Source organism: Symphodus melops (assembly GCF_947650265.1).
Source record: "Symphodus melops genome assembly, chromosome: 13".
NCBI classification, from domain to species: domain Eukaryota; kingdom Metazoa; phylum Chordata; class Actinopteri; order Labriformes; family Labridae; genus Symphodus; species Symphodus melops.
In genome coordinates this window covers 13,867,017-13,996,560 of record NC_136703.1, presented here as the reverse complement: position 1 = coordinate 13,996,560, position 129,544 = coordinate 13,867,017, and the positions used below count along the sequence as shown (strand labels likewise).

Genomic DNA, 129,544 nt, shown 5'->3' with positions numbered 1-129,544 from the left:
ACCAAGTGCATGCACTTTTGGAGCCTACTTGAGTGGTTTTGTATGAAATATGATAATGGCCATTTTTTTAAAAGTTCTGATCTGCTGCAGGGTTTCTGATTTTGTTTTTGGATTTCGAAGCTGAAAATGATGCTTTGGAGAAAATGTATAACTCTCTCTAAAGTCTGCTCTCAACCGAGAAGCTGATGATTACTTGTTTTGTTTATCCAGAGCTGATATCATTATGATGATTGGTTGTAGACATGTAGCCACTGGCCCACTTCCTATTTAAAATGTCCTGTCCATTTTTGACAAACTTGCTGCCTGATGAAGGTCAGGTACATAAAGCTTCTGATGGATACATTGCTCTTCTACTCACCTGTTTTTCTTCTAATTTCTAAAAGGGGAATAAAACGTTTTTTTGTTTTGTTTTTTTCTTGATGGAGCAGAACAAAAAATTAAAGGTTGAAAGAATTATTTCCACCGTTTTATTATTTACATGCTGAGAGCAAAGTACAAAAACCATAAAGCTTATCAAAAGCTCAATAAATGCTAACATTGTACAACAGTATAATGTATAACGCAACACAAACAGCAAGACTACTTCACAATCACTTGGTCACTTTACAATGATTAGCCAAATTCACAAAGAACCATGAGTCACTTGAAAAGCTTTAAATAACCTTTAAATACCCTGAGCAATAAACCATAACAAAGGCCTGCATAAGCACACTTCTTAAAGAGTCGGAGGTGCAGAACTCAAATTTAGTAAAAGTAAAGAAACACGGGCAGGTTTAGATATCTGAATAGCATCATTTTCACAAACACAAACATGAAATATTAAGGCAATTCTTCTTGTCAATTAAAAACAAATATATATATATATATATATATATATATATATATATAACAATGAAACGTAGGAACTTGAAACATATGAATATATTTGAACTTTTTTTGGTAATCTTCACAAGTGGTCACAGAGGGAGCTAATGTTAGCCAGGAGGCTAGTGCTAACACTACTTACTGAATGTGCGTACGCAGACTTATATCCTTGGAGGGGCCAGTCTCTTAGTGTGTAATTTTGTATAACAAGGCGTTGAATGTTGCTTTTAACATTAGATAGGTGTCTATGTGAAGTTTACCTCTTTGCACCGCGGCATTGATCATGTTCAGTGTTTCCAAATGGAGAGCAAGAAAGAAAACAAATAAAATGTCGACCTGCTTAACAAAACAAAACAATATCTTCATTCATTTGTCATTTTGGCACAAAATATAAAAACATCACAAAGATAAGCTTTTGTGATGAAAGTGTAACAATAATAATCAGCTGTGTTCCTTGAATGGTAATCTGAAAGGCAAAAAAACTTGTTTGGGGAGATTTTCCCTCTCAGAGAATGGAGGTGAGGTCACATTGGGACTCTGCTCGTATCTTTTACCTGAAGCAATACTTCATCAATCATGAAGTTCCATCTGTCAGATGTTTGAGAAACACTTTTTAAGCACGGGAGACATGAAAGGACAAAAAACGTAACTGGACTGACGTGGCATACTCTTTTCACTTCAAAACAAAACCTTGGTTCTGAGGAAGGCTTTAAAGTTTTCTTTTAACCTTAGTGGATGCAAGGGGTAAACTTGATCTTGGTTTCCAGGATTGAATGTGCAACCCTGTTAAATGTCTGTACTACCGAAGCAGGTAATAAAAGCTCATGAAATGACTCATTAAGTTGGCAAAGGGAACAACCTTTACACTGATAAGATTAGAAATGCATTCAGGTTAAAATGTCGCCGCCACTCCAGTTGTCGAAGTGCAATTACAACCCTGAAGATACGAGCCCAGACACTAACGACTACTGCATCACGAGTGCCTTCTTTTAGGAATTCTGCAACTTCGGACACTTCACATTTTTGTGTCTTTGAGTTGCTGTTTAAAGAAGTCAAGTCTGATGAGGTGCACGGTGGCATTTTGTTTTTTGAAACCCTTTTTAAAGGCACTGTTCATACAGAAGTCAAGAAAGGGGATTTTCTCAAACGGAAAGTATTGAAGAACGAATAAAAAAACAAAACTGAACTTGTGGAGACTTTACCTGATAGAGATGTTTACTTTGGTTCTCCTGTATTTATCAAAAGAATAAATAACTTGTGTTTACAGAAAAACAAACATATCCACATGAACATTTAGCAGCAAACGCTGAAGGAACAAAAACAGTCAAGAATACCAAGAACAAATTCCTGAAGTCTCCTTTTTAACTGAAAAGAACGAGTCTCAACCTCCCTCCCGTTAAGGCAGCAGACAGACGCTGGACGCCAGGGTTCAATGACTGGTCATGCACTTGAACCTGTTTTTGAAGTAGAAGATTTCATTATGGAGGTACTCGTCGGAGCTGGAGTAGGTGTAGCGGAATTTGTCGTAAGCCTTTTGTAAATCTGTTTTAGTCCAGGGTAGTTTAATCTTTGACGCGTGGTTTACTATGATGTCACTACACGAGCCGATGTGGAGTGAGCCCAGAGCGTCGATGAAGAACTCTAAAGGGTCAAAAGAACATTTGAGTATGATTAATCCCTGTTGGAAATCCTATGTTTGTTTCATTGATGTACTATCTCACACAGATGTCACAGAAACACTCACCCAGATGACCTTGACGTGCCAGGCGGGGGTTGAATCCCACCTGTTGCAACTTGTCCGTCCTCCCCATAAAGAAGTTGATGACTGCATCAGCGACCACACAGTTAGGAAAACCCTCAATTACATGATGGTAGCCATTTCTGATGTGTAAGCAGTCTCCCTCCTCTCCCCCTTCTTCCACTGAAATGGTGTGACGGTATGTGGCAGTGTAACCGGTCACCTCTCTGACTGCCCCTCCAACCTGAAGACAGTGCAAATGTGATGAGACTATTAGAACCAAGAGCAGCATGAGCATGTAGATAGAAACAAAGGCCCCACACAGAGTCAATCACACTCAGGAAGAACAGTCTGACTCTTTGTGTCTCTTTTCAAAGCACTGTGTAATTCAGAATGTTACTCTTCATGGAAAAGGAAAAAGTAAATTATTTCCAAACTGGCACAAAAAAAAGGACATTCTGATACTGGAACAGTTTCCTGGACAATCATTTACAGACACACACAGAACAGAAAACCACTCCTTCCCGTAAGATAACATGACAGAACTTTTTTTATTACAGAAGGGAGAAGCCCAGCTTAGCTTTTTCCACTTTTTTTTCCCCCCCAATGGAATCAGGGTTTGATAATAACCAACTGTGCTTGCTCCAGTACGGCGGATATGATATAACTCAAAGGACATGGGTGAAATGATTGTTGATGCTGTTCTCATCTTATTCAGTGACTGAGTAGAGAAGATCTTTTTAAAATCGTAATTCCACTAAGGTTGTTATGACGATGCGGAGGTTCCTAAAATACAAGGAAAAGACAGAAGACACTTTTAAAGAACTAAAATCACGAGAGCTTGAACCCTGACTTTTAATATCGTGAGCATGTGACAGTTTTACTCGGTTTGTATTCATTTAAATCAGTTTACAGCTTGTCAAGATCGCCCTACATACATCAGGGAGAACATCTACAGCCAGATGTGTCCTTTAACATCCTCTTAAAAGCAGCCAATGACAACAGCTCGTTAAGCTTCAGGTCTTTCTGGAAACTGTTCGGCGTAAAGGGAGGAGCAAACTTTCACCCCTTTTCCCCAGAATTGTCAAAGACACAAGGCTAAGTGCTTTAACAACAAGCAAAAGCTGCAGATGGATCTACAGCAGAGGATCTCTGTGGAAGTTATCCAACGTCCCCAATCACAGGTAGTTTGTCTGTGTCTCACCATATCCAGAGTGGTCTTCTCCAGGATGTCCACCATCATCTCCAGCTTGGTGTTTGAAGTGAAGAGAAAATCATCATCTGCCCAGAGTACGTACTTGGTGGTCACTTGAGACACTGCCAGGTTTCTTCCTGCAAACCAACCCTGGAAACAGAAAGAGGGATCAGATCTCATGCACTGGTGGTTTTACAATCACGACGCATGGTATTTTCATGCACATGTACTCTTGTGGAAGGAAGCTGCAGTCCAGTATTACCAGATTTTTTAAATGGGACATAAACTGTTTCTCTCCCTCTGCCGCTGCCTGCTTCATAAAGGATGCCTCGCACACTAACCCCAGAACCCACATGGCACAAACCTTAAGCAAGCCCCATTAATGTAGATCCTCTTAAATCACACTGTATGCATTAAGTGTACCCATACTGGACACGAGTGTTCTCTGTTTACACTGTACATCGTCTCTTTTATACGCACTCACAATTATCTTACACATTTCTGCACAACCTTAAAGCTCTTTCATTACACCTATGAACACATTTTGTAACATTATTTTTTGTCTTTTCCTTTTTAAATTCATTAACAACAGGAGTACTGTTTTTTTTTTTATTCGACTCTTGTGCTCTCCGTTTTTAAACTTAAACACAAAGACAAAATCTTTGTACGTGTAATCTCACTTAGCAATAAACCTGATTTTGGTGCGATACTAATTCTTTACCTTTCCAAACGGCATGATGTAATGCTCAATGTGAGGCCCGGTCACTGGCTGGGGGTGTTCATTATCGTCTGCGACCACTATGGTGACGGTGGGGTAAAACTGTCGTATGCTGTCGATGAGCTCTTTGAGTTTGTCGTAGCGCAGAAAAGTCTTGGTGGCGATCGTAACGAGAGCACTAATATTGTATTCTGTGTAGAAAGAAATGTATTTGAAGTCAAATTAACCCAGGAAGTGAACTGATACATGTAACACTTTGCACCAAAACAAACTTCATAAAGATTAAAAAATGCTCACAAACCTTTTTGGTTTCCAAAGTTGTACAGTATCGGGACCGTTCCGTGTCCGATACGTATGTTGAAAAAAGCCTCTCGACCTTGAGTCGCAAAAACAACTGCGGAGCAAGAAAAGAATTTGGGTAGATCACGTTTCGCGATTATTAAGAGAGACAGAAATTGACATAACATGCACACCCACACACGCACGCACAGTGCTTTGCATTATCTTTGTTGTTACCGTTCTGGTTCTGCAGCACGCAGACGAATTGTTTGTTCACCATGCAGCTGCTGCATCTGTTTCCCCCCCATTTCCTCCTATTTTTCCTTCTACCACCATTGCTTTGGCTTGTTTCTTTGGAACAAGTTTTGAATACCTGCCAGTTTGTGGTTACATCACACATCCTTGCTAAGTAGGCTAGTCTTTTTTTGTGCAAATCGGGCTGTATTGTAAATCTGTAAACAACACGACTAAATCCAAGCTTGTTGTTTTTACTAAATCTCGTTAGCCTCTGATTCTCTGTTCATATTTCCTGGAACATTAGAAAGCCAAGAGGAGTACAAACAATATGCCAGAGTGGGATGTTGTGTTTGTTTTAAACGGTTCTGTTACTTTCCAGTGACACTGAAAGATCAAGTTCTGGATCTCAACAATGAGGGGTTTTGTGGCTTTGCCGTTGTTGCTATGAGATTTGTGTAGGTGGGATTTTCCAGAGAAGTGACTTTCTGGAAAGTGAGGCCTGTCTTCGCCCCATCCTGTCTGAGGCTGGCTGACATAATTGACATTCCTCCAAAAGATTACTCAATTTCTAACACATCACGTTTATATCAAATGAAAGTTGAGCAGAGGATTTCACAGGAGGCTTATGAAGACACTTTCTCTTTCCTCGTGAGGGAAGTTCACCGATTTAAAAAAAGAAAAGACCCAGTACAGGAAAACTTCCTTAACCCTTTTTACAGTAAAGTCGATAAGTTCATGACTCACTTGTGTCTGCTGTTTTGGGATGGAACACAGTGTTAGTGTAGGTGACGAACTGCAGCTGTCTATTCAAATCAGAAAGGGTAGGACTTGACAGAATCATGCGTTTCTTTCCCACTCCCTCCAAAGAGACCTTGTGAACTGTCGCGGCGACGTCAAAAGTCCCCAGTGTTGCTGTCAAAGAAACCTGTTGGACCATTTGCATGGTTTGGAAGAAATACATGAAAGAAAAGACAACGTAAAGATAAGGGAATGATAAAAAAAAGTGAATTACAATCCTGAGAAACCCCCCCCCCCAGAATTAAGACATTACCACATGGTTTAATCTTGTTTCTTCCGTAAGGCCCAAACCTTCAGAGAAGGGAAAGTAATGATGGATTTTTTTTAATCAAACAGACTAAATCACCAAAAGCAGGTGAGAATGTCATGTTTAGGATATCTATTTCTAAAGTATGATTCAGCTTGTTATGTTAAACATTGATCTGTTTACCAGGTATGAGGATGGTTTTGAGCGGTCGCACCTTCACACCCTGGGTTGGATACTGCAGAGGACTCATGGCCTCGGCTACAACAAGCACATCTGCAGGATCATAGGACCTTTAGAGACAAAGCATCTTAGATGAGCACATGCATCGCTTTATCTCTTCGCAAAGACAAACAAGAACTAAACTAAAGAGTCACTTTACTTTTCTTTCAGGAGATGATGCAGTTGCAAAGAAAAAGTCTGTGGACCCTTTGGAATTCCCGGGATTTCTGCATAAACTGGTCATAAAATGTGTTCTGATCTTCAGCTAAGTCACATGAATAGACAAACGCAGTCTGCTTAAACTAATACCACACAAACAATTATATGTTTTCGTGTTTTTATTGAACATAACATTAAGTATGTAAACCCCTGGATGTGACCCTCCTTTAGCCGAGGTAACCTCAACCAAACGTTTCCTGGAGCTACAGATCAGACCTGCACAACTTTCAGGAGGAATTTAGGACCATTCCACTTTTTCAGTTCAGCAACCTTCTGGGGAAGTTTGGTTTGAATGTTGATTTACTTCTGCTGATGATGGCCTTCAGTTTTCCTGCAAAATGTCTTGATAAACTTGGGAATCCATTTTTCCGTCGATAACAGCAATCTGTCCAGGCCCTGAAGCAGCACCGACCTATGACGTCCTCTCCACCATACTTCTAAGTTGGGATGATGTTTTGATGTTGGTGTGCTGTGCCTATTTTTCCTCCATACATAGTGTTGCGTGTTCCATCCAAACAACTTAACGTTGGTGTCATCTCTACCACACAATGTTTTGCCTGTAGTGCTGTAGAACATCCAGGTGTTCTTTTTTGCAAATTTCAAACGTGCAGCAATCTTATCTTTGGACAGCAGTGGCTTCCTCCTTGGTCTCCTCCAATGAGCTCCATTCTTGTTTAGAGGATTTTACGTGTTGTAGATTCTTCAACAGCGATATTAGCATGTGTCAGAGATTTCTCTAAGTCTTTAGCTGACACTCTAGGACCTCATTGAGAATTCTGCACTGTGCTTTTGCAGGCATCAAATGTCCCGTATAGATGTCTTCTCTACATTTGTTTTTAAGATTGAATGTGAGTGTTAATTCCCTTTAATGTGATAGGTCAGTGGATATTAGTAGGGAGTCGGAGAGAGAGACGATGGGGAATGACGTGCAGGAAACGAGCCATCGGTCAGACAGGACTACAGCCTCAATACATGGGACATGACCTCAACACCAGGGCGTCTGCTCCCCAAATCATCGACATACATTTGATATAAAATATGTTTTTCTCTACAAATAAAGAGAAGAAAAACACCTACGTAAATGGCTACACACAGTGAGAGTGAGGAGCCACCAGCGACCCTGTGGTAACTACAGTGCAGGGTGTGACAAAACCTGAGTTTCCAGTACAGACACAGCACCTTTATTCGACCTTGACAAATAAAACTAAAATCAAGAGCTGACATCAGACAAGTCGAACGGAGACAGACTTAAGCAGTTTTACAGGACGGGAGAAGATTCAGGAGAGAAGCTGTGTTACAGACGGTAGAGCTGGGAAACGAGCGACACCTGCCCTAAAATTTAAGAGATCTGCATTGGGTTAAAGTTGTATCCTTGGAGTCAGACATTAAAATTGACTTATGGCACTGGCTAGTAGTGCACAATGTATGACATAGACCAGAAGTTATCCACCATAGTTAGCTACATTTCCTTTTTTTTATTCATTTGCACATCAGTCGAATATTCTGTAAGGACTTGCACAACTCATCGTTTGCCAAAATGCCGTGTACAAAGACAGAAAGTGAAGGTTCTTTTCTACTCCTGATTGTGCTTAATGCTGTCTTAGGCGACAGAGCAGCTGTTTGCTCCATGCTGTGAGTAACGGCTGACCGACTGAACTAAATGACTCTCGTTTATATCAGGACTTGATGGAAAACTACATCACACACAGGCGGCAGTAGCTCAGCCTGCAGTGACTTGGGTTGGGAACCGGAGGGTTGCCGGCTCAAGTCCCAACGCGGGCAAAAATATTGAAGTTGGTCTGCTAGCTGAAGGGGTGCCAGGGCGCTTCCCGAGTAATGCCAATTTACCCCTGAGCAAGGCACAGAACCCCCAAATGCTCTGGTGCAATTTCTGCGTAGCCTCAGGCTAACGTCTCTGTACTAAAGCATGTCCACAGTTGCTGTTTGTGCATGTCTGTGATTCAGTACGTGTGTGAGAAGCATGTCTCTACAGTAACAGAGCGTAAACCACAATGTGATTCAAAAAGAATGTTTCAATAATATAAAAAAGAGACACAGTCAGGCTGAAGAGAGGGCGACGAAAACAGTAAGTGAGGTCAAAGTTGCTGAAACAATCGTGAACAATGCTTTTCTGTCACTGTTACGGTAACTCCCACAGATTATACAAACATCCTACTAAAGCTACTTCCTGTCCTTCCAGTTTCTCTCTCTTTTTTTTTTTACACTGCATGTCTATGTTTATGTTGCCAACATGAAATCCAGTCTGACAACTTTGAGCCGGCATCAGAAGAACAATGATCAGAAGTTTCACTGTCTTAACCCGCTCGTCTAAATGTCTTTCAAAGGGAAGTGGAGGCGTAGAAAGCTGCGTCTCTGAAGTGCATTAACTGCATGCACTTTTTTAGCTTTCATGTAAAGACAAATGCAAATATACGGTCAGGCAAACAGAAGGTGCAGGTGGAGAACAACAGACTGTGGAGCCAGAGTGGGAGTGAGGTCAGTACAGAGAGTGCAGGATCACTTTATGGGGATGTTAAGAGTGGAAAGATGGCTGCACTCTCTTCTAATAAAGCCTAACTCAAACCAATATTATCATACTTAGCTACTGCAAAGCTGTTTTGTCATAAGTGCAGGCCAGTTTAAATATGAGACAAGTGCGGATGGCTTACAATATTCTCTTTCTGCTTTTTTGAACATACAGCAAGAGGAAGCAATCACTAAAAAGAGATCAACCCTACAAGCAGGGATATGGATTATACAAAAAGAAAGAAATCAAATTATTTTATTTGCAAATATTTTTTTATACATAATCTCTTATTTTCAAATATATAAATAAATTGTTTCCTGGTTGTTTGATTAACTTTGTATGTGAGAAAAAGTTCTGTGGCTCATCTCTGTTGTTACTTTAGATGGATTTTTCAAGAGTGCAAGGGGCTTAAAGGACGGCGTCTGTCGAGTAAAGCTGGTATGCTTCCTGCTCTTACTCAGACTAGTTTGGTGGGGTTTCCACGAAGTTGAGCCAGAAAGTCATACTCTAACGTTTGAGGCGTGTGATAAAGCAAAGGGTGTACTGGAAGTCAAATGTGTCATCTTTACCTCCTTTGAAAGCGGCGGTACTCCTGAGCTCTGTGCTGCTTTACCCCCTCAGGGTCAGGATGGGACTCTAAGAAAGCCTGACTAATGTTGTGTGCCCACGCACGAGGCCACAGCAGGTTGGAGAAAGGCAGTTGAAGAGTCTCCTTATCGGCCAGACACACACATGTATTTTGAGCCAATTGGCTATGTCGAGAAATAAAAACAGTTCATGATTAATTACTGCAGTGAAAGATGCTGACGGATACTGTATACAGATACACACTGGTCACCATTCAGCCATTCATCTGAGCATTCGGTTCATTCATGCGTCCTGACAAACCAGCAGGTCATGTGACAGTATTGTTCATAGTAGCCAAAATAGACAAAACAGCAGGCAAGCAGGATCATTACATACCGTGCCACATCCTCCTTTATGACGTAGGGGATGTCATTATATCCATTAGCGCCGTTTTGGATTTTCCCAAAGAGGTTTAAATTTAACGGACTCCACACTTTTAGCCGGATGTCAACTTTGGAGCTGCTCCCAGGGCTCCAGACATAAAACAGGGAACACAGCAGAAGTCCACTGACCAGAATCAGTCCAACACTCCTCCTACAGGTGACTCGCATCTGCATTGAAGAATAACGGCGTTAAATACACGCGTGCATAAATCAATCAATCACACATCTTTGATTTACTTGGGAAAAGATCTCAACTAAAGTGACCTCAAGACACTAAAGACTGTCTTGGTGGTACTCTTGTTTTATCTTCAAAGACTCAACCATTAAGAGCAAGCACAAACGTCCTTTAACAGGTCGAAATGATAATACTGATAACAAGTCAGCCCTTTGATTTGTAGATAAACATTGATACAGAGCAAATGGGAATGTGTATGACAAGGTGCCCATGGAACACGAGGCTTCTTTAAAGGCTGTATCCTCCTCATCTACCATGAGACAGACAGAAATGATACTCTTTGAGCTGTGCATTCAGCCGCATGAAAAGAGACTACTGGACGAGAAAAAAGAGGTAGTGAGACAGTGAAGTACCCTTGACTTAAAGGCAGGGTGGGTCATTTTCTCCAGATAGGCTTTTTTAGATTTTGGTTCAAAGTCTCTTTAGGTCCTGGCAGTAATTGATAATTCATGTGCTCTGAGAAAGCAGTCGTAAACTTGTAAAAACTTCCACCAATGTCCTCACTCGCTACACGTTTTATGAACCTGTCATGCCTCCCTGCTCGTTATCTACTTCATGCATGCACGAGCCCACATTCAAAGCGTGAGCTGAGGTCCGTATCTGGACCAATGGCGTGAGTGCATTTAAGTGAGGGGCGTGGCTTTTGAGGGAGCATAGAGTTGAGGAGCTGGGTGAAGACAGAGCAGGGAGGAAACGCTACTTTTAAAATCCATTTTAACCGTTGATACTTTTTATTTTTTTCCTTTAAAATGTAATAATATTTACTTTTCTGTTTCTGTCTGTGAATTGTCAATATAAAAAAAATCCTGACAGATACACTGTACTCTTTTTCATGCTCTTTAACTGTTTACAGGTCTCTTTTAATCAGCACATGTTTTTCTCTCCTTCACAGGTTATGTACATTATACTATATAAGCTTAAGTCTAATGCTAATGCTAACTGCACAGGTTTAACTTGTAATTATGTTTACTCTTAGTCACATAGGGGCTGCTAAATCTTGTTTGGGTGATTATTGTATACAGAGGGGAGGGGGACAGCAGGTGTGTATTGTAACTAGTGTCTTGTGTCCTGCCTGTCTGTATACTGCTACTGAATGCCTTGAATTTCCCTCAGGATCAATAAAGTATCTATCTATCATGTTGCTGTCTGTACGCTGTGAGTGTAACTTCTGAAGGACTCCCTTTAAAAAGAGGTTTTTGGATAATTAAATTGCTATCATCTAGACCTTTTGATAGAACCGAAGAGCGGGGTGGGGTGTAGGACTTTATGAACGCCTACCTTGTAACTATTTTGCACCTATAAATGTGCAAAAAAAACAAAACAAAAACATTGTTAAAACACTAAATCACTTGAGCTACTTTTTATCTCCAGTTTTTTGTCCCACTGACTAATAAACTCCAAAAGCCTGTAGGTTTTGGTCTGTAGAGCTGAAAATGAACTCTTCACATTATTCGGTCTAACGCTGTTTTTTGTTTTGTTTTGCAGTTTATTGAAATAACTAAAATGTCTAAAATAGTTTCGACATAATAGACTTTAGAATTGAAAAACCCAAACTGAAGCTTGGGACGGACCGAGCAGTTATCTCAACTGATAGAAGCAGTGTTTTTAGATCAACATCTTTCCCAGCAATCGATTGAAAGAGTGAAAATTAGACTCTGTTTGATTGTTTCCATTAAACTATTGTTGTCTATCTATTATCCATGACTTTATTATGCAGACTATAACTTACTGTGAATTTTCTTATTATGACAAGATGCTGTGACATAATAATATTTATGAACAGCTAAGTTCCTGTATATTTGGTTCTTTCTTTCCTTTCATTCGGCTGGAAACTCAGTACACTCTGTGTCTGATGAGTCAACTCCAAATGAACCTTTTCATTAGCTCAACCCCTTTACTGACTTCCTTCCTGATATTGTCACAACTTTTGAAGTGAGCAAAGTTTAAGCACACAGGCGAACAATTATCTCTCCCTGGCATTATAGATCTGATTGGGGATAAATGGGACATTTGGCACTGAGAAGAGCAGCTGATCATGTCAGTGCTATTGCGACAATAAGTTCTGTTTCGAGATAAATCAACTTCATATCAACACGAGTATTTTCATTTTAGCTGAGGCCGATGAGCACAGAGAATCAACTTAACATCTGCACAGAAGCACTTCCTCTTTGAGCATGACAAGTGTCCGAGTTCAGGGTGAAATTGAAATTGACAACAAAAGTTGAATGATCAAAGATAGAGCTGCACCTCACTTTTTCATCCCAGTTTCAAGTTAAGAATAACTTTAACATCCCAAAGGACAATCTTTTTTTTTAACACGAGTGTGTTCTTCTATTTAACTCAGTTGTGCTCAAAGTTGTTCTTTGAGCTTCTGCATTTTATCACTTGTGTGTACTACTGACACTTCCTGCCTTTTTACTCATCGGGTGTGAGATATAAAAAAAAAAATAAATAATCATTTCATCTTGCCTGCCTATTTCCCTCTGTCTACAACCTTACACTAAGACAGAGGGAAATGAGCCTATAAAATAGTCTTTAATTATCTTTTACAATTCAATCATCTCCTTTGTTAAATGTATATATTGGCTGGTGGGCATCATCCCCATGTGTTTGTTTCAGTGGAGATATGCTGGCCTGGCCTGATGTAAGCTAGTAATACAAATAAATCAGATTTGTTGTTGATCACAGAGTGAACTCAGAACTTGGCAGGAATACATATGATAGGCTGGTCAGGCATAAGATCCAATTCAACTCTGCTAGCCGCAGCAGAAAGTTAGCAAATCCCAACATTCACGGAAAATACTGACACATTAATAAATGTCACTAACTCACCTTGTTGACCTCTCAACTGGACCCCCGAACAGCTTTTTCCCGCCACAGTCTTTTCTCTCCGTCCATCCTGATCACTTGCTTCTCCCTCACTGTCTGCAGACTGTCCGTCCGTCACAAGGTGTGACCATAGACTGCGTGTGTCCGTCAAGTTGCGTTTCTTACGCGCGGAGAGTTTATTTCAAAATAAACTTCCGGATTTAAAGGAAACAGACAAGAACACATAAAGTTACATGCAACTTCCAAACTTTGCACAACAGCTCACAATAGTGGTCTAAAGTAGCGTGATTTACTGAAACAAGTAAGTGAATAGGGCGACTACTAGGACTTTTTTGTTATTGTTTTACTTCAAGTCTTTAGCAGGTCTTTCGCTGAATATCCTTGTTGTTGTAGTGGTCGGTGGAGAAACCTGAACACGGGTAGGAACAGTGAGGCGGTGTTTGGTTTCCAGCCGGAATGAGAGGGATGGTGCACACGCTCATCCATGCCGGCTGATTCGTTAAAGTCTGGTAAAACGGGTCAGGAAACATGCTTCGTTTTTAAACTTTTTTTTTTTTTTTTATAAGTTAAGGCGTTAATAGCGGTGCTGGTTGTGTTTTGTCACATGGCGTGGACTCATGGCGGACAAGTTTTTTGTTTTACTTTAATGGTTATAAAATGAAATACATTTGCCTTCTCCTCCACTTTTAGGGAAATCGTCAGGTGTTCTGGGTGCTGGGAAGGTTTGGCCCCAGCTTATCGGGTAGGCAAAGCACACTGTTTCTTTTTCCCCCAAATAAAAATATGGTAGGGTGACTAATCGTCCTCTTTTGCCCGGACATGTCCACTTTTTACGTCCTGTCCGGGAGGTTTTTATAAAATCATGAAAATGTCCGGGGTTCACTGTTTTTCATGGCACCATCAAGCTTGTACTTAAATTGACCGGCGCAAAATACTACAGTAGCTACTTTTTAATCTTTACTTTTTTTACTTGTTGCGTGACGTATTTCTCGAGGCTGCTTTGTGGGCGGCTCTGCGACGTGCACGTGCACAGGGAACAGAGCTGACAGCGGAGCTGCATTGATTACACACAAAATGCCAAAGCGTAAGAGCAGCTTCACATATGAACTACAAAAACCCCGATAAAACACTACAGCAGCCACACAGCAACAGCAAAGAGATGTCTTGCAAAGACTTTTATGCTCATTTGTTGAGCAACCGGAAAGTGCTGAAAAAGATCAGCTCTACAGCAAAATGTGGATGGTCAGACAAGGAGGATGAAGAAGAAAAGCAGGATGAATAGGACCAAAAACAAGATTAAAAGTAGATCATTTTTGTTTGTTAAGTTAGTATCTTTGAGAGACTGTTTTTAATTTATTATTTATCTTATTACCTTGAAAAGGGAGATATTTAAAGCTGGAATTTCAAACACAAATGTCATATTTTCACATTATTTATTTGAAAAGAGAGCTATTGTTTTGTTACAGGTAGTTACATATTTGATTTCATTACAGAAGTTAATTTTCCACCATTGAGGCATAATAAAGCATGATCATAAACCTATGAGAAGTCTGTCTGAATTTGTGTCTCAAGGCTGTCCCGAGTAGTGTCCTCTTTTTTTGGAAATCAAAATATGGTCACCCTAAAGTATGGCCACTTTAACTGTAATTGATGTTGATGATATGGTTGCTTACATTTTTTTTTTTCATGAAAATGCAATAAGGTGATCATCTATGCCTCTTTCTTTGTTTTAAAGAGCCCTTACTGTGTCGCTTTTGATTGTTTCCTTCAGTGTTGATATTTCTCTTTTTCTGCCTGGCAACATGAGCCAGTATGGGAGGCAACAGATGTCTGGGCTTGCCTATGTAGGTGGACAAGTTCACTTTCTGTTGTTTTTCGTATTGCTTTTTTGTTCTGTTATTTTATACTTCTGACCACTCCCAGCACAAAGTCGAGGAGGGTCAAGTTATTGTTGGGCTGCAAGCTTGGGAGGATCTGATTTAAGTGTAAACCTGAGTTTAAACTTCTCGGGTTATTTGCACGGTAAGTGCGTATTACACCGAAAGTGCGCTGATAGTGTGATTATACTTGCAGTGACAAGGAGTCTTTAACTCCCTTCCTTGTGTAGTAGTGTGACACTAAAATCCTCCTCAGTAAGCAGCAAATACTTATCCAAGCCATGTGCTTAAGACATTGACAGTTAAGCTTATCTTATGATGACTCATTAACTTTTGTCATTTAATTGAATAAACATTGGCACCATTTTCTCTTTAACTCTGTTTCCTTCTTCTGTATTTTTGAATGGTCATTCATTCATTTGACTCCTGTTAGGGGACTTGAGTTACAAATGTTGTACCGGGACCTGTTCTAGTTTAGTGTACATCTGTATATATAACTATCAGGAAAGTTAAACGCAAAAAAAAAAAAACAGCCAAGAAAATTATAAACACACAAGGCTTCCAGATTCATCTTTGCAATACTCATTTCATAAAGATAAACCAACATCACTTGCAATTTGTATTCTGTGAAGACGTGAGTTGGGATTTTTTTTTAGGGCTATAAAGGTTATTCAGATTGTATGTTCATTCTGGTGGGGCCCAAGGCCAACTGCGGCCTTTTTCTAACGCAATTAAATACACACACACACACACACACACACACACAACTCGGATATGTACAATTTCCAAGGCAAAGAGATCTCTATCAAAGAGATCAGTCAGGAGACTGCTGTTAATCCGGTGGACATTGCACCCTGCAGTCTCTACAGATGCTAAAGTTTATTGTTATTGTTATGGGAAATTTTACTCCACGTGTACTATATGCGTTGTACGAAGGTATCATAGAATCTGTCATATAAAATGTATCTGAAATGTCTTAGAACACTACATGCACAGCCTATTTGGTGTTTTGTTTTCCATCATTTTGTTCCCTTTATTCTGTTTCTCACACTCTGTACATGTGGGAAGAGTCACCCAGGCTCTTTCTCACTGGACTCCATCTCCTTCTCAGCCTTGGGAGATGGTAAATAGTCATGTAGTCTCTTTTCTCACACTAGGGGATAGATTGTGCCCTGCCAGTGGCTCTATGTGGCATGATGGGGAAGTGCTCTGTGTCGTGTGATGGAAATGTTTAAGCTTTCATTTCTGCCTTTTCTCGGGGCATCTCCTCACCATGTGAGAGAGGGGTCTTTGAACGCTTATCTTGCCTTGGAATGCTTATCTTGCCTTGGAATGCTTATCTTGCCTTGGAATAAATGTTCATTGAGACCAGATCGATCTTGGGGTTCTTTTTTGAATAGATCTTCTCACTCTTTATTTTCACTCTTTGATAATGGGAAAAAATCCACAACATTACGAAAACTAATGATCAATGCTACCCAATAAAGCCAAATGCTCAAATGAACAAACAACAAAATCCACAGAGATGAAGGCTATTCAAAGTCAGAAAATGTAGATCTATCCTTAAATTGGCGCTGCCCGTGGTGCTGCAGGTCGGTTATAAAGCATGCAGTTTTCAAAAGTCGTGTCAGGTCAGACTTTCAAAGACATTTTAAAATCTGTAGTAGTGCTGTGTGGTTGAAAGAGCATGGTGCCAGCGCATTTAAGGCTAGCTCAATCTTGTTCTCATGCGAGTACCCCCGACACAACACAATTTAGTGTCTTGTAATTAAGATGTATTTTATACATTCATACACAGAGAGGCTAATCTCTGAGTCTGTCGATACAAGTGGAAACGACAAACACATCCTCGACCGCCGGACAGGCAACACATTAACTCATGAGTCACAGGCATAACTTAATTTATTATTTAAACATCCGGACATGCCAAAATCGATGATGATCCTGATTTTGTGAGACTGGGAAACAAAAGATCTCCCACTTCTTCAGCTAAGTATCACTGCTAATGCTGGGTTTTACAGAGAAACGAGCATGATGGACAGAGCTCTGTTGGTACATCGTCTGTACGTGAATAACAAGGAGAGTCTGACTGTTATTTTCATAATCATAACACACACGTGAAGGCACGTGGATGGGAATAACACACCGCTTTTGAATAAAATAAAATCATTCTACGCCATGCTTGATGTCAGCTTGTTTGGGGACAGACGTTGCGCCTTCAGAATAGAGATGTGCCAATACGCTTGACCTAAATGCATCTCATTTAAGGCTCTGTACACGTGAACGTTAATTAAACTAAAATAAATAAACAACCTCTTTATGGTGTTTAGCATCTATATATGACAGTTCCACAGTTCTGTGCGCTGATCTTCACCACCTTGTGTAAAATGACAATCAAATAAAAACAGGCGTAAGAAAGATGGAATTGTTTCTTACTTTTGTTTTGTTGCTGATGTTTCCGCTCCTTAAACGTCAACCTCTGGTCCACTTTAAGGAACGTGTTCATGCCCGTTCATGCTCGTTTGTTTGGATTCAGGTCTGGGTGTGGCGGTTCAGCCACTCCTTATTTTAGATCACGTAGCCGATAGGCGACGTTAAAAAGTTAATTGATAGACACGTTAGCAGGTCAACTATTTAAACATTATTGAGACACATTTTCATTTCATTTCATTCAATCTCATTTGGAAGATGTTTTTTACAAACTTGCACTGTATTTTCTGTAGGCCTATTTTAACATGCGCAAAAAAAGAACATTCGGGTAAAGGATGTTTTGAGATTAGACAGCCAATCTATACATATCTATATCTATCTATCTATCTATCTATCTATCTATCTATCTATATATATATATATATATATATATATATATATATGTATATATATATATATATATATATATATATAACGTGAACGTGCCTAATTTTTATTTCAGTCAGAAGACAACACGAAGTCAGTTAAATAAAGTAGGCTAGTTATCAAGGACTTATGTTAGGCAGAAATGTTTTTTTTTTAACTTCACAGGGATAAACTGCAGGCCTGAGCAGCAAGATACCTCCTCCAATGATGCAGCTGGTGAGACTGCAAAGACTGGAGATTGAGCTTCACACGTGACTACAGGATGACTGGGCTGCAAGTCATTTATAAAAAGGCACAAGTGATATCATAGGCTAACAATGAGGTTGTGTCAGACTGCTGTGATAGATGTGACAAGCTGACGAGAACAGCTGAAACATGTAGAAAGAGAAGCCCACAGGCAATAGAAAATATGAGTGAGCATACTGTGAATGCAGAATGGCATGAACCAATGTGCAAATCTACCTGAAGTATAAGAAGGTTATCTTGCATCACAGAGTATTCCTTGTTTTCTTCTGGCTAATAATATGTTTTCTTTCTTGTTAATATTTGCACTTTAGTATCAACTGGCTGGAATGTATTTCCTTGGAGTCTACCATTTCAAATCATCATACTCCCACAAAGCAAATTTTCAATCTGGTTATTTATACTGACTCATCACTTGTGGAAAATATTCAGACACAGTCATTGATAATTAAGCCGATATTCTATAATGTCATCCAGCCAACATCAAACAGCGCAATAATATTATCAGGTGAACCAGCTCCATAATAATTTAATAAATGACAAATATACTGACAAAAAAGCATTTTATTTACCAATAGAGCCTCCTAAGTACAAGCTGCCTGCGTGAATTCAAACAAAAATAATGATATCAGTAAAACCTAAGATACAAATATGCTATTCGTGAACTAGCCTTCACATAGAGCCTTATGTCTGTCAGTCTTATGTGTGACAGTATAAACACTGTTACAAAACATAGACTTTGTCACAGTCACTTTGTCACTTTGTACAGTGTCATCTGACTCTACTTTGCACTGTACAGTTGTATTTTTCTGTAGTCAACAAAGACACACACGCACACTGTACAAACAAAGGACCTTTATACTGTTGTTGTATGCTCCTGATCAACTTCCATGGATTGACATCTGCATTCAGATATAAGGACGCTCTCACAAATCCATCAGCCTTGGTATGTCATTAATATTTGCCTTTTCATGTACTGAAAAAGACATCTCCACATCAAGGAATTCCAGTTTAGAAACATGCTTCCAATCACTGTTCATTGATTTTCTAGGCCTTGAAGCTGCATTCTGAGGAGGCCAAAAGGACAACCACTGCTCTGGTGAAAGAGATTGTCAATAGCAAAAACAGGCTTCAAATTTAAATTAAAAAAAGAAACAACACAGTAAATATGCTGCAAATGAAAAATATATGGAAATAAGGTCCAGCAAAAGTTTTATCTATCTATCTATTAGTGAATGGTAATTCAAATCCAGATGCACACAATAAATGCAATATGAAAACAGCAGAAGACAACAAAAGACATGCTACAGGCCTGTAGGAGGTGCTAGATATGACAGCTTTATTTTTTTTATATCTAGTAAAGCTTCACCAACATTTCTACAATATGTGTTAACATTTTCACACAAAAAATGTTTTGCATTTGCATTGTTCCTGAATTTGAAGCCTGTTTCTCCAATTGGAAATCTTTTTGACTTTTGCAGTCTGTTTGCACTCGTTGGCCACTGTAACCATAGAGCAGGCGATGCTGTTACTAATCTTAACTGAGAATTGTTTAGACCTAACATTATCCGCAATGATTTTTTCTTGTAATATTTTACATATTCTGAACACATATGCCATTTAACACTTGATGAGGCTGTAAAGCAAATATAATTTGTATTTTGAGATTCATTTAAATCCCCCAACAAAGTCCTCAGTGACTTATTGAGACAATTAGTTACACAGGACCTGACACAACAATAGTTTAAAGTAACATTACCTAGGCCTGTTGTTTTTTGGTTCAAATTTAAACAGTTTTTTCTCTTCCATTATGGCTCAGCCATGTTTAAATGAGACCTGCAGTATCTTTGAGGTTCAAATAGCGATTAAAGAGCTGTTGTATTTCTACTGAGTTCACTTTCTGCTATTGTTATTCTAATTCAACATCTATGCTTCTGCTGTAGCACAGGTGACCAAAGCAATCAAATTCTGATTCACCTGAGGTAAAATGACCTTTACCCTCCCAAATATGATTAAGGATCTGTAATCTAAGCTCACAGGACGCCTCTCTGCAGTCACTCTTAAATCAGGTGCTAATGATGCTATCATGGAAGCTAAAAGATATGCAAAAGAAGACACAGATATTTAAATTTTTTATATTTTATATCCTGCTAGAATTACATTTCATATAATGCAAATATTTATATTTTTATATTTTATATCCTGCTAAATGTACATTTCATATAGTGCAAATATTTATATTTTTATATCCTGTTATAGGTACATCTCATACTATTCAAATATTTAGATTTTTATATTTTGTATCCTGCTATAATTACATTTCATACAGTGCAAATATTTATATTTTTTATATCCTGCTATAGTTTACATTTTGTACTATGTAAATACTAATCTGATATTCCTGCTATATCCATTCAAATGTATTATGCTGCTAATTGTGAGTCCTACCACACATATCCTACCTTACCAGAGTCACTTTTTATATTCTTCTTGTTTTTTAGGTGTTTAGCTGTGTGCACTCTAAGGTGACGCCAAGTAATCTTGCAATTTGTATAATGACAATATAGACATTCTATTCTATTCTACTGCCATTGCTGCTAAAAACCTGTATAATAAATATCCACTACTGCTAATGTGTACAGTATAATTGTATCTTGCTATTTTGTACAGTATACATCTTTAAATAACTTTTCTTTCTATGTTTTTGTATCTGGGTGCTTTTTCCTTTTTTTTTGGTGCTACCTGCTGCTGGAATCTGAAATTTCCCTGAGGGAACCTTCCCAAGGGATTAATAATGTGTCTGTCTGTCTGTCTATTCTATTTTTTTTATTTTTTTATTTTATTTACCTGAGTCAAACCTGCATAGGTCTTAATAGCAACTGAAAGAAAATGTGAGGTTATGTGGTCCCTGAAGTTTAATCCAAAACCTCAGCTTTTATGAAGGAATTGGACTTCCTTTGCATTTAAAACCTGGAATCTTTCTTTTGTGTCGGTGTAACAATCGTCCCAAATGAAGTAGGCCTATTAAAGAAACAGAGTGCCATAAATGTGTCATAGGCTACTTCAGGTTCATTCAAACACCTCAGAATTATAGGCTACATAAGCCCCTTCAAAACAGCTGGCAACACTGTAGAGCGACTGTTTTTTTTTTTTTTCTGAGGAAGTAAAAGCCGTTCATTGTGTAGGACAGACTGTAAAATAACATATATAGGCTATGCAAGACTGACATCTAGTGGAGAAGAGTGATAATGCAACATCTTTACTCTTCATTCATGTTATTTATTTTTCATCATATTTGAACGACACGTGTTGAAAGAATAGAGAGTTAATACGATGACAAATACAGCAACAAGACAAAAAAAAAAAGGAAAAACAATTCACAGCTTTGGTTAAAACGTTAAAACCCGGACATCCGTAGAGAGGACGTGAAAGACAACCTCCTCCACACGTCACCGGCAGCCTGCCAATGAAAGGCCGTATTTTTCCCAGATCAGCCCGTCACACTGAAGAATGTAAACCCCATGTACAGTGGCTTTCCTGTTTCAGCTTTCAAATCATATAATTGTGCGTCTCAAAATGGTGGCGACTTCAGTCACAAAAATGACGCCCGGGAGAATGTGACCAGCACGTGACGACATGACTGACAGGTGTTGCAGACTTGAGCAGTTTTTGTTTTTTTTCCCAGAGACGAGAAATATTTCGCCTGCTGCAGGAGTTGCAAGCATATCATGCCTTTAAATGACAGAGCTCACAGCGAAGGTAAATATCACACACAAACGGGTATCAATTCAAGATATGTTTATGTCACACAATCTGCCGATATGTAGAACAGTAAAATATCAGCAAGTTTTCCTCTTTGGATTCCACATGGCCTTGTTTTGCTTATGCTATTTTGTTTTCAGTGCTTTACGGATTTTACGCATCGATTAGGGTAACTGGATTGTGGTGTAGTTTGTTGTCCGGATTACGGAGAAAACATCCTAACATGATGGTTACAAAGAGATTCCCTGTTAATCTCTGCCATCTGTGTCAGATTATGGATCCTTAACTTCATCCATATGGACAACGACATTTTGAGCAGGGACACACGGGGGCTGTGTCAATTAAATTCTTAGACCAGGCCAATATCTTATTTGTACGATTTGAATCAGTCCTATCTTCAAGATCAACAAAAAGGAGTCATGTGTGACGATGTCACCACAGCTGGGTACTTTCCTTCTGCCAGAGATTAGTGAGAGGAATCGCTGTGGTAGCACCACAACTCGTGCCCACTTAATAATTTACAGAGAGTTCAACATTTATGTTTAAATCTTCTCATCTAAACTCTTTAATTACTATCTTAGTAAGACATTTCTGTGTTCATACTCTCCGGTCCAAAATATTATGAAATATTGCTACTTTACTCTTCAAAGTTTATTTGACATTTCCAACAGCACTAACTCTACAACAAATCAATTGGAAATTAATATAATCTACTCAAACTCACAATTATTATGCACACATATTTCAGGTCTTGCAGTCCTTGAAGTCAGGACTTTTGTGTTTCCTTGTAGACATGCTGTAAGCGGGACATAACAGAGCTGGAGACGGTGTCACCATGAAGGGCTCCAGCACCAGGTGGGCCTTCTCCCTTGGCTTCCTGGTGGGGGCCTGCTGTGTTTACTTCTTCCTGCGCCAGGTGTGGTTTGAGAGGAGCTACCCAGTTCTGTCAGAGGCTCAGGAAAAAGCCAGCACAGTGGGTGCAACGCCAAACAGCTGGAGGAAGGAAGGAGGTGCTCTCATCAACCTGCTCCACCCTCAGCATGCAGGTGCTTGACACTGTGACCCTAGCCGTATCCTGAGACTATTATTTAGCATATGTGGGGAGACAAACAGAATGCCCTCTGCAGTATTAGTGTAAGTCTCCATAATATTTTGCTTGGATTGGTGCTGCATTCTATTTTCTTTTCAGCCAAGTCCATACTTGTCAAATGGTGTATGTAAAAAAAAAAAAAAAAGCCCCATAAAGATAAGATAATCCTTTATTCATCTCGCAAGCGGAGAAATTTACAGTGTCAGAGCAGCAAAGCAGGGTAGCAGAAGAAAATCACACAGTGCATAAAAAGATATGCAACAAAAATAATAATTAAAGTCTATCCCAATGTAGCTGTAAACAAGTTTGCACAGCATAATAAAAGAAATGTATCATACTTATTTCTTACATGCAGGATGTTTGATATCTGGAGTCTGTGTCAGCAAGAAGGTTTTGTGCAAACTGAGACAGTTAACCTTGAATTGAGGAAACTCTGGGTTTTCTGTTTACGAAGGAGAGATCGCTCAAACCCGAAAAACAAGTGTAGACCTGTTCCAAAGAGGGAGGTAGCTTTAGCTCGGAGTCAGTTAATATGGTGAATTAGTTTGCGAACCTAACCTGGTCGGGAGCAGGGTTTTTTTTAAGTGGAGTTCCCATCTGTCTCCTCCCTCTTTCAGAATCATTTCATTTCCTCATTCTCTTATTCAGTATGTATCACACCCTGTCAATGAAGATTCACCACTTGTCTGACTACAAACCCTGGTTGCTTTTTTATTATATGTTAGGTAGGCTATACTGTATATTTTGTCAAACGTGGGATGTGTTTTAGTCGAGAAGGCTCGAGATGAACGTGCTGCATTACTTGGCAGAGAATCAGAGCCTACATTTACGTCAGGGGAAGTTAATTTAATTAGGACTCATTAATAAACTAAACAGGATAAAGGTTAGAGGACATTTAGCCTATGTGGGTAACATCAGCATTATGTTGGGGATAAGGAGATGGGCCTAATGCACATTGAAATTGACACTGAATGAAGCTTACTTTGTTTAATGTGAAATAGGCCATTGATAAAAAATACCACCACAAGCCTAGTTTGTATTTCATTTTAGCTCATTTCAAGTTCAAGCTTTACTTCTGCTTGTTTGCATCTTAATGAAAATATATTTTAGGTTTAATGCCATTCAACCAGTTTGGACCAGCGATATTATAACTGATGAAATATTTGGCTAAATGAATAGACTTCACGACGCTTTGACACGAGCAGCTGTTTTCTCCAATACTTCTCTCTTTCCTTTGCACTGCAGAAGTGCTACTCTTATGTCTGCGTGAAGATGTAGGCTATATCTTCACATGGTCAAAGTATGGGAATCTCTTTTCTTGTCGCCTGTTGCCATGATGAATCATAGTATCAGGGCTGCATTACTGTTGGCTTTCTGTCCTCATGGTGCACGTGCTGAGCACAAAGTGAACATACTCAGAGTTAATTTAACCAACTCAAATCTGCTGATCTGGAACCAAAAACTCAGAGTTTTCAAACTGGGAAGAAACCAACTCAGAGCTCAGAGTTGGACTGACAGTTTGTTGAACCTGGACTGTGAAGGCTGTACTTGCACACGGGTCAATATAATGGTGACGTGTTATCTGCAAATTGTTCGCATATGGCAAATAAAGGAGGAACTTGATGAGGGCAGCAGCACTACGTCCTTTTTATAAAAGCATGTTCAGGAAAGAAGAGCTGGTGAAAAATGATAATGTACAGACATTGGTAAATAATATAGGATAATAATAATAATAATAATAATAATAATAATAAGAAGAAGAACCTAATTTGCCCTGTTGCTTTATATTCTGCCCTTTGTTGTGTCTTTACAGATGAAGACAGCCGGGTAGCAGATCTGTTGTACCACAATGTGCGCGTCCTCTGTTGGGTGATGACGGGGCCGTATAACCTTGAGAGCAGGGCCCGCCATGTCAAAGCCACGTGGAGCCGCCACTGCAATTTGGTGGTGTTCATGAGCTCAGAGGAGGACCCAGACTTCCCCACAGTGGGCCTGGGCACAAAGGAGGGCCGGGATCAGCTCTACTGGAAGACCATCCGAGCCTTCCATTACGTCTACGAGCACCATGCGGATGAGGCAGATTGGTTTTTAAAAGCAGATGATGACACCTTCGTTGTAGTGGACAACCTGCGCTGGTTATTGTCCAACCACAGCCCTGAGGAGCCCATCTACTTCGGCAAACGTTTCAAGCCTTACACCAAGCAAGGCTATATGAGTGGAGGGGCTGGCTATGTGCTCAGCAAAGAGGCTCTTAGGAGATTCGTGGAGGGTTTCCGGACCAAGGTTTGCACACACACCACGCCTGTGGAGGATCTGGCGCTGGGGCAGTGTTTAGAGAAGATGAATGTTCTGGCGGGAGATTCAAGGGATACTTTGCACAGAGAAACGTTTCACCCGTTTGTGCCAGAGCACCATCTCACTGGCAAGTTCTCCAAGAGCTTCTGGTACTGGAGCTATTGTTACTACCCGATTGTTGAGGCAAGTCCCCTCGCTTCTGTTTTACTAGTGAGCTTTTGCTACGTAAAGGAAATGCTATGACTGAGAAAAATAGAGAAAGCTAATGCTTAAGATTCATATATTTGCAAAACTCCTATTTTGATTCTTGGTTCCTCCTCTCCATATTTCTTTTTCATATACTGTCAGCCGTCCCATACAAGAAAAATGCCCCAAAAAAGTAGTATATGGTTCACAGATAGGTCTCTCATGAGACATCTAGCAGCAGAGTGGATTAGCCTGAATAGAAAGGGGCAAGTAATTTGGGGAGATGTGCTCCTGAGGGGATAAATCGCTTAGCTGAATCCTTTAATATCATTAGTGTACATCTGCTCTCCAACATATTCTAGAATAGTTCGTTTTTTTTTTCTTCACATGTACTGTCGGGACTTATTTTGTGACTGAAAGCGACAAGTGTTTGCAACACAGATGATGTGGCTTTTGTTAAATGAAACAAAACGTATCAGCTGACGTAAATGAGTCATCACAGAGATAATTACCCAAGAATTGAAACAGGATTATCGGGCACTTTTACACTCGGTACCTGAACCCTGCATAAAAAAGAGCCGATTGAAAAAGAAATGAGTTCATTTTAAAGTAGATAATTGCAGCAGAGACAATATCCTGTCAACAAAGGAAAAATTGGTCAATTTGTGGCGGATGATGCACCTGATAGATCGTACTTTGCAATTAAAATGCAAAGTACTGAGCTGCTTTGTTCCCTGCGTCAAAACAAATGTACTTTAGTTAATATTAAAGTAATATTATTTTTTAATGAGACAGTAAAAATGATAATTTGTGGTTTCAGAGCTTTACCAGCTTATGACAATATGTAAAAATAATCAGAAGGTAAGAGATATTTTAGTTTCTTCTTGTTGATCAAAAACCAAAACGACCAAAAGAACAGAGACTTACTTCCCAAATGCACATTTTAAAAAGGGTTTATCACTGTGTTACTGTATACATACTAAACAGATTTACTGTGCCGTCATTGTTCGAAGGTCAAGACAAAAACATCGACTTTATTTTGTGCGCTACTTAAACACACTGTTCAGCTGTCACAGTCATTATTCCACAACCTAATGGTGTTCAGGAAATAAAAGGTCTTATTCAGGAAAAAAAAAAAACTATGTTCTTGTGAAATGATCACAGATCAGCATTGATGCAGGCTTGGGACTGTGTGACAAAGACAGGGACGAGAATAGACATCAAATACAGCGTAAAAAAATGTCATTCCTTTAGTTGGATTTGATGAAACAGCAGCCCTGTACTTTGCTCGAATGACTAACTAGTGCACGTAATGGAGACGATTTGTTCATGCACCTATTTGCAAACAAAATGATCCTGTTGTCTCTTTCTGATCATGTTTCTATGACTTACATGTTATGACATAGATAGATGTGCACACTGAGATACAAAACAACACTTTGAACTGCTGGTTTTTAAGATGTATGTCAGTCTTTGTCAGTTTCTGTCTCTTATTTGTTGCAGTAAAATCTAAAATCTGCAGCATTGTTGATCATTACCCTTCCTGTTTTTTTTTACATTTTTTAAAATGTTTTAATTTTATTCTGTATGAAGAAAAGAGCATTCATTAAAATAATTTGAAGGTGTTTTAATGTAATGGTAATATATAGATATATGTATCGCTTGTGTGTGTTTGTGCCTTTCTGTGTGCTAATGTTTGTTTTTTGTGTGAATGTATTTCTTCCTCAGGGTGCACAGTGCTGCTCTGACCTGGCTGTATCCTTCCATTATGTAGGACCGGAGCTGATGCACACACTGGAGTACTACACCTACCACCTGAGAGCGTACGGCTACAGGCCTCGCTACCGGCCCTCTGTGCGACACTATAAGAACCTCCACGCATTCTCACAGACGACTGTGACAACACAACTTCAAGCTGCTCAGGAGGTGACGAATGCAAGGAATCACACTTCAGCCTTTTCTGTCAGAGGAAACCAAACTAAAGTAGAGACAAAGTCAGAGACAGCAGAGAGACATGACACCCCAAAGTCTCGGCCGTTCACTGGAAACAGAACTGCAGTAACTTAAAGGATGAGTGCGTGTTTGAGCTGGGGTTGAAATGTGCTTGATTTTTCCAGAGAGGTGTCTTTAATCCTGCGCTGGTTGTTTTTCTTCTGTGCCCTCACTGATCACAGCATACATCAGCCAGTATTAGACTATGAGAATGATACTGTGAAAAATTTAAATGCGAGTATGATTTTCTGACAGAACCAGGAAATGCATGTGGTTCGATTTTATTTTGACATCAGCATTAGATTTCTAAAAGTGTTACTCTGAACTGATGCAGAGTATTTATTTAAAGTATTTCAAACGTTTCTGATCTTAGCCAGTGATAAAGCACAATGACAGACAATTTAAAGTGTTTGTTAAGTCATTATTCATTTGTTGTTATTGTCCTTGAAATGGGGAGAAATGACACATTGAGATACAATGTTCTGCCAAAGTGTCCTGGTTAAGATGGGCAGCAGAAGAATGTACGTGTCACAACTGAGAATCTTTTCTTTCTTGCATCTTTGATTTTTATGGCTTAAAATGTAAATGTTTGCGATCATTAAAATGTGTGAAGTAGAGTCAGTTTTGACTTTACAAAAAAAAAAAAAAAATTCAGTCACCAGGGGTGTGATGGTTTTGTTTGGTTGAGAGACGCAACAGCTGTTTCTGGAAAATCTGTTTTCTTTTAAAGCTTTAATGAATGTTTATTTGAAACCCTTTTGTGCTTTTGTAAATCTGGAATCTATATCGTCTGATAAACACAATATCATACAGAACTCCAGTGAAGCCCTCCTCTCAAGTTACTTCATGAACACCACTGTAGCCGGTGTGATTGAACTTTCCTGTCTACGCTGGAGCTGTGAAAATAACCACCATCAGCTGCAGGAAACTGGACAGACCTTTCACATGACTCAAGTATGTATTAAAAAAAATATGTTTATTTTGAACTTTGGAAGAAAATGAATAAAATGGTAAAGACATTGTATGAGCCAGCTATCACATCTAATCCTGTTTGTCTTCAGATAAATCAAATACAAGCTGCGTAGATGATGAATGCTTTCATGAGCCAGCTGGCCGGTTTACAGCGTGAACCGTGTCTTCAAAAGTTGTTTTAATCAGATATTTACTTCATTGTGTGAATTCTTTGAGAACGTCCGTTTACGTTGTCAGATGAGAAGGTTGGATGAGGAGGTTGCTTCAGCATGAATACCTAAAGCCCCTGAAGAAACCTGTAAAAATACACATATTACTGCTACATTCATGGGTTCAATTCACGCAAAAAAAAACTGTTTTTCAATACTCAGTAAAAAATCAAGACCACCTTAATACTATTCTTTTTAAACATGAAAACTTCAACAGCAGAAATCTCCAGATGGCACCACCATTTGATTGTATTCACCTCAAGCCAGTGTAAGTGGTAACTTTCATTTTCATCAAGTCTTGGAGATGTTGTGATGTTCTGTTCTTTGAGTGAAAAACAAGAGGCACTCACCTCAGCCTGCACTTGTTAAGAAAGATGCCTCTCCTCTCTGGATACTCCCTCCTCCATGGACCATTATCTGTGAGAGCAGACATTCAAACGTATGTCAATAAGCACATAGCACTGGATTTATTGAAGGTATTTGCACCTTGGTATATTTATACTCACCAGGTTCTGAGTTTCTCCTGCCCATCAGACCAACAAAAATGTCATGCATTTCCCCTGAGAAGAATCAGAAACATTTGATTGTGAGTTAATTGTGAATTTCAATTAACTTTAAAGAACAGGGCAGACTATTCATGACAATTGAATATGATAATTCATAAAAAAAATGTCTTACTTTTTTGTGGTGGCTGTACAGCGTTTTCATCTGGTAGTCATGTAAATAGAATATAAACAAAAAGAAAGGAAAACAGGATTATGAAGAGTTACTAAATCAGGGATTTATCTGAATATACAACAAATGGTCTCTTCTCATATTTGTTTGTCTATTTTATCAATCAATTTAACATGCCTATTGTTATAGGCATGTTAAAGTAGCTTAATATTTTCTCTTTTCTTAGATCAAAAATTAAAGACTCACCGGCATTCCTTCTTCCCATCAGACCCACAAAGCTGTCGTAATCCAAATCGCTATACCGCTTTAGAATATTCCGCTTCAAAATGTCCAAACCTGACGTCTGCTGCAATCATGATTAAAGAAAAAAACTGCTGTTATACGTTTGGTGGTGTGAAAATAAGATCAAGGTTATGACGCGTTAGTACACCTACATCTGAAGTTGATCTGCGCATTCCGGATTCCTCCTCGCATCTGGACTGGCTGTACCGAAGTGTCATGATGAGGAACAGAGACACCAGCAGAAAACCTCTCCTCATTTTCTCAGAAATACCTGTGTGAAAAGAAATACAGTCATGTGTAAACACATCGTTTTCTTACAGGAACAAGCAAAACCGACTACTGTCTTTCTATCAAGGTAAATATTGTTTCTTTTGCCTAAATCTCGCTGCGTAATCGGTGCGTAAAAGCGCGCGGTGTATGGTTGGCAACGCTGAAACAGAATTTTAATTTTAAGAGGAAAACACTTTGAGATTATCCTGTTTGTATTCTGCAAATTAAGAACAAATACTGAACACGTTCTTAATGTTTCCTATAGTTTCCAATACAAAAAGTCTAGGGGAAAAACCCCCCCAAAGTCTTCACAGCCTGGAAAGAAATAGCTGAAAGTAGAACATTTATTTAAACATTTATACTTGACGCACATGCTAGTTATTATTATTATCGTCTTACCTCTTTTCTGACGTGCAGATAACTTGGAAAAAGAAACAGCTCCGTGCGTCTTGGTGGGTAAGATGCACTGAGATATCCTCTCAGAACAAATGAGGCTTCCAAGCTTTGGTGTAATAAATAACAGGCTGGAAACCTGCGTAAAGCCAATCAACGACTGAGGCGTAGGTGGGGTCTCGGGTCTTATATCACGTAATGATGAGCAAACTCATTGATGGTCATGATGCTGCTAAAGCGTGCGCCCCCTCCCGCCAACACACACACACACACACACACACACACACACACACACACACACACACACACACACATCACTATCGCCTTCATCACCATAAAAAAAAAAAAAAAAAAAGGCTTCGGTGTAACGTCACGAGGACATATGAAGGTTCATGGACACAAGCCCACACTGACCATACACGAAAATGTTATAGCCACCAACTTTTGTTGGCTAACAGAAAAGGACAAAAAAAAATTCTTTAAACTTCTGCTGATCAAAGTGTGAGTTGTAAGCAAAACATTCTCACTGATCCAATATTTAGCCACCATGAAGCTCCTCTTTGTGCCTTTCTGTTGTATTGACTATTGGACATGATCAGAGTCAACATAGGCCTACTAATCTTTTTAGGAAGTAATTATATGAATAGCAGCTGCCTCTGCCTGTCACAAGCGATGACTGATGGGTGATACAGTGGTGTATACATAATTGGCTGCTCAATTAACCTACCAATAGAGATAATGTGCAAAGAAAACAACAGTTTGTCAGCCTTTATCCTGACAGGTTCTGACTACTTCATTGATTATCTGTTTAATTTTAAAAAACATGCTATATTAAATAAAAGAAACAGTAATGAAAGGTTATTTTGACTGAAAAGCTTGAATGTTTGTCTGAAGCACAAATAAAGAGCTGAATTATTATAATTACAAAAACTGAACAGACAAACTCACTGAAATCCAGGCATATTGTTTTGACAGACACATTTTCATACTTGAATTGACACGATGAGTAACAATGCATTCAGACTGACACTTTCCATGGCTTCTGAGTTCTGCCTTAAACAGCTCTGACAGATGCTGTGATGACGTCTTGTAAGTTGAGAAAACACCCGGTGTGTGGCACTTTTAAGAGTACATCTTCCACTAAACAGCACAACATGATTTAGCTGCCTTTACACCTATACGAATCACTATAATACAATAACATAATGCATAAATAGATACTTGTAAGTAAACAGAGAAATAAAATGAAGTATTCATTTCAATCTGGAAAATATTTGTTGAAAGAAAACACTCTTTCCTGCTTCATCATCAATGCCTGAAAAGCACTCACATCTAGTGCTCATAACCAACCTATCATTTGTCTTGCAATTACACAAGCAATTACACTTGTGTCGCTTGTTAGTGAACACATTCAGGATGCAAACATGCATAAATATTTCAGCAAAGTGAAGTGCTTTATCCTAACTGTGAAAAGGCAGAGGGAACAGGACTCTAGAGATTGAGGCCTGATCTAGGGTATGGCACCAACAACAAAGCAGCAGGCAAGAACTTCATAGAAGGTTAACACTTCTATGTTTAAATAATGACTTCCTATTTCCATATTTGTCCTGTCCCTGTATGTAGTAGTGTGGGGGTAGCAGTGCAGGCAGGGGTTCGGGATGGGAGATCTGACACAAGTGGGGAAGTCATTAACTGCATTTTTACATTATTGATGAGTGTTTTATTATCCCCCTCGATAATCAAAGCAATCCTCTTTTAGGACTAACATAGAGCACAGGGAAAGAGTGCCAGGGGCTATTTATCCACAACATGCCATGGGAGGGGAATTTCCCTCGCCCAACCGAAAGCAAAATGGATATTGGATGTGATGAGCTTCCGGGCTAGATGGACCTCCTGCTCTATCACTGGTTGTCACATGCCCTGTGTGCTGCTGAACAATATGACATGAACCCTCAGCTGTATTACATTTTGACATCATTCATTCCCAGAACCCAAAAAGCGTTCTCACTACGCATGAGCTCCCCTTGGAGCTACAGACAACTGTGAAGGTGATTTGACAATATCTGTCCCTGACAGGTCAGCAGGACGTTCGCGGCTGGCTCACTGACAACAGCCAATGGTGGCTGTAGGTAAAACTCAATGAGAGATGACATGAGTAAAACAAAACAAAAACAAAAATTCAAACGATATCACTCATTTGATAAGAATATTACAGATGCAGCATATCTCAGAATTTTATTATGAATAATCCCCCACTCTAACTGAACTGCTGAGCGAACTTTTCCAAGTCAGCAGTATCAGCATGAAGCTTAAACTAACATTAGGGAAGTATGTTTTATTGGTTTTGGTAAAAATCATGGGTCATTGCTTAAGTTTGGATAATTAACTTTGGAATATATAATTTGTTTAGGGGTTTGTTTACTGGTTTGGGACACAATTCTTTAGGGGGGAGGGTGTGACGACTCCTGACTGTGTCAGTGCTCTTCCTGCTGCCTTGTATCTCTCCTCACTCGGATAGCCTTCAGGCAAAAATGGGTGGAGCCAGTTAGTTTCATATCATGCACCCGGGCAGGCTGGCCAAGTTGGTTCTCACCCTGTCTCTCTCTGGTCAACACCTCACACATTCAACATTGCAACCGCCACTGAATTACTGACTGCACATTCTTTGATTTGGATGTTTAGCTGTTAGTGTTAAATAAATGACCATTTGAATATCTTAAAACAATTGTGGTCTCCCTGTTTTTGTCCAGCTCACTGAGCTTGGGTTGTGACAGCCACCCATTGGCAAAATTGACATTTTTAATCACGTCCCGTGTTTCATGAATCTCAGGCAGCTGAGAAAGAGGTTGGAAGAAAGCCTCTGATGCAGAGAGCGAGGGTCTCATACTACTCCAAGGGGACATCAAGTGTCTGTTTACAACCTTGGGAAGAGCAGAGAACTTGAGGAAACTTTGTAAGAAGAAGGAATAAGTTTTGCTATAGAAAAAAAAGGAACCCTGAAAATTACAAAGCAGGAGCTGGAAGAACATCTTGAAAAGGTTCACCATGACATGAAAAGGCATGAACAGATAATTATCCCACCAATTCAACCTCCTGAATTCGACCGGGAAACTGGCCCTTCATAATGGAAGGAAGTAGTGCGTACAGCAATGCGTTTAAGATCTGCATCAGCCCCTGGGCCGAATGGAGTACCGTATAAGCTCTACAAGAAGGCCCTAGATGTTCCATCTATCTGTGGAGCTATCTGTGGAGGCTCACAAGAGCAGAAGGGAATAATACTTTAGGTGTGGCGAAGGGCTGGAGGGGTGCTAATTACCAAGGAGAAGGATGCGACAGACATAAGTCAATTCTGGCCAATCTGCCTTCTCAATGTTGAGGGGAAAATCTTCTTCAGCGTGTTAGCACAGAAGTTGTCCACCTACTTGGAGAAGAACAAGTACGTTGATACATCCATACAGAAAGCTGACAATCCTGGGGTCTCTGGTTGCTTGGAGCACACCACTATGATCTGGCACCAAATCCAAGCAGCGAAGAAAGACAAAAGAGACATCAATGCCATCTTCCTTGACCTGGCCAATGCCTTTGGATCAGTTCCCCATTACCTCATCTGGGAATCTTTCAACTTCTTCCACGTTCCATCATCCGTCACTAGTCTAGTAACAACCTACTTTGAAGACCTGCAACTGTGCTTCACAACAGCCGACTGTACAACGTCATGGCAGTGCGTAGAAGAAGGGTACTTGGAAAACTGCAGGAGAACATCAAATGAGCCAGAATAAAAATCAAGCTGAGCAAGTCAAGAAGCATCTCTATCGTGTAGGGACAGCTTGAAAACATGAAGTTCTTCAATGGTGACAACCCAATACCGACAGTGTCTGAGCAACCTGTAAAAAGCCTAGGAAGATAGTACAAAGCAAGCCTCAGAGACAAAGACCAAGTGCATTGAGGAGTGCATTGCAGTAGTCCAACCTGGAGGAGACAAAGGTGTGGGCGAGCTTCTCTGCATCTGCCAGGGTGAGTGAGGGGCAGAGTTTGGCATTGTTTTTGAGGCGGTAGAATGCGATCTTGCAGAGGTGATTGATGTGGGTGTTGTAGTTTAGCTGCTGGTCCATTTTAACAACCAGACTAGTGACAGAAGTAGAAAGGGGAATGTTTTGGCCAGAGAAAGTGATGTTGGTGATGGGGGAAGAGCGGAGCTGATGTTGTGTGCCGATGAGGATGGCTTCAGTTTCGGAGCAGTTTAGTTGGAAAAAATTTAGCTTCATCCAAGTCTCTATCTTCTCCAGGCAGGTGGTCAGTGTGGATATTGGCAGGGGGAGGAAGAAGTGGAGGTGGTTCTTATGTATAGCTGTGTGTCATCAGCATAGCTATGGTAGCATAACCCATGCCTGCTGATGACACTACCAAGGGGGAGCGTGTATATGGAGAAAAGGGGTCTCACAAAGTGAGTTACAGCATGCTGAAGACACATCTTTTGTTTACTTTTTTATTTTTTTGCAGGATTCTACATGAGTGATACATGTAACTGTTAAGGATGAGATTTACCTGTTTTTAAAAAAAACAATTAGACATTTACAGGACAAAATCAGCAAAGAGATAAGGGCCTGTGTACACAGACTGCTCATTGTTGCTAGGTTTTGAAAGTTTACATCTACTTCCCTTGATAATGTCCATTAGGTGTATTTTACAGTAGATAGCTCTGTCTGCTTAACATTTGTTTTAATTCAAGGAAATATCACCAAGAAAACATAAAAAGAGACCTGCCGCCAGAAGCAGCTCTACACCTGGAAATTGTTCCCTCCAAATGACGTGCCAGATTAGCCTTTCCTCTGCTATTGTTATTGACTGAGCTAATGTTGCTGTTCCAAAAGTTTAGCTGGTTTTAACTAAGAGCACTTTGAACGCAGCTGAAAAAAACGCTGACGCGAACAGCATTTCTGTGCACAGGGTGCTGAGTGTGGAAAACACTGAACTTAATTGATTTTGTCTTAAAACAAGCGATGACAGTGCTGTCTGTGGACACAGGCCCAAAGAGAGAAACAAACAAATCACAAGCGCTTTCAGTGTTGCAGGAAGTTAATCAAAAAACACTTGGAGGTTTGTTAATAGAAAAATTATGAAACATTAGAGTCCTTGTTCCAATAAAATCTTTCTCTGGTTTCCTCCACCACAATTTTAACAGATTTAATGTTGTGGCCAATTGAAAAAAATATGAAAAGGAAAGAGAGAAGGAATTTATCATAGAAAAGAACCCAAACTGAATCAGAAGAAAATACACTTTTTGCGTATGTGCTTCTTTGTTGACAAAAATAAGATGTGTAACTTTATGTCACATAATTTATCAAGTCTCCACTTAGACTGCAGAGAGCCACAAAAAGCTGACATATGTAGTGATAAATGAATAGTGATTCATGTCTTCATGCAGCAGATATAGCCTGAAGAATATAGTTACACAGTCATACCTCTGCTGTCCTTCTAATGGAGCTGTCAATCATCCATTTGTGCAAGTTTTCATGGCCTGAAAGAAACAAGATAAATTAAGTTCCACCCTAGAGACTTTGGAGCAGATGATGACGTTACAGGATGTACGAGATGTTGAAAAAAAGCAACCAGGGGGCAGATGGAAACACTGTGTGAAGATGAAGAGAGAGATTGCCATGATTTGTGAGAACTTGCTGTGTGTAGATTTGGCTCTGTTTGTTTACAGACTAGGGTTGGAATCACATATTATAATCTTTGGTCCATTAGTCCAAGGCAGATTCTGCATGTTTGAACACACTAACAGTCCTTCACACACTCGGTGGCCATTCCTGCTGTTTACTCTTGCTTGTGGCAACATGAAAACTAATATAGTCACATCTTGATTATTCTGGGCAGCATCACGGTAGATTATGAGATGAAACTGTCAGTAATTAAGTTAATGGGCACTAATCGAATGGTATGAATTTAACCTCTCTATACTTCTCCTTAGGGCATGCAAAATGGTTCTGATGGATGAAGTTTTCTATTCTGCTCCTCCCTGATCTCTGGTCGCTAGGTCCTGAAGTGTCGCTTCCATCTAAATGTTAATTTGAAGGCTGTTTCTTTAAGACTGGCATGGACGCTGATTTACTTTGAAAGTCCATTTGCATTAAATCACGTTTGCTGTGTGAAACTGTGAGCTGTTGTCTCCCTAAACCAAAAAACAGTATTGTCAGTGTTTTCCAAAGAGCTCCTAAAAAGTTATTTTCTGCTCTCTACTCGTCAAAAGGTTTTTGTGCTCTTTAATCTTCTCCCGGTGACTAGGGTCTGAACTGAGGCCTATGAGAGAAAACAAGACCCTCTGACGGTGTTTTAGCTTTTGAATCTTTCTTTCAGCTAGATTGTGGACTGTTTTGGTCCTCTTCTATCAGTATTGCCCATTTTCTAGTCATCATGCAGTGAAAATAGTCTGGAAGATACATTCATCCCGTTGATCACAGAGACAATTGCTTTGCCTTACACTTTGTTGTGTTGACATCCTGTTATTTGTTCCAATGTTGATAAAATGGGCATAATCACAGTCTTGTGTTGTTTTTTCGACACTGCCATGGGATTTTTTTTTCCCAAAGGAGGATGCAGTAATTTACATTTACAGACACAATTGTGGTTTTGAAAGTTTGTTTAGGATTATTGGTTTTGTACTTTGTAATGTGACAATTTATTAACAAACGTTTATTAACAAATGTCTTAAAAAGATGTTTCAACAATTTTTGACTTTTAGATGGGTGTTCCATACTGACATTTTTCTGCAATGGTAAAACTTGATGAGTGCTTCAGGCTACATTTTTTTTCACTGTTCATTTGGCCAAACTGCTTACAACTTTCAAAGCCTTTTACAGCTCACAGCATGTATCTGCATGTTAGTTGAATATTGTCTGTGCCATCATTTATTCTTGTTTTGTTTGTTTCAGTGTTAAGAATTAATTTCTTGTTTGATTTTGTATTCATCCCTTGTGTTGCTTATATCCCTGTTTAAATCTCTGGTTTAAGTTTCCTGTTTTATTTTCTCACATCTTATCCTTGTATTTCTCTATTACCTGTGTGTTAATGTTTCACGTGTGAGTTGTCTATGTGTCTTCAGTGTCTTCTGTTTTTATTTTGTAGTTCTTGTCCCCAGTGTTTCCATTCTTACTTCCTCCCTTTGTCTGGTTTACCTCCATTTTGATTTCACTGATTAACTTAAACTGTGTTGTTATTCTGACCTGTGTCTGATCACCCCCAGTGTCTATTTTTAGTTTCAGTGTACCTTCCCCTTAGTTCATTTGTCTTTCTGTTTCCTCTTGGCTACTGCTTATTGTTTAATTGACCTTTTTTGGACTTGATTGCCTTTTTTTTAACGTAAAGCTTTTTATTTGTTCTCCACTTGGGTCCAGTTCCTTTTTATTTTTGAACTGATGACAGTCAGTTATTATCCAGTCCACTTTGTTCCTTCCTACACTCATTGGATTCTGTTTAAATTTTTTTTGTTCAGGTCAACAAATAAGTGCACAATATCCAAATCAATCCATCCATTCTCCTTCTGTTCTCCATGGTCAGGTTGGCAGTATACTAAACTATCCTTAACTCTCCCCAGCAATCTCTTTCAGCTCACTCCTTCCAGTTGGATATATCTGAAAAACCTCCAAAGGGATTAAAAGGAAGCATCTTATTTGAATGACTGAATCATCTCGGACCTTACCACACAGCGAGGTTTCTCTGTATGTCTTGAAAGGCCTGTATGGCATGCACACTTCTCCCCTCTGATTTAAACCATTTAATGATTGCTAGTATCTGTGGTATGCTGTAATTTATTTTCCTGGGACGTTGGATGGACTACTGATTCTACTACTCTACCCTACTTAGTCCCTACATTTATATATATATATATATCAACAATAACTAAATATACAAAAGGATTCTTTTATGTCACTGTTAACAAAAGAGGTGGATTATCCTCCGCTGGACGGGCAACATAAAAAAAGAGAATATACCCACCACTACACCACTGCTTGTATCAGTAATCTTATTCTTTTTCTCCCTTCCAAATCTTTTAGGTGCTGATTCTAGTCCTGGGTTATTCTTGTTTAGATGCAAACAGACCTAGTAAAGTTTACTGGCCCTCAGCTCTGCTGGTTATGAAATGGCTGTATGGTTCAAACAAACGGCTCTTGAACCGGGCAGTTCCCCTGAATTGAATACTCAGGGGGTTTAAGCCCTCTCTAAGTCCATAAAGCACTTATTGATTTGATGGGCAAACTCCCATGGCCCTTTTATTAAACCCTGCGTGAAGAGCTGGTCCACTATTCCAAGGCAAGAAAAAGAATCCACTTTGCTCCTCCTGAATTTGATGTCTGACAATCAACCTGAGCATCCTTCTGGCAACCTGGAATGCCATTCCCGGTGATCGCTTATACTTTTAAATCCTTCACTTAAAATGCGAACCACCCTTTAACTCCCATACAATGTCCAAAACCTACTTGCAAGACCTAAGAGGCTATATGCTGCAGAACATCTGATAAGGGCTTTCAGGATTTCAAAAAGTTGTTGATGCGACTTGCTTCAGAGAAATCTCATCCACCACTAGCCCCTTGCTGAGGCGAATGGTTCAAAGAGACAGGATCCTAAATATTCTAAGGCCCTGATTTACTAATATCTTAAATAAAGAGTACTAAATTGCGTGTTCACTGCAAAAGTTTGCACGTTTGGTTTGTGGGTGATTTACTCAGAATAGTTTATACTGGTTTACATCACAGGGGGTTTGGATGGAAAGCAGGATGACTGCAAGCGCAAAATAGATATTAGTGAGAGGCAAATGAATGTCCAGTATTTTCAATTAATAGCAGATAAATCTAAATATTATAAAGGAAAACACGGCTTATAAGAAAACCTCGGTATTAAACAGGGCCTCTCTTTTCTTCCCTTCCTCTTTTGAATGAATTGTCATACATTGCGCAGGAGGTGCGAGTCCTCCGTGGCACTGGTGCTCAGAATGTGTGCCACTCGTGCCATTGTTGCGCACCACAAGCTGGTCAGCGCTGTGTCTGATTGGACAGGAAAAAAGGAAATGCCCTGTTTAAAATGTATTGTTGGCGAGAAGAGGCAAATAGGAAGACATAAGTGTCAATGTTGAAATTCTTTAAAATGCAGAGGCTGTGAATTTTCAGTTATAGTTTAATCATTCTTTTAAACTATTATTGAAGCAATAAAAAAATAAATGCACACCATTTATTTTTCTGTCATTCGAAACATGTTAACATGTCTTTTATTGTGCCTATGTCTCCTCCTAACTGCAGCCTGTTGTGCGTAACACTGGGCTCTTGGATTAGCGCGTTCCTTTCAAAGGTGTTAAATTCAGACGCTGTCACAAATGATAAATCACAATGCGTTAACTTAACTTCTTTGCATTTTCTCCTCCCAGTATTTTGCACGCTGGGGCAGAAAGGCCTCATGTAGCATATTCATTCAGGCAAACGCACTAAATGAATAATGCGTGTTGTTTTGCTCATATGAAAGACGCAATCCTTCCTGCACGCTGTTAGTAGATCACATTTTTTTGCTGGTGGAATCAAGTTTGCACACGTTTAATACACGTAAACGTTTAGTAAATCAGGCCCATACACGTATTACAAGTATGGTGTTATCAATGATGATTTCCTTACATTTCTACTGGACAGGTGTTTTCTTGAGGACCTTTTCCTGGAAGAAAGATAATATGCAGCTAAGGTTCATTACCAAGAGTCTTTAATAAACATTAAACCTCGAAAAGGCAGATAACTTAATAAATAAAAAATGATTGGGAATCTGATCTGAGTGCAGTAACAGAACCAGAGGCTTGGATGACATTGTGCAGTCACACTAATTGTGTTTTTAAATCTTATTCAGCCTACTCAGGCTAAACAACTCCTGACAACAACTCAGTCAGTTATCAGTTCTCATATCTTATCCATCATAGCACTACGGTCACTTTATTTATTTAGTATTCATCTTTATTTTTTTTTTTAATAGCTCTAGCATATATTTATTCTGTTGTTCAATTATGTGTCATGCACCACTATCACTTTATTCTTTAGTATATTGCACATAGCTCTTTTTTATATATATTTATTTCTTGCACTATAGTTCTGTTTACATCTGTTACTGCATATAAATCTGTTGACATCTTTAGTCTGATCACTGTCCACTTATACCTTCTTTTCTATCTTACTTTGTAATTTTGTATTATAACTTTGTACTTACTTTTTCACACTTAATTCTTTTGTTGACACTTTATCTTTGGATAAATCTTTAAACTTTTAGCATTGCTGTATTCATTTACTGTTCTGTGTGCCTTTGAATTGCGCCCAGGGACAAATAAAGTTTTTTGAATTAATTAATAAAGACACATGATCAGATCTATCCAATCAATGCACAATGTCAACCTGTTGTTGGTTATGTTTTTCCCTCATGGCGCTTTCCTTATATCTAGCAATTAAAAGCAAACATTTTTCACCTTTTTTAAACCAGTAAATTATTTTTTGTTTGTGTTTAAATAGCTGCTTGTCCGTTTATATACATACAGTGTTTTGTCCTAATGTAGAAGTTGCCAAAGAGGGGCTTGTTCATTGTTTTGAGAGCTGTACCGAGTTCTGAGTTCTGTGCAGATGAAGGAAATGCTATAAGGTGTTAGCTCATTAAAGTGGTGTCACTGAGGGGCCACATTATTGCCAATGAGAATCCATCAAGTTGCTTTACGTTTTGAATGCTATGCCAGAATGTGACCTGTCTCTGCTGCTTATTTATAGCTGTCCTATATGCTCATATAAATCTCTCAAGGTAAATTATGGAATCATGAGATCAGATTGCGCAGCATGGTGAGAAAGAAATTGAAAAATCAACAAACGCACCAAAGTTGATATATTCATTTTCTGATTGAATGTGAAGATTTGCTTTTATGACTTTAGGACTCTAAAGGGCCACTCTCTGCTGCATGTGAGATCTTTCTGCATGGTATCCCTATGTGAGCGTATATGCATGGCATACAAACAACACCCAAACCGCACGTTTTATGTAGCTGTGATGGGACGGATCCCCATGAGAAGAAGTAGAACATTTGTCATGACAGGGCTTGAAATACAACAGACAACATCGATCTGAACACTTCTTAAACGTAATAACTTTTGACATTTTTGTAGGGGGTTTGAAGTATAATTTTTTCTCTTATGATAATATAAAGATCAATATGTTCAATGTATGATGCTCCTGGACAGAAATGATAAGACTGGACCAAGAGTCCTGCATAAAGGTAATTTCAGATACTGGTATATGACCACTGGCATTTCCTGCTCCACTCTCTACTCTCTTTTCACAGGAGACCAAGTCAATAAAACACATTATTCATAGACCACTCACCTGATTTTCTGTTTGCATTACCTTCAAGAAACAGTAGTTATTGCTTTCATGGTATGAGTAGTCATAGTGATAAATTCTGACACATCAAGACACTGTTTTTGTCCTGAAGGCAAAGCAAGAGCAGCTATAGACAGCCAGCATAGTGAAACACAGACTGAGTTCTCCAAGCTGGAAGGATGTCAAAATACCAGCTTTTGTAGGATTGATTTGAGGTAGTATATCCCAAATATAGATTTTTTTCAAATAAATACATTTCATCTGTAGTAAGTAACTCACAAGTTTTATTTGCTATGATAATGTAGCTTCTTTTTTATTAAGTAGCATATTCTGATAAGGAACATGAAAACATTCATGCTTCCTTAACTAAGGCATTTTTTGAGGACTGGTCTTGGATATTAGTAACTGCAAACAAATTGAGAACTATGTTCATCTTTATTTCTATTTCTATAATCTTGTAATTTTGCTGTCTTTCCACAAATTCGACTAATCAACCAAATTCCCCAATGTGCGTGCTCACGTGTGTCACCTTAAATCTTTTTTGTTATTCAACATATCAACTTCCTTAAATCAGCAAAGCAGCTTTAACAAACAACAAAGTATCATCTACTCCATATTTGTCGCCTCTGAAAAGCTGCATGTAGTCATGATCTGCAGTCAGCATTACCTGTGTTAGGTTAGGCATCTTAAACATATAATGCTTGTGTATAATCAACTAAAAAATAATTATACATCATTAACCTTGCATGTTTGCTCCAAAATCTATTGTGCGTGAAACCAACTCTTTTCTACTTTCATCAATGTAGACCGACAGTGATAGTTGATTGTTTTGTCTAAGCTGCAACATAGCCACCTAACACTATAGGCTATAGCTCCGGTTAATGGTTCTGCTCTATACTTGCCTCACTGAATGGAGATCAATGTAAAGGTTGCAGGTTAAAGTGGTATATAACCAGTTGACCAGTGCGAGCGTTAGCCCCACTCAGTAGACCAAATGGACATATTTTAACCATTGACTGTGATCCTGCTTGTTTTAAACGATGCCATTCTCTATCTATTACAGAGGGCTTACTCTCATCTGGACGAAGGGAGCAGTGTGATGAGAATCATGTTCTTTGATTTCTCAAGCGCATTTAATACCTCTCCTACTGAGAGACAAGCTGCCCGAGATGAGGGTGGACTCGCACCTGGTGAGATGGATCACTGACTACCTCAGAGAGAGACCAGAGTACCTCAGACTGAAGGACTGCACATCTGACTCTGTGGTCAGCAGCACCGGAGCACCACAGGGGACTGTGCTCCCCCCCCCCCCCCCCCCCGTCTTGTTCACTCTGTATACCTCAGACTTCCAGTATAACTCTGAGCTCTGCACAACATCTGCAAAAAGCTGCTGCAGATGTCTTACCAATCTGTGGTGGCTATCGTCCTCTTCTATACGCAGTGGTGTGTTGGGGAGGAAGCTGCAATAAAAGGGGACGCAGCACGGCTGGACAGACTGGTGAGGAGGGCTGGCTCTGTGGTGGATGAGCAAAATACTATTACTATACTATAATACAACATCTATTAGGCTACTACAGGCAGAGAAAGCCCACAACATACTGTAGGGACTGGGATTTGCAATACTTTTAGTCACTCCAGTTTGTGGCAAAACCGTCACTAAGCCCACCCCCTGAAAGCACACACACAGACACACTCAAACACATGACCGCTAGCCCTGGGCTCTCCTCTGTGAAAGACAAGGACCATCCATATCGGGCAGTCAGAGGCTGGTAAAGTGATTACATTTATAACACACAGTGTCCTGGTAAACACAGCTGGCACCACAGCTGTCACGCTTGACATGAGGGCAAATTGCTTTGTTTATATTGAATAATGTATTGTGTTTTTAGTTTTGTCTTAGCAGAAGGTTTGTCATCGATATAACAGATGGATGGGGCTGCGCCTTTATTCCACCTCACTTACTGTAGGAACTGTGTGACCGTCTGAGCCAGAGGATGTCACAGACGGCCAAGGAAGATAACAACTGATAAGATACCAAGAGCAGGACATTTGAGGTCTATTGTGAACATGAGGAGCACATTATAAGCCTGATTTACATCACTATCTGATCATTACTGTCATTAAAATTCATTATAAATCTGTAATGACAGTGTAATGAGATTTTTATCTGACAGCATCATGCCCTGATTTTAACAAATGATGTTTTTGATAATACAGCACTTAGTAATACAAAGACAAAGAAACGTGTTCTCTGGTTGAAATAAATGAACTGTTATGAGTAACAAAGTACTTATCAAGTAGTAATTGTGACCAATACTATTAGCTAGACGTGCCTTTTCACATGACAGTGTCAATAATTAAAAAGACCCTAACAAAGCAGATTGTGCTAAGCGATCATGTATGAAACAGGTTATCAGCCTGATGAGTTAACATAGGAATTCTATGACCAATAATGAACAAGTCTATTGTCAGCATATCGTCATACTTTACTAACTCTGAGCAAACTATAATATTGAATGCACAAATTAAGGCTCATGGTATCACTTTATCATCATGAGTGCACAATAGATCTCAATCTAAAAACACTCAAATGAACTATTTCCTCAAAAGTATTCTTGTGGGGTCTTTCAGTTTAAAAACGTAATATTTCAACTGCAGCCCATCTGTGTGCAGAGCAGTACGGGGCTTATAAAAATGAATATGAAAACATAATTTAACACAGTATACAGTATATGCTTAATTTTACGGTAACAGTAAAGCAATAATAACATTTTTCATTCTTCATATATTTTATGTGAAAAACAGAAATAAAGAGTTTATCAGTTTTGTCCTCCTCCCCTCTCACCATCAGCTCACAGACTTCAGGCATCCTGAGAGTGATTAGTTATTAGGCTGTGTTTTTTAAGTGTTTTTCACAGGTTCATCACTTATCCCAAACAAAACCTGTTCCAGAGCAGGTTAGCCAGCCCTAACGTTACCTGGGTAACCTAAAATCAGTACAGTCATCTATAGTATTTCTGTATGTGAGGTTTTTTATTAAGTGAAAAAAGCATAATAAATTAATAAAACAGATTTTTAGCATTTTGTTTTTAATATAAAACTGGCTACTTGTTCAGAGAAGTTTATAGTGTGTAATAGAAACATTTAGTTAGTCTTTAACTGAAAATCAAATGAGCAAATTAAAACAACAGTTTCAGACTACTTGTCTATAACTGCTAACTCAGACAGTCAATGCAGCAAGCGTCATTAATAATAATCAATTGATTCAGATATCTCCCTTCAGCCTGATATCTTGTCCAGTTAGCCGGAACAAACACCTGTGTGGTTTAGGAGAATGGAGAGGACAGAGGGTGAGAAACACAAAGACAGAACTGTGTATTGGTGAACACAAAAAGGATTTGTGCACATTTGGGTTCCATTAACATCTAAACCACTTGACATGAATTAGACTCATTTTGCTGAATTCATTTGAGAGCACTGCTTCATGTCCACAGAACACGTTCCAATAAAACAAGGACATTATCTTTGAGTTTTAGGTTTACATATTGTGACTGAAGTCACTTTGTATCAGCAAAATACACATTATTGTCTTACCTCACATTTATAGACACCTCCTGCTAACCTTCTTGTCAGTTAACTCAAAGATAACCCCCATACTGTGCTCAGTGTATTTCAGCTTCATCAAGGGGCAGTAATTACCTCAATTATCATATTTAGTCTGATATTTAATTCAAACTACATTTGAACATCATCTATAGTTCTGGACCTAAGCAAAGAGGGACAAGGCGTCAGAGTACAGAAGAATAATTAGTGAGGGGCTGTCATAACAGGATTATATTGAATGACACCATTATTTGTTTCCTTCCGTCAGTAACTCATCATATAATTAATGGTGGCACCCATCTTTCACATTACATCCAGTGTCTGACCATGAAGCTGCAGTGACAATGTTTCCCCCCACTTCCCCACAATCGTTTCTATCACCATCATTTCCTGAAATGCCCCAGGGTTTAGATTGCATGTACTGTGGGGGACTTAAATAGAACAGCCTTGGTATGATGTCTGTGAGTCACTGTGCCTTTAAGCTAAGTACATTAACAAGGAACTGTACAGTACAGACAGTAGCTGAATGAGGAGGTGTTTTCATTGTTGACAAGATTAATTGCATTACACTAATAAAATAGTATTTTAACTATCAGAAGCACTCTAATTTTCTAATCACCTTTTTTTAAAAGTTTATGGCAAGAAATCAGAATGGGAGAAGAACCCATTATTCAGTTTACTCTAACAACCAACCTGTCCTCTCCTGTACCAGCTAGTGGCTGAAGTGAGTACTAGCAGTTTGATCAACTCATGTTGGCTTTGATGATCTGTTTCCCTTGTTTAAAGATTACTCTTAGCGTGGAACTAACTGATTATGTTTTTTATTTTTTATTTATACAGTCTGCTAATTCTGATGCCTCATATTTTGTGAGCTCTCGCCCTCCTCAGTGAAGTTATACTATAGCTACTCTAAAACAATGTTGGTTGGTCCAAAAGGTTAAACAAAGGTAGACTTTCAGAAGAAGTTTCTTTTGTGTCTCAACTCTCACTACATTTTTTCAGCCCCAAATCATCCACTTTTTTCTGCTTGTATGAATAAATGGTTAGCCCACAACCATCCAGCCAAATCTCAAACAGTTGGTCATGTTATCACTGAGTAATAGAATGTTCAAGCTACCACTTGTTATACAGGAAAAGCTTGACATTTAACAAATATTAAATACTGTTTAAACAGTTAAATACTGTTTAAACAGATTAAATACTGTTTTACAGTACATCTCATTCCTTTTCAGAAGGTTTTTTTTTTTTTACCCAAGGACAAAAATCAATTTGAGCACACTGTGTACATTTTCTTCTGCCACGGTCTTCTCATCGCTTGAAAACTGTTGATTAGATTTACTCAAGCCATAGCCTTCACTGCAGTTGTGCAGCATGGCTATGTTGCCTCGATCACATACTCGGACATGAAGGACTGCAGACTGTTATGTTCAATTGTTGCTTTTGTCTCAAGCAGCTTCTATGCCAAGGTAACTAAGCCACCCAACCGCCGCTGAGATATTAATAATATACCTGGTAAAAGCAGGTTATAGGGTAACTGTTCTTTTATAGCAGTTAATGACAGTTTAGTAGGCCCAAGGTTTAATGCACACTGTAATGAATGTTGTAAGACATGGTCCACTTTTATGAAAACATCACCTTGGCTTAGGGAATGTGGCTGCTCATGTGACCCTGAGTAGGAGTTTGGTTTTTATTTGGATTGTGGATGATTGACTTAATTTCCCTAAAGGAGACCAGATATTACTTGTAGATTTGATGGCACTTTTGTCCTCCTTGGATGTCTCCAGGTTTCTGCAGAGATGCTTCCATCAAGGGAGGATTGATAAATGCTTTCACAGCTGCAGGTTGTCATGTATTCAAAAAAAATTGAGGGCTTGATTGAACAGATAATGTATGAAGGAAGAAAAGTCTGACATGATGAATCTGAGAGACTGAGCTTACACTGTGGTGTAATTTCATGTACACCACCGATCTAAACCCCCAAGTAGCTGCAAACATAATTTGAAAACAAGCTGCAGTGAAAAGAGCGAGCTCTACAGTTGGTCTCAACACAATTTTGCAACAAGTAAAGGTAATGAGATTACGGAGTAGATTACCCTGTTGTGTCTCCCCTCTCTCTTCACAGACTGTCTGACTGCAGAGCCGGCATTCGTTTCTTCTTCACTTATGCACCTGAACCTGCTGACTCATATTTGTTCAAACAGACAGAGAGCACATGCCTGGATCAATGTGAGTTCTACGACTCAGATGTCCTGCCCGCTCTAACTCTGCATCAGATATTATTTCCGGATTTTTGACAATTTGCAACGTGAACACTTTATAGTTGAAATTCAGCCCAGTGAGTACTCACTCAGTGAAATCTATTTGCTTTGGAAGATAGCTCATAAAAACAAACAGCTCTGATGACCTTTTTCTTTCTAAACCCTTAAAAGCTTTCTCTTCTCGCATAAATGTGAACAACTCACCTCTTCTGTTTGAACACTGAACCGCCTGCAATTGTCTGTGCTTAAATTATAGACTAATATTTGGTATAATGATTCATTTTGCATGGGAACACGTTTTATCATTGGTTTCATCCTCTTTAGTGGAGCAGATAAGTGATAATCTTTCCATTTGTGATACAAGCGTGAACAATGGCACGAGCAGTCTTCATGGGTCACTTGACAAGAAAATTGTCAGAGACATTTGAAATTTCAAGATGGCTGCCATTTTCCAAGATGTATTACAAATTGAAAGATTCTGAGGGGGAAAAAAGCAATTAGGGGCAGGGCATGGCCCACATGAGCGAAGGGCCGGCCCCCTGTACACTGTTATCAAGGGTTTACCACCACAAACTATAGTTCCTCATCTCAGTTGTGCCAGTTATACAGCATGAAGGTAATACATTGTTCATGTCAACAATTCACAGTGAATACTTGGATTTGGAGAAGACTGGACAGCGCACAAATAAAAACACAAAAAATAGGCAGACTGAAGAGCAAAATAACACAAATGATGCTGGGCCTAATGACAGAAAACAAAAAGAAGAATTTTACAGCTCGAATAACCAACCAGTATGCCCCCAAGGCAGAAATGTGAGAATAGACAATGCTCTGCTCATCAACAACCGACAACATACAGTATATAATATCATACGTGCATGTAAGTTACCGGAAAGGGTTGTACAAGTTTAACGCCTCATTTTTGCAAAATAGAATCAAGCTTTTTTCAAAAAGACCCTGCTCTTGTAATTTACTGAGACGGAGATAATTCTCGGACATGTTACCTTTTTTTAAAAAAATATACACTTTGTTGATTATTTTGTTTTATTATTATTTTATTGTTGTCTTCACATGTTCAAAATAAAACAATAAATAAATAAGATAATGGCCTGCCTCCAATACAAGCCTGCTTCATATAAAGGTCTGGTACCTTCTGCAGTGGAAGTCAATTAAAAGTAAATAAGTAAATGAAATTCAACAGAGGATGGATGTAAATCAACTAAGGCTAGATAGATGTTTTTATACAATTATCGTAACTATTTTTTTTCTTGAAAAAACAATAGAAAACTTGTTACATTTGACCAAGTGTGGAAATATATTCTTGCATTCACCTCAATACCAGTGAACATGCTAAATCTGTCCATTGAATACCACATATGTGATGGAAAAACTCTCAACAAAGAGAATGAGCCAGCATGGAAGGAGAAAAAATGGAGAGCAAAAGAACATGGCCTCTCATCTCAGGTGCAGACTTCCATTTAGAGAAAAGTGCAGGTAGCTCAGCTCCCTCTTCAGCTTCCATTTGAAGATCCCTGTCTGACCATCTCGCTGTGTTATTGGCACATCTCAATGCATGGAGCTCTCATGAAAAGAGCTGCTGGTTCTGCCTCTTATAGCTGTCTAGTGCCAAAAAGGTGCATGCCATTAAGCTCTTGTTTTCAGGAATTGTTATCTATAGAACTGACAAAGTTTTACCAAAAAGGCGAATATTCAGTGCTCTCCACTCTCCTTTAATCTGTCTTTGTCTGACAAACATAAACAAAATCAATGGTATCAATGGCAAGCATAAAAAGGCCTCACTGAATGCATTACTCGTGTAACATTAAGAAACCTTATTTAAATGCACTATGGAACTTAAATTATCAATCACACTTTGGTTTGAAAATGTTTTATGGTTGAAAAATATCTTCAGGCCAAAACAGTAAACGTGTGAAACCCATTCACTGTACAGCACATGCAAATATTCAAAAAAAAATGTCGAACAACTTAACCACAGTCCCAACATTTCTATTATGAATTCAAATAATCCAGACTTTACTTTGAATAAATACATGTCAAAAAATGTTACTACAGCACTTACACTTACAATAATTTGAAGGTCTATCACTGATTGGTGACATGAGATGTTTCTTTTTCACTGACTTGCTGCAGATGTTTATGGGTCATTTGGCTTTACAATGTCTTTGTCATGCATGGCAATAAAGAACTTAAGGTATAGCAACCATCTGTCCATCTGCACATGACCTTTTATCTCTCTATACACCTGTGAATTGTTCCTTAAAGTGTATGCAGAGCTGAAAGGTCAGCTCTATATAATGTATATATTCAGAAGTATACCCATACAGTACACTATGTCCTCCATCATCAGTGCTCATTACTTTATCACTCACTGTCAATTTCACTTGATGTGTGATTACGTTTGATGACTCTCCCATGTCAGCAGGGCCATCTAGTGGCTAAATTGTGTAATCTCAAAGGATACAGCGAACCACTTCTTGGGAATGTTTAAAAAAGTTTTTTGGAATGACATGAGTGTATTTTTTAAAGGCAATTAGCGACCCTCTCCTGACAGTACAATGCTGCTCTTCATCAGACAGTACAATGCAGCACCAGTCAGCTACCAGTCCTGCCAGTTGCATACAGGCCAACTACACACAAAGGAGTAAACCATGTCTGATGGCAGGTGAGTTGACAATGACTTAATAAGAAGTTTGTGTTTCTTCTCTTTTTAGCAGTACAAATGATGAAAAATGTTGAATAGTAACATTATGATATTAAACAAACGCCGATTGTTAAAACAAATTCAAAAATAGCTTAGGCCTATAGTACAACAATACTTACTACCTCCTTAAAGACATAGCAGAGTGTACAGTTTTCTAACAATGAATCTGAACACCATATATTTGGTAAATAAAACAGATGGTAATAATAGATAATAATAAAACATCAATTTGAAGGACATACAGTAGTTTTGGGTGTCAGAAGTCAGAGTCTTTGAAGCAGTAGTTCATGACTCAAAGAATAACAAGAAGTTGAGATTTAAAAGCCTACTTCATGCTTAATAAAGTACAGTTACATTACAGATTGATCTGATTTTATAATGGAAACAGCAGTGCGCTACTTCTGCTAGCTTCATTCATCATTAGCCTGAGGTACACAGCACAGGAGATAGAAAGCTTATTTTAAACTTACAATGCTGACTTACAGTTTGTCTTTTTTTTTTTTTCCGCTTTCCATCACGTTGTCGTTCTTATCCCCCATTGGTGGCAACATCACATTGGCAATGAGCATCCTTATTCCATGACTGGGCAATCTGGGATCGTCACAAACTACAGCATTAACTTTCCATCTGTTTCCACACAGCAGTCCGGTACGGATCGGTACAGTTTGTTACGGTTTGGTTCGATTAAGCCCGATCCCGTTTGCGTTTCCACAGCCACGTGTGCCCTATTTGGTAGGCGGCGTGTAAACCGGATGATGATAGCCGCTATGTAAATAGCATCACATGATAGCAGCTAACCGCTAACTAAAAAAATTCAACAAAGGAGAAAAACGCTACACAAACAAAACCAACGCTGAAAGACATCCAGCAGTTCATCTACTCTGTCACTGACATGTGACTCTTTATTATAAAAACCCAATCAAGCTTTGTTTCAGAGAGGGCTGTGTGCCGCCAGGAGAAATACAGACATAAACAATCAGCTGTGTTACTGTCAGTGGTTTAAACACGGCAGAGTTTTTTTTACCGACGTAACACGGGAAGTGTCGATTCTTTCACAAAATCAACAAACTGCAGTGTTTAGCTCCACCTTTTCGGGTCGGCTCGACATTCTTGGCACCCCAAAGGAAGGGTCCCAAAAGTGGGACGGTATGGATTGGTTATTTGTGAATCTTTCCCGGGATTAGTCTATGGAAACGCCGCAAAATGCGAGCCGGACCGCTCGGTTCAAAGGTCCATAGTTGGCTGGGTAGCGTGGACTAATTATATTACAGTGAACAATTCTGATACGTGTAGTTATTAAAAATTCTCAACTGTTGGAGTAATGTGTGTTTTTGTTTTCTAAGACAATAAATTAAACTTGCAGCAAACTAATGAAGTTCACAAGCAGCAAAGTTCATCTCTTTCATCACACAGTGACATCATTAGATAAATTAATGATATCATCACTGGTTATCCAGCGTGGTGTGTCCAAATGTATTTGCTGTATTACAGCAAAAGACCCTGCTGACCCGCCTCAGTCTTTGTTAGTCCAAGCTCAGAGGGGTGGTAAAGTAGATTTACTGAGAATATAAAGATGACACAATAGAAAGTCTGACCAGCATCTGTGAGAACAAAGACAGCAACTGATCTACCTATAAAAGAAGTAATTAATTTCCCCCAATTTCCACATCTATTAAAGTTTTCCCAAATGAAAGACAATAGAGAACAAATTATTATTATTATTTTTTTATTTGTTAATGAGAATATTTTTCTTCTTTTCTTTCCCATTAATCATCTGAAGACCCCCAGATTTAACGTTTGACCAGTGAGGGCGATACACCCATGTATTTATTTAAACTAACAAACAGGGACATACATCTTTTTTTTGTGATTAAATGTTAATAATATCATGTTTGTGTTGACACTGCAGTACAATGGTAAACTTTGTGTTTATTTCTTATGTTAACGAAGCTTTCCCTTGTTCAAAATGGACAAGTACAACATAGCTGTATGTTCAGTACAGGAGTCTCTGGGCAAAATGTATTTAGCAAATTTCAAAACATGGATAATTAATAATACAGTAATTCCGTCTTTGTGAGATGTTATGATGAAACTTCCTTAAAGTCCACCCAATAATAGTATTTCAAATAATGCCATACCTCACGATAAATCTCTTCATTCTCACCAAATGACTTATCAGATGATTATCAGATTTTCTGTTGTCCACATTTTTAGTTTTTTTGTTGCTTGAACTGCAGAGACATGATGAATATCTAATTTTGGGTTCCATTTACTCTCAGAACATGACGTATAAGTGGGTCAGAGGAGTTAAGTGACATATTGTAGTGAACAGATGTCTTTATGAACCATAGGAGGGTTGCTCCTGATGGATTCGTAAAAACCCCAGAAGACATTCATTTCATTTAATTATTTATTGACATTTACTTTTTTTCCCAGCATGGTTTCTCTCAATACCAATAGTATTGACAATAACGTTTCTTTTTCATTTAAATTACATTTATAATGTTTTACTCACATACACATTTATTGTTTCATTTTCTTATTGCAATTAACAAGAGTAGCCAGAATGAGTCAGGTATTGCTACAGTTCGCCATACAAACTCTTTGTCCCCTCTGACAGTGAAATTCAAAAATAACTTTATTGGCAAGACAAAATAACACCAGAGCCTCTCCATCTCTCTCTCTGCTCTTGGAGAGGCTGAGGGCAGAATAAGGCTAAGGCTAGTAGCCTAAACACAGCTAACATGAAATACCTGCCCAGAAAATCTAACATTTATTTCCCATATGTGAATAATGACAATGAATCAGTAGGAGTAGTAGAAATTACCACATCATGGACATATCTCGGACAAAATGAACATATCTGTGGTGCTGCTACTTGGCTGACCTACCAGAGACAAGATTGCAGGCTCAGTCATTGATCAAGTCTCTGACAGAATCCAGAATGATTGATCAATCTTCCCAAACCAAACATGTGCAGGTTTTTTTTTTGTCTCCATTATTGTGTTAGGCCACTTTTAAAAGTCCAGGTTGCCGTTTGTCTCTAATTGGTGGGAAGTGGGGAAAGAGCAGGTCCCAACAAACACTAGAATACGTATGGTACACACACCAACAGGAAGAAGAGCACAGATCCTGGAATAGTTTCGCACTCACTAATTGAACTCTGCAAAGGTTTACCCAGCAACAACAAAAAAAACAAAAGAGCACAACGGTGGAAGCTGACACCAAGTCAGCATCTTCTTTATGTAATGGCATAGATATGTTCCTCAGGAGTTTCACTTAAACACATTTCTCACACAGAAAAAAAAAACATAAGCAAGTCAGTGAGTCCAACTCATAAAATTAGCTTTAATCCCTAGATAACTGGCGTTGTACCCTGTCACCCAAGCAGAGATTACCATAGTAAAAAGGCCCTTTAATATGAAGGGTCGGTCCCTAAACCCAGCTATACCTCTGTATCTCTTGCTCTCTGTCCAACTCTCAGTCCCTTTCGAAGGCTCACACTCCACATGGAAGAACAGAAAAGGTCTATCAGCTGGCTGCTCCCAGTTTACACATGACTCCAGACAACATGTCACAACATGTCACAATGAAAACAAGTCACTCCGATAAAAATTGCTCATTGCATTGCAATATTCAGACAAAGGTAAGACATTAGAGCTCATTGCTTCTCAATGAAAGGGCACAGTGTACTGTACATCTTGCTCAGAAAAGGGTGAAAGTTTGCTAAAGCTTAGCTAGCATCTGTCCGTCAACCTTCTGTCAATTTATATATAATTTATTATTGATAATCCCACACTTCATCTTTGCTCATATTAACCATTCCTACCTACAAAAATATTTTTATTGTCTTTTCTAGTTTGCTCTTTTTTTAAAGTGTGATATAAATGCAAAAAATCAACAGTCCAAACCAAACGAATCAAAGTGCTCACTAGTTTTTGTAAGAAAACAAATCATGGTGTGCTTCATGGCTTTCAGTTGTAAGACAGGAAATATTGATGGATGCCTTGAGCTGGACGTCTTGGTTCCCTCCCTGCTCTTGGTGACCCTCACTGGCTCGGTTGTCACTCCAGCGTGTCCAGCATGTGTTTGGCTTTTGTCTTCCTCTCTATAATTTTTTCCTTTAAGCATTATTGGTTTTGTCAGTGTTGATGTGACCTCTACTGTACACTCATACAAATCTTTGAAGATGAGGGGAAGGTGAGGAGGAGGATGGCAGGGCAGAAATGAAAGAGTTCAACTTAGTTATGTGGAGGCCTGACCCTGCAGGCCACGAGGCAGGAGAGGCTGCATGAATGTAACAAGATGAATAAATCAGTACACAAGGTCACACCTTATTCATACCTCCCGACCGACACAGTGAATAAAGACTCTGAGGATGTGATGATGTCAAATAGTTTTTTTTTGAAAGCTAAGTGTGCACGGATGTGACACAGAATGGATTTGAACTTTGCCTCACCAGTTCATTGTTTGCAATCACTGAAAAAAACGAACAGATTATTGCCATCAAACACATGTTAAGATTGAGCTCAAATGTAGCATTACAGTACATATATGACTTTTGCCATCTCACCCTTTAGCTAAGCCCTTCTCTGACTGTTATGGAGGTTGGCAGACGTGCACTTTAGCGTTTCTTTGTTGATACAGTCTATTTTAAAACATAGATTTGTTTGGGCTTATGTGTGTCTGCATGCTACTTGGGGTAAATCCATCTGCTGACCCGTGCCATCCCCCCTCTCACCTCACACTCTCATGGAAATGACAGGGGAGCGCAACTCCCCACAGTCACCTTTTGGCTCTCTGAACCCCAACACCTCCCAACTCCCTCTATAAGCATCAGTCATGTTAGGATGAGACTACAACCTGCCTGTCAGCCGAAGTGATGTTGTTCCTAGCGACGAACAAGTGTCACAAAATGAAGAGTTGCTGGCCTCTGCACAGAAGGGGACATGTACAGTACCGAGGAGGCCGCCACTGCTACATGTGGCACTAACAGCAAAAGACTGATGGAAGCAGCTACCCTACTGAGATGACATTATTGTCTTGGTTTTTGAGGTGCTTAGGATGAGAAGATTACGTTGAGCTGTGATGACAGGATGATGAACCCAACCTGGCCCATACTAACTATGTAACACTACATGTGAATTTATGTTTCCAGAAAGGTTTGCGTGTGTCTATTCTGTAGCTACCCAGGCGGCCATGATGGGGCCACGGTGCAAGGGAGGGGGAACCAGGGAGGATGAGAGATGTACAAGGGAGTTCAATGCATAATGAAAACCTCTCCTTTCCTCATTCCATCTACTCATAAGTCTTTGAAATGAAGGGAGAGTTTCAGGTAAATGTAAGAAAGAGAGAAATTTTTCTGCTCCAGTCCACTGCTCCATTCCCTTGTTTTGATTTCTAAATGGTTGGATCTTTTTATGTCCCTTATCAATTGCTGTTTGTTGATCATGTTCATATATTCACAGTGTGCTTTTGGAGTGGCTGTCCCTGACTGGCAAAGGTCAGAAGGGGATGTGTCAGTAGGGAGAGAAGAGAATTGGCCCGTGGGTGGTGCGGATAGGCCCAGGGGCGGGTCTCAGGATGGCGTGGCTAAGAGGAGGGCCTTGCAATAAGTGATGGTGGTGATGGGGTGCAGGACCTGCTGCACGGAGAGCCAGCTGGTTCGAGGATGCTGCGGCGGCCATTGCTGCAGCAACAGCCAAGGGGCTTGGCAAAAGACCCGCGCCCAAAGCTTTGGTGAGATCCTTGGAGAAAGTCAATGAAGACTGCAGACAAAGAGACAAATGAAAACAGTGAAGAGATGAGAGAGGGAGATAAGAATGATTTGTTCCAGAGGGTTGACACATGTAGACTGTCGTCTAAGTTGAGATATTAAAGAATAGTCAAAAAACAGAACAACTGGTAAATATTTGTAGTAATCAAATTAACACACTCTACCTACTCCAATGTCCTAAATCATGTTATTTACTATTTTTGTCCATCTATTCTTTGGCTCTGTGCAGTAAAAGGAGGAGTAGGAATTCAACAATGAAAATTTGAAGGTTACCGTCAAATCAGCTCCCCTGTGCTTCTTGTGCCGGCTGAGGAGGGGGTTAGGCTTGCCTGCCATGCCATCCCGGTGTCTTCGACTTGATATGTGCTGAAGGAAAGAACACAGGGACATAAGTTATTCCCATTTACAATATGTTTAATGTTTCCCATGTTCAAAAAAAGTATCAATGTAATAAAAGTAATGTTTTGGACTATTATTTTTCTCCTACCTGTTTGAGTTGCAGTTCAGAGTTGACCCGCACATTGCAGATCTCACAGTGGAAGGTTCTTTCCTGAGTGTTGGGGTCCACTGGCCCCCCTCCCTGCTCACCAATGGGCTTCGGGCCCAGGCGAGGATATGCCTTGATCGGGCCCAGCCCGCTACGTGCCTCCAGGATAGTTTTGTGTTTTGTTCCTGCAGACACACACACACACACACACACACACACACACACACACACACACACACACACACACACAAGAAAAACACATGTCAATCAACCAATCAACCAAACCATCAGAAGTTACGAATACAATTTTTAAAAAGTACATTGGGTACGAATCCTAATTTATTACGCATGAGTCATACTGTTTCCATCTGGTTGCTGGAGTTAAATAAATGAGGTGAAGTGTTCTTCTGCAATGCAGCAACACTGATGGAGACAGTGATGAATATCAGTCATAAAAGAAAAGAAAAGAAAATGTACCACTGGCTTGACACTCCCAATAACTTCCCACATATGCACAACATGCTGAGCATGTTTAAAGTTGTAGAGCTAAATTCTGCCACTAGAGGGCTGCAGTCAGACAGCGGTGCTCTGTGAGATTAACTCAAAGCCTTTTCCATTGTCTTCTAATGTCCATACTGTCTGTTTGATAATGTTTTTAATTCAGAGGAGTGAGTGATGTAAGGTCATAAAGACTGGACTGTTGTAAATTCTAAAGTTCATGTGACAACATCAATGATGGAGCTGAACCACTGAACCCTCATTGTCAGGATAAAAAAAAACAAAAAAAAACTTTAGACAATAAATGTCATTTTTTAGATTTAGGACTGGGTTATGATGAAAAGCAGGTTTGGGATGGATATGAAGTCTGCCTCTGATTATGACTGTTGTACTTTTTACACTATCACCTCATATGTATGCATTGGGTAAAGTACTATTATACCATGCTGTAGTAGCTGTAAGAGTATTTTGCCATACTGGTAACAGAAGAGTCAGTATTTAAATGAGTTTCATGCTTTTTGCTGTAAGACTATACTCTAAACATTTGGGACTTCCTCACACTCGCCTCCTTCAAGAAATCTTTAAAAACTCACCTCTTCAACATTGCCTACAATCACTGAAACCCATCCTTCCCCTTACATTGAGCTTTTTTTGTTTGTTTATTAGTTGTTTGTTTTTTGTCAAAGACTCTTTGGGTATTTAGGAAAGCGTTAAATAAAACAAATGTATTATTATTATTATTATTATTATTATTATTATTATTATTATTATTATTATTATCATCATCATATATTTTGTCAATCATTTGTGCAATCGGAAGAGGGCATATTTTATTAGGCTGTAGATACAAACTAGTAAATAAAAATGTATATGTTTAAAACACTGTGAGATCAGAGGTACTGCTTTGTCCATGGGGCTCCCTGACATCAACACAAACAAAAAGGTCTTTACAGGAGCTCTAGAATAATCTAAGAGAGGCACAACTCCAGTTTTTACATCTCCGTTTCCCCACATGAAGTCATTTTTTTCTTAATTTGAACAAACACTCTCTTCTTTGCTTTATTCCCAAAGAAGACCAAGAGGGGCTTTTGCATATAACCTTTTCGTTAAAGTGGTTCACAAAGGAGTACATCAGAGAGAATGCAAAAAAAGTTTCTCTTTTAATGATCAAATGTTCTGGGTTTGACTAAAAAATGTAAACATGACCCACCCACCGACCACTTCCCATCATGCTCTGCCTCTCTACCCTTAAAGTAAAATATCCCGCTGTCCTTGGCTCTGACTTTGAGTCACTCTCTAAACCCGCTTTGAACAGAGTTAAGGTTACAGTGTAAAGATAAAGCATTTGAGTGGGATGGTGGGGGTGGGGGCTGTTGGATGTCATGGACGCTGTGGGCTACATGGAGGAGAAGGGGCTGGAATGACAGATTTTGCTTGTGGCCAGAAATGTGCTCTTGGGTGTTTCTTTTCTTTTGTTCTATTTCGGTCTGACAATGAATGGCCTAGTGGGTTTTTTTTGTTTGCCTTTGTAAGGTTGACTCAGTGTCAACTTACACACAAGCAGACGACACACATAAAGACAAAATGATTTAAAAGGAACCAGTTGGATGAATGTTGAAATAACATTGCACATCATGCTTTTTTTTTTCTCCTTGTGTGCTCATATCCTGATCTCTGAACAGCATGTGCTTTTATTTTTAATTCCTTTTAACAAGCACATTTTTTTGAGAATTGAATTGAGTGATTGCTTCCAGACAAATTCCCTCACAGAGATTAGACTGTTTCAATTCTAAGTCATCCAGGGGTTGAACTTAGCAGCCAGCTTGTTGACAGCAGACTGTGGCCTCTGTCACTGTGATCTCCTTATATATTACATGTGTACGTACATTGCAAACATGCTAATAGGCAGATGCAATGTAAGTGTGTTTTTACTTTTATCAGTGCTTGAAAGAGCACGGATAATCTAATTATTATGGTGGCAACGATAGCACTTTTCTTGTTCAAAACATTATCTCAGAGGTTCTCATTGTCTGCTTTCAAGTCAGTTTAAGCTGCTTGTACAGACATTACTCAAAGCAAATGGGTTACAGTTACACAGTCATTGTATATTGTGTTTTTCTTTGAGTAGGAGAGTGAATAACAAAGTGAAATAAATTCTGGAGGTCAGCAGAAACAACATGTCCTCAGAGGCAGACAAGGTCAAAAGGAGAGTTCCGTTGGCACGACATGACGGATTAGAGAAGGCAGCAGAAACCTGAGGGCTGTTCGCAGCCCTGAGAAAGTGTCTTCACGTGTGAAAGCTGCCTGACACAATGTTCAAGCTGCTATTGTAGTAAGCTCCCCCACATACAATCCCTATTTTTCTTTTATTCCCCAGATTAACTCCCTTCTGCAGTGGTAACCGTCCTCTGCAAAGTTTTCATATGGAAGGCTCCAGGCTAAAAGGAAACAGTTTTTATGTTGTGTGCAGCAAATCAAAGAACTAATCATGAATGTTGGGGGAGTGGGAGAGATTTTGTTTTTGAGTTATCATGTCTTGTGTGGGTTGTGTAAGCAGTGCTGGATGGTAGCGCAAACAACATCGAGCCCCTGAAACCAGAACATGAGTGATCGGTTTCATGGGTTGAGACTGTCGGTGTCAAACAGATCAGTTATCTGCTTAGCATTGATCCTCTCTGTGCCCTCTGCTGGGTCGCAGTCAAGCCATCAACTGATACAGTTGCACTGCCAGTATGTGTGTGATTTTCTAAACAAAGTATTTTATTTATTTATTGCCTTCATTAGATAGGAAAGCCGATGAGAGACAGAAAATATCAAAATGACATGCATTAAATGAATGCACAAAGGTAGTGAAACAAGTGACCAGTATGTCCAGGAATTGTTTTTGGCTCAGGTTTTCTCTTAGCCTAATAAAATAAATTAAATAAATAAAAATATTTTGCACAGTTCACTCCTTTCATTCCAGCATTTTCAAAGCAGTTTAATAGCAGTTTGAAAAATCACAAGAGCATCTTTAAAAGCTGCTCTGTTGGTTTTTCTCTGCATAATCTATCAAACAAGCATTGTGTGTATAGTTTATTCTATAGCAAAAACAGCTGTGTGTGATTTAAGTGAACAGAGTAGAACCAACCAGACATGAGAAGGAAATGTATTCTCTGAAACGTCAAATTTAATCAATAGTAATATTAATCCGGCATGACCTTGATGTCAGCTAATTGGAGAATCAGGTGAAGAAAGCAGATTTTATGAATCCAAGCTTTAAGATGAACCCACCTTTGTTGTGGGCCTCCAGCTGTGACAGGGAGTTGACAGCCACCTTGCACAGAGAGCAGTACAGCAGCTTCTTCGCCTTGTCCTCCTCTGTCTCTGGATTGGACGGGCTGTTGGAACCCTGGGGGCCTGTGGCTCCTGAAACTGGGAGTCCAGTTCCGGGCTGCTCTGAGCTGGCGCTGGTGCTTCCTAGGGAGGAGGAGGAGGAGGTGGAGGAGGTGGAGGAGGAAAGAGGGATCAGAGGGGGAGTGGGGTTGGGCAGGAGGGGACACACTGAGGGCATGGGGGAGTCCATGGGTGGAGTAGGTGGGGTGGCGAGCGAAGGGAGGGGCCCCGGGGCCAGCAGGGGCATGTTTAACTGGGACAGAGGCTGTGCTTCATCTATAAAAACAAGAGACAAAGAAAGAACGAAAAAATGTCAGATGAAATGTGAAAACAGATTTAACTAACAGATTTTTATTAAAAAAGTACAAAACTCAAATTGTTTTTTGGCTGACTTTTCAAAGCCTTCTGTTAGTTAAACCACGTTCAAAGCCACTCCCAACTACAAAACACAGTCTTCTGTGTAGATCAGACAAACCAACACAAAAAACTTGCAGAAGGAAGTGCTATTTTATTGTTTTCTTGTAGCCATAATAGTTAAAAAGCACTCCTTTTGATTAAGTTGCATATAAGGCAGACCAGGCAAGACTTAATGTATGTCTCATGTGTTTATGTCTCTGCTATTTGAAGTTTTCAAGCAAGCCCCTCACTGATGTGGTTTCATCTTATTAAAAAGTTTCAGAAGGGAGAAACAGAAACTACTCCCTGCGCATGTTTCCACTCTTTCCCACACACCTGTTGTTTTTGGATTGGGTTTAGCTTTTATGCCACTTGCTGAGTCAGAGGGCAATAATTAAACCAAAAGAAAATATAATAAATGTTCCTCTTTATTGTGCTTGATTGTATAACCATTTTGGTTCCTTTTTTCATCGCAGAACAGCGGAACATGTTTATATATACATTTCCAGGCACATGTTTCTGGTCAGCCACTCAACACGTAATGCAGTCGGTATTCAACTGTGGTGGGTGTTAGCTATAGAGACCCCCTAATTTTGGGTGGGGTATTCAGACTCCCCAAATCAGCAGGGATAGCAGGCCCCTTCTCCATACTCCACAGGATGTAGCGCCAAAGGCAGGCAACAGCAAAGCCTGTCTGGATCATAGTATTTCAGGGACAATGTGAAGTATCTTTACAGGGAAAACAAATATTGACTTCAAGTGCTAAATTTCATCTTTAGGATTTCTTCATGCATGATAGCGTCACCCCCTGTCACAATATGGTGATTTGCAGATTGTTTAACAAAAGAGTGGCTATAGCATTGCATCATCTCTTATAAAGATGCCATTGTGAGTGCTTTCCATTCCTCTGCTGTCCAAGATCAAAATTCCCTCTCTTTCCATTTTGGAAGTTTCCAGCTGCCGTGCTGCAGGCCGCTCAGAGCGTTTGTCAAACAGATGTATTTTAACATAGTAAGAAAGGAAGAGTAATTCTCCTCTTTATGGCACATGGAGTCCATAAAGCAGGCTGGATTAAGATGCAGTGTGAGGGTAAGTACTATTTAATGTGCTCACTGTGCCACATTTCTGACAGAGCAGGTTAAGATGATTGCAAAGCTTGAACTTAAAGTTGAATGAAGGCAGTGTGATGAAAAAGGTAAAGTGCTTTTCTCCAGTATTGTTGTTAAATGTGCCCACACACACATGCACATGGCTTTAGTACAATGCTGGGAATCCACAGCGTCCACAACATGTGGTTTTAGTTATAATACAGAGCTGAGGAAAAAGGAGGGTTGGCCAAGTAGTAATGAGGGATTTCTTGATCCATGATGGCCTGGAGGTCTGCCATACCAAACCATCACATCCAGTCACTGTTTCACCTAATACCACAGTGAGTGCCTCATACACAGCCCCCCTTCCACCAAGTTCAGCTTGAGGCTAAACCCTTGGGTCCTACTTAGCCAAAATAATTCACTTTTGTTAAAGCCAAAAACATGAATCTTACACAGAGAATATTTTAATCATATTTACTGTTCTCAATAAAAAGCATGACCTGATTTGGATTTACTTTTGTTATTGAGAAAAAGCTGAGACAAATTGTTTTATTTTGTTCCTGCCCTGAGAATTCCACTGTCAGTGGTACTTGATCCTGCAGACACTAGGGATATGCTGAAAGTCTAATTAAACATTGATAAGCTGGATAACTGATGTTCTCCCCTGCTCAGTGGCCTCATGGCCAAACAGAAGAAGGTAGCTTTAGCAGGGAGAGGTCAGCAGAGTGAGATAACTCAGTCCAGATGCTGTAAACTATAGCCTGGTGTGTCTACATTGCCTTAATCCACTTCAGGAAATTAAAGCTCTTGTATGCAGTCCACAGGGGAAGGTATTGTTCTTAAACCTGTGGGATATGATACAAGCTAATTCAAATTCCAGCACAAGAACTTCCGGTGGTGGTTGCAAAAGTCAAAGATAAAAAGATTTCTCAGATGAACAGTGCAAAGGTTGTTGTTGCATCTAGCATGGTGGTTGTAGGAAAATTCTGTAACAAAATGCTCTATCGTAGTTTGTGTTCTGTTTGTCTTTTCTTATACAGAGAAACACTACTACTTCAGATACACTGGGGTGCAACATAGAAAAACTTTATGGACAAGCCCCCCTGTCTCTACATGGTCTTTTTCATGACAAAATATTGCAAAATCTTTTTGTGAAAAAAATCATCTGAACATGGAATTTATATAGAAGGTATAATATTGTAACCTTAATTAATGCATTAATTATTTTAATTACTTGAGTTAATTCTACTAATTTATTGGTAATTTATTGGATTTAATATATTTAGCAAGCAGCTAAGGGTTTAATGAAGATTACAATTAGATATAATTATTATTGAACTTTCATTCACTACATTTGAGGTATAATTTATGTTTTCATGTGCAACATTTATGTGAAGCATTTATGTTGTTATTTTACATTCCCTTGCCTTGTTGTGAACTTTAGTTCCTGCCTGTTATTGTTTTAAGACTATTTTTGGTGTGACAGTATAGAGTGACTCGGACACCTTTACTGTTGTGACGTCAGAGTGAATGCTGAGCTGTACTGCCTTGGCATGCTCGTGTTAATTAGACTCAAATAAAGACATAAAGAAATGACAACTGAAAGAAATAAAGGTAGCTCACTTGGTATTAAAACTTTGGAAGACAACATACTGTACATGGCTTCTGATTGTTGTCAGAGAAGCAAACACTCAACATAGCATGTTTCTTTTATGTCTGATGATATAATAAGGTAATTTTATGATTACATTGAGTGCATATCTTGTGTATTGCTCCTTTAAAACAAAAGAAACTGATGAAAGAGGCTTGGTTGTTTAACACAGGTCTGTGTCAGCTGCTTGCTGTGTGGGTTTGTAGGTAGCAATTTCATCTGTGTTGTTGAGTAAGATCAGAAATAAAGGTTACGTGGCTAGAATGTCTCCCTAAAGTACAACCAGCCCCCAGCACGTACCCATTTTTAATGATTTACAAGGTACAAAACCCAACGCTGAGCCTCATTCATAATGCAGTCTGGTGCATTCTTCCCAGTCTGGCCTGCATCCGAGCACACACCGAAACCAGTTTGAAAGTTGGACACACTTTTTTATTAGGCATGCTACTCATGCTGATTATGGGATGTTTCAAAACAGCCCACTTAAAACAAGAAAAAGTGAATTCAAAGGAAAATTAATCTGCTGAATCAAACACTATACTGTAGAGAGAGCAGTAGCCTTCTTAGCTTTGTGTAATCCAACACTACAGTCACCTCTCAGCCTTGCAACTCTAGCACTCACATGAAAGTCATCTGTTTAATTGACCTTGGTTGTGTGTGTGTGTGTGTGTGTGTGTGTGTGTGTGTGTGTGTGTGTGTGTGTGTGTGTGTGTGTGTGTGTGTGTGTGTGTGTCTGTGAGTGTGGATAAAAGAGTGCAATAATATCAGGGTGGTTTTAACCAGGCCCTTCATTATAGTGGGAGTGTCAGACAGCAGAGGGATAAAGTTGAGGGGGGGGGGGGGGGCAGAGCTTCTATCCAAGTAAACAGCTGCCTCTCCATCATCCAAAGGCCCTGCCAAACCCTTAGCTCACCGGGCCAAATCCCTCTAAGCCAAGGGCCTCCTCTTTGAGGGCAACTCTGACCGCAAACCCTTTGAGGACTATAAAACATGTGACCTGTTCTCAAAGGCTAGGAAACCAACAGCATCAAATACTATGCCAGAAGCAATGACACTTTGCTGTTTCATCCTTCAGCAAGGTCTTGATGTGTCCTGTTTGTGGCCATTACTGTTGACTGCATTTGGAATGTTAATGTGAAATGATGCAATATAACAGAGTCAAAACATTTCTAGACTGAACTTTAACTGTATAGTATGTGAACATCTCAAGAGAATGTGATATTGCGTAAAATCCCTGATCAACAAACCGGCCATTCACAGAAAAATCACTCAAAAACAAATGCTGCTCTGTTGTATCAAGGATGTGGACTGTGAGAACTGTTATTCTCATTCTCCCAAGGGTTTACAATAGGCTACTCACAAAAGTCTGACCAGTATGTTTGTGCATGTGTGTATAGCTGTGTTTATGCATTTTGTGTCTATCTTATGTGTTTTTGCCCCACAGTGATCCAAGGCCTATCTCCACAGGCCAAAACCACAACATCCAGACCCCACTTTCCTAGTTAAATCCACACACAGCTGTTTCCTCCCAGAGCTCTGTGCCCTCTTTACCATTGAGCAGAGAGACGGGATCACACTGAGGGCATGCACTCAAATACACAGCAAGTCATTTTTCAGGCAGGACAGGGAGAGATGAGGTCATAGGGTCACGAGACAGAGGCTTTGGATGGAAAAAGGCATTCTTTCACATGTTGCTACTTTCAGATCTCGATCATTGCAACTCCTCATGCTCTGGAGTGAAGGCTCATAGATGGCGACAGGCCTAGAGCTGATCACAGGTCCCCCGTGAGGGAAAGAGAGTTAAAAAGCCTTCCTACTAATCTGGGATCAGATAAAAAAGGGCTAAATAGAAGAGCCAAATTCACAGCAATGGTCTTTTTCTTCCTTATGGCCTTTGTTGGAGTTGAATCTTTGTCATTAAGGATATATACTTTGTGCCCTCATGCCGGTAAGGCTGAAATGTCTGGTAAACAGTCAGCAACAGATATGTAGTAAATGTCAACACAATATGGCCGGCCTACTCATTGCTTCGTGCGAGCCAAAGACAGAGTTGTGACACTGAGAGAATGGAAAATGTTGGGTTGGGAAAGGAGAAGGGCAAAGTCACAGAGGCCAAGTCTCTGAGTTAAAGCCTGAAATAGGAGGATGAGCAAGACATGTAGAGAGGAATACAACTGAGACAACACAGACAGAGCTAAAGAAACACTGCTAAAGAAAGACCCTGCAATGCCTAAAGAATCCCTGCATCCTCACAAACTGATAATTTAATCCTGCAACTGTTATTTACTATTCATTAAAATAAAATTAGCTGTTGTGTCTGTCTCTGGCTGCCTTAGATTCTGGTCTATCAGACTGTTTTACAATGGCATCACATTTATTTTCTTAGTAAATATTAGCAAAGTATTTATAGAAATAAAACATTGTAATACAGGACACAATGACCTGTGTTTGTATAACAAGAAAACTGCATCGAGTCATATTTTGAAAGTTTTAAATCAAGTGTTGATGTTTCAGTGACTGGAGAGATGACAACCATTACTTGTGCCGCTTATGAATTAGTTTGGTTGGCTTGTATAGTTGCAAGTCTAATGGAGAACAAGTTTCTAATGAAGGATTTACTTTAATGCCTCAGTTGGTATAGTTTGTATCTCAACCAGGATGGGGCCTTTATTCCCTTAATTTGAATGAATGGGATTAGTTAATACAGATGGACACTTTACACAGCAGCCTCTGTCATTAGTGTGTGCGGTAGGTGTATCTCTTATGACATTTATTTATTTGTTTGAGATGTAGGTATACTTATACTTTCTTTCTAATTTTTCTGGTCAACTAAGCTTTCCAGTAGGAAACCTAAGAGGAGACTTTGGATAGTAATCAAATCAGTCACAAGATGCAATCAACACAAATTGAATATTCTGTATTTGGTTTTGGTTTGCGCCAGGATGTCAATTTTGAACATCTCAACCTTACTGGAAAACGGGGTCAGACTCTTCAGCTTTAGTAAAGTTTTCCTATAAACCTGCCTTCCTTCATTTAACTGATGATCGGCTGTTTTCATCAAGTATTTGCCAGAACTTAACCAAAGCTAAATTCAGACTGACTTTGACCCACTCCTTTGAAGACTCAATCTAATTTCTCAGTGCAATTTTATGTGTTCCAGGCAGCAGAAAATAACTCATTGCTTCATCTGTGTCCCACTTTTAAAGTTACTTGATCAGTACTCTGAATTCACATATATGTGAGTTTAATATAGGCACATTTTATATATAACTTTTTACATAACTGTAAGTGCAAATAGTTTCGTGGGGTTTGTTGTTGGCCATAAGCTCTGCTGGAACCACATCAGACCACACAGAGAGCTGAGATGTTCCCAAGAACAACAACACAGTGCAAAGCCGCTATGATTAGATGTCTTTGTTATTCTTGCATATTTTCCATCCAATTTTCCAGCAAAATGACAAACCTCCAAACAACCTGCATATATTCAAAATATTTTTCCTACAGCAAGAAACACAACTCAGTTTTATCCTCAATTCCTGTTAGTTTTTTTTTTGTTCTCTCTTACCAGCTTTGCATGGTTCACTGTCTGGGGCGGTGCCGAGGCCTCCGGGCGGAGACGGGGAGGAAGTTGGAGGCACAGTTTGAGGCTTCTCCCCTTCTTGAGGACGAGTCTTTGAGGTCTCGATGCCTTTAACTCTCCTGGCATGGCGATTTCCTTTATAATGGGCTTCTGCCTGACTCTACAGAAGAATACACAGCCACAAAAGAACATGTTAATGTTGGAAAAACACTCAGATTCCACAAGGTAAGGAAGAAACTTGAAGGTTGAATTAGCCTTACTGGGTAGCCTACAAAAAGTTGCATGCATGTTATTAATAATTGCATGGTATTCAATATACTCAGTGGACTTGATACAAAGACATCTGAGAATTAACATGTATTACGAGAACGGGAAACACAAGATGCCGTATTGCATTTATCGATACATTCCAACGTGGATCTGTCCATCCCACATTCATAGTTATTTTTTCACTTTCAAAATAAACAAAACATCATCATTCAGTATATCTGGACAAACTGTACATTTTGCTTTTACACAATCTGTGTGTCTGCAGTGAACATAACTTTTGAAATATCCTCTGCAGTCTAAACCTGGACACAGGCCCTGATAATACTTGGCCCCAACATACAGTACATACAATACAATACAGCATGTCAGCCATGCTGACAGACATGCCAGTGGGAGGTGAACCCTGGGTCAGTGCAGCCTGCCACACTACGAGTCTGGAGGGCCCAGAAGTTCCACAAAGACACCATCATACTTGCTACAACATGCACACATTACTACAGTACACATTATCATTAGGAGGCTGGCATAGGTGGGAGCCTACACAACATAAATAATGTGATTTCCTTAAGCTACTCACTGAACAGGGTCAAGCTTTTACATAATTCCTTGACTTAATTGCTTGCCCGTGGATTTGTCAAAACATAAATATACATGCTACCAGACAGGAAGACTTTGTGATCTTCCAGAAAGCTAAAAACAGGGATGCAGGGAAGGAAGATCATCCTGCATTCCAGCAAAGAAAGAAAAACAGTGCAGAGATCCATTACAGCAGCTTGTGTGGCTAATCCCACGATATGAAAGGGCGGCTACGAGCTAATGTGTTTGTTAACAGAGTTTACAGAGGTGAGTCATTTCTCAGCAGGCTACTGTGACATCAGGGAAGTCTGTCTCCAGCCAGTGAGATATGACCCGTCGCCATGTCGTACGGCTTCACAGTTTGATCACACACACACACGCACACACACACACACACACACACACACACACACACACACACACACACACACACACAGGTGGGCAGGGGGTATTATTGTTTCCCTGTCTGCCATATGTTCACAGGTGCTTTATCTGACTTCAATGTTGTATTAAGTGTCTCCAGATTAAAATACAAGGCACCTTCTTTCTGTTTATGATCTTCGTGCACCTGAGTGATAGTGCTTACTGCTACTTACACAAGTAGATGGAGCAGATGTTTCTCGCCATGTACTGTGCCAGCCAAATACTGTGTATCCAGGGGCCAATGATGAAGATGATTATTAAGTAGCTGGATTACAGTTGGTTGCCGGGCAGAGACATGGACTTGAAGAGTGGCTGACAGCTGTTATACAGTAGGTGCTGAAAGGCTAGAAGCATTTGAGTGACACTTAGGACATCAGACTGACGACAGGCTGGGGAGCGGGGGCCTTGGCAAAGGAGGTAGGGGGCGATGAGTGATGTCTTTAAGCCTGTGTTTGTATGTTTTGCTATACGTTGCAGAATCAAAGACGTAAGCTGGCATCATGTCGTGATTAAGATAGAGTTGATCGTGTTTAAAGTGTGCCAGATGAAGAAGACCTTTTGTGGGGCACCGGTGACCGAGAGGTTAGTTTGCGTAGCTCACAAACAGAGGCTGTATACCCTGAAGTGAGCGAATGGGGTTGGAACCTGGCCTGTGGCTGATTTTTAGCATATCATTTCCCATTCTTTATGTCTCCCTGATTTCCGATTCTGCCCACTGTCCTTTTTTGTCCAATACAAGCACAAAAGCACCAAAAATATACCTTTATACCTTTTGTGAGTGGACCCTGTCAAAGGGGTCCAAGGAGCTTCTAATAGCAAAGCTAGCAAGATCAAGTGCAAAGATAGATAAGGGTGCATAGAGGGGGGTGATCTCTTAGATGAAAGAAGGAATGAAGGGAAACAGAATAAAGGTAGATATATGGTGGCACATGGTGGTGCAGCCACAGAGGCTCTCCTAACCTCTCCAACCAAGCCTAGTGGATCACATGTCAAGCAGCTGAGTATTAGTGTGAGTCCCTGGACAGAGAGAATGAAAGGAAGATGAAAGAGAATGCCGACGCCAGGAAACTACAAGACATGGAAGAAGGTGATGTAAAAGCTGGGCTGAAATCAGGATGATATAAAAGAGGCAAAAATCTCAGAGAGAGAGGGAGAAAAAGCTGCAGCACATCAGCCTGGAATGCCTGTGTTTCATTATGCAGAAGGTTCAAACTGAACAAGTGCTTTCCAGCAAGATTTTTAAAAGGGGGCGGGGGTTTAGCTGCAATGTTGTAATGTTACAGCGAACCTACAGCTGCAGCTCCAGATGATAAAAGAAAGACGCAGACAAAATGGGAGAAAGTTAAAAGAAACACAAAATGACTCTGATTCTAAAGAAACAGGAAATATAGAGCGGGAGGGATGTCGTGAAAAGCAGTGACGTAGCGAAGAAGTAGAGAGGAATGACGTATCCATATCTGCCTATCTTGCTGCAGCAGCTGTGACGTTGGTCAATGCAGGGCGACGGAGTCTATGATGTCACTAATGCAGCACGCCACCAAGGTTATTCTGCATAACCACCTCACACCACCGCACAACGCAGGGACAGCAAGGGCATAAATCCCCCCTGTTTTTCCTTCTCTCCTCTCCTTCTCCTCCAAGTCTCCTCCTCCTCTCTCCTACATTCCCAAGATGCACTGGGGCTGTCAGAGCTAGACACTAATCCATGCCCTTGACGAATGCATCTTATAATAAGTAGTGGCAGGCAATTTTAGGCATTTCCACAGTGTAAATAATGCAGCATTGGAGAGGGAGACGGGTAGAACAGGGTGGGAGGAGGTTGCTGAGCAAGAGACAGGCAGAGAGAAAGAGAGAGGGGCACAGACAGAAAAGATCAAATGAGACGAATGAATGATGGAAAAATGATGCGTGAAATGAGGGGAGCACGGGTTAGGAGCAGGGAGGCAGAGAAGGATCCTTTGAAGACAAATACATTGATCATGACAGTACATGCTAGGCGCCCAATCGCTTTCTTTGACCTATAAGTAACCCATTCGGCTCACAGATGGCTGATAAAGACAGAGGAATACCTACATCAAGGGGCAACAAAGTCATTTTCCTTAAGCCAGAGCCCTAAACTGGAAGAAATTAGGGGGGAAATGTAGAACATCATTCTTGGAAATATTTCCTGCTGTATTATTTTCCTTGATGAACTGTGCATCCTAACGAGATATTATGTACAGTAGAGGAAGAACAATGTGAGTGAGAGGAGTTATTCGATGGATATACAAGAAACAGTTTATCCAGCTGAGCTCAGTAGGATAGCAAAAACTACACTAGCATGTGCTTTTTGTGTACGCAGATAGTGAAAGTCACATTGACGGTAGAGTTTTTATATGTATGAATTAGGTACGAGGACATATGCCAGGGCTGCTGTACATAAATTCTTCTGTTACTACTCAAATATGTTCATAAATAATGTGATATCAGTTCTCCAGTAATCTAAACTTTACTTTAACATGTATTCTTCCAATTCAAACATACTTTTGTAAATTTCGAAAAATAAGAAACTTTAATATATCTTATATGTTTATTTATTTATTTATTTTTTTTACTATTTTTGGTTACTTAATTTTTTCAAGCTGCTTTCTTGACTTCCAAAAAGAGAGCAAGACATTGTATATCATCATTTTACCTGGTGGATAAAGAAAACAACACGTGTGCCTACCGCTTCTTTTCGAATGATGGTTTGTTCACTGTAGTAGATAAAGCACAGGGTGGGAGAACACTGCTTGCTCAGATATTATTATTATTATTATTATTATTATTATTATTCTTTCTGGGATCAAATAGACAGTACTCTAGCTTGTAGTAGTGTGTTCATAAATTCCAGTCAGAAATCATGTTTTTTTGTTGAATGCGATCACACTATTGTTCTCTGTTGTATTTTAGCCTTGATATGATGGATATGCTGAATAAGGAGTGTAACGTTCATATCTTGTGTTGCAATTGATTGTAAGTGTAAAAAGCACCAATTCAACCTTCGGGTACAAATAAAGTAACATATCCTAAAACCTCCAAAACTATCTTAATAAAGTAGATTCTGAAAACATTATCAGCTTTCAGTGTGATGTTTTTCAATTTCTTTTCCTTCTGTCATCACCAAAGAAACCACGTTCACCATTAAATTCAATCTTTAAATTTTTCACAGATTTTCTCTGAGTAACTTAATTCAACAAGACATGTTCTTAAAGAAGACATATGATCACCAGCAGAGGGGCTTAAAGGATTTCATCACGTAAACATCTGTCTAGGAGATTTACAACAGACAACTTTACAAAGTGGCGGCTCAAGATTATGGCTCTGCAGCTCCCAGACCACACGGAAACCATGATTGTAGACCAGAGAGGTAAATATAGCATTGGTCCACTCCTTAATTTTGTGTACTGGGAATGGATGTACGCCCTGGCCCTTCAGTCTATGCCACTGAATAGGGAGAGTCACAGCCAAATTATACACTGCACACATGACATGTGGCGCTGACGTTGAAGTGTGTTGCTCTTTTTCTTCTACAAAAAGAAGAAAACACTGAGAATGGCAGCACTGAATATAAACAGTGCCATATGATTTTTTGTTTCATTAAGTTGTCATCAGTCATGTGCATAAGTTGCCCATGGGTATAATGTGTCATCATTGTCATTAGCAGCTTTGATCAAAGCAACACCATATGGACAAACAGATGAAGCCACTGTTCAAATGAAGTGAAAGAATTATAGAAAGCATGCAAATCAACTTGCTTTGATCACAAACTTCCTATTTCGTGGTATGCTAACTAAAAATGAACTGCAAATGTATTCAAGATCTTAATCAGGCTTATTCACTGTTTATGGGTGGTGGGGGAGATCTTGTTTTGTTTTTCTGTCAGCTTCTGCAGCATCTCTTCTCTGCGACTTTGTGCCGCAGAGAATAGCTTTTGCTTCACCAAAGTCCAAACTCTGCAGTAACAAATTCAATTCCAGCAGGGTCAGCACTGCCAAAACAAACACACCATATCCCCATCTCAGGAACACATTCCTGAAGAATCTGTGTGGGTATGCAGGTGTTTGTGCATAAACAACAGGACAAAGCATTTTTAATGCAACATTAAAGATAAAGTGAGAGACATACTGTAGACATGTTGTTTTTGTTTTTGTACCTCTGAGTTGAAGCGAATCTGGCAGACATTACAGGAGATGACGGGCCGCTTGGTCTTCACAAGTGGAACTCCAAAGGTGTGGTTGATCACGGCCTTCTGCACCGGGTCCATCTGAGGGAGAGGAAGACAGATAGAGAGAGTGCAAATCTGTAAGCTTTACTGTATCCTCAGAAATAACTACTACACAGCTCTGTGCTCCAGATGTCCTGGTGCGACGAGTCGACAAGTCAGTCCATCATGATGAAGTCAGGAGTGAACATGCTAAGCCCTCTGTTTAGATGAATACTTTAGCAGAGTAGAGAGGATCACAGTTTTTTTTTCTGCCTGAGATACAAACCATTGAAGTCTAAATGAGCACACAATAAGGAGAATAAGATACACAGACAAGATTTTTTGGCATCTAACTTGTGTTGACTGTAAGTCTGTGTTTATTTGCCGCAAACATTGTTTCAAGAGTGTGTACAATCTGTTTTTGAAGCTGAAACACCTGTTGACCCCAGAGGCAGCTTGAGCGTCTGATCCTAAACCAGGTTCACACCATCCCTGTGCTAATTGTTTTAGCTGAGACGTCCATCATCCACTTGGTGTTAAGCACCTCGTATAAATTTAACTGACTAGCTTTAGCAGCTCCCCAACGTGACATAGACTAAGCCACCCACTTTAACTGTCCCAGACACAAAAGACCCTGCCTGTGCTGATATAAAATGACTCATTTCCAATTATTTATCTATATTTGAAGCTGAACCTATCCAGCAATCACTTGCAATGGACCTTAGCGTTATTCTGGACTCAATTGCTGGTGTGGATTTCCAGCACAGACAATTGTCTGGTACTATGGCTACAGCTAAAGACACAATTCATGAGATGATGTGGCCATGTATTGCTATGCAAAAGGAATGAAGAGAGACAAAAGTCCTGGCTTGAAGGCCGAGGTGGAATTGATGCTGTGTGATTTGAATTTAGAAAAAGTTCCAGAGAGTCCTCCAAGTGTGATGCAAGCCTGTTGCTTTGGAGAGCACCAACAGACTCTAAATTACTTAATTTTGCTCTGTTTCATTTGGACAATCGGCTAACCACCCTGAGCGTGCTCATCAAACACACAAATGGCTGGAGAAGACTCTGGCCTGAGAAAGAAGGGAAGAAAAGAGTGGCTAAAAGGAATATCCTCATAACTCAAGCACACACAACGTGAATTTCTGCACAGTGCTTGTTACCCGGTAACCAAGGAGAAACAGGGTAAACAGAGGGAGAGAGAGAGAGAGAGAGAGAGAGAGAGAGAAATGAAGAAGAGGCCTGCAACATTTAGCTGGGTGACAGGATGGTCCAGAAACGCACCATCTGGAGGAGCAAATGAGCAAGAGATTGGGAGAGAAAGAAGATGAATTGGGAGAGACAGAAAGAGAAAAGGAGGGGAAATGGGAAAGAGCCCCAAAAGAATAGAGAGAGAGAGAGAGAAAGAGAGAGAGAGAGCCGGACATCCTCACATCTTACATTCTTATCTCACTTGGCTCTCTTTCCCATATCCCACGTTCCATGACTCCCTCTACTTCTTTCCCAAGAAACAGACTCATGTGGTTTATACTAGTGCTCTTTCAGTGAATTCAGACTGAGAAATGACATAAACTGTCACTGAGGAATTGAAAAAAAAAGTTTTTTTGTTTGTTTTTGCATCCCATCTCCCATTTTCTGAGCAGATTAAAAGCTTGTTTATAGGTGTCCAAACTGTGTCTGGTGTTACTCTCCTGTCTACACAATTAACAAGAATTAAGCAGAATTGGTTGAGTAAATGTATCACATGATTCTTGGGTTTTCTCCCCAGCTAGTCAGAGCAGGACTGGGTGTGGGTCAGTTATGAGCCATCCAGTTGATTCAGCTGTTAAAAACACAGTCCAGCTGCCAACAAGCCTTTTTGGACGGCAGTTTACATGGCCTCTTACCCAAATGCTCTGCAAAACATGTCATGAAATAGGAGCAGTTCATTGTGATGTAATGGCAGAGGGATTTTCCAAAAATCAATCTGTCCCTTTCACCGTTTTTTAAAAGAAAAGAGTGATTTCCTGCATGTACTTTTTGATTAAATCTGTGTAATCTAATGAGTAAATAAGATACTTGTTGTTTGATTAAAAGAGGTCAATTTAGAGGGTTTTGGACTGTGGTAAAAGCTCTTGCAGATGTGTGTAAACCACACAGAAAGCTGCCCTTTGCATCACTCTGCAGCTCCATGGTGCCTTAAGACGCAAAAAAAAAAAGTCCTTAGTGAAAACAGATCTTTTTCTGTGGAGAAACAAGACCAAGAGCAGCCAAGCATCTCCGCAACTGCAAGTACCTTATCCTAACAACATCTTCTTTTAAAGTATTTTCCCTCTCCCTACTCTTTCCTTTTCCCTCTTTCATCTTTTCTTTGTCCCTTCTTCTAAAGTGTTTGATCAGTTTCCTGCAAACAAAATATTTGGACGCGTTCAATTCCAGCGACTAGGAATGCTCGCAGTGGAACTACTCTGGCAGTCATGCTAAAGTCTGCATTCTGCCAGATAAAAATAGACAATCCTTTGAAGCTCTAAATTCTGCAGTACTTTTTAGTCGTGCCCAGATGAAGACCCGATTTGATGGAAAACTAAAAACCTGAAAATCTCCAAGTACTCACCTTCTTCTCCTCCGAGTCTGTAGAAGCTTGGAGCTGCATTGGTCCACCTATGTGTGTGCTGCTGCTGTCTAAGGTGTGTGTTTGGGTCTCAGCATGTGCAAGGCTGCGAGTGTATGGTGCACCTTCCTCACTCATTCAGCCTCCTAGTTTGTTGTCAATGTTGAATACAAAGTAACTCACTGAAAGAAGTAGGGCTTGTGCCTAGAGATACATTGCCAGCAAATGTTTCTTTCTCTTTTCTTCTTTTAGCACACTCCCTGCCTCTCTTTTGAACTCTTAACTGAATTCTATAAGTATTTCCTCAATTATTTCCCTAAATCATTCCTTTCTTTACTGACACATCACCTTACAAGTTCCTCCCTCACTTCTCCCCCTGAGCTGCTCTTTCACCCTCTGCCTCACGCGTCCCTGTAGTCAATTTCCCTCAGCTTTCTCCTCCCCTTCTCCTTCTCTCTCTCTCTCTCCACACACACACACACACACACACACACACACACACACACACACACACACACACACACACACACACACACACACACACACACACACACAAACACACACACACACACACACTGTAAAGAGTTTTAGACACATTTCAATGTAAATGAGATCTTATAAAGTCTCATTTTTGAGCCACAGAAAATGTTTTTTTGTTTGTTTGGTTTTTTTTACATAATTGAGCCTCAATAAAATTATTTTGTAGTTTTACGGTAAAGTCTTTACTTTTGATTTGTTAAATTCAGTCAAATTTGATCTTTATATTGTACTGATATTTTTGTGCCTTTATTGTAGAGATCATATAGAGTTGGAAATTAGGGAAAGAGAGTGGGGAATGGATTGCCGGAAAGGAGCCCCAGATCAGATTTGAACCAAGGCTGTCCGCTTGTAGGACTACATCCTCCAAGTTAATTTATATTTCATCTAGTTTTCTCCATAGAGAAAAATAGATCACAACAGAAATTATTAAAGGATACCGTTCCAATATCAGGACAGCTGTCCCTCTCCCAAAAGCTGTAAACCAAAAAGAAGCACTGACTCACAGCTCTAATACGCCCCTTAAAGACTTAACTTTTCTTATAGCATCACATATTAACAATAACTCAGATCACTGCTTTAATATTGTTGTTTTACTACATAAACATGCAGAACTTCTACAGGTTGTTATTTCAAGGAACATCTGCCAGATTAATTCAAAAAGTTTATCTCAGTGTACCCTCCTTTCTTATTAATATTTTACTTCTCATACTTCCCTGTGTCCGTTATATTTGAGTTGTGAGTGATGTGTCTCTTTAGCTTATGTTTGTTAATCAATCCTTCAATCATAAATTAAAAAGACGTGTATGATTGATGTAAATGATGTAAAGAGAGATTTCATGAAAAAAAAGTGATGCAGGAGGGTAAACAGACAGCAGAGATTCAACAAGTCTGCATGCTGACGGGTTTGCATGATAAGATACTTTCATCTAAAATTCCTGACACTGCAGCCTGGGTGAGTCCACACCGGGGCTGAGAGAGCATGCGGATGTCTCAGGCAGCTGCTGCAGATAAATAATTTAGTCTTGTCACTGTCCCCAGTCACATTGGGTAAGACAGGCAGGTAGAGGACAAATCGTATTAGAGGAGCATAAAAGCTGTATGTGGCTTTAAGAGAGGCCATTTCTCGACCATAGGACTAATAAGTCTTAATATGAGCCTCATTAAGACTGTACACACTCAGCACAGATCACTTATTAATAGAGAGCTGCCAGCTCAGTGCAAGGACAGTTCTCAGTGTTATTGCTGCTATTACACTGAGTCTTTATTATAATACGGTGCATATTCATATTTTGGTGCAGACATACACCAGAAGGCATCTAAGAATGGTTTTTTTTTTAATTATCACAATTTGCCTTCGCTTATATAGTTATGTAGAGAGAGCATTTTACCAGCATCCAGTTTCCTGATTGTTTACACATTCCTCTGCCTAAAAGCCCAACAAGCCATAAAATAAAGTCAGTGATGTAAACAGAGCTGCTCACACTTACTCTAATACTCTTGTTCTTGTCAAATTTACTCAACTACACAACACTGAATTAAACATGAAAACATCTCCGGGAAAGCCGAGGGCAAAGACTTCATCCATAGAAAAACATCAAGACAGAATCTTTTTCAGCACCAACTGAGGTTATATTTTTGTGTTTTGAATCTTTACAGCAGTGATGCCTTTATGAAAATAAAGGTTACATGCTTTCACTTAGACCAGGTCTATTCATTTTGGAGCCTCAGGGCTTATTCTTCTAGTCTCTATCTCGCCCTTTGATCAATAAGCACAGAAATAGTTTCTTTATTTAAAAACGTTATCATAAGAGACTGTTTAAGCAAAGGGATTTCTAAGAGAGTCAAACTGAATGAAAGAAAAAATGTTAATACAGCCTTGTGTTTACAACGAGCTACGTTTATGGCTGCATTGACTGTCGATTTAAGAATAACATCCATTAATTTGTGGACTTTTTACGCCAAACACAAGTTCTACCTTTACTCACAGTATGACCTTTGAGAGTTAAACTGAATAAAGAGCGATGTTGAACTTGACATAGTTTTGATTTACACAAAATAAAACATACAAAAAAGTGAACTTCTAATCCTTCTGAACTTTTCTGTCCCGGTCCTTCCATTTTTCAGCTATTAATGTCTGCATGTTTTAAGTACATTGTGCATGTGCCTGGCTCTTTGTAGTGGAACTCTAAGGTCACAATGTCCTCCAAGCCTCTCCTATGGCCCCCTCTCCTGGCAACAGGGCTGTAGAACATCGCTCAGAGCCACAGCACAGTCATAGCAGCAAAAGACTCAAGCATTCTAAGCGTCCCTGTAGACCCAGATATATTTTGAATATGAGGATGGAGAGTAGGAGGATATTAAAGGATAATAGGGGTGGTGCTATTAAGACGCAGAGATAGAGAATGAAACAGAAAAGCAAGGATGATATCAAGGCTTTGCTAGCAGACGCAGGAGCGCAAATTGAGTGCCTGCATCATTCCAGTCTCTCTAATAATCCATGTCTGCTGGGTGCACTGCGCTTTTAACATCAGTGAGAATACTTCCACTTATGTTATGGCCCATGGAGAGCTATTAAAATGGCTGTATCATTAAAATGTGTTTAACACTGTCTGGACAAATGTTACCAGGCTACCACAGCAGGTCAAAGCACGAGAAAGATATTTCCATTTAGTAACATGAGATGTCTTTGTCTACCCCTCTGCAGACCAGGCCAACACATGCAGAGAATAGCCCAGACCTTATCCATGAATAGCACTGCCCCATTTACAGTACAGGACATACAGAGTTCATCGATTTTACATATTGCTGACGAGAATTGTGTTGACAATACCTAATGGCGTCTGGAGGAACAGGCGGTGAATTATGCTGAGTTGGTGAAATACTAAATGACTCTACGGTTGAATCGTAATGATAAGATGTTAGTCAGGGCCTGGGGAACAGGAAGAGCCTTCTCCGTTAAAATAAATACCACATCAAACAAACTTCAGTGTTTGAAGTACATGGCTATAAAATGGCCTCGGAACTACTCTGTACTGTGCTTGGACTTGAGTGCAGTAAATGAAATAATACAGTCTAAAGGAAATATCTGCTTCCTTTAATTTGAGAAAATACAGGGGGAGGGGCTAGCAGGGTTATACTGTATGCAGTGTGGAATAAAAGATCTCATACACACAGAGAGAGACATTGATCTGACAAATATTTACATTAGCAAACGTACTGTATATTTATCTGATTTGGATATAAATTGTAATAATATTAAGCATTATATCAATAATTTACTAATTAATTTTTTAAAAGAAGACCACTACATCTTGCCTAATTATTGTGCAATAGGTTGCTTTTTATTTCAAGTCTGATTGAATATGTGGGGGAAAAAAATGAATAAATAAATCCCCCCAAAAAAGATAGATACTGTGGGTGGCATATATTCATGTTCTGGCTGCCTACACGTTTTCACATTTGTAAAGAAAGTGTTCCTTTTCAAACCAGGTGAGTAAAAAGACAGCAAAATGTTTTGTTTAGATGAGTCAATCTGCACCAGCCCTCACCGTGTTGAAGTTGTGAAAGAGGTTCATGCTGTGCGGAGGAGGGGCGGTGTCCATTGGGAACTGCAGGAAGGGCTTCATGTCCAGGTGGGGCTGGATCATTGTGGGTGTCCGCAAGAACGTGGGCACCGCTGCCCCAGCCCGGTTTATACCTCCTGAAAAAAAGTTATAAAAAGAGACTGATAAATTGAAATTGAAATTGACTTTTTGAGTTTATTTTGACAAGGTTCATAATTTTTGTCATAAAGAACAACACAATGACTGACAGAAACAAATGCATTGTGTGGCTTACAAGAGATTGCACGCTTTTGTTTCATGGAGTCTATCGCTGCATCCCGAAAGCACAATGAGCCATAATTGCACCGCAAAGCAATTATTTCTCTGCAGATAGAGCCATGTGGCACCCTATTGGATCAGGCATTCTCTAAACCGCAAGGGGAATAAAAGCAGCATTCATGCTGTTATGGCTGCTTCAATCATTGCTTTGGACAAGCTTTTTTCAGTTTTTCTTGACAAGTTGATAAGACTGGAGCGCCAAAGTGCAACACCACTGCTGTGCGCAAATGCTGTGATGCTGAGGGGTTTGTGGGCTTTGTAGAACTCATGTCACCTTAACGTTTCATTTCTTGAAACACTCATTTCAAGTGAAGCAGAAAGAGGCCCAGAAGGGAATGCTGCAGAGACTGAGGGGATTCCTGTTATCCACCTGCTCACCAGTCTCCTCTCTTCTCCTCTCCTGGGATACAGCTGCACTTGATGTTAATGAGTTTTATCTCAACACGTGTGGCTTTATGCCACCTTGTCTTTTGTGCTGGATTTTGCACTTAAGTTGAAAAATAGAGTAACTGATGCACACACATAAGTAAAAAAAACCCCAAACATATAAACTACACTTTGTAAATGATAAATTGTCCTAAAAAAAAGCATGCAAGGCTGTCATAATGATACACGGCTCCTTATTCTCCTTGTTGCTCCCATCTGCCTTCTCCACCTCTCCTCCTTTTCCCCCCTCGTCTCCTCTTTAACCTCTGTCAGGGATGATAGTGATGGGGCCCACACAGCAAAACTCAGCAAGCTCTTAGATTAAGCCTCTTAATATCCGCTACTGGATTTCTGTGGCTTTCAAATTCCCCCAAGACTTAAAGCTCTGCCGCTCTTCTTTTTTCGGGATTGCTCTAAGCTACTCTCTCTCGATGGGTTATACTTTTGCCGTCCCTCGCTCTGTGATTCGTCTCTACCTGCCTCCACACTTTCACATGCTAATTTGTGCATTATTTGACACCTCTGCATTTTTCATCAAACTTTAACTCAACCCAAAATGATCAGAGGACATAAAATGGCTGTCACGCTGTAGGAATAGGGTGCTAGCAGAGGCAGTCTACAACGTTTGGATTAGAGAGTGTGGGAGGGAAAGAGATAGAAGGAGCGAGATTGACTTTGTCAGACGGAAGGAAAGTGCTGTCTCAGCTGAAGGCCAGCTGCCTTCTGCTGCGCATCTGTGCTCCTTGAGGAGAGAAAACTGCATCATTACCTCTAGTTGGGCATAAAAGTATATTCCTTTGAACAAACTAAAAACATAAACATGTAAACAGATCTAAGAAAGCAAAAAACAGATACACACAAACTAGTAAGGAGTGTTTTTGCCTTGTGCTTGTATGCTGGTGCTTGTTTCATCTCAGCTCTCTTAAAATCTTCCCAAAAACATTTGTTTTTCTCCACAGGATATATCTTGAAACAATTTGTGTTCTTTTTCTGCATGCACAGTCAAACTATATCATAAGTGTAAACATACAGTTCCTACAGGGACTCAGGAAAGTTGAGCTCCTACGTGGTGATGTTTGTTGTGATAAGAGAAGATGGAATGTCCTGTAGCTGTAGCTGTCCTCCATCCCTACCTCCATGACTGATGAAGGCAGCTCCTCCTCTGGGGATGCGCCACTAACAACATGACTAATACACTGCCTCTTGACTGCATTTATCATGACACTACACCGCATGTTGCTACATGGCCTGAGCTCCTGTCTGTGGCTCCTGCACAGTAGTAACGGTTGCAGCTCCCCTATGAGTCTGCACTTGAACATGAAGTCTGTTCCTGGCAGTGGGTCAGACCCTCTGGCAGGCAGACAAACGGAGAGATTTGGCTGACCTGGGAACAGAACGTGTCTCTGCAGCAGCAGTAGGAGCAGCAAAAACTGTAAAAGGAGGGAAAACAAGCAAGGAGCAGAAAGGGGAGCAGTGGTCCTTGGAGAAAAGAAAGAGCTTTTCTCACCAGGGATGTGTGTGTGTGTGTGTGTGTGTGTGTGTAGGTGTGTGTGTGTGTGTGTGTGTGTGTGTGTGTGTGTGTGTGTGTGTGTGTGTGTGTGTGTGTGTGTGCCTGAGTGTGGAGGCATGTGTGGCTGTTTTTGTCCCTCACTTTGGAATTACCCTATTAACTTAAGCATGTCTTTTGGGACCATCTCACAGTGTAAATCAAACAAATCAGTTGGGTGCAGGTGTGTCTCTGTTACCTGCACACATTTGTTTTTGTATATGTGTGCACAAGTGAATGTTTGAATATGATCCCAGCAGTGCACACTGACACACTCGTACATAAGAGCCAGAGCTTATTAGATCAAAAGCTTATTTGTTTTTGATTCTGCACTGCTGCTGCTGCTGTAACGCCCGAATTTACCCATTGGGGATCAATAAAGTTATATCCTATCCTATATCCTATCCTATGATAAATATTTCTTATTTAAAAAATTATCGTAACAACAGAATATTGGAATAAATCAAAATGCTTCACTTTTTGTAGCTTCTTAAATGTGAGTTGAATCTGATGTAAATGTGATATTTTCATTAGAGACTGTTAATGAAACTTATGAGAAAGTCTTTGGGAAAATATAATGACTCCTTCCAATTAAAATAATTATATTAATGAATAATAGATAGCGGCAGCCAGAAACAAAGCTTAAGCACTAAGGCTGTCGCAGCTAGCCTGATCTGTGTGAGATGGACAGTGACAGACAGGCCAGTCTGGAAGAGCTGAGAGGAGTTGGAGAGTTTGAATGTTGTTAAACCTTCTGACATGCCAGGAATCCTACCAGGCCCGCAGGGGCAATAATCAGAGCTCTTAAACAGCCTGGAAATCTGCCAGAGGGCTCGATCTTGTAGCCTGGTCTTGCTAAAAGAGCATGTGCGTGTTTTTTTTAATGGTTTTGTCTATGTGACTATTTAAAGTATGGAAATTACATTTATTGTTGGTTTGGGTTTGGGTTATGGCTTCAAAATTGGTTTGGGTTAGGCATATATGTAATGATTGGTTTGAGAGCCAGGTAGGGAAACAAGAGTTTAAAAGAAATGTTGGTGTGTATAAGCAGCCTTAAAGTCCATGCTCACGCTGTCCTCACAGATTCAGAGACAACATTTAGAGAAATATACAGAGGACAGAGCATGTTTTCTGCAGCTGGAGGCATGAGGGCTACAAAGATAAAACTGGTGCAGTATAGAGCAAGTGTACAGAGAGAAGGGGGGAAAAGAAGGAAGGTTAAAAGTAGAGCAGGCAGAAGACAGATCAAAGGCAGGAGCGACTGATTCTCCTATTTGGAATAATTTGCTAGCCTGCAAGGCACTGATAAATCTCTCTCTCTCTCTCTCTCTCTCTGTATATATATATATATATATATATATATATATATGTCTGTGTGTTTTTTTTAATCTTTTGTTTTATATACTGTGTATCAAAAGCTCCAAAACATTCCTGAATTAAGAGATCAATCAACGAGGATCAATCAGTGTATCAAGTGACGTTACAATGTTTAGAGGTAAAGGCCTAGTGTGAACATCGAAATAATGATCAGCAAGTGTTTCCCTCATCTTTACTGTGAGGAAAAAAAGCCGTTTCCAGGCTAGCAGAATCTTTTCATGTCTTCAGATTATCTAACAGGCTGTGTAGGTTGTGCCACACTGTTTTCAGCCTCCTTTCCCTTGGGCAGTGGGTGCATTCAGAAGAGAACAATGGGTGTAGGGAAGTTGGCACAGGGCATTCTGGACAGACACAGATGTGCCAAGGTGGTTGGCAGCAGAGGCCGGCAGAAGGAGGAGGTAACAGTCTGGCTGCCAGCTTGCCTTTCTGCCTGGTTGTGAAACAGGCACCTGTCCTCCTCATGGCCCAGAAAGGAGAGACAAAACAAGACTACATCCTCTTAAAATCAAAGCCATAGATACATTTAAAGATAGAGTATTACCAATAGAAACACTCAAAATAAAACATATCGAATTACACAAGCCATGACTCAGATTAATTATTGAAATGATAAGAGGGAAATATTTTTTTGGCATCTCAAAGTTTTGTGCCACGCAGCAGCTTTAGCGATTATCTGTGCAGCGTCTGTAATTTACTTTATCGAGCTGGTGTGTGCGGTGCTTTGAGATTTCAGACTAACTGCTGGCTCTAAATCTTGAGAAAACCTGCCCTCGGCTTATGTATGCATTATTGAGAGAACTCTGAGTCAGTGCGATGATTTAAAGAGACCGGGGCTTCACCGGGAGCTCCCTCAACATAACCTCCAACATAGTTTCCCTCATCAAACGTATTTTTTCTCGTCCTCTCTCTTTCTCGTGCACTGTAGAAACGTCATTAGCAGAGCTTGAGACTCAGTTCAGAGGATGCTGTCTGTTTTCACGTTGACTAATTCAAGGCAGAGATAAAAAACAGGGTTTCCAGACTCTTTCATAACCAGGAGGATTCTCATGACCTAAAATGACTGTCTAGTTGTGTTTACACTGTTTGTGGTAAAGGAAAGTTGTTGTGTTATGTTCCTGCTTCATATGGTTGTAAAGTGTAACAAACTGCTGGCCATCTGTATGTCTGTCTGTCTTTCTCCATCTCGCATACAATGTCACTCTCATTTGCCCCTTTTCTCCCTCATGATCTTCTCAGTTTGAATTCTGCTCAGAACACAGCTGTGCTTGGGCCTACTGGAATAGCCAATTCATTTCAGCAGTTGAGGCAGCCTGATGGAGTCTGGGACATGAGGGCGAAAGAGAATCAAAATGTGGCCGTGGTCCCTGCTCAGTATTCCTTTTCTGTCTCCGACCCAGCAGGACAGTATGCCTCCCTTTTACCATGGCCCTGAGCGCAATCAACAGGATCACACGCCTGGCCAAAAGCTCTATTCAGATGCACCGATGTTGGCAGATACTCACACATGTACTTGAACACAGACATCAGACACGCAGATATGTGAACATAAGCATGGAGCTCTGCAAGATTAATTCACTTTTCCTGTGTCAATGAGCCCAGTTTTCAACAGTGAGAAGCAAATCCAACCAGGATAATGAAAGGAAACATTCCTGTGTCTAACACGTCCCTCCATCTTTATTTCTGTTTTCATAAAAAGCAGATGACTGTACTCAATTTGCCCTCAGTTGACACTTTCTCACGTTCATTTAGTCTGATGTCTCCTGTCCCCTCAATATCATTAAAGATGAACACAGTGAAGGTTATTCACCCTGACTCATTACTTATGTTCAGGTAGTATATGGACTCAAACATATATATGCATCCCCAAAGAAAGGAGTGCAACAAGGCTCACATAATACCCCTAAAAACCTCAGAAGGTGTGACTAAAAGTGACCACAAGAGTGTGCTCCTGAGCCCGTCTTTTATGTTCAAAGAACAACAAAAGTTAGAATTTTAGTGCCAAAAATGATTATAAAGTATAAAAACTGTATCAAACTGTATCTTTCCTATCTCTAATAGCAGTATGCTAATTTTTTAGCTTCCTATTAAGGTTAATACATGCATGAAAGGTAGGAGGATGCAGATAAAGATCTGTTTGATTTGCTGCCTGGACTGCCTGTGCTATGCTATGCTTTAATGGGAAGATTATGCGGGGGAAGGCTTGTTTCATTGCATCAAATACAAGTTGGCTTATTTTGCATGCAAGTTAAATGTGTCGGTCGTTCTTATGTGTGTTCTTGTGTGCCAGGAAATGTAGAAAGGTAAGGCTTAGGTTGAAGTGTAATGATCCAAGACTTCAGCACAGTGCGCAGTATCAGTCAGGACTTGTCTCAGTCCATAATCCGAATATAAGCACTGCAGCAAGAGTCATGACAACGCACACAGACACACACTCACAAAACTGCTAACAGCTCCATCACAGCAGTGCCAGAAGAGAAATATGGCTTGAAAATGAATACTGGCTTTGTCTCTGGTTATTATTTTTTTTAGCATCTGTGGAGCTTAACTGCATAGGCAACATGTTTGTCTCTGTGCACATTTTTCTGCATCAAGAGGAGAGTGTTAAACTTTCCCCTCTAATTGTAGGTCTTTTATATTTGAGCCAACCTACCAATTTGGAGAACAGCAATTTTGCTAATTTCATTGTACTGTAAGCTAGTAGAAAAGTACAGACCAAAGCATATGTGTGTGGTGTTATGCTATGTGGTTGAAACAGGGAAAAAAATGTCTGTACAGCAACATCATGAGGGTCAAACAAAGTTAATTCTGCTTCCAATAAGTGATCAAAGTTTCAGGCGCATAGTTGACATTTTTAGGTGAAAGTAAAAAGTGCACATTCATGATCATCGTGCCACATCATTGTGTGTGTAATACAACACACACAAAAACCACAAACTCAATTTGCGGTAATTTTTTTATATTATTTAAATTAATAGCAGTTTATCCTCCAACATATTTTTATGTTATTATGAGAGATATTATTATTATTAGATATTTAGACATACCAGAATTCAAAATAAACATGAACACTCTACACAGATAAGGCAGGATAAACCTTCAGTCTCTGCCAAGTGGGAGTATTGTGCATAATGACAGAGTGGATGGGCTGGTAATGACACCCTAGTGAGATAATATGACAGTGGCAGGCCCCAAAAAGCCCCCCAGAAACCTTGATCTCTCCTAAGTAGCCGAATCAAGGCAGACAGGATTTAATTGCCAGTCTGTCTCTTTGGTAGACACAGAGGAGCTCACTGGGGATTCCAAGAGAGAAAGATAGCAGAGAAAGGTAGGAGCTAACAAGGCAGAAGGTTTACGTTGAAAAGTTATAGACTGAATGACTCAGAATAGACAGTCAACCTCTGATTCCCCTGCCGACACTGCCTGTTGACCCTCAAATCCACATTATACTGAGATCAAATAAATACCAGGGCCAGAGCACGTGCTCGAGCCACAGAAGCAGATGCACACCCCCTTCCTTTTAATCCCTAAGATAAACCTATTGCTGGCTCCTCGTCTAGCAGCAACTGAACTTTTGGAGCTTGTTAGCTTTTATTACTTGCTGGGTGAGGGATTGTGTGCCTAGTGCAACACACAGACCAAAAAGAGACACCAGCATGCACACACATGCATGCGGATAGTGGGCTGATCTGTTCTCTCCAGAGTAGGTTGTGACCTTCCCGATTTGTACTGTAGATATGTTGCAGCGCTGTGATCAGCTTTGCAAAGCCAAATCCTTTCACTCAGTAATTTTCCCCGTCTTTTTACACTGAAGCTGTATTATCTGTTTATCCAAAGGCAGTAAAGGTGGGCTGGTAAAATAATACATTTCTATTCGTTCCCCATATAATTGATATCCTGTGTGTCAGTAGTTCCACCTTAAATCAATGATAAGACTGATAATGATTCTTTCGGAGAGTAGCCGTATGCTGGCCTGCATGTTGTAACCTGCGCAACCCATTCAGGGCTCCCACATATAATAGACTTAATGAAAATATGCCTGAATTGCCCTCAGCCTCATTACATTCCAATGTGATTTTATCTCTACAGCACCACGCCTGATAAAAGCATACCATGCAATTAAGTTTGAAACACAGCACAAAATGATTTTGCAGTGCCAAGCTAAGTTTGCAGCTTGTGTATGTGTGTGTGGTGACTGAGAGTGTTAGTGCTGTTTTGAGGTCAGTAATGACAGACAAATAGCTGACAGGGCTAATGGGAGGGGACAGCCAGTGATGATGGGAACACATAGAGAACAGGGCAGTGTAGTGCGACTGTGGAGACAAGGAATACATCACCGCAACAGTCTTCACACAGATACACAAAACAAACACACAAATACACACCAACACACCCCTGTGTGGTTGTCGTTGCACTGGTTTAAAATCATTCACTGTTTTCAACTCTTTCAACTGTCGATGAACCCACAAACCTTCTTAACTTTCAAAAACCTGTCTAAAGCCTATAAGAAAGTGAAACAAATGTGAATTCCATTGTGGTTTTTGGGAGACTACAGAACATTTTGCTGTAATTTATTTTTTGTAGTTGAAATCAGACTGTATAAAAAGATGGACAACATGATAGCCTACCAAAAGTGCAGCCAAAATATTTGCTGCTGCAAAGTCCGAAAGAACGACTGCATGTTAAATGTATAATATGTAGATGACATTTTATGACATTGTTTCATTCAAATATCAAAACAAATTAAAAATTGACTCCAGCTATGTTTTTTTTGTGTGTGTGCTGTGTTTCACAGATAGCATATAAAACAAACAGCTCAAATAATTTTGACTCAATTTTGGACTTTTCTGAGAACCTTAGTTTTCATTAGATATTTGACTAATAAAAAGGGATACAGTGCCGTGATCATCAGCTGATTACTAATCCAGCTCCTGCAGTGCCATATGAGCTAGTTTAGCAGATCAAAGGAGGCAAGTGGCAATCTTAAAAAAGCAATCAATCAATCAATCAAACAATCAATCAATCAATCAATCAATCAATAGCTATTTGTACAGAATAGTACCAATTAATAACAAATGTTATCTCAAGACACCAAAAGAGCAGATAAAAGATCTTACTCTTGTCATATTATCTACAACGACCCAACATTAATCCATCTTAAAATGAAGCCAATGAGGAAGTGCAAAATGCTGCCGTTTGTCAAGGGTCCTTGACAAACGGCTTCCCCCCACGCCTCTCCTTCAAATGCGGTTTATAAGTGTGAGTGTTGGATGTATACTTCAAACCAACAAAATAGCCTGTTCTGCTAAATTATATTAGTGTTTTGGTCAGCAGAAGAGATGGTAAGTCAAAACTGAGGCAAATTGTTTCAAATGACACTAACAGCACACCAAAGTGCCTGTTGTTGCATTATTTCTGCTTTACCATGGGACATCGGTGGCATATACAGTCGATGGTTGAAATACATTGTTACTGCTAAATGTGAGTGAACAATACAAGCAAAACATAAAAAGCAAAGCGTTTCATGAGAGGAGATTTTTGGTCTAATGGATATCAATTGAGTATTTCTTGGAGTGTAAGAATATTTTCACATTTAAGACAACCCAAGGATCAAGGGGTAAATAAAAGTGGTGTTTGAAAAGATGTGTAGTGGTCTACACTGCCTTCCTCAATAACGTATAGCAACTATTTTCAACCACCAGACTTAATAGAGAATACACTTTCCAACTGTGTCATCTAGCTACAGCACAAAAAGATGCAGCCATGCTCCTCCCCTCCATGTTCTCTACTCTATGCACTCTTTCTTTCTCAGGTTTCTATCTTTTTATGTGTTTCTCTTTTGTAATGAATGCTCCTCCCTTGGCCAAGGGCCAGTCAGGTGTGTAAGATGATCACAGAGATGTCCATTGGAGATGTGTCTGAATGTGGCTGGCTGTAGGCGATGTCTGAGGCATTGATGGATGGACTGTTGGAATCCTGTGGATGAGGAACCAGAGCATTTCTTTGTTGTGTCTGTTGAAAGACAGTGATCCAGTGCTGCAGAGGGAGATTAGACTTATGGCACTGGTAGAAAGGGGAGGAGAAATGCTGCCTGTGTATCAATACGCTGCTCTGGGAACAGAGGGATAAAGGGACTGAGAGAGAAGTCAAGAAAAAAAAGGAGATAGAAAAAGGACAAGGTGACTTTCGTATTCGGAGGAGGCAGCTCACCACAACATGTATACCTGCTCTTCCTCCCCCTCCTCTTTCCACCTACCCTCTGTTGTCTGCTGTTTTCCTCCCTGTAGCCTGTTAAACTCCAACTTCTTCTTTCCTCCCTGTCACCCAACCCCCCACCCAAATCCTTATGTGTCTCCCCCATCTCCTCCCCTTCTTGTACAAGGCATGGTCACACACCCAGGTGGAACAATAGGCAGCAACTTTATTCCCATGCACCTCCCAGAAACCTGTGCCCTCAGGTATGGAATTCAATCACACAGTCACAAACAGGTGGATCAACCCAAATACACTTTGGAGGACAGACACAAAGGCAGCAGATTCTCTCTGAGATTAGACCCCCAGCTCTCAGGGAGGAGAAAAGAAGGATGCATGATGGGTATCTGAAAGGAGGTGTGATGATTTAAAAAAAAAAAAAAACCCCGACATGATTTACCTCTCACCATCGTTGGGAGTCCTTTTCACTGACTTCAACTCCCCAAGGAGGGTAGAGGGCACTATGCTATCAGTCTAATAGAGTGGGGGAAAGGAGACTTTATGGGGTTGACGGACACCTCTTTCATTTCAGCCCTGGAGTGTATTGACCATGAATATGGAACAGCCAACAAACAAGCATGTCCTCTAACATGACACTCTCTGTTCAACCCTGGGCAATCCAACCACGGCACAATCTCTTCAAGTGCTGGGTGTCTCATCTGTAATGTCACTTGTCATTGGTGTGACTACAAATGACATTTTTGCTTAAATCAGGCCATGTAAGGAATTGCACCGCAACTGTAAAGGGTTGTGCATGCAAGCAAGGTCAGGAAAACATCTGAAATTTGAAATGCGGGGCTCCAACATACTGTAACTGAGACTTTAGTGAAACCCCTGCAGGGAAACCTCCTTGAGGCCGAGCTGAGATAATTTGTCAAAGCAGAAAGCAATGCTTTCCTCTTGTCTCATCGGCAGAAGTTAAGTTGAGCGCAAGCGTTTGCGCTTTTTCATACCACCACCCACACATTCAGGTTCAGCTGAGGCACATTCAGCATAATTCCCTAATAGCAGGTGATGCATTATTCATTGAGCTGTGGTTGATCTTGGCTATAATAAATTACTGGTCTGTAGACACATGGACATAAACCTGCACCTGCTTACTCACACAAACTTTAATTCTCCAGTGTTGATGCATGATGAATAAAATATAGGAAGTGAGCATCTATGAATCCAACCCCCTTGGAGAGATCTTAAACAAAGTGTATAGCATGGATGAAAGGAGTGCCAGACTTTTGAAAAGCTATCCACAGTAGCATAGTAATGAGCCTAATGAGGATATCAGACCCTGAATATGATGCAATATGCTTGTTTAATGTGACAGCAGCTGAGTTACATCAGAGGTTGAACACTGTAATGACAAACACTTCTGAAGAGAAGTATAAAACTTAACTTTTTCACATTTCACATTTAAGAATACTTTGGTTGAAGATGTCTTTCATCAATGACAACCTAAGTGACTGTATCAGGAACATTTGATAATGTGCAAAAGTGTACTGGCACAGAAATGAGTAAAACCCGGAAGTGAGTTAGCATTTTAGCATGGGTTCTAAACTCTAAAAGTCAAAGGGGATTATGAATGGGTTTGTGGTTAGATGCCTAAATAAGGTCTGTAGTTAAGACACGCTTAAGAGATGTTGCTGTTTTGTTAGACGAGGTAAACTACGTTACCTAAAATCTCCACTACTGAATTTAAAAGTTTTTACGCAAACTTAAAACAGCGGTTGCTAACAAGTGGCTAAATGAGACTACAGTGGTTGTCGGGGAGATTAAACGTTATCATGCCTTACAGTCTCTAGTCGTGTTTTTCAGTGCTCTTGCAAATATTAGGTTAAAAAATAATTTATTAAGCTACAATTTCTCTAGTTTGTCAAAACCGCTGATTAGATTGTTAAAGCATAACGGTCGTGACGTCAAAATCAACTGATCACGGTGTATTTAGCTTGTAGCATAACGTTAGCGTTTGTGTGTGTATGTGCGTGAGAGAGACAGAGAGCGAGAGAGTGAGCACAAGAGAGAGAGAGTCCCATGACTGTGTCCGTGTGTGGGCAGGGGTGTTTTTGGGTGGAGAGAACAGAGGGGCAAAGATTGAGAGGCAGACAGGACAGTGTGCTGACTTGACTGTCTCTTTTTTTGTTTGTCAGATGATTCAGGGAGTCTGCACCCTCACACACCAGACCCTTCTCCACCTCCTTCCATACTCCTATCCCGCATCACCTTCAAGCCTCCACATCACTGGCGCAAATCCAAAGATGGGCGTGCAAAGGACAGCTGGGTAGAAGAGCAGGTCCACAGTTTAGAAGTGTTTTTAACATGGATAAAGAGCGAATTCATCGCTGTGGCTTAGGCGCTGCATGCCTCTGCAGTTCAGCCTTCATTGTTATTATGATTTATTTTTTAATGAGCAGCACTGCCCTCCCCTCTGCCATACAAAGGCCTGATTGAATCTGGCGTTCCATTAGCATGTTAAAGAGGTCCGACTTCATCTGTGAGCTGCTGACTGACAGTGGATATCATCTCTGTAATTGCTCGCTATAGTGGAGCCAGAGCCAGAGCCAGATGCAGAGAGAGAGAGAGAGAGAGAGAGAGAGAGAGAGAGAGAGAGAGAGAGAGAGAGAGAGAGAGAGAGAGAGAGAGAGAGAGAGAGAGAGACTGTAGAGAAGGGGGAATTGTGGAAAGACAGGGAGGGATTAGGATTTAGAAAAGGGGTAGAGGAGGGAAAGAGATGAAGATATGAGAATATGCTGGAGCTATATTTCTGCATATCTCAATTTGGTATTGGGACTTCATGCAGGGAGCTGCTGGGAAAAATTATTTTTTTTAAAGCTACACTCGCAGCGGAAGACACTTATCAGAACAAAAAGAGTTCATGACAGAAACCCTTCATGTACCAGATTGTTTTACAAAAAAAATTATATTGCATCAGTTTTATGTTTACTGCCCAAGCACGAGGCTACGTTGTGTGAACTGTTAAAATTTCTGAGCAGAGTTTGTCATGTTCTGCTGGGACATGACACTGTACCTGACACCTTTATGTGACAGTGTGTGTTTGTTCTGCTTGTCAGCTCTGCACCACATCTCACCCTGTGTCCTCTGCTCTCTCCCTTTTGCTTTGCGAAGAGTGTTTGTGCTCGTCCCCTTCCTCCTCTCTGAATTTCATTCTCCTCTCGGAAAGTCTTTCGCTTCTACTTCCTCATCCCCTGCATCACTGAGAGCCCCCTCCTTTCCCTCCATTGCCCTTGTTCTTCTCATCCTCTGATTCCCTACACTCCCTCTCCCCTTTTCCCTCTCCCTCCCTGCAGTAAATGGTAATTGAACAAACAGCGTGGTGGAGAAGAGCTGCAGAAAAGATGGTTATCCTAACTCTACAGGCTGTGCATCCAAAATTAGCCCCCCTCCCCCTCCCTCTCTCTCTCTCTCTCTCTCTCTCGCTTTTTATCCTTTGCTTGCTTTGCTGTGACAGTGTGACATGCATGCAGTGCTACAGCATCGTCAGCTTTATGTATTAATACCAGAGGACAGTCCAATGGTACCATGGTGAGCTTGTGTATGTGTGAAACTGGGATGTGCAGCATCAGCACATTTCAGACTACAAGAGATCAGGTGATAATGAAAAATGTCAAAGCACTCAGAAATACTTCTAACGTTATTTCACACCATTGCTGAAGTGAGTTCTTGATCAAAGCTGCTTGAAATGTCGATATGCTAGATGAAGTTGGTTTCATTTTGGAAAACTTACCAGGATTTATCCAAAGTCTTGTTAAGCAGTCTACAGGACAGAACTTCTGAGGTCAGTGGGAATTACACGTCACACTGCACAAAGCACATTATGTCAAAAGTCTGTCTCAAAACGATTTAATAGATTTACTAATGGTATTATTAATGACCAAGGTTAATGCTATCAAGTCTTACTGTCACACAAAGCAGCTTAATTCATCAGCTGCAGGCTGCTGTCAGAGATTTATCTGGGAGTCAGATAAATCTCTGAATTGCCCCCCGGTGACAAATAAAATTTTATGAATTTGAATTTAAATTGGAACAGCGTTTATGTAGACACAAACAGCTGTGATAGAATCAGCTGCATTGTTGCAGATATCTAGAGATATTTATTTTGGAGTTCTCTTCTTAAAAGTTTCGTCCACACACGTTCTGTGACAAAAACTGCACAAAAACCACACAAAGTCCATTCTTTCATAATGAAATGTACTGTAGTCTTATCAGTTGTGTTTTCTAGTTAGCAGTGCATTATTTGAAGAATGGGCTGAATTGAAGCCCATTGATTTCATGCCAACATCTATGGGGAGCCCTCTCCTTTGCACCTTACGTCTGATCTTTCCTCACATTTATATCTGCATTTATCAGAGCCTTACATTTTTTACTTATGGTTTACAATCTAACACATTCATGTACCCATTGAAGTGTACACATGCTATAGTCCTCTATTTACCCTGCAGGCACCCAGTGTTCCACTAAGACACCATGAAATCTCCAGCACAACACATTTGCATGACATTATCGCTGATGTGCTATGAAGTGGTGCTTGAATAATAACTGCACAGCTTTATTGTTTGAATGTGTGCTTGTGCATGTACTGTAGATGTAAAAACAAATATAACAGGAATTTCAGCCCCCATTTACACTGAGTTGATTGTAAAAACACATCATATTAACAATAGCAGGTTATATGTATAAAAAAAGTGATATGGTGGTGCAAAAAACACCAGAGTTGTGTGGTCTCCTGTGTGTTGCTCTTGGATTAGCATGGTAATTATGGCAAATGTTGATACACACTGTTAGTGAGATTGATGTGTTTGTTTGAGTGATGCAGGGCTCGACAGCTTTAGAAAAACTGACCGACTGCATGAGCCACATGCTAATAGTCTGAGCCTTGATGCATTTCCTCAACAATGTTGAAATGCTAAATGTTTTATGTTATATGTTCACTGGGTCTACTGCTTAAGTGTTAAGACCTATCACTGTTACCTTTCTTTACAAAAACACTCTGTCCAAATCAATGTAACTGCATCTCAAGAGGTAGTTTATCACTGGCTATTATCCTCCCAGTACAGTACCCTCTCTCGTCTGTCCCTGAGGCATCGAAGTTTCACATTCACTGAATATTGATGCCGCCCCTGAGGCTAGTGCTGACATATGAAAATGTGTGTATACATGTTTGTAAATGTGTCCAAAGAAAGGCCATTAAGGATCAGATGGTGGAGTGGTTAGTATTTGTAACAGTACAAACAGCTACAAGAAACAAGCATGTGATTGTTTTTATTTGAATTTTTGGGGGGAAATGTTGACTATGCTAAAATATCATCAGTATATCAACTATATAACTCTTCAATTTTGTTTATAGGCAGTTTTACCAGTATGTACAGATGCTTGGGGCCAAACCCACAAAGAGGACTTGTGAATTTGCTTTTTTTTTTTTAAATTATTATTATTCATAAGACATTTCCCTTTTGTGTTACACTAAAGTACTGGTATTTTAGCATACAATGTACAATGTAATGTCCAATTTAATTCCTATATTGAGCAATAGTAGTTTCATACCATCTGAGTTTGCTGTATCAAATGGGAAAGCATTTAACTCCACCAGAGTGAGACAGTTGACGACCTTGTTTTCAACAATGATTTAAGTTCCCCACTGAGGACGATATCAAATAAGACAGCAAAAAACAACAAGACAACAAGACAGCTAAGGCAAGGGGATGTTTCTACAAAAGATGTAGAGTTAGCCAGGACTGAGCTAGCGATTGTTAACAGTAGCTAAAGTTGAGCCCTATAGCAGCTCATTTGGCCTGATGCTGTACTAAAGCCTGAAAAATGCTGACATCACTTTGACTTCACAAAACTCTGGCAACCACAGACATCAAAAACACAAACTCCTTGTCGCAAAAATAATTTGTTTTCAATCATGTAATAGTTATTATACTGTGTTGCAAGTAGCACATTTAACCTTTTCGTATATTATTGTAGACAGAGGAGGAAAAGGCTGGGAGGACAGTGCTGCACTATGGATGACAGACAGATAAAGACTACAAGTTTCTTCTGTTGGCATTGGCCGTAGCTGACAGTAGCATGTGTTCAATATATTTTCATTTTTGTTTTAATTGAACAGTAAATACAAATTTCAGGCAACCCCATTTGAATTTGATGCGACCCCGGGATCGATCCCACAGGTTGGGAAAGTCTAGCAAATGCAACCACAACTTAATAGACAGGGTTCAATATTTGCTAATGGATAAAATAAAAATATTTGGCTATATTCTTGTTTTACTTTGAATATGCTGGCATGGACAGTCAAATGCACAAGGGCATTCTGACAATACTGTAACTTAAATGATGTCCACATGATGAAAATGATGCACATGTTCACTCTGCATGCTATATGGCACTGTACTCTGTGGTAGAAAGCCATAGGCAATGCAGACTGTGCTGTTATGCTACCTTCTGCTCCACTGCTGCTAAGAGGACACACAGATGTGACGCTACAGTGACGACGACAACAAACCATTATGTAGCCTTCCCTGTTTCTGAATCCCACGCCCACCACCTTGGACTTCCATCTCTCTCTCTCTCCTCTCTCTGTCCTGCTATCAGAGACTCAGACTGCGGCAGCGCAGGGCAGTGAGTCGGAAAATACAGTGATTGTTTCAGACGAAAATAGAGGAGCTTAGCGAGAGAGGGAGAAGCTGAAAGAGAGCAGGGGAAGGAGAGAGGGAGTCCAAAGGGTGGCAGACAGAGTGGAGGAGATGTAGAGGGAGAGACTGCATCAGATGAGAAGAGCATTTTCTAAGGTCACTGTTTGGCTTTGCAGGCTCAGGGGAGACTTGAAGAGAGTAACAGCTCCACTGAGAACTCCTGATTGTGTGAGTGTTTATGAGCAATGGAATAGAGAAAAAGAAGGAGTGAGGGAGAAAGAGTGGGGGCTGTACTACAAAGAGTCTCACCTTGTTCTGCACCATGCACACACAGCACCCCAGCTGTCATCCAGCTTTGCTTGCTTTCTCCATCAGAGCCAATAGAGACATGCATCATTCATGAGCAGGGACTTATTTGGCTGCGTCATCTCCTCACATGACTGTCAATAATGTTTTTTCTCGCTCTGGCTTCACCTTTACTCAGACAGCAGGGAGCACTGGATGCTCAGCAGATGTTACACGATAAAGGAAATGTCTTCAACACTGAGAATAGGCTACAGGAAGCTGCTTTAGGATGAGGTTGGTCAGGACAAGGTTAAGATTGAGATATACCCCATTAGGAATTATGGCTCAAATTGGGCTCAAATGATTAGAAATAGAGGAGTTTTGGAGGAAAAAGTATACAAGAAATGCTTGCTCGCTCCAATAAAAAAAAAAAAAAAAACATAAAAAAAGGAATTTTCTACAGTCTGAATGGAGGCAAGATGATTTTGCTTTACTTTTTGGATTTAAAACATTCCTCTTTTTCTTGAAAAAAAATCACTTCAATATGCATCATTGCAACATCAGAGAAATGATAAATACAGATCACATACACATACAGATCATAGAGATTGTAATATGAAAGGCTAATTATCAAAGATCCTCTATGTCCTGCCCCCAGCACACTTTTTTACCCAGCCTGTCCTCTTCCCTTAGTGCCCGTGCCGCAGCCGGCTGTGAGGCTGCCTGCTGTGAAGGTCACCCTCCCTGCAGCGATGGATTACACAGGCACACAGTCAGGCAGAATACGATATTGCCCTTGAGGGGGAGGTCTGAGGCCCCGACTGGCAGAGACAAGCCTTTTTGGAACTTTTGGACCACGTAGAGACCGGAGTGTTATCACATTGCTACCATTAATCACAAGCTAAATGTTGAATGAGGCACAGTGACAGGACTTGAACAGTACAGATAGGTGTATAGTAAAGGTCATAGAATTCAATTATTTAAAATATGTTTGTCTATCTAGCCTTTTACACCTTTTGTCTGTGGCTGATGTAAACCACGAAAGCGTGTTAAAAGGAACCCTCATGTGTCAGAACAACATTGATGGGCCAACAACAGCCACAAATGAGTCACAGAACTCCCAGCAGGCAACAGAGGGAATCGAATCTGGTAGTCTTCATAAGGTGATATCAAAGAGCCTTCAAGAGAGCCTTCATCACCCTGTTTTCTAGTCTGAATTCAAAGGGACAGGATGGCACCTTTTATCCTGCAAAACTGCTGCAATGAGGGTCAGTTTTCCTTTGAGTGGGACATGAGCTATTAGAAAGTGTCTCTCTCTGGAGTTGTGCCACCTTTTAGAGGTCGGAGGAGACAAAAGAAAAGTCCACGCATGCACATACACACAAACACAAACACAGTTGGCAGAACGTGCTGTCCTTTGCTGGCTAGGCTCTCCCTAGAGTGACCTTAATTTGTTCTGTCTTGGGTATGGGTGCCCAGTGGGCAGCTGATGCACCTCAAGGGGATGAACTGACAGGACATGTGAGTGTTACATACATAAGGGTTTTAGCGTATGTGGGAGAAAACTGTTAGAAAGAGACGGGACGAGGGGGGTAAAGAGGGAGGCCAATAAAAAAAAAAATTAGAAAAGAAAATTAAACGTGTGAGCTGCAGCCATGTTCACAAGTTAAAGCAAAGATGACAAGACAGGACAAACCGCAGGCTGGAAACACTGGACGTCAACAATAAAAGCAAAAGAACACAAGCTGTCTCCCTACCGGCTAATCCTCTAATGAAGATTTGTGGTACTGGCTGGCTGGTGATTATTGGTCCTCGGCAGAGACAAAACCATCCATGGTGCTACAGTAAATATAATCTCTTACATTTCCTTGAGCCGTCACAAGCACAGACGCTGCTTATAAAATGTATATGTGCTATGCACAGACATGCTGTCAACCCTGATGTTAAATTAATAAGCTATACCATTACAAGCCTCAACATTAACCCACATAATTCAGATGTGAAGAATGCAAGCTGAAGTTTTGTTTATACTGGTATACCCTGACATATTCTAATTTTTATGGAAATGCTCGTTTCCAGCTTTCCTCTCTGTCCTTCCATTTGATACTTTTAGTCACTGCTCTCCTGAAACACAACAACAACCAGTTTGAGTTTCAGTCTTTGCTGAAAGCAGGCGTTCCCCCATGCATTTATTCCATGAAAGAGAACTCCACTGCATCGCAAGAATCTATACTAGTAGAGATTAAAGATAGTGATTTAACCTTGCTAGGAAAAGTACCTATGGTTTAGCTGCCTAATGTAACAAGGTGCCCGAATCCCTGATGAAGCAGGCACAGTTGGGAGGGCATATTCATGCTAGATAGTTTCCATAACCCAGTGAGAAAGCCCAGATCTTGAAAAGGGCCCACCCAAATGTCCAGAATTAAGTGAATAAAGAGCTGGTCAGACTTCCTGAAAGACTGTGCCCGTTGGAGGTACTGTGCCAGGGCCCTGACCGGACACAAGACAGACTGGTTCTGCACCCCACCAGACCATCTTTTGCAAGAAGAGAGGGACCGCAACTCAACCAATTGGGAGACATGGAACTCAGACAGGAATTCTGGGTTGGGTCGGAGGACTAAGCCAGACCCACCCGGAGAGAATCTGCAGCAGTCTGCATGAACAGACACAGTGCGTGGAGCTCACATATTCTTCTGGCAGAAGTTATGGCTGGCAGATAGCTGCCTTAAGAATGCTGCGCTGTGCAGCCTCAGAGAGACAACCACCCTTGTCTGGTGGGATCTCTGAGGGTGCAAGTCCTGCACCTAAAAGACACCTTTGCACAGCATGTACTGTCTAAGAGGGCAAGAGGAACCACCTGCACCATAGCAGTCATGGGACCCCTTAGGCAAAGGCAGAACGCCCTGGTTCTGATCTGGGATTGCAGCCGCAAGTGACCAAGACAACATCAGAAGTACTGCAATCTCTCTGGTGTTAGCGATATGGCCGCCCTCCTGGAGTCCAGAACCATGCCCAGACATGTAGCGACCAGGGAAGTCTGGAGTGTGGTCTTCTTGTGAGTTATTTAGAGACCAAAACCCTGAAAGTGGTTCGGGAGAAGAGCCAATGGAGGTGGCATTGTCCCTCCGAGGACGAACACAAGCCAGTCGTCCAGAAAATTCAGGACCCTGAGCCCTTGCTGCCTCATGAGGGCAAGTACTGCATCAATGTACCTGGTGGATGTGCAGGGAGCCAGAGATATGCCAAAAGGCAGGACACAAACTCAAAAAGTCGTGAAAACACTCAAGTGGAGATCATGAGCTGTGGGGCGTGACCAGGTAAACTGGTGTGTCTGAAGGAAATATCCACAGACTTTGACGAGCAAGGGAACATATAGACATATAATGTATCAGGGTGGAGTGCTAGTCTTCAGACGAAAGAGAACCTTTCTGTGTAAGGATTTCCTTCCAAATGGCCTTAAATTGTGTCCAAACTCATTAAACCAGTAAAGAAGAAGGTAGAAGCACAGAGACATGTTTTATGAATTCCTCCAAGCAGAGTTAAATTGTTCAATAAACTGTTTTTTTTTTTCGGTGTAAATAGGTATGGTCACTTCTCAGGATTCAGGCACAAGAAATGTTAAGAAGTTTGTCTGTTTCAGTCAATAAAATTAAATAGGTCTTAAAAAATATTTACATGTGCATTTTATGATATTATTGCAGGTAAAATAATAGCCTGTCCAATTAATTTAAGGCACATTAAGATAAAAAGACAGAATGCTCGAGAAGTAAAATAATGGGTTGGTAAAAACATCATCTTGAAACATATGCTATAAATGAGTGACATATAAGATAAATTGCTGTCTGTCTGGGACCAATTCTTGGATTACATTAAAGTGACAAAGTCAAAAATTAATTATTCAATTAATAGATTAAGGGACTCTGAAATATGACCATAAGAGCTGTGATATGATTTCCTGCATTTTCTGCCCTGGCTGTTTGTTTTAGTATTTATGAGTTGATGGTCACTTGATCTATGTGTTGTTACCTACATGATAAAATAGAATGTATGTCAAGTGTTCCTGTATACAGGATTATATTAATAGTCTTAGAAGCTTTTTTTTAAATCTGATTAAAGTTAAATTACAACAACAACAAAAACTGAGTGTATGATACACTGAGGGCTACAATCTGCACATTGATTTTTTTCTAACCACAAGCTCAAACATCTTTCCACATAATTAATTTAATAAAACCAAGAGCCTTAAACACAGCCTGTGATAAACACAGTAACACACGGTAAATGGATGACCTCAGATACCACACCACCTGTGTGTCCCTTACAGCCTTCTAATCCACACCTCTGGCACCTCACCCTCCTTATCTTCCCTTTTCCTCCTCCTGCCCCCTCCTTCCCTCAGGCAGGGGCAGGGAGCAGTGTTGCAGGTCCTGACAGGGCCCACCCCTCCTCTCTCTTTCTCTTTGAGAGGCAGGACTGCTTGTTCAGGGAAGAACTTGTGTGGAGACAGGTGTGCATACCAGACACTTGCACTAAGCCCTGCACCACACGGGTCCTTTAACTACCTGCTACAGAGGCTTCCCCAGCTCCCATCCAACATCGCACTAAAACATTCACCAAAGAACACTTCAGCTAAGTGTGGCTAAAGTTTCTGTATTGGGCAAGACTCCTTAAAAGGCAGGTCTGGACTCAACCTACCGTCACCTTTTTTTATCACCCAGCCTTTCTGCATTCAATCAGCATTTATACACACCATTAAAACACATTGGAGCAGATTTCGTTGGCAGGGGAAAGGCAGAAGGGGTGGAGATTTAGGCTATTTTGAGCCGTTCATGTAACATTAAGGATTAAAAGCTAGCTCAGGGCTTCTTGGAAGCCAACGCTAGTACTATTCATTCAGTCTGCGTCCCTGGCTAACCCTGTAGTTGTAAAGAGTGAGCTGTTCAGATGGATGGGGTCACAGAGAGAGGAAATGTCCTTGTGGAAATAAATAAAGTTTATGCAGATTTATTGATACACTGCTTAATGTTTCTTCCCTGCATGACTCAGATGATTCAGAGAGACTGCCTCTCAATGCTTCCGGTTCCAAGGAACCATCTATTTCCCCCTAAAGGCAAGTTTTAACTAAAACATCATCACCCTAACCCAGATGTAGTGTTTGTCTCATCTCTTTGTTTGCTCATTTCCGCTCTGCCTTTATCCATTCACTGCTCCCTGAAGTCTCTCTCCTCCTACACTATTCACTCAATCTTGTTACCCCATTCTTTGGTTTCCTCATCAGCTTCCTCCTCCCATTTTTGCTTCCTCTTCTCCAGCCATCCAGCCATACCCCTCTGAAATGACCTTGCTGCATCTCAAGGAGAATTGATTTCTCTTTTGGTCTTTGTGTGAAACCCTATCTCAATAGCACTCAGAGGAATTTCTTCTTTCCCTCCCCAGGAGCTGCGTGAAGCTAATTCTCTTTCATGAGGACACTTTCCACCCCCCCCACCCCCACCACCTCTTCTCTTGTGAGCACACAGAAATAGAGCAGACATGATTAATGCAACATCCATCGCCGCCAAACGTTAGCTTTGCTCAACCTTTTTATACTTGGCTGCTTTTTGGGAAATAATTATTCATGCACCTTCCAACGCTGCGACTGAGTTTTCCCATTGGCCGATCAATAAAACAGTTTTTGCATTTGATGAGCGTGGCTGGTCAGAAAAAAAAAGGTCCTAAATTCAACATGAAGTAAACATTCACAGTGGTTGTGCAGCAATGCAAGCCAAACTTTTAAAATCAGACTTTGGAACTTCTGCAGGCAAATTTTTCAAACGAGGTAATCCAATACCTGTGAGCAAGACAGTGCACCTGGTGTGTTGGAAGAATTCATCTGAAGTTCCCAAGAGCGGAAACAAAGAATATCTTAAAGAATATTATTTCACAATGAATGAGCCAGAATTGTTCTATCAGTGTCAAATATTGATATTAAAATGTGTGCTCAACTCAGCAGATATTATAAATTCTATCTGGAGTTCATATTATTATGCATCCCAACCAACTATCAAACTGTTATATTTTACTTCTCGATGACTGTGTGGCTCAAAACTATGTATTACGAAACCAAGCAATAGAGGATTGATAGAAGTTACTTGTGTGTTTTTTGTGCTCTAACTTAATACTTTCAAGTATTTCAAAGACAACGGAAAAGAAAAAATCCAGATATAATAAAGCCAACATTTCCTCTGCTAGCACTATAGAGCTACAGTGTGAAGAATCATCTGTTCCCTCTTTCCACTTTATGATCAGAGTGACTATTGAAGCATACAGAACATTTTCCAGGCTTCAACTCCCAGGTGTCTTATAGCCCCAGGATTCCCAGTAAGTAGTCAGCCGGGCTGCCTTGGTGAATGCACTAATGTGACACCATAATCACGCACAGGTGCATTTTTGTGCTTCACAGAGTAACAGTAGATAGCTGTGGGTGATGGCAGGTGCCCTCACTGGTGTGTGTCGCTTTAAACAATACTTTTAATCCATGTGGAAATCTTAATCATGTCTACAAGTATACTGTTTTGTAAAGAAAGGCCTCATCATCGTAATTCAGGAAATGAAATCATGCATGTGCTTGTTCCATGCTGGCCTTTTTCTCTTAGTGACTGCTCTTTGACAGAGGGCACTGCAGTGAGGCCAATGAAGCGGTGACACCTCCACCTCCTTCTGCTCCCTCTGCAGTGCTACATACTTTTGTAGGCCTCACGCACACACACAGATGCACTCACAGACACAATGGGTTGCCTTCCAACCAGTCCAATAACAGGCCTATTCATTATAGCCTCTTACAGACAGTATTGACAACCTGCTGACACACAGTCACTCCAGCATAAACAAATGGAGCTATAGAGAAGAGGAAGGGAGGGAAGAGGAAAAAGGAAAGAGACCTGTTATAGTGGCTTCTTGACTGAGGAGTATCTCGCTAGAAACAAGAAGAGAGTCAGACTAAGAGGAAGAAGAGAGGAAAGAAAGAGTGGTGCACTCCCTCTTCTTCCCATCCCCTAAAAGCCAAATCACAATAAGACCTCACTTCAGACGAGAATCAAATAAATCCTTCATCCTTTTCACACCTTCGATATGCTGCTGATTCTAATTAGGATTATTGGGAATACGTCTTCTCAATAAGGTGGCATATACAGCACTTAAGCATCTACACTAGATAGTTTTCATACTTGGAAAACTAACAAACAACAACATATCAATGAGGCAGATGAATTGAGGTTCATTTGAAAAAGCAAAAGCAGACGATATATACAGTATGAAAATCCCTTCTATAAAAATGGTTGATGAGAATGTTGGCTTACAGTACATAACTTGTGTCAAACGTCATCACTTGTGTGCTAATATTCCAGACATCTAAACTATAGATTTGTTGAAGTGAGGTTCGAGTTACTTTATGTTTGTATCAGGTTTTTAACACCAGGAACCTTTGGAGATCAAACACACTAAAGTGTTGGACTTTGGACTTCTTCGAGCCAGGATAGCTTTTAGGCTATGTTGGAAGAGGAAAACGCTGTCATTGAAAATGTTGATAAAGAAGCTTTTAAACTGTAACGGCCTGGAAACACTGTTACAGGCAAGCGAAAACACTTTGTCCTGTTTAGGGAAACATGCGGGAAGATCATAGAAGCTTGGGCAAAAGTCTTCACCTGATTGTTATTTTGTGATTCCTTGTTATTTTATTAATAGGACATGGCAGTAAACATTGGGTAAAAAAGTCATCTTAATAGTGGCCTGACAGATACAGCAGTTACTGCAAAGAAGACAATGTCATCATAAAGTATTTGTTCACAGCTACAAGAAAGCATATTCCCACTGAAAGAAAAGTGTATATTCTGCATATCACCCTGTGGGGTTTAAAGCTGGTAGCCAACTTTCTTTCAAACTTCTTTTTTTGCTGTTTAATTAAAACACCAAAAAAAGCCAAATTAGCCGATAATTAATTTGTGAGATTTAGTTTCACTTGTAAAAAAGTTTTTATCTCACTTTTGCCAAAGCATAAAGAAGTATTCATGCCAAGTTTATCCAGCATGTTACACTGCAGAATGTAGCCGCACCAAAGCGTTCCTAGTCATATCTTGGGTATGCAAAGAAGCCTAAAGGGAAATGCTGTGCTATGCATACCAAATATCTGGCTCATTAAGACAATATAATTACTGTGTCACTTTGACATAAACAAAGAGAGCAAAGCAGTCATGGAGAAAATGGGAAGAAAAAAACTGCTGATCAGCTCAAAGACACAGTGTCCGGTGTGTGTCTTTGAGTTGACCTCGAGCACCAGGTGAGTGTGTGTAGGAAAAAATGGGGGAGGGATATCTGGGTGAATGGAATGATCAATAGCTATGCAGACAAGTCAACAGAGAAACAGACATTATGAAGACAGATGAGGCTGATGGGGACAAGCAAACACAAAGACAAAGAGAGAAATAGACTGTGTGGCCCTGAGCGCAGGAGGTCAGCTTTGACTTACACAGACAAGGACAACACCTCAACAGGAAATGATCATGACTGAGACCGCACAAACTGTAGGATGAAGTTAACAAGAGAAATGACAAAGAAGTCCCGTCATATCAACTTTTTTTGTACCCTTTTTGTGATTGAGAAGACTCAAAAGACTTCCATCCTGTAAAAGCAGATTTAATAGCAAGAGATTCCTTTCAGGTATTAGTGTGCTTAACGCGTAGAAGGCTTTTTCGACAACATGGCGGCTGACAGCAATGATGCCACTGCCAATCGAGATGCTTTACATCAACAGAAACCAAATGATCATGTTCTCTGTTTGCCATTGTTCTCCAGCTGCCTCACTCTGTTGTTCGCCAAGATAATACACAAATGCTTTTTAAAACACACACACACACAGCAGCAGCCCAATACCCATAACTTGGTGCAAAGCCTATGACAGGCAGGGAGCTAAGCTGGCTGCCTGCAGCTTTGTATACAATTCAACCACACGTCCATTGCCATTATCAGTATAAAGACTATCATCGCTATCACAGCGGCCAAAGACCTCTGCCAAGGCCGTGGACTGCCTATGATACTTATCATGGACTTGTGAACACAGCTTCAGGGACAGCATAACAGGGGAAGGTCATTTTCTCAAGGTCATACCAAGGATAAGAAAGAAAAATTGACGAATACGGAAGCTATGTAGACACACTTGATTGTGTGAGTCATTTTCAAAGACACTCATGCCTTAAAGACATCAGACACATACAGTTTTAAACATAAATTTTAAAACAAAAACATTTACATCTCAATTTGTCAAAGGTGTTTTCTCATCCTTGCAGATTTGTATCTGAATCAGGAGTTTTCCGGATTGGAGGTTCAGATCAGCGCGCATCAGGATTGTAAAGGTCATTACAATGACATTGCCCTTTTCGGACGAGGAACGCAAGAAATGCCAAATCGCCAAGCAGCTACATCATCATGCAAATGGAGGAGAATGTTACGCTCTGGGAAATCTCAGAAATCATGAAAGATACCTATCTGAGTGATAAGATGGGATGTTAACGCAGCTTTGATCTGAGTCAAAGTGCATTATCTTAACTAAATACAGTTAATTATGCTGAAAAAAAAGATTGGCTTTCCATTCACTGAAATTGACAGCATTCAGTGTATGCAAAAGCAAGTTCATATACAGCAAGTTGCATTCCATGTTTTATTGCTCTAACCCTAAGTATAGTGCCAACACTTAAAATACACACACAATAATAACTACCCTACTCTAAAACCATTGCTCTGATGAACAAGTCTTACTTCTGTTTTTTTTTTGCTGCAGACAGCTGTTGGGGGTTAAAGCTGCTGCTAACACGTCATGGCCAAATATCATTTACAAGAGGGAGCTGCTGCTAACTGCACCCCGATCAAGACTGTGCTTGTCTAACTGTTAAATGATGCTGAAGTCAGGTAAGTGTTCCCCTGATGTCCAGTGAAAGAAACTGGAAATATAGCATGTGCAAAAAAGGCATAAAAAAAGAAAGAAATACCCCCATGGAATACAAACAAAAGAAACATGAGTTTGTGCAAGAATTGCTCTTATTAGATTTATTCTCAGAGACATGAACTTCACCAACTTGCTCAGAGCCTGAAGCTCATGGGAATGCACACTCTTCCATGTGCACACTTCAAAACCCTGCACACCTCAGACTACATGACTCCCTATAATCATTAGAGATGTCTGCCTGAAAAACATGCCTGCCGGGAGAGTAGAGGAGCAGAGCTGCGCCTGAATCAGCCCAGGCATGCGTTAAAACAAAGTGGCCTCTCCAGCAGGGAACATAGCAACACACACACACATTTTTACACAAACCTAAAACAAATCGGCACACAAATGACCTCACAGCTATACACAAATTAGTAGACTTTCACAAACTGACATGCAAACACGTACGCACAAGTTCTTCCTATATCCACACATGAACACATCAAAGATCTGTCATATTACAGGACTTACAGTAGAAAGCCCCCATCCTCTGTATGAAGAGCACAGAGACCACACAGAATCCCCTCTCTCAGACATGGCAGCTATGAGAGCAGAATACTAAAGAAGAAAACACTGGCTGACTCAGAGCAGAGAAAGCCTGTATAACAACAATTTAAAGCTGCACTGCTGCAAAGTCAGACTTAAGTATTTGGTGTTTTCTTGAAGAAAACTCTATTTGTGATGACAGATTGGCACACGAAGGGTTTAAAATGCTGGAGGGACAGGTTTTATAGAAAGGAGGTGGTAGATAATCCAATCCCGTAAATAATAATAAAACATAACTTTAAGTCACACTCATTCTAAGTCTCTGCATTACTTATCAGAAATCACCACTGTTACTATTTCCTGCAGGACATGACAGTGGTGGAAGCCTGGTCATGTGACCAAACAACCCATAATGATACAGCCCGACTCTAAACACCATGACCTTCCTTGTCATCACTCACACCTGCCATATTAATGACACACAATTAACGTAATTACAAGCACTAACCATGAATTAAAGGTCCATGCCATCATTTAGCTTGGGCAGATGTTTGTCCGTGTGGAGTGGACACCAATCAGATCAGACTGTTAATAACGAGCTGCTGGTGGTTAACATGATTACTCCTGCAACATGCCTGACCTCTCTAAAATTCAACACATAATTAAAAAATACTCACCCAAAATCATGCTGAGAATTGCCTTTGGTGTCCCTGTGTTGCTGCCCCTGTCTCTCTTTGTTTTGCCAAAGGGACAATGGCTCCAAAATGTCTTTCAGAGTTCCTCCTCTCTCTAAAGAAAGAGGCAACTCAGAGAGGCAGCGCTGGATGTGAGGACACACTGCTGCTGCTGCTGCTGTTGCTGCTGCTGCTGCTGCACATGCCGTCTCTTGCGCCTGCACTCTCCAGGTAGAAAGCAGAGTGTGTGTGTGTGTGAGAGAGAGAGAGAGAGACAGCGTGTTGCGGTGTGTGGAGAAGGAGGAGGAGGGAGGTCCAGTGTCTCTGCAGTTGTGGCTCAGGTAAGCCTGAGGACAGTATGGAGGGGGGTTTGTACCACAGAGGAGAGAGAGAAAAGGGGAGTCAGAGAGAGAGAGAGAGAGAGAGAGACAGAGAGAGAGACAGAAAGAGGAGGGGGAGCCTAAAGTGTGACAGCCAATCACAAGGGCAGGCTACAGAAGCAAGATCTTCTTCTCCACAGAAGCCAGGAGGAATTGCAGAGGTCTCCAACAAACAGCTGACAAGCAAATCTCTTCAAACAGTGTAAAATCAAAGGCAGCTTCAGAGGTCTTCAGTGCAAAGACTGTACCTGCTGTAGAACACACACTCCCTCTCTTTCTTTCTTTCCCTGGTTCTCTTTCTCCCTCTCTCTGTTTCTTGTTTTTTTGGGGCTGTGTGTAACCTAAAGGCACCTACATGCCTCTGCTCTGATTGGTGGAAGCCTCAGCCAATGGAAACGGCGGCACACGCCTGTCATCATGCAGAGTGGAAGTCATAAAGGAGAGACAGAGCTTGACTGAAAATTGTGTCTTCCCCCCCAAAAAAGACTGTTTCTTCCTTTCATTTTCCTTATTATTCTCACCCGTCTCCACCCTAAGGGAAGCCTTGATTGTCAGATCTGTTTAATATCCCCTCCACCCTCAACCCTGTCTTCTTTCTCTCTGTCCTTTGGCTCCATGTGGATGTGAACTTGTTAAAGGATTAACCTTTTATCTGTTTGGCTCTGTTTTTCTTTGTAACCCCTTCTCTCTCTTCACCTATCCTGGCAAGGTTACGCATTTTATCAGTTCTGTGTTTGGAATTTTAGACTGGGAGTTTGGGGGCGTAGGGTTGGCAAGCAAGAGGGGAGAGATGAAATGGAAAGCGACAGAGCGGAGGAAGCAGAAGAAGGAGGGGCAGAGATTAAACTAAATACAAACTGACAGAGCGATGAAGAGATGTGGAGTGACAAGAAGAGACGACCAGGAGGATGGAATACAGAGACAGAGACGGCCAGACACAGGAGAGGGGTTGCATAGATTTAAAGCTGTGGACCATAGCAATGCTAAGTCACTAATTAAAGGGAAGCTTCACAGCCCGCTTCTTACGGTCCACTACTTTTAAACCAAGAAGCCACTCAAACAAATGTCTAGTGTCACGTCAGAGCAAGACTCCTTCTTTCTCTCTTTCTTCCAGGATAGTGACTTTTTTGAAAATTACACAGCCACAGTGTTATTGAGACACTCAATGCCTAAGAAACGGCTTAACAAAGCTGTCAAAAAATTAATCCCTTTGGGCGGGCATGCTTGCAAACACAGATACAAACACGTGAGCCTGAGGCTACAGAAAACGCTGCCTGATGTTCATAGTGCCTCATCTTGTCCTCCTCTCTCCTTCTGTATCTTTTTTCTCGTCTATCTCTCTTCCCCACCACCGCCCCCACCCCACCGCTGCAGCCACCCTTCTCATGCTCTCAGGCTGAGGCTGTGAGTCACAGGGTGTTGGAGTGAATACTAAAGAGGGTGGCTGACACCTCCGATACCTCTCCTCTACACAGAAGCTCCACTGCATACATTTAAGCTGTTTGTATGTAAACACTGGCAGAATGAAGTGCCACAAACACGTTGTAAGGTGAAATCCCCCGGTTTAAAGCTGTGAGTGCTATGAAATACAGCATGTACTAACTGAAAGCAAAGGTGCACAAGAATCCCACTTTGGCAGCCAAGATTCAACATCTGCAACAGCAATAAAATAAAGAGCGACAAAAAGTTAGAGAAGCAGACAGATCAAAAAGGAATTGTAGTTTGTGGGACCTTGGATAAAACAAACAACAATTTTGTCTGGAGGAAATTGACCAAGCTCTAAGAATATTAGTTTTTGAGAAAGGGACACTAGCAGCTGGAACAATAGTTATCATCAATACTTTTCAGCCTGCAAGTCCTTCCTTAAGCATCTGTGTGTGTTTGTGTGTCAGCAAAAAAGAGCTGAGATAGGGTTTCCTCATTAGTTGTGTTGGTATTAATAATTCAGAGCCAGTCCTTGTTGGTGTTCAATGGGCCGAGTACTAATGTGCTGTCGGGCCAACAGGGGCCCAGGGCCCTGCGCCACATTAATGGATGTCATGATGAGAGGGTGAAATCGGAGTGTGGAGATCCTGTATCATCCAAAGTTAAGAACAGAGCGGAAAGGGGGGGTGTAGGAGAGGAGGGGAGTCCAGCTGGGTGAAGATCACTGGGAAGAAGACAGATGGTAATACAGAACAGGTAAGAGATCAGAGGAAGCAAGTCGTGAGAAGTAAGAAGTAAGAGATGATAAAATTGTGCGATTATGTCCATTCAGTTAAAAATCAATCAACCTAAAGAAGATGTGCTGACCTCCATCACCTTTGTATGGGCAGTCATCATGAGACATGTTAAGTGGCCACTAGGGGAACATGTTTCCTGATTAATGATCTGGCATAATTTCATTATTAATTTCCACTTCATTTGTAAGAAGTTCTTCGCTAACAGTCCCTCTACAATCATTTTAGCAGAAATAATAATAAAAAAAGACAGCAGTGCTTTTAATTACAGGTTGTGATTTCAATATGGTTAAAATAAAGTTGGGCCTGCGGCAAAAAAAAACATGTTGGAGAAACCACCATAAAAAAAAAAAATGAGTGAGGAGAGTTTCATGCCAAGATCATCTGTGGTAGAAAGAACAATAATTTTACGCTGACTTTGTTTTGCATCTCAGAGCTACGGTATCACAGAGATATGTGGATTGTTTAACCTCATACAAGTTTTTCTTTCTGCAGTGTGAGCATCAGGACACCTGTCAGCTAATACCTCCACCCAAACCTACACACACAGACTTGTTGATGTAAGTCATCTCGGCACCATACGCCCAACCTGAACCCTCACCCTAACTTAAAAGTAAGTCTGACTTTTGTTACAGTTTACTTTGGTATAGGTACAGAATAAGTAAGTGTGTAGACAGTAATAACTTGTTTTTTAAACAGAGCATTTAAAAAGAAAACAGAAAATAAAACTTACACTGCAACAGCAAAATAAGTCAGAGTCTCAATAAAAGGTTGCTTTGTGGAAAAACAATTTTAAACGAGAGGTCCCAGAATATCATTACCACAAGTGAACATACATACAAACACATTTAAAGGAAGAGAGGGGACTCAAAGGCTGAATCCCCAATTCAACACTCATAGACATTGAAGTGTGCTCCTGTTGAGTGTGTGAGTGCTGTCCTACAGTTGAATCCTCAGGCTCATCAGGGCTGTGATGGGAACTTTTTTTACACACATTTTGCGAGTCAGTGGAACTTATCTAGAGTTCAAGGCAAATTTGGTTATGTAAAAGATGTCCAACCCTAAATATAAATAAAACAAACATTTGTATTTTACGGCAGTATAAAACATGTAAACAAAGCAAGCGCTGATGTGACAGAATTGCTGTTGTTTTTTTGTTTGTTTAACTACATGTTCAATAGATATGAGCTGGTTTAGCTCTTTTCTAGTTTTTTGACCACCCAAAACACTTTTTACTTAGCGTGTCACATTCACGCATGGAGAACACATTTACACACTGATGGCAGAATCTGCTATAAAAAGCGTTCATCAGTATGAAGTATAAGTTACCTTGTTCACTGGCGCTGTAGTGGGAGCAATTGGGTTTATGTCCTGACCACCAGCTCTGAATCTGGATGGGGATTGGCCTATTCTGCCCTCTACTGGTGTACATGGAGAACACAGGCTTGATCCCCTTTAAACACAGTCTGGAAATCAGACAAGAGTAGTCCTGCTTAAAAGACCGTGGTGTTAGCTGGTGCTAGGTGTCTGGAAAATTTCTGTGATGAAAAATGACATGTAAACTGAGAGTGTAATGTGTCCCCAGAGCCATGTCAACACAGACAGGGTTAAATCAGGGGACTAAACAGACATGAGGCACAGCTGGTTCAGTATTTATGGTATGTGAGAGGGTATGAGAAGTATACAGTGTATATTTTATGCAGAAAGCTATCTTTACTAAAAACTCAACCTGAAGCAAGTCCTTTCTGGATGTCTTTATTATCAACAGAAAAGAGAGTCAGGCGAAGTGCAGCAGGCCAAACGTGAGAGATATATCAAGCCTAAGAGAGGGCATCAAACTCCTCCATTCATACACTATACAGTATTCCTGCTGCAGAAAAACCCAGTAAATCTACAATTACTGAAATCCAGACAGGCTGTAACTCACTCTTCCAACAGCTCAAACATAGTGTCAAAATGCAACTTCTGTTGATCATAAATTATTTTCATATTTCATGAGCTTGGGCCTGCAGGCTCTGTGTGACTTTCCAGAAATGTTAGTTTATCTTTTTTTTCTTTCCCTGGAGTTTTGTGTGGTGTATCAAAAGGATTTTTTGTTGATACAGGGTTCACGCCTTGGTCGTATTTCATGCTTGAGGTGTCTCCTGGCATTATGGTGGTGAATTCAGAGGCTGCCCATGAAGGTCAAAGGTGAAAGGACAAGGCAAGCACAGGGCATCATCATACTTACACCCACCCACCCACACACACAACTCATAATGTGGCAAAGCATTTAATCAGGGCTAGCGGCCAATAAATAACAGTACAAAAGCATAGCAAAGTACGTCTTCACTGAAATTAAGTTTGTCACGGCACACACTCTATCTAAAGAGTGACGATAGAGTAAGCTAGCTCAGTACAGTATGAATGAAAAGACCTCTACATTCCCCTTGAACTGGCTCGAGCCTCCAAGTCTGATGGTTCAGCATATCAGTTTGCAACTCTGACGGATAATCGGCTCACTAAATTTAGACTATTGATCAGGTGTGGATATGTGCAGGAAATACGGCCAGCTGTACAGTACTGAACGTCCTTAGAAAAAACTGAAATAAATCAAGTAATTTGAGTTTTTTCAAATAGAGAATTGTTTTGTTTATGGATTGGAGTTGTCGTAAACCCTCTTTACTGATATGCATAAAAAAGCAAAGGGTAAGTTTAGAAACTTCATTGTAATGTGTCACAATTTCAGGGTAAGTTAATACTGTTCTTACTGTGTGACAATTGACTACCAGTTTGAAACAGGTCAATATGGGAAATAGTTGTTAAAAAAATATTTTTTTGAGTATGAAACAGAGAGGGAGTTGTGAAAGTTGTTTTCATACAAACATCTAAAACATGGCCCAGATTTCCAGGGTATGATATAACTGCTTGTCATAAATAAAAGCAGGCGCTGTTAGACTGTTTTCTTTTTCTTCATGTCACAACAAGAATTCTCAGCAGTGTATCGACATTTGCACAACCCTTTTTAGATTCTCAATCTTTCCTTGCTGCTTATATAAATGTGGGACATTCATTGAGAGAATATCAGCAGGTATGAATCAAGGTCACACAACATGAAATCTTATTTCTTTAGGTTTTTGGTTGTTGATCATATAGGGAAATATATTTCAGACTTTCACTGAGATGTGCTACTTCGGCTGCTCATAAAGAAAGAATCTGTAGTTGCAGCCCGACATTGTAAGTATGACATACTCTCAGTTCAAATTGTCATTATGCCAATACAGCTTCCAGGGGAAAATGAATAGTCTACAGGTTTTTATAGGATTCACGGGTGCATGTGTACACAGGTGGGTGTGCCGTCCTGCCAACAGAGATGGAGAATGTTGATGTTGACTGAAATACAGTCACACGTCCATGACATTTTTACACCAGCACAGGAGAACAGATCACCCTTCTTTCCAACCACATTCACATCACTCTCTTGCACCACTTCTGCTTATTCTTAATTCCACTTAAAATGTTGCTATATTTATTGCTATTAAGCTGTTTTAAACAGATACAATACTGTGGCTGACACATTTCATATCATTGTTATGCAATTATGAGTGTACTTTAGATGACACTACGGCAGTTTGAAGTAATTATCTCTGCCTTAGATCATAGTCTATTTCTGAAGCCAAGACATTCCTCAGCTGAGAGAGATGTGGAAGATGATCTCCATTGAGGTCAAGGGTGAACTTCATCCCTGCTTCAGTCTCCTTCACACACTTATTAGACACACATCTCATTTTTATTTCTTTTTTTTTTTTCTAATAAAATGTTTTACTCAAGATGCAAAAACCTATCATGTAAAGTTGCAAACAAACAGCCTATACTAGCCCTGCAAACAGACCCACATACTGTATGTAAACCTGTACACCCAAGTCACACACATACAAGATAACAACAGTGTTGCTCAACTGTGCAGTGTTGTGTATGGATGTGAGAGCAGCAGGAGACAGGTGGGCCTGTCATGACATTTGTCAGCTCCAAGAGGACACAAAATGTGTTAAAGCCGAGAACTGTACTCTCTATAACTCACATACACACATTTGATCAATCATTTTAACAAACGTATATTTATGGGTCCATATTTTTAGCACCCAAAACTAACACAATCTTGCTCTAAAAGGAAGAAGCAAATGTGTTCCTCGCTTCGTGCGGAGACAGTACTGCATCATTTCAGAAGGAAGCAAAAACATGTGGTAAGAGCAGATGGTAATAAATAGCTTTCTTACCTGTGCTCCACATTGATCGTACTTCTGGTCCTCCTGCTGCTCTTTCTTAGAGAATCTCCAACCTGAACAGACGCACTGAAAAAACACTTTTTCCTCTGTGATACTGAAAAACAGTTAGGGCCCCTCAGGTGGAAGAACAACAGCCGGAAAGATCGCAAACGTTGTACTTACGGTAATTTGAAAAGATTCCAAACAAAAAAATGAAAATGTATCTCTAAACCCGCAGTGGCAATGCAAAGGACATGTGAGAATAGAGACCACAAACATCACCTCTCTCACCTCCCCTTCACCTCTCTGCATCCTCTCTACTCCCTCCCCTCTGTGTCACTCTCAGAAATGTGTGAAAACAAAGCCAGAGCAGGAGATTCCTGCAGCTTATCGTAGGAGACTGTAATAAGCGGGGGCAGCTGTATCATAGGACGGAGACAGCAGAGGGTAGAAGGCAGAAGTAGAGATGACACTGGAGGAGGAAGAATCAAATGTCAATGGAGGCACGAGGACTAGAAGTGAGATATAGTGCTCAGGGGGCAGATAAATCCCTATCTGTAAATTTGGGGTTTAACACATGGCACAAATACTCTAACAGCCAAGACCGTCTCTGAAAGAATCACCCAGAAGAAAGGCAAACTGTGAAACCTTGTACCTCTGGTACAGAAAAAAAGTTTTAACATAATGGAAAGCTAACACACCCATACCAAAATTCAGAGGCTAATGCTATTCTGCAATGTCTGCAGCCACCCACAGTACAGGCCACTTACAGTAACATGAAATGTACAGCAGATGTCTGATTAATTTAAGTCTTAAACTGTCAAATAAGGAAAGTGCCCTTGCATGTCAAAACCACTAGTAAAAAAAAGATTTCAAAGAGAGTGATACACATAAACAAATCATTAAGTCTCAAGCAGGCAGGCTTGGTTCAGCTCCCTTCAGGTTCTCTGCTGTAACATAAGGTAAGAAGGGGGAAAGGACAGCAGTTTACAGTTGTAAGCACATTTCAGCACCAAGAGGCCCTGAAGGATAGTGTTACAGGGACACACTGCTCATCAGGACTGTCCCCGTCTCTCACAGTCATGAACAGGACAGCTAAGTTTACAACACAAACCATTAAACTGGGCAGTGGAATTTCTGCCTATTATGTCTATTAGGTTTTTTATATTTAAGGCCAAAAAGTGTGAAATATGATCTTTATATTCACATGGGACTGAGCTGTGCAAATGGGCCTTTTCTGTTTGATGCTTCATTATATACCATGACAAGAGAAGAGAAAGAAAGGAGCATTCATCAAAACAACAAACAGATTGCTGAAATGTCCAACAGGGGGAGTAATGTTCATTGACTTTCAAGATATACAGTATGTGAGGACTACTTTAACATTTGATTGGACTTCAGAGTTTTAGTAGATAATATTAAACCGCATAAAAAGCATAATAAGTTGCAGTAAATGTAAGTTTGTCCTCATTATTTATATGTGGTTTTATAAAACCTGTAGTTACAAAAATCATAGGATTATTTCAAATGACAGTTTTTAGAGTACAACATTTCCTCATTGTGATACATTGATTTTAGATTTAGCTTAAAAAGAATCGTCCCTACAGTTCTATTGAAAATGTAATCTCAAAACTTTTTAGAAAGAAACTGACTCACATTTTTACTTCTTTAGTGCAGAGAACAAAACTGCATTGAACAGGCCGAGCACATAGGAGGCTCTGACTTTTCATAAACATACCCTTAGCCCTTGTCCCTACCTTGTGCAGAGATTAAACTATAGTAGAATAATCTCATTACTTGTTTGTAGGTTGTAAAATGTTTCATTATATTTTTTTGTTAAACAATGTAATCTAGAGGGTAATGATACAAACTAAAGAGCTAATATGTGATGACATCATTATTTAAACTGACTTTAGAATATTTTATTAAAAATAATGGCACTATCACTGGAAAAAAAAAGTTAAAATCATCTTGATTTTACCGGAGGGAGGGTGAGATGACCTTATGGCCATAGGCGAGATTTAGTAGAAGTGAGTCTGCCCTCCAACCTCTACGGTCGTATAAATTGGAGGACTTGTTGGAGCTGACCCTCATCAGATTGGGATTATATATCGGTTATGTTTAAAAAACATAATGGGTTCATTTTTAAAATCACATTGACTTAAATGTTATTATAACATTTTAATAAAAACATAAAGCAAAAAGAATTAAGTTTGTTAAAATAACAGCATCATGATGCAGATATGATAAACAGAAGAATTGCAAGCTTTTCAGGTTTGTTTTCAAGACAAGAAGAAAACAACATTTCAAACACGTGATGAATAGAGGTTGGCTGATTATTTCTGATGCACTCGACTAGGTCAGGAAATTTCAACATTATTATTATTGGCCTTTGTGACACAGCTTTTGTTGGCACAAGTTGATATATTTTAATGTAGGATGATTTAGTGAGACAGGCTTGATCAAAAGTACTCAGACAGCAAAGTACTGCAAACCAAAAGAACAGAACAAATCCTGCACACACGATCGAGAACCCAGTCTATATCTTTTCATGTATGTTACAAAGATTAAGACTCAGATAGAAATGGGAGTTTCTGCTTCAAGTTAACTGAACTGTGACCCTGCCCACTTTACATGTAATCAGAGTCCAATCAGCCCAAAGTAAAAACACCTGTAGAGTTGTGCAAGTCTCCACATAAACAACCACAGTATGAGCTAAAGTAGGTTGAATCTTTTTTGGGGCACAGATGGCAAGCATAGACATCCTAGCAAACAGGTTTATGTCATATAACAAAATGTACAGTCAGGACTTAAGGGAGCAGAGCTTTGGAGAGTGGCCTTTTAGAGAGGAATGTAATTGCACACCTGAAAAGGTAAAACAGTGTATGCATGGGAGAGCCTTTGAAGTCTGCCTATCCCATTGTTAAAAGCTTTTAAATAATTTGGAGGATTTTGTGTTCTCTTAGCTCTAAAAAAATAACAAAATTAATGTAACCAAATAGATTCTTGATATGTCTGATCATGAAATAACAGGTATACCCCTACCTTGTTTGCATAGCCATATAATACCACAACCTTAAATCCAAGGATGTGACAGCTTTGTGATGTATATCTAAGCAGGTGCCAGATTTAGTTTCTTAGCATTGGGTGACGGGTGCACAGACCCTTTACCCACCCTGGTCATGTCATGATGTATGAGCCGCTGACAGCACACTCGATGATGCCATGTTACCAGTGCTCAACCCCAACTCCAAAAGGAGATCCTCCTCTTGTTTCAGTTTCCCTCACACTAATCCTCACCCAGCCATGTTCTTAAATTGCACTTGTCATCTTTGTCACAGAGTTAACAGCTCATAAACTTCCTAATTTGACTGCTTGTTTTTAATTTACAGTACTATCAAAAATAGTAAATGAAAGTATCTTTGTTTTTTGTCTTTGCAGATGGCCATGGCTGGGTTTGTGCACTGCCCAAGTGAAAATGAGCCTGATGTTGCATGCTGTTTCTTCTGTTTAATTGAGCTGGAGGGCTGGGAGCCAGATGATGATCCACGGTGAGAAAAGAAAAAGCTTGGCATACCTCAACTAATTTGGATGTTAACTTTTTGTCACAATTTGAGCTAAAAAGTGTAAGTAGTGCAGCTCAGATTTTAATAATTTTATAATACATTTTTTAAAATACTAACTCAGAGTTGAGTTTTACATATATAAACTAGAATGCCTTTATTGTCATTATACAAATTGTACAACAAGATTACTTAGCTTCACCTTAAAGTTTACACTGCTATAAACAAAAAAACAACAACAAGAGTATGGGTCAGAAAAAAAAGTGACCCTAGTTAACGGAAGGTGGGATATGTGTGGTAGGACTCATTTACAGTTGCAGCATACTAAAATGAAATGGATAAATTTAAATGGATAAATTGACATCAGATTTCTTGCACAGTACGAAATAGCAGGGTGTAAAATATAAATAGTGCATTGTATGAGACGTGAACCATAGCAGGGTATAAAGAAAAATATAACTATTTTCACTGTATGAAATGTAATTTTAGCAGTATATAAAATATAGAAATATAAATATCACAGTATGAAATGTTATTTTTTGCAATATATAAAATATAAATATCACAGTATGAGATGTAATTTTAGCAGTATATAAAATATAGAAATATAAATATCACAGTATGAGATGTAATTTTAGCAGTATATAAAATATAGAAATATAAATATCACAGTATAGCCATTAAACATATTTTTATTCTACACATAATTATAGCCAATAAAAGAAAGGATGGCTGCCAAATAGATTTTATCCTGTTACAAAAACAAGATTGTCTATTATTGTCGTCAATCATGTTTTTTTTTTTCGGCCAAGGTTTGAGCATGTAAAGCGCTCCCCCAAATGTGGCTTCCTGACCATGAGGAAAGACTTCACAGAGCTGACTGTAGCTGAATTCTACCACATGGAAAAAGACAGACTGAAGATCTACATCGTAAGTAAACAATGAAGATCAAAAAGGTGATGTTCTACCAAAATAATAATTATGCAGAGACTTTCCAGCTTATGTAATTCTTTTTCTTTTCAGAGAAAGGTTTTTCATAAGAAGATGGCATTTTTGCGGGATGAAATAGACCAGACGCTTGAGGGCCTTAAATCTCAGTTGAAGTCTATATGAGTGGAATCAAATGTCCTATTTGTACTACATTATCAAATGGTTTTATTTAATGGCAGTTTAAAAATTCAATAAAGTTCAGAGGCCTTCATTTTCTTGTAGTACTGTCTTTAGCCACAAGATGGTGCATTTGGCTTAATGCATCAGTGTCCCCTCCTCACACACTCATTCTGCAGTCTCACACTCAGAACTTCACAAAAGCAATCTGTAATGAAAGCGCACATTGAGCAGGATCACAATGTGGGCTATATTCCCTCTTTTCAAACCAAATACTTACCATTTTCCTGAACGTGCCACCATCTCTACCACCCCTTTTCAAACCTTGACCCTGGACAGATGGCCTAAAGCCCCTCCTTTTCAATACCAACTGTTGCCCCAGTAACATCTGTTACATATAGGGGGACAGTGTGCTCCGAGAGGGCTCACCAGGACACTCGCTTAACCCCATCAGGAGAACTGAGATTTAGGAAACCCTGAAGGAGGCTGAAGTTGTGCAGTAAATGCACGGAGAAAGCTCTGTCACACTGGATGCATCACTGCTTTTATTTTAGCATTTCAAGAAGGTTTAACAGTACTATTTTCCAATGTAAAGTCTAATGAGTTTTAAATTGAAGATCTTGGTTCTCAGTCCCTCAGTTATGTGTTTCTGATAGGAGGCTTGGCTGCAGGGAGTGCAGGATTAAAATCTGCTAGACCTTTTCCAACCTTCCTCTGTTGTGGATTAATGTCTAATGTAACACTCTGGACACTGAGCCCAGATCAGCTGCTTAATTCTCCTTTATCCGCTCGCTGCAGAACAAATTGAAGAGAGAATATTTTTGCCAAAAAAAAGTTAAATACGCAAGTGATGTAACCTTTCCAATGAAACAACTTTGGTACCATGTTTTCAGAGAATTTTCTTGTGCTCGTAAAAATGGATTCTTTTCCAAGATATTCACTCGCGTATTAATACTTTGTTATAATGGCCAAAAGTTTCCATTTTAGAAATGTGTAGCTGTCATCTATCAAAGAGAGTATTAAGGAAAATGCAGCAGATATGATTCCCAAAACAAAAAAGGGTGAGAAATGGGATGTCATTTGATTTATGGTGTGGCATTTGCATAAATGCGCAGATTATGAAGAGTGTTTACAGTGATTGCTAATGTAACTCTAATCAGGGTTTATGCCCACATCCATGTAAATCCACTTATGTGTGCTCCAGAAAATGAACAAAGACAACAGCATTATGGGAATTCCGTCGCTGAGTGGCACAGATGTGATAGATGGGCTTATGTGTGGGAACGGTGCAAAACTGATGATTTGATTGGATCATCACTAAAGCAGGGGCTTCATATGTTTTCTCTCACCCCACTTTATTGCATTTATTAAAATAAATCTGTTCAAATAAAACAAGTCATTAAGCTAATAGGAATCTGCATTGCTCTACTGCACATGGATTATTTTCTGATCTAATTAATATGCTGTGACATGCACGGCCTCCTCTGTAGATTTCTAATTGTGTTTCAGCGAAACAAACTAAACAGTGAGTGTAGCAGAAGGACAAACGGACAGATGTTACCAACAGAAAGTTTACAACCTTAGCTCTCCATCAGGCCCCATCTGTTGCTTCTGTGCCTGGTACCTCCCTCTGACCCTCCTCCAATGCTTCTCCCCGCTCCTCAGCAGCTTCTTTCGGTAAACCCTGATGCTCTACACACTGACTGCACCAGGCTACATTAATGACATCAGCATTTAACCTCCCTCATGACCTGGTTCAGCCGTTGGTAAACAAAGGATAAATGAGCCACATATCAGATTAGACCTAAATTTGCATGTTTCCCCATGGAATTCTTCGCTTTTAGTACACATACTAAGAAAAACCCGAAGCTACATAATTCAAAAGGTTTGATTGTTTTTTGCAGTTTTTCTAAAGAATTACCACAAGAGAAATGTGACGTCTGACCCTGATGTTTCAAATGTTTCAAAAAGTGTTGGTGTGGCTTTGTCTTATTTCTGAAAAATGTATGCAAAAAAACTGCAGAGCTGGAAACATATGGCTGACGTGTACATTTAATTTATTTCAAATAGTGTACATTTTATTTTGTATACTGTATCACAACTTTCAGTGAAGTATTGAAATGAACAACATGGACTGGACTTTTTTTTAATATGCGTCAGCCATATGCTTCCAGCTCTGCAGTTTGTGTGCGCATTTTTTAACAATTTCAGTTTTAAGAGAATATATAGTAAGCAAATCAGAATAATGTATATATGTGAGCAAATTAAACCGTTTAAAATCCCTTTTTGTTTTTATTTCTCCTGCATCACTGGCAGTAGGGCATGCTGACTGATACCTCGGCCCTCCTACCTTTGGCTGTTTTTTTTTTTTGTGTGTGTGTGTGCCCGCTTCCAAAAGAGACCTCCATCTGTCCCTACACTCAGCCCCATTGTGGTATTCCAAAGCCCAGCAACTTCCACAATGCAGTGGGCGTGCAGTGAGGGGGGCGGGTAAGGGGGGTGCAGGGTAAACACGACTGCATCCAGATCCCATTAGAAACTCTTTAACTCCAACACCCTAATACTCTCAGACTCTGGGAGGAGAAGGCCCACCCCTTATCTGCATGCACCAATGTCACCTTTTACACCCGATCCGGCGTAATGAGCGTGCGAGCTGCCCTCTTTCCTCCCCTAACATGTATTTTTTCCTCCTTTGTGTCTTCCTACATCAGTAGAACAAGTTGTAACGTTACATTTTCTTAGCTGTTTCTCAGACCAAACTGTGGTGGTTCTCACTTACTTTGAAAAATTGTGCATGTATATTTTAGCAATGAAGATATACAAAAAAAACTCCACACATGCAGAACAAAAATAAACTTTAAAAGGACCCGGTTATAGTAAATGCGTGGGTGATGGGATATGATAGAAGAGTTTAAAAACTCAGGGGTAAAAAGGTATAAATAATGTGAGGCTTATGTTGATGACTGTATGTGCACATGTTTGAATGTCAGATGTGGTGGGGGTTAGAGGAGAAAGAAAAAAGCAATATAACATGAAAAAAAAGAAAAAGAAACGCATGTAATCACAGAAATTGTATTGTATACCAGTCATAGTTACAGTACATAACCACATTCAGGCATGAATATTAACATTCATTTTTGTATGGTTACACTTTGCATACAATCATATTATGCTATAGGCATTTACTGAGCTGCATAATAAGAGATCAATGTAACATTAAGTAAAATCATACAAGACAATACAGAAAGAAAACCAGTCAAAAACTTTAAAGTAATTGTTGGAACTTAATTTAAACCTTACCACTAGACTTTTTAGAGTTGGAATGATTGGACTAATGTATTACTATGTGTAATGTTTTGCCATTTGTCAATAAAACAAAGGTAAGTTAAAGTTTTTTAAATGTATATTTAAATGATTCCAGCATGTTGACCGTGACCATGCCAGTCCTCATTATTTAAATTCTCTCTTCCTTTAGTTCCTACATCTTCTCATATAGCTCCATCCTCTCTATCCTTCATTGTTTCCTTCTGTGTCTTCCCACATCTCCCTCCATCCATCTTCTCCTTCTTTCTTCTACCAGCTGCCTCTCTAAGTCACGGCCGTCTCTTTTTTTTTTGGGTTGCTCCACCTCTCAACCTGAGCGCTCATATATTCCTATGTTCCCCACAGAGGGGGCGTGAGTGTGTGTTTGTATGTGTGTGCATGCGCACTGTGGCCTGAGAGCAGGGGGGATCACTCTGTTGGCCCCAGCTTAAAGGCAGAGGGATTACTGGCCCACAGACACTGATTAAAGCCTTCCAGCATCCCATGGCCCCATTAATACAATCTTAATCACAATGCTTTATCCTTCCATCTCGCTCCTATGGATCAGGACCTTTTCATTTTAGTGGGAGCCACTCTTGTTTGGCCAGTGGATTAAGCGTGAGGCCCACAGAAACTGGAATATATGCACGAGACAGCAAGCTAACTCTTTTAGCTCAGCTTAATCTGCCAAAATGATTCATCTTCTGGTTCACATAACATGTTGCGAGTAGGATTCATGCAGTTTGCATCTTAAATATAACAAAAAATAAAATCCACAAATATCACAGAAGCAGTTGCATTTTTTTCTGTGTTGTGCTGTATGACATGACCTTTCTGTCCCAGGGGATTGTGCCACAGGTCGTGCTCTGCCGCCTGTCGTCTCGGCCGACATGGTTTTATAGAGCCTGTGTTTACTTCACATTAAAATACCATTGTCCCCTTATCATGTATAAGAGCCATTTAATACAATAAATCTTAGCCTCAGTTTGCAAAATACACTGTACAGTCAGGGATTTTGTAAGCAAGTTTTCAAGCAAACTGTGGGATAAATTAAGTTTTGCATGACAAGTCACCTTACTACAATAAAATTGTCCATATTATTAGGGCTTTAGTTTTTACCAGAAGATGACTATTTTTTATTTTATTTTTTTTCAAGAGACTTAAAGTTATTTTGTCAGGATCAACTTTTTTCCCTTGTTTGTATATTAAAATACATCTTGTGGATTTGGGACAAATTAAGCCTGGAGAAAAAATCCGATCTAAAGTTACTGTACACCCTTATATTTCTTATTTTATGTACCATGTATTTTTCAAACTGTGTCTCTGCCATGCCATGAATCCCAGCGACTGTTTTCCATCTCTGTATTCTGTAACCTTGAATCCAAAATTAATATGTCTGGATTATGTCAATATCTACCCACTTATGTATTGGGACTCTAAAAGATAATCCACAAACCCCTCCCCAACATACACACTCACGAAACAAAACTTTTCTTTTTAAAACAAAAGAGCAAAAACACAAAGGGGGAGTGTGCCAGCTTACTCTGCCAGTACTTTTTCACATGCCAAATGTCTGTGTGTGTAAAGCTATGTGTCACTCCTCTGCCAGAGCTGCGCTCAGAGGACAAAAATGTGAATGAGGAGCAAGGACCTCCGTCACCCGACGTACCCTCTCCTTTTCTTCCCTCTCCTCCTTTTCCCTCTCTCGAACCCATCTCTTTCATGCTCTCACTCCCTTCTCTCTCTCCCCAAATTGGCCCAGCTGTCCATCAGCCCCCCGCAGTTCCCCCAGCTGTCTGCCCTCCCTACGAGAAGCCACACAACAATACAGGTCACAGGTCAAGAGAAAGAACAGGCTGCGTTCACAATGGACCAGTGGCGCCCAGTAAAACAATCGTTCCCTTTTTCCCCTTCGTCCCTTCAGCACTGTTGCTGGGACTGGAAAAGACAAACCTTTGGAGAGGTAGTTGAAGAGGGGGGCGTCCTCTTGGACAACAGCCTCCAAGGCACCTTCCTCTTCTTATAATGGCCTTAAGGACCACAATGATAAACACTTGACCGCAACAGTTCTTGTTCTCCCACCTCTAGGCTATATTCTTTGTTTCTATCAAGAGCCATCATGTCCTTAAACACCATTACTAAAGTCAAAACTTTGACTTTTGCCATTTGATGAGTGATATAAATGTTTTAGGAACCATAGAACAGATTTGATCGAAGCTAGAAATGGACATTACAATGCATTATATTTCATTCCCTCCATGACTGTCAATTTATGTAGAAAAAGTCTTTGAAATGAGCTTTTGCCCCACAGTGTTTTGGCATGAGCTGGATGGGAAAATGGGACATGTGGGAGAAAGAGACTCAGAAAAGCCTCTGTGACATGTTCACCTGTTCCCCAGAGCTGCTTTCCCATGGCCCACAACAGCCCTGCTGCCTGACCTGATGGACCCTGTGGTGCACTTCTGAATGATCATACACACACAAACACCAACAATCACACATCCTGCAACAGATCTCTATTGCACGACCACACTCCTTAAATTCAGCATTTATGTCTTACACTTTTTTATCTGTTTTGCAGAATATCAGAGTACCGTTGTGTTTGTGAAATAAAACTAAATCACTTTATCGTTCTTTTAAAAAAGACACTTTGTTCTTTTTCACATTTATTGTATCGATTCTAATTCTGAGTAATAAGTATTTTTAGGCTTATTAAGCCTGAATTGTATAACTGCTATATCATGTACATCTGTTGATGTTGTCAGCTTGACATCTTATAAATGAAAAGGGAACTCTTGTTCGATTAACTTGGTCTGTAAACTGGTATCTCTATGTTTGAATGTATGTATTCCAACAAAAAAGATCTTTGGATTTTTATGTAAATCTGTATGACATAAACAAATAACACTTCTAAATATATAGCACTGAGAAACATCCGGAGGTCTGCACATTTGTTGTGGCAACATTATGAAAAGAAGTCAATTTACAGAAAAACCTAACCTAATTATGACCTTTGATCTGTTCTGCATAAAGAATAATCTATTCAGCAGCATTGTACTGTCCACTATAATAGTATATATGGACCTTATTTGAACTGCACATGACAGCATGACAAAAGAAACACAAAGCTGAAAGGGTTTATGTAGAAATATAATATAAGAATATTTATTCAATTAAGTGCGAAACAGCGAAATATTTACAACAGAACAGTATGACAAAAATAGTGACACCAATGAACAAGTACCTGAAAGACCTCAAATAAATAAATTAAATACAGTACAGATGACAGTTACACCAAACCAAGAAGACAGTAAAACAAAAAAAAGATGTGCTGAGAAACTTCTTTTAAAAAGGACAAGACAGTATCAAAATAAATATTAAATACTGATATAAATAAATGCATTGCTTTTTCTTATGGCCAGGCGGAGCATTGGTTGTGCACGATTTAGTTAGGATGACTTCATGATCAATTTTATTTCATAAATGCAGACATGTATATTTTCTGACTGTTCATGTTTTGGTTGAATCACTCCACAGAAACTCAGGGGTCATTCTTGTGTGCTGAGTGGATTTGGTAAAATCATCTCCAGTCATTTTGTAACAACTAATGGGAGAAATAAAATTAACAGCTGGAATTAAAATCTAAATAAGGACCATCATAAAAAATATATAAATTACATGAATTATTTAAAGTCATGGGTGCATGTTTATATCAGGTAGATTGAGTTGAGTCTTTCTCTAAACATCAGAGCTCCCAGAGTCCAAAACAACATAAATGCAAACCGTTTTCTCTGTACAGTCAGTATCACAACTGTTATTCTTACAGCAGTTAATTCAAGAGAAGTCTTTTACCCTAGCAAAGTTTCAACATCCTTTACACTGCTCCCTCACACTTTAGATTGTGCCCATCTGTGAGCTGATCATGTGAGACGAAGTGAATGAGTCGAAGGCCACATCCAGGGGCATCTCGTAACGTGAGGCCTGAAAAAGTGGATGGCCCTGAGGCCCCCCTGCCGTGGACAGGGGGTAATGGTGGGATGAGAGGTAGTGGGCATGGTGGCCGGTGTGGGGTGTGTAGTTCCTCTCTGACTCATTGGGAGAAGGCTCTTGCTTAAGGGCAAAGTTGCCACTGATGCTAAGAGGAGGAGTGAGGGGCCCGTCGTATGGAGGGGTGCCGCTGCTGCACTCGTTAGGGGAGGGGTTGTCATACACAGACCCCTTGTATCCCTTCATGTGGAGGAGGTGCGAAGCCTCCAGGGAGCCATAAGGGGGGCTTGGAAGGCCTGGAGATGGGTAGCTGAGGGGATGGCTGGCCTGACCCCCTACGCCACCCACCCCAGGGCCTCCACACTTGTCCTCTAGCTTGTTGAGCATTACGGGACTGGGCCCCAGCTGCAAGCAGCCAGCTACCAAGTTACTGGTGGGCTGAGACAGACCTTTACACAGCATCTCCACAAAGCCGTGGCTCTCTGGGGACTGGCCACTCTCCAGCACCTCTGACAGAGCCCAGATATAGTTGCGGGCCAGCCGTAGAGTCTCGATCTTTGACAGCTTCTGTGTCTTGGAGTAGCAGGGCATGACTCTGCGAAGACTTTCCAGTGCATCATTCAACCCGTGCATCCGTGAACGTTCTCTTGCATTGGCTTTGACCCGCCGGGCACGAAACCTCTCCTGACGAGCTTTGGTCATTTTCTTCTTCTTAGGGCCTCTTCGTTTGGGAGCATTTTCTCCATTTGTTCCAATCTCCTCCTCATCTTCCTCCTCATCTTCCTCCTCCATGTCCTCACTACCAAGCTCTGTGCAGGAGTGGATCCGGCTCCCTCCAGTTAGGTTGTGTCGTCCTCTCATTTCAGGGCTTTCATCTCCGTCCTGAGAGCTACCATCATCCTCCAGCCAGCCAAGGGAGCTGACCAGCTCACTCACATCGCCGCTCTTTCCAAATGGTTTGGGCATCATTTTGACCTGTGAAGATCAACACAGAAACCAAAATCAGTCAATGAACAGATACAATCTCAATGTGTTTACTACCTGTATGTACACAAGCATGATGCAAGAACAAAAAGATAATTGTGATAATCTGCAGAGAAACTATTCACGGAGTGCTCTCATTTCAGCACTTCATTGTGGACAGCTCACTCATCTCATGAGAGCATCACAGTAAAACTATTTTAAGGAAACCCTGACATTATTTTGTTGTGATATATTCTGACAATAGAGGCTTGTTTTTAGAATAATGTGTCTAAATGGTCCCCTGCTGTTATGCTGTGGACGCTGTCAATCTGGGACAGGACAGGATTTACTCAGAATATAAAGCTCAAAGATTAAAATAGGGGACATGAAACTCAACACAGACATGGGAAAGCCACAGGAACCTGACATTTAAAAAAAATTACAGAATAAAATTATGTCGCCTAAAAAACTGCATATTAGTTATATTTATATTAAAAGAAAAAAAAGAATCTCAGACCTCGGAAAAAGACAAAAAAAAAAAAAAAAAACTTCATTACTGCGCACTTTAAGGAAAAGGATGATAAGAGACTTGTGTGAATGAATTCTAAATTTAAAAAGCACAAACACGACTGCAATATATGAAACTGACAGTTGATTGCAATTAACCATAAAATCCTATCAAAGAGATGTCCTATAAAGTTACGCAAGTTCTCCTTAACAAGTTTGTCCAGAATAGGAGCATTGACATCTTTACGTCTTAACTGTAGACTGATAAAGACTGTGGTCTCACCTGTTTGAATTCAGTTCACTCTGTGCAAAGTAAAAGAAAATGTTGAAAAGACGAGCGATGAGTTCAGAGTCCCTGCGTTTCTCTCTTAATGAATCCAAACTCTGCTGCTTCCTCAAATAGCCATCAATGCGCGAGGAATGTTCATCTCAGAATGACAAGACTGAGCTGATTTTTTTGCATTTAGCCTGGTAAGCCCCACCCTCCTGCGTCCCACCCACCATCAATTCATCCAAACGCGCGTGGCGGGCTCGTGGCCAGAAGTTTTCGAGAGGCAGGGTTTGCTCCCGGATGCACGCGTGGGCAGTGCTTTATTTTGCAAATTAGGAGTTCTTAAAACAATGAAAGAGTAATAGCCTGATTGGCCAGGAAAATCGAAACATATTGAACACTTAAAATGGTCATCATAAATCATGCCATCACAACTGATATGATAAGTATAGATAAAATATGTTATATGCTATTGAAACCTTAGGATTGATGCTTAAATGTATACAAAGATCACTTTCACACATGCACAAAGGCCAGTTTGCTTAGTCAACAAGACAGAAAGTTTTAGCCATCTTCAATATTGTCCTCTTATTAACATTTTTTTTGACATGATAGCATGAATTTGTAAATATGTTCAGTTTAATTTTTGCTCTTAGAAAGAGAAAAAATGGCACACCTATAGGCCAACAACTCCAAACCAGTAATTCCGTATGATTTGGGATTATGATCTTGTTTGTCTTTACTCTCTATTTGACATAGAGACTTCGATGTAACGTCGGAATAAGCGGACAGTACCAGACCTGCAAGAGAAATAAAGTCCTAACTACAATACAACGATGTATATCTTCACAGTTAGAAATGTTGAACATAAACATTCCTTGTTCGGGTTTAACGCGCGTGTTAACTAACTATCTTAATCGATTGTCTTCATTAGTCGGTTGGATTAGGATTTTTCCACTTCATTAAACACACTGTGTGCCTGGTGTTTGCTGCGTAAAGAGACGCTCTTCCATGAGTGCGTATTTAAGTGATTTTGACAGCTCTCTGTGCACAGAGCAGGTGGGTGCGTTGTTCAGTTCAGTTGTTTTCTTACATTTTTAGCGTCATATTCTGCCGCCAGTAGAATATTGTTGATATGATTGTCGAATCGATTGGTGTCATTATGAACGGACAGAACTTTAGCCAAGCGAATTTAAAGCAGGGCTATCGTTCCAATAATTGTCACGACATAATAACTGTATTTAAGGATTGGTGTAATTAACTTGTTTTGCATCAATCTGTTTGATTTTGAATATTGGTTCACATTAACAATAACTGACAGATAGGACTTTTTAATTTTTAAGTAAAAATCTTGATATGATTAAGACTTTGTTGTTTATGACTTTATCACAATATTGAGCATTTTCAACAACAAACGTCTAAGCATAATAAACGCCCCCTGTCTCGTGCGTGGCGAGTCGCGGCGCAGTGGGGGTCCATTGTCATACTGGCCATTGACAGCCGGGGTCTCGCGAGTCGCACGTGTCCCCGAATTGATCCTATTGTGCACGCGATTGTGCACAATTGTGCTCGAGATAGTGACACACTAAACTTTGCAAACAGCGTTCGTCGGCCTTCGGTTCGGTGTCGTTTTCCAGGTCTTATATAAGATATATTCACGTTGCTAATCGGCAACATTGCGCTAAAACAGGCACTTATCCAGCGATTTATTGAACAGACCCTAACAGATGGCTGGATATATGGGGGTGGGTGGG

General features: G+C 40.2%; 6 protein-coding genes across 11 annotated transcripts; 2 read left to right on the top strand and 4 right to left on the bottom strand.

The window, feature by feature from the left end:
• Positions 1 to 453: 453 nt before the first annotated feature.
• b4galnt1a (beta-1,4-N-acetyl-galactosaminyl transferase 1a) lies at positions 454 to 13,533 on the bottom strand. The gene is made up of 12 exons (XM_079359249.1): positions 13,463 to 13,533; positions 13,119 to 13,306; positions 10,005 to 10,219; positions 9,611 to 9,793; positions 6,260 to 6,366; positions 6,083 to 6,120; positions 5,776 to 5,956; positions 4,817 to 4,909; positions 4,519 to 4,706; positions 3,807 to 3,947; positions 2,609 to 2,846; positions 454 to 2,505 (listed from the first exon to the last, which is right to left on the bottom strand). The coding sequence occupies exons 3-12, from the start codon at positions 10,217 to 10,219 to the stop codon at positions 2,294 to 2,296; spliced, it is 1,596 nt and encodes a 531-aa protein (XP_079215375.1). The 5' UTR covers positions 13,119 to 13,306; positions 13,463 to 13,533; the 3' UTR covers positions 454 to 2,293.
• An 8,056-nt stretch (positions 13,534 to 21,589) lies between these two features.
• Positions 21,590 to 28,435, top strand: c1galt1la (core 1 synthase, glycoprotein-N-acetylgalactosamine 3-beta-galactosyltransferase 1, like a). The gene is made up of 4 exons (XM_079359495.1): positions 21,590 to 21,850; positions 22,645 to 22,899; positions 24,757 to 25,421; positions 27,153 to 28,435. Exons 2-4 carry the CDS (start codon positions 22,689 to 22,691, stop codon positions 27,489 to 27,491), a joined length of 1,215 nt encoding a protein of 404 aa, XP_079215621.1. The 5' UTR covers positions 21,590 to 21,850; positions 22,645 to 22,688; the 3' UTR covers positions 27,492 to 28,435.
• Positions 28,374 to 30,332, bottom strand: tac3a (tachykinin precursor 3a). 2 transcript variants are annotated; one of them, XM_079359496.1, is made up of 7 exons: positions 30,224 to 30,332; positions 29,707 to 29,825; positions 29,519 to 29,618; positions 29,276 to 29,305; positions 29,104 to 29,157; positions 28,948 to 29,014; positions 28,374 to 28,684 (listed from the first exon to the last, which is right to left on the bottom strand). In XM_079359496.1, exons 2-7 carry the CDS (start codon positions 29,809 to 29,811, stop codon positions 28,666 to 28,668), a joined length of 375 nt encoding a protein of 124 aa, XP_079215622.1. In that variant the 5' UTR covers positions 29,812 to 29,825; positions 30,224 to 30,332; the 3' UTR covers positions 28,374 to 28,665. The 2 variants fall into 2 exon arrangements, with proteins under 2 accessions (XP_079215622.1, XP_079215623.1); XM_079359497.1 differs by having other exon boundaries at positions 29,519 to 29,615.
• A 21,875-nt stretch (positions 30,333 to 52,207) lies between these two features.
• znf385a (zinc finger protein 385A) lies at positions 52,208 to 114,362 on the bottom strand. Of its 5 annotated transcripts, none has more exons than XM_079358791.1 (8): positions 114,102 to 114,362; positions 79,212 to 79,363; positions 72,483 to 72,593; positions 67,025 to 67,199; positions 60,220 to 60,597; positions 56,449 to 56,633; positions 56,235 to 56,327; positions 52,208 to 55,953 (listed from the first exon to the last, which is right to left on the bottom strand). In XM_079358791.1, the coding sequence occupies exons 1-8, from the start codon at positions 114,112 to 114,114 to the stop codon at positions 55,705 to 55,707; spliced, it is 1,356 nt and encodes a 451-aa protein (XP_079214917.1). In that variant the 5' UTR covers positions 114,115 to 114,362; the 3' UTR covers positions 52,208 to 55,704. The 5 variants fall into 5 exon arrangements, with proteins under 5 accessions (XP_079214917.1, XP_079214918.1, XP_079214921.1 ...); XM_079358792.1 differs by lacking the exon at positions 114,102 to 114,362 and adding an exon at positions 107,250 to 108,604; XM_079358795.1 differs by lacking the exon at positions 114,102 to 114,362 and adding an exon at positions 106,558 to 106,946.
• Positions 114,363 to 116,775: 2,413 nt separating this feature from the next.
• birc5b (baculoviral IAP repeat containing 5b) lies at positions 116,776 to 118,853 on the top strand. Its single transcript, XM_079360104.1, has 4 exons — positions 116,776 to 116,962; positions 117,531 to 117,640; positions 118,465 to 118,582; positions 118,676 to 118,853. The coding sequence occupies exons 1-4, from the start codon at positions 116,837 to 116,839 to the stop codon at positions 118,763 to 118,765; spliced, it is 444 nt and encodes a 147-aa protein (XP_079216230.1). The 5' UTR covers positions 116,776 to 116,836; the 3' UTR covers positions 118,766 to 118,853.
• A 6,352-nt stretch (positions 118,854 to 125,205) lies between these two features.
• On the bottom strand, positions 125,206 to 127,939 carry neurod4 (neuronal differentiation 4). The gene is made up of 2 exons (XM_079359841.1): positions 127,803 to 127,939; positions 125,206 to 127,024 (listed from the first exon to the last, which is right to left on the bottom strand). Exon 2 carries the CDS (start codon positions 127,016 to 127,018, stop codon positions 125,957 to 125,959), a length of 1,062 nt encoding a protein of 353 aa, XP_079215967.1. The 5' UTR covers positions 127,019 to 127,024; positions 127,803 to 127,939; the 3' UTR covers positions 125,206 to 125,956.
• Positions 127,940 to 129,544: the final 1,605 nt, after the last annotated feature.

Excerpts from the sequence above, each read along its gene's own strand:
- b4galnt1a (XM_079359249.1), bottom strand. The coding sequence starts at position 10,219 with ATGCGAGTCACCTGTAGGAGGAGTGTTGGACTGATTCTGGTCAGTGGA. Across the intron at positions 4,910-5,775 it reads TCCCAAAACAGCAGACACAA|TTGTTTTTGCGACTCAAGGT; the intron begins GTGAGTCATGAA and ends CTTGCTCCGCAG. Across the intron at positions 3,948-4,518 it reads ACATCATGCCGTTTGGAAAG|GGTTGGTTTGCAGGAAGAAA; the intron begins GTAAAGAATTAG and ends TTCTGTTTCCAG.
- c1galt1la (XM_079359495.1), top strand. The coding sequence starts at position 22,689 with ATGAAGGGCTCCAGCACCAGGTGGGCCTTCTCCCTTGGCTTCCTGGTG. Across the intron at positions 22,900-24,756 it reads GCTCCACCCTCAGCATGCAG|ATGAAGACAGCCGGGTAGCA; the intron begins GTGCTTGACACT and ends GTGTCTTTACAG. Across the intron at positions 25,422-27,152 it reads GTTACTACCCGATTGTTGAG|GGTGCACAGTGCTGCTCTGA; the intron begins GCAAGTCCCCTC and ends TTTCTTCCTCAG.
- tac3a (XM_079359496.1), bottom strand. The coding sequence starts at position 29,811 with ATGAGGAGAGGTTTTCTGCTGGTGTCTCTGTTCCTCATCATGACACTT. Across the intron at positions 29,619-29,706 it reads TGCGCAGATCAACTTCAGAT|CAGACGTCAGGTTTGGACAT; the intron begins GTAGGTGTACTA and ends TCATGATTGCAG. Across the intron at positions 29,306-29,518 it reads GATGGGAAGAAGGAATGCCG|ATGAAAACGCTGTACAGCCA; the intron begins GTGAGTCTTTAA and ends CATGACTACCAG.
- znf385a (XM_079358791.1), bottom strand. Across the intron at positions 67,200-72,482 it reads AGATTCGCTTCAACTCAGAG|AGTCAGGCAGAAGCCCATTA; the intron begins GTACAAAAACAA and ends ATTCTTCTGTAG. Across the intron at positions 60,598-67,024 it reads CAGTGAACCATGCAAAGCTG|ATGAAGCACAGCCTCTGTCC; the intron begins GTAAGAGAGAAC and ends TTGTTTTTATAG.
- birc5b (XM_079360104.1), top strand. The coding sequence starts at position 116,837 with ATGGCAAGCATAGACATCCTAGCAAACAGGTTTATGTCATATAACAAA. Across the intron at positions 116,963-117,530 it reads GTAATTGCACACCTGAAAAG|ATGGCCATGGCTGGGTTTGT; the intron begins GTAAAACAGTGT and ends TTGTCTTTGCAG. Across the intron at positions 117,641-118,464 it reads GAGCCAGATGATGATCCACG|GTTTGAGCATGTAAAGCGCT; the intron begins GTGAGAAAAGAA and ends TTTTCGGCCAAG.
- neurod4 (XM_079359841.1), bottom strand. The coding sequence starts at position 127,018 with ATGATGCCCAAACCATTTGGAAAGAGCGGCGATGTGAGTGAGCTGGTC.